Raw genomic sequence first — 136,931 nt, forward strand, 5'->3', positions numbered from 1 at the left:
TATATGGTGGTTCAGTCATGAAAAAAGTCTAATTTTCTAATTTGTAGCTTATGTGAGGGCGAATGTAGCAAATTATTTTTTTATTCCATTTAGTTGCTTAAAGTCACTTTGGAGTCATGTACTGCAGAAGTAGCGCATCTTCCAATCAGACACTAACATTTATCTAATGTACTATTCATTTCCTCTTACAAGTGTTGTGGCAGTAGCGACTCTGCGAGTAAGGAAATATGTGTTCAGTATAAATATCCCCACCAGAACAATCACAGTGATGGATTTACTCTGTCTACAAATGATAATGGGTGATTACTTTCAGAAAATCTCTGGCTCCATAAATATCTTACTTTTATTATAATGATTAATTGGAGTTTATTTATCACATGGTGTTTTGTCATATTAAATTGATAAACCTGTTCTTTGTGATGTTGTCTTTCAGTAATTTCAGGCATCATTTCATTTCCGTGTACCGCTTGATATGTTTCATTCTCCAACTATGAAATGTGCTTCATCTCAGATGAGACAGAAAATGAAGTATCTCTCATTCCCATGGACTTTAATTTGAAACTCTGCATGGGGAGTACTATGAAACAAACGGCATAGTGTTGTATTATGAATGCCATTCTGGAACCTGCGTGTATTCAAAGCAGTTTGTGGCTGTTACATAATCACAATTAATTAAGCTAAGCCAATGGAAAGTTAATAACAATGACAATAAAAGTGTCTTAAATTATTTGGTAATGATAAATTAAATATTCATTTTCAAAATTGTCTCTAATTGCAGGTTAATTAAATGATGTGGAATGCTGCAAAGGTAACTGCACAAAACACTAGTGAACAGGACTAGGTAACCACTCTGATGATGCACTGCCTCCTATTTAGGGCTATATCCTGGTGATTGTTTACACATTGCCCCTATTATTAATGTCTCAATCTCACATAGTTATGTTTTGGGTTTGACATGAATTAAAGCAATTAGATTGTCCTTTACACAGATGAAGCAACTTGAATTAATTGTTTAGGTCTCCAGATGTAGGCGGGATGTAATGTTGACATTGGTTGATTTACACCTGCAGAAGGCGACAAACACTGCACAGTCAAATTGTTGGACGTAAAAGGACTATTTGCTTGATAAATTCTAATGATCGTGGATGGCAGCATGAATGTAGACAAAGTCAATATTTGCATGTCTACCGTGAGAACGTCGGTTGCTGACGCACTGACTTTGGATCAGGAACCACATTCAGTCCAGAATCAAGGACTCAAATGCTCAAGATAGAGATGAAGCATTTCAGGGATTTCATTAAGTCAGTCAGTTAACTTAGAAACGGGCCAGAGTGTGTCAGAGCAGAAAACAGGACTCATCGGTTCAGATGTGCTTAAGATGTGAAGATCAGTAACGAGAGCTCTCACAGACACACCTTTTTTTTTTTTGCAGTACCGCTATTGGTTGCCTAATTTATGGCTTAATATAATTTTGACAGAATGTAACAGTGACTCTCCGACAGTACGTGCATCAAACAAGGTTTTACAAGCAAACCAAGTGAATGGCCTGCTTGCAAAATAGCACACATGTGACTACAAAGTGACAAAACAAACAAAAATTCCATCAACCAAACAGTAAAAGGCTAAAAGCACTGAACATTTATTTTCTCTATTCAAACACGAGGGAGACCAATAACATAAATGTGCTAAATGAAATGCATAATAGAAGTGAATATAGTGCACTTCTCAAATTTGAGTCAAGGTCAGAGATAGCATTAGCCACCCTTTAGTTTTATGACATGCTATTGTAACATCACGAGTAAATACTGATATAAAGCGATGAGGGGTATTTCAGCTGTGACAATGTTACAAGCTAAACAGCAGAGCCGTGCTTTTGGCATAGTCAGTCAACTTAAAATGAGTTCTGAACAGTGAGCACAGCAACAACGAGAGTACTGCAAACACAATTATTATTGCAAGTGTTGGCAGAGTAAGCAATAAGCCGTGCAGCAGAATCACAACCAGAGCAAATAAGTGAGGAGCGCTGCCACACGGGAGGAGTAATCCCTCATCCAACATTAGAGGAGGAGGTAGAGTTTCTAGAGCAGCAGGTGGGTAGTAAGTAAATGATGGTATGCAGATTGAGCTCAGTTTTAGCTGGGGGGGGGGGTTCTCAACTGTATGAGCAAAGGGTATCATCATTGTGTTTGCAGTTCTAAATGGTTACTCCTGCATAACGGTATCAAGGATTATGTTCATGGATGCAATAGTTCGGGTTTTGTAATGATGATCTCTTCTTTTTAGTAATTAAAAGCAATGTGCATAACATGAACCGGATGTGGGAGGATTCTGTAACTTCTGACACCCAAGATGTCATTGAAAGTGACAGCTGAAATGAAAGAATGGGGAAAGTCACCTCTGAGACATCTACATACGTAATAAGTGATTAGATTTAGTGTGTTTAGGTTCAAGTTGTACGCATATTAATGCGGATAATTGGATAGTTTGAATGAATTAAATATGAATTTCTTCCTTTTTTTTTACTTTGTGATGTAATGCTTTTCGACATTTCACTTTTGAGCTATTTCTCCATAGTCTGATTATAAATATTTGTGCTTTAAAATTCAGGATTGTAACAGAGTCCCTTCAGGATATCTTCCCACTGGACAACAAATAACATTCTTTGTATTTGACTTTTTTCAGGAAACATGGTGAGCAAAGAGGACACCAAATGCATTGTTCTCTCAAATTCAGACGACTCGGAATCAGAGACGGACCCATCCCACAACCTTGATGCACCAGAATCAGGCAGGAAGGAGGTGAAAAAGAGAAACAAAGCCTTACAAGTGCGTTTCAAAGATATTTGTGACGCACAGGGAAGACATTCCCGATCCATTTCCTGTAAAGTGACGCATAGAAAGTACATGACCATGCCTGCCAGACGCTCAATTCCAAATGTGACTAAAAGCACTGGTGTCCAGACCTCACCGGACCTCACTAAGAGATACAAGACTTTTCCATTTGAGAGGAAAAAGGGACATACATTCAAACATACGGCTCTGGTGGAAGACTGCAGAGGACAAAACAATGGTTTTCTGAGTGATATAAAGACAGCAGAAGATGGACAACCAATTGGGGAGTCGTCCAAGTACAAGGGTAAGATTGTCGGACAGACAAAAGCACTGCTTCACCACACAGATGATAGCAGCGATACTGAGGAGCTGCTTTCCAGTGCCAACTGTGTGGATGGACCCTCTTGTCCAGACTCTGCGGAATGCCATCCACACAGCTCTCCTTCCAAAACAGAGCCAGAATATAAAGTCAGTGAGACAAGGACCCAAACTAAAGGATTACCCAAAGAAGACATATTTGCTGGCACCTCCTCCAAGCGCCAACTGGCTAACTCACATGGCAAGTCAAGAGGCGCCGACCATGCCGCGTGGAACTCTTTGACAAAGGTCGAGTCTTTAGGAAGTCCGTATGTGAGCTGTACATGGAAAAAGGGTACGCAGTTAAGCGAACAGCACTCACAGACACTTCCCCATAGTGCCAAATGCTCCGTACAGTCACAAGGGAAGTGTCGGACGAGGCATGCGTCAGCCTCCGCAAAACTAAATGAAAAGGTTAAGGGAGGAGATGGCTTTCCTCCAAGTGGCACAGGAGCCCCGGGCATGGGGAGCAGCCAGCAGATAAGGCCCCCCTCTGGAGACAAGGATATCAAAGCACAGCTGCAGGCCATGGAGACTCTCATCGGCTCCAGCCAGGAAACAATCAAGGTCCTCCTTGGAGTTATTCAGGAGCTAGAGAAAGGTGAAGCTCAGAGAGAGGGGTGAGTAGAGTTTGCTGTCATAGATACGACGCACATACCACAATACACACGGGAGGTAGGAGGACTTCAGCTCGACCACTTATTGGAATGTTGATTGCTCGATCCCCATGTTAAAGTAAAGCAACTGGAAGAGTGGTCAGAGATGTAGAATAGAAATTGGAGTAAAACACTGACGCCATCACTAGTCAACCACTTCTGACCACTCCTTAGAATTACTTTACGACCACAATTGGTTCCGAAGGTTCTGTCGGAAGCCGACTTGGTCGTAAAATCGGCCCATATTAAATTTCTGTAGGTATATTATGCTGCATCTTGATACGGTAAATATTGCAAAGGTCAGAAGTTGACGACCTCCTGTATGTCAAAAAGTTGTTTGATCATCTGACTGCTTATATTTCTCTATTCTACATTCAGGCTAGTGATGGTGATGCGTAGTTAGCAAAAGGTTAATTAAATAAAAATAAAAACTTAAACTCAAGATGATGGCGCTTGTGTCAAAGAGTAAAAATCAGAGGATCACTATTGTATTAGCGCCTATTGATCGTCAAACATCGAGCCACAATCAGGAGCCTAATACATTTTAGCACTCTCTGTCTATTTTTAAAATAGGCACACGTGTCCCTAATAATTATTTTAGTCTCATATTTCATTACAGACTCACTCTACCTGCTGAGGGGGAAAGTATATTAACAAGCTTAACTCCCATAAAGTTCTCAACCCATAACGACACTTTTACACCAATTTATAATAGCTGCACGCCGTCTCATCGTGACAAGAAAACATTTCTAAACTGAGACATACTCTTATACATCTGTGGAACTCGGTTGTAGATGCCAAATTAGAGTTGCCGCACTTTATCTTTCATTTCTGCGAAACGGTGTCTACACTAGGGTTTACCTTTATTTTGAGCCAACACTGTGTTTTTTAAGGATGCGCTGAGGTGGTTCATACCGAGGCGTGCATTTTAATTGGACAATTAATCCGTGCTTTGAGTCCAGGTTAAACAACGGAAGGATTAAATAATCAATTTAAGTGCATCTTCTAATGCAAATTCAGAACAAGCCCAAACATTTTAGGTGCAACTCTGGTTATTACAGTGCTGCAGTCATAAATGCAAAGCGTACTCGACGTGCAGAACCAAAAGCAAATAGCAGCTAAAAGCTAAAGAATTGAGCATGCGGTTCTTTTTCCTCAACTTATGGAGGCAGCATTGTGTGAAAGATGTCTCTAAATGGCCATAAAACTCCGAAGAAGAAGAAGAAGCAGACTGAATAATGAATCAATCACAGCCCATGTGTTGAGATGCTCTTGCTTTGGAGAGGTCACGACAGAGAAGTCTGCAGGTGTTTACAGCCGACACTTACCTATCCGAATGAGATTTCCTCTGACCTTTCAGCCGTCATGGCTGCCGCAAGTCAAAAAAGGAGAGTTGACACTGTCGGCTGCCGCTTCGAGGAAAGGTGGAAATTACAATATTTTCAGCACTGATGCTGAAATAACTGTCTGCCTGAATTGCCATGAGAGTGTTTCCTTGTTGATGCTAATACTGTTAATACTTGTACACGCTTCAGTGTGACAGCGACAGATGCAGCAACGCCTGCAGCTCTCTTTCATCTCTTTTCACTGACAGCTGAATGAGAGCAAGTTTAAAGAGAGTGTACATTAGCGAATAAAATGTTAACCTTGTATGTATTTGTGTGGGCAGACTTTCTCTATTTTGGCCTTGAAGACAAACCATTTGAGATCGAGGCTAAGTGACGTCCACGTGCGTGGCATTTTAGCCATGTGTGTGAGCCATGCATGCCATGCATGCTGAGATCCACATCTCAGTTTCACTCTTCATATGAGTGTCAGTGGCTCATCTGTTTCTTTGTCACAGCAAATGTCTGTTATCACATTTTGCAGAGTTTCTGTTTGTTTCTGATGGAATTTGTGTATAAATGAAAATGTTAAATGGCAGAATATTTATGTGCATTTTTTGATGGGTTTAAAAAATTGTTGTCAGGGACTGTTGGCCCTCGGACACGCTCACATTTTAAAATCTGGCCCTCCTTATAAAAATATTTGGGATAAGTAATTCATAGGCCTAGCAAAGGAATCTATCAAATGAGCATTTATCAATGTTGTCTTCAAAAGCAAAACTACAAAAAATACATTGGCATGTTAGGCACTGAATTAAAATATTGCTGTTTCTATTATATCTTCCTCTGTCACAGCATAAAACTTAAAATGCACTATTGTACAAAATAATTAAAACATTCAAGTAGTGTTTTTCTTGAAAACAATCACATGGTTTTATCAAGGCCAAAATACTGCATGAATATATCTGTTGTATATGAATTTATTACTAATGCTACAGTTATAGTTACAGTCCATAAATGAGTGCATCTAAATAAGTGCACCAAAGGATGAATGTGAGTTGATCCGACTCTTGGCTTTGCTCACATGCAGGACATCATATTTTACATGAGGTTTTATGCGGTGTTCAGGTGGGCAGAGCAGCAGACACATTTACAGGGATTGTGGACAGTGAAATAGGGACAATGAGGACATTCCATAGCCATCATATAAATGTATTACATTCTCTGGATTATAAATTGTTACTGTATTTCCCTTGAATAGTAACAACGTTTTGGGTGTTTTTGAGCAGAGTACACAGAGAGATTATGAATTTAGTTATTGATAAGATTATTAGAGCAAAGCTCTTTAAAATCAAGGATGTACTTAAAAATAGGCCGCAGCACAAAACCAGTGCAGACCTTGTCTCTGCAGTGAGTCCTTACAGGCAGCTGCTCAAAAAGTATTCATTGGAGAACAAGTAAAGTTGGATGAACCTGCTGACCTTTAGCTCTCATCAGCATTTTTGATCCCGACAAAGGATGTTCCGTCATCCCTAGTGAGGTCACCTCTCATGTCTCGGTGCGCAGTTGAGGTCCGACCCCTCCACATGTCGTGGGACAGGGTGAAAAGCTGCCGTGACAGCAAGCAATTACGTGCAACACAGCGGCGCCTCTCATCACATCCTGCCAGTGCATGCAGAGGCTTTTATCATCAATAACATGCACACCTGAATGCCTACGTAAAGTCAAACCAGGAATTAGGAATGGGAAAACTGACAAATACAAGAGACACTGGTTCAACTGCGTCATTTTTGTGTTTAATGACACATATACAGTGTATTAAAGCATTGTCCATTCCCAAATAGATTTTAAACTGGTTAGTTTTTAAGATTTATTGTAAATAAAACAAATTCAACTATTTTAAGTTTAAGGCAACAGGCCATTGTGGGCTGTGTACTCCTTAGGGCCTGCAGCACATTGAGATGGATGAGAAATAAGAGGCGTTACAGTAAAGCACGGAATGCAGGCAATGATTTCTCAGCCCGTGCAGTATTAAGCTGCTACTTAGATATTTTAAATATAGGCCTATGCCACAGCAAAGCATAGTAATCCTATTACATGAAATCAGCATGTCTGCGCACATTAAGAACCAAATCTGTGAGAACAGTAAGATCAGAGCTCTGTCCTTTATTTCTAACTGTTGGTAACAAACGACACAGGCTGAAAAACCAAGCTGAACAAATCTGAATCAGGGCTGATGTCGACAGGTGTGTGGAACATGACAGGAACGCCTGCCACTGGAAATCACATGTATCTTTTCATCTCTCGCTTTGCAGGCTCTTCTACCGAACGGGACAAGACACAGCAAACTGTGACACTTGTCGAAACAGCGCATGTATTATTTACAGGTATGTCTATTTCACTGTCAGCATGTCATCAGTGCTGCACTAGATGCCTTTATTGTATGATCATTTGTTTTGGTGTGAAAGGGATGCTTACGGGAGGTGTTTGCCGATGTGCTGCTTTTTCTTTGGGGGGGGGGGGACATAAAATGTAAAAGAATATGGAGGGTGTTGGATTTGCAGTGAGCAGATGGCCTCAAAGCAGTTTAAGGGCAGCAGGTAAGCATGCAAACACGGATAAAACAATTATGAAAGCATTTATGTGTCCCTGTATTTAGGAACCAAAAGAGAGGAGTCATAAAATATATGGAAAGAATTAGTCATAGAGGTAAATGTAAAAGGATTTGCAGCAGATGATGAAATACATAATGCTGCTGCTATTTAGAAAGGTTTCTGGAGAATGCCTGATTCTGATTTCTGGTTCCCCTTTTGCAGAGCAGCTGCACTAGTATATATAAATATATATCCTGTATATATAACAAGACAATAAGGACTAGTCTATCCCATAATTTTTAATGAATACTAAAAACTCACTGTAAGATATACCTGTGACGTTTACCATTGCAAAGAAAAGGAATCTGCCCCGTCTGGGACAGGATTTGTAGCAGATTAAACATGCCTCCACTTTCTTTGATGAGTCCATTCTGATGAAATGACACAGATTTTAATGTAAGACCATTGTGGAACTTAGAAGCAGGATTTCCATATTATAGACAGAGAGGGACGAGGGATGGGAAATCATTGGGCTTCATGCGAGAACCACTTGCACAAGCAGATTTGTTCTTGAGTTCCAGTGTCACGTCCTCTGCTTTGTACATATTTGGAATCTTATTAGTTTGTCAAGGCCTGCCACACAAGTCATGTACAGTCTGACGTGAAGGCAGAGTGTGGCTGCTCATCTGGATCCTGCAGGCCCCCCCCCCCTACCCCCCCAAGCAGATTTTAGAAAAGCCTCAGAGGTCTGCACCGGACAATCAATGTACTGATCATGGTATTATGGAAATGGAGTCCGTGTCTCGGGAAGTGAGGCGACGCCAACACTTTGACAGTGTGGCAGTGCGTATCAGGACCTGCCAGCTGGTGGCCAAAGCTACCCGGCCGTAATCATCTGCTGTCGGAGTGTCCGTGTTTGTACTGGAAACACAGGAATGCTGTGACAGCCAGGCCCACATCTATTGACCTTGGTGAAGGTTTCTGTCTGCTACGGTTGAGCTAGCAGCTCAGATCCTCAGCGTCTCATTCAGGGTTGTCTGCAGACGAGTGTCCGCAGTGTGATTATAGCAAAGCATCAATCGGGGAAGAATAATGTTTCTCTAGACGTCAAACGGCGCTGTGCCAAAATGAAAAATGATACGGGGGGTTAGCATCATATAGCATGAACTTCTTGTGAACAATGACTCACTGTGACCTGTCATTGGCGTGGGTAATTAGAAGGATAGGGGATAGCTAGGTTGCTGATTGCAAGGCAAAATCTAGGGTTCACCCTTCTTACTTCTCCTTCTCTAATTCTCCTTGGAGACTCGTTGGCATCATGGGAGAAGAAGTCTAGCAGGCCGGTAACTGAATCAGAAGCCGAGGCTGAAGATGGCTGGAGGTTTACAATTTGGACAGATCTGTTCTACTTTAAACTCGGCATGTGATTTTTATTTTTTTTTTTTTGCATCATCAATATATTTAGCATAAACAGGTGAAGAAATGTCAATATATATATAAGCACCACTAATTAGATCCAAGTACATTCATTTATAATTTAGTTTAAAGCTTGAAAAGCATGTGTAACTGTGCAATCCCTTTTTGCACACGAAACAAACTCATGGACGAGGAAAAACCTGTAAAGCTGACTCTTCACCTTCTTGGTAAAATAGAACAAAACCAACAAACCAGATTCAGATACAACAAATAAATAGAGCTGACTCTGCTTTCAGTATTTATGTCAGTATATAGAATTAGTACTCAAATAGAGCCTTCAACTGCTTTAGTCTGCTTGAGTCTTTAGAGCGATAGTGCGTCGCTTCCCTGCGAAGAGTTAATATTTGCTTCGTGCGTGTGCAAGGATACATTTCGGATACCATTCTTTTTGGTATGTAAATTCCATCTTTAGCAAAAGATATAAATACGATCCACAATTGCTCATTTCATTATATCCATTAATCATGGATGCGTTTCTCTATTTACGTGCAGTGCTATACTGTCGCTGCTCTGTTGCGTAACAGCAAGAATACCGCAGTGTATCTCGCTGTGTGTGTCCATTTGTGTTTCCTATTGATTAAGCAGGTCTTGCCATTGATTCGCTTTCATGAGTTTCGTCATTACTGGAAGTGTTGCATTCGCTCCAGGGGTTGAAGCAGAGTGTTTCTGTGAGAATGTTAAATAAATATTCATGTAAGTCTGTGAAGGGTATGTTTTCTGGGCCTATTGTTGCATTATAGTGCATTTTACCACAGATAAATGAAGCCCCCCCCCCCCCCCGCCTTGCGTAGCTTGCCAAATGCACTGATGAAGCAGCGAGGCTTAATTAACTTGCCGCATTTACTAACGTCTTCATGCTATTGTCATGAAACCAAAGCGTGAGTGTTGGCATTAAAATCACGGTCTTGCACTCTGCAGCGTCCTAATGAAGTGGGAGATTATGTTTTAATCTGTGATCTGTATCATTAGTTGTTTATTTCAGTTCACCCAGTTTGAAACTGCCTTTGAATAGAGCTGAGCTGCAGGGATGAGTAATCAGTCATCGTCCTCTCAGACAAAGCAACTGCCATAAATACCTTAAATTCTGCAAATAGTGTTTAATGTAATGAAACCATTGAAGTCTGAATCATACTTTTATAACTCTTCTTTTCAGATCTTCTTTATAATATTGCATGCTATAATTCTGCCGCATAAACACATTACCCTCACCCAGTCTATTATAGTCCGTCCATCCCGGCAAGTTAATCTGCTAATGGTTCAAATCTTGCTGGGCAAACCACACACACACACACACACACACACACCAGCCTGACCTGAGGACAGTGAGGTAAGCTAAAATTAGCCCAGTAAAGCAACCAGATGTTTAAACCAGAGCAAATATTAGCAGTCCTTGACGTGTAGCCCTTAAGTTCAAAGCAGGCCAGTATGGGTCTGATGGATTCTAGAAGCTGCTGAGCTCATGCAGTCGGCATTGGTCTCATTCAGACTCCAGGTCTCTTCTTACAGCATCTCCCCACCCTTTATACTGCAGCACCTCATGCACTGCACAATCACTGCATTCACTGCAACAATGAGGGCAAAGCAAGCAAGAGCAAGGGGGGACAGGAGGGGTGTATGGACGGTGAATTAGGGGAATGACAGCCTCATTTAGGGAAAAGGGTATCCCTTCCACCCATATCACAGAATTGGATCACTATTTCTTGCATATTACCGTTTCAAATAGGTAAACTTTAGTGCATGAGATAAAATATTTCCCCTCACTGAAGGGCCAGGTCAAGAGCCGTATTCAGGTCACCGAGCCCCCAACCTCACTGTGTCCAATGGGGGGTAATGAATCATATCCTTTATCTTTATCTAATATCAACATGCACGGTGACTTTTATTATGTCGACAAACTGGACAGGGAACTGGATTCTCCTCTGACACGGGCTGGTGGTTCACTGACAATTTGAAATGCTCTTCTATTTTAGTTTGTGCAACGGATTGAAATTCAAATTCAAATGGGGTGAATATAGTGGAAATTGCTTATTTAATTCAATTGAACTTTTTATCTTATATTAGGATAGGTGAATATTATTTATTGAGTGGATTATTATTATTAGTAGTAGTAGTATGATATATGCATATTATATACTCACTTTGGATACTATTTTGCTTTCTTGGCGTACTGAATGAAAAAAGACACCTTTTTTTTTAATCAAAGTATAATCTGTGGAATTTTTAATGTTCAACTGATTATTACGTGGAGACACAGCTTCAAGAAGAGGCCATTGCAAAGGAAATGATGAGACGCCAAGCGCTAATTAGCGCCTATGTAGCGTGCTGAGATGACGGAGCTGTGTTTGTTTTTGCAAATAGCGGTCATGGTTACCGGTTCTCTATTGCTCTAATAATACTGGACCTTTCTCTCTGTGTGTCTGTGAAGCAAGGAAGCGGTGTAATACACAACAGCATTGACCTTTATATTTAATAAACATGGCAACGTGCTGATTTCTGCATCTAGTTTACATAACCAGTGAGTCAGCTTCAACTGCTGCCTGTCAGTGGAGGAAATAACTGTCACTCACTAGTGATTTCATCCACTCTGCCTTGAAGATATTACAACACGCCGGCCCTGAACAACTCATCCTGTCAAACGAGGACTGAGCTATGAATGTCCAAAGGGAAAATCACAGGAGGAGAAATGATTCTGCCAGTGGCAAATTGAAAAGAGACTAGCAGAGAGCAGGTACATGCACTAGAGTGAACGGTGCGCTGTGCTAAAAAGACATCTCACAGCGGCAACATCCCTCCCAGGAGCAGCAATCATTGAATGGTGCTCAGCACACCAAGACCACAGACAAACAAACGGCTCACCACTGATCACAGCGTCAGCGACTCGCACTGCATAACTAAAGAGATGATTAATCTGCTTTGCTGTGTGCCCTAGAAAAGCTGTCTCCAGCTGCTTCAATCTGTGTGTGCGCTGAGATGATCTCAGAAACGGGGGCTTTTGTTTGGAGACGCACCTGCTGCCCAATGCCTCCGACTTCACCCCGAGGCGTTTGTCCAAAGTGTGCAGTCATTTCGGGGTGATCTTCCAAGTGATTACTTAATAATTGCTGGTGTTATTTTGTGCTGCACAAGTTCGGCTGTGCTCCTCTTCTCCTTTTGGTCCAGTCAATGTTATTTAAACACCAGATGTATACATAAAACAAAGATGCTAATGGAGTCAGAGGAAATGAACCAGTGGATGATGTGGCCAGGGTACATTGTAAATAAGCACAGCATGTCCTGCAAGAAACAGCGGTTTTGGCTCAAGGCGTGTAAGTGTTGTAAAAATGCAGCCCAGGTTCTGGTGTTTTGGCTCAGAGGTAAGTTATTTTATTCTCCAGTTGACAAATTCAAAATGTATGAAAGGTGTATTATTTCATCTAGGCTAACTGTTGATCGAACCCTTGCAGGAGGACCAAATGCCATCCTTTCCATCCATCCATCCATCCACTGAAGTAATCAGTGCCATTTTCTATAGGGTCAATAATAGGAAGAAGAATATTACAACAATCAATCAAACCAGAACACTGGGGGGGGGGCAACCACATTCAAAAGCCACTCTTGAAGTTCATTTAAATGTAAATAGGCTTGAGGACATGGAGCACAGACTTGCATAGAGCATGTAGTACACACACTCCTGCTGCTAGCTAATACAACCCGATGCAGCACAGCTGTTATGCCCATTTCCAGCCTCCTTTTTCCCCGGAGACGACTGCGGCGGCAGGTGTGCGTGAAGGCTGGCAGTGTGAATGCAGCACTTGTGAAGTGTCAGGCGTTAAACAGCGTCCAACCACAGGCTCTGCTGCATTTTCATATCAAGGAATTTTATTGTCATTCCAACATTTGCTTGAAAGGAGCAAAATTTGCACTCTGGTCCCAGTTAGAAGGCGTATAAAAAAGACATGAGATTCTTCCCATGTCCCAGCTTTTATAGCTCTGTGCCTTGAAGGTAGCAGTAGAGTTCTAGGTGAGGACGGGGCCCAGGATTCACTATGTTAAGTTAACATTTATCCTCCAGCCACATGAATTACACTGTCCAGCAAAATATTTCCTGCGTCAGGCCAAACTTGACGTTTTAATGTTTGAATAGGCGCCTTCATGTTGAGGGCACTAACGTTGAGCTCTGTTAGTCATAGTCTGTTCTAATAATGATGGGAAATATAGGTTGGATTGAAAATGAAAAAAACAAAAATGCATTGTATTGGGTGATGCAGTGTGGTAGTCTGACACACATTTTGCAAATGATTCATTCACTTTTTCTTCCACTCTGATGCTTTCATAATTGATTACACACTCGTGGAATAGATACATTAATAAAGCTCTACAAATCAATAGCAATAAAGTGAAAGGAGGATGCAGTGTAATATTGCATTTCTCCCTTGCTTGAATACAGCCATTTAATCAGGGGTTTGCTTTTCCTCTCAATGGTTTGGGTGGGATTAAGTCCCACAATACCCCCTAGCCTGGAGAGATTTAATCAGAGAGAGAGTTCAACTCCGGTGCCGGCACAAAATCAGACGATGACCAGCCTGGGATTATGCTGCTGGATGTGGAAGGCTGATGTCAGGAGTAACCTACATTCTGGCTACTTTTTTCCTACAATTGTAATCTATGCAGAAAAAAGAGAATGCATACAGGGAAATACAGAGGTGATGCAAAGGAACTCTATTACTGAGAGAAGTCTCTGAAATGTGGATATCTGCCACAAAATATGTTGAGTCAGGGTGTCTGGCAACACACGCAGAGCATTTACTTCCCTGCCAGTCTCGATCTGTGAACATTAAAAAAATGAGATAAAATTGAATGAAAAATGTTACAGCCATACAGAAACAACTTCCGATCAATGCACCTGCATCTGCAGCCACATATTCGCATTGCAAAGCACAATACTGAACTGGCTAACCAAAATAGTCTAATAGTATACCTCTTATTTTTGTGTTACAGTGTTGAGCTGGACTTCAAACAGCAGGAAGACAAACTGCAGCCCTTGATCAAAAGACTTTCTTTCCTCGACAGTCAACAATGCCCTGCTCTGCCTTACTCCAATGAAGTGTTCACATCCACCCCGAAACGCAAGTCCAAGACGGAGTCCAAAAAGCATGCTCGTTGGAAACTCTGGTTCCTCTGAATAAAACAAGCAGCCTTTTCATTGGGTACATTAAAGCCCGTTGTTCACAAAACGGATGAAGGAGCACTCGGAGGGAGCAATCGAGAATGTGAGACTGGATAATGAGAGACTCCAGTTCATTTTGGGTTGGCGGCTGGAGTTGAGACTTTACATTTAGCCAGTTTGGAAACAGTAGAGACAAAATAAACACTTATAATTCTTGTCAAACCTCTTTCTGGCATGTTTGGTGAAGAGGACCGACACATCAACGGATCTCGGTGAGCTTTTGTGATTTTGTGTGTGTTGTTGTTGTTCTTATTATTGCATCCTCCAAGTTAATGAACTTCGATTTTTTTTTTTTTTCCCCCTCCTTAGAGCCTATTGCTTGGCAACAGGAGGAGACGTTATGTCGAGGGCCTTTTTGAGTGACGTTGTAGTCTTTGAATGGAATGGAATCAGCCCCACCTCCGACAAAGCACAAACTCTGACTGAGAGGATGATGCATTAAAAAGTGAAGCAGTACAGTACATGGTAGCATGTGAGCACTGTTCATATAACGCAGTTGTCCTCTTCTGTATCTGTTTTTCTGTGACTGCACATCTGCCCTCCTTCGTCAGTAACTCGTCTCCTCCCTATCTGTAATGCTGTTTCTTTATCTTTCTGTCTCTCTATTTAGCTCACTGTGTAACCGACCAACTAGTCGGAAAGCTTTGCCTCAGTAATACATGTCCCTTTCTTGTTGGCTAAACCAATGCATAATGTTCACAGTCTATTTTCAAATATCTGCCTCTTTTTTAGCAAAGTACTGTGAAATTAAATTTTAAAACCTATTTGCTAGGGCCTGGCCCTGCAACTGTTGCAAATGCAGAGGGAGTCTTTTGGTTTAGGTCAGGTTTTTAACATGAAATGTTTTGTCTACTTGTAAAAAAAAAAAAAAAGAAAGAAAGAACGAAAGAAAGAAAAGAAAAAAGAACATTTTTTTCTATAACTTAAAGGCTATTTCGACATTACTCTTTGAGCCCATCAGAAGTTTGCCTTGCCGTCCATTAATTGTGTCCCAGCAAAGCGCTGACACTATTTATTATGAGACAATTTGGTTCAAGACCGGTTTGCTTTGCATAACTCAGACATGATTGATTGAAATATTGACTCTCTACAAGTTGCTAATTCTATCCTGTGAAACTAAACAACCCTCTTTTTTTTCCTGCAGAAGGCAATTACAGTACGGCAAACGTCGACCAGGCCACACAAACAACAGTGCACTGAACTATCAGAGAAGAAGGGCTATATTCATTGCTAAAAAATCTGAGCGCAAGCTTACAGTAGAGAAGACTTGTAGCCACCAGCTTTGGTTGAGTAAAATAAGGAATAATAATGTAGCATTGACACTGAACTTGCGCGCTGTATCAAAGCAGGTATTAACTAAATGACTTATGTTATAATAGGAGCTCTCACGTAGCTTATGGGATGGTGATATGTCCATGAATTATCCACAAAACATGTACTGGCCTTCCACAGTGAGACCGTGCAGTAATTATATTATTCAGGTCACCAATGTCCATGAAATGAACTCTACCTTGAGAAAGTGCAATTTAGTCATAATGTGCAATGTGATACATTTTTCTACTGTTTCTACATCACAATTAAAACATTTTTACCTGAAGGTGATTCGGTGTGCTGCTATGTCTGCCTAATGCCAGAGAGAAATATTTGAGTAAAGTAAAAGACCAATTAATATTTTTATACAGCAAATATTAAGATCACAGTTGAGCCTGTGTACATACGAACATCAGGCAAGGAAGTCGTGTTCAAATCCCAATTATGTTGCTGAGCCCTTTCAACATACAGCTCAGTTTCCCTAAAGCACAACGGATTGTTTGCAGGGGAAGGTGGACAATTAGTACGGCTATATTTGCTGAATTCAGCCAAAAGTCACCCAGAAATAAAAGTGAGCCGATTAAAAGAAAAAAAAGCAGATCATCATTAGAAGCTGCATGTGCAGTCAAGCCCCTTCCTCTCTTTTCTAATGCGATTAGTTCTCAACAGCATGAAGAGAGACAACTTTCAAGTCCAGAACAGGAGGCGAGTGGGAAAATCAATCACACTGACTGATTGGATGCCATACATTACTCCCACTGTGTCTGTGTCATACATTCTCCCCGGATGACGCTCTCTTCCAGTTATTTGACCAATGTCCTTGCTCTACCATCTGTTTCTTCCTCTCAGGAAGCAGATTCTGTTTTAAATATATGATACTACAAAGCAAATTATAGTGTAATGATCAAATGTAGGTCAGAAAGATGATTTATTGGCACTTTTCCACACTAAAAATGGTTTAAGAACAACAAAAAACATGAGACATACATTAGTAACCTCGTCTCTCTGTGTGTGTGTGTGTGTGTGTGTGCGCGTTTATAAATATGAAATAGGAAGCTTATTCTGGCAGTATGTAATAACCTATATTTCAGCAACTTACATTTGATTTTGATTTTTTTTTTACCATGTTCAATGTTTCAGTAAAATTCCCCCGACAGAAAAAAAAAAATGGTAGCTTTATATAGTTTTTAAAAACACCACCACATCATAGTGTTTGGAATACACCCTGGATCACAATGCATTGAAAGTTGAACCACTGGAGTTGCACATTAACTACTTAAATATTTCACTTCAAGTTTGCTCGACACAGATGTCATCTACGATATGTGCTTTCTGGGTGTTTTTGCGGACCTCTTTGAGGAAGACCATAAGGTGAGATCCGCCAGTCCCTGTTGTATTCAATGCAGTACCAGTGCCTCTGAATGGGCACCCTATGCTGCGGGCACGATTACCGGGCACCACGATATACTTGGTGACAATATTGAGGTGGTAGTTCCGTAATTCCACCAACGCTGAGACACTTGAGTTGTAGGCCTGGCAGAGATCAGAGCTGGAGTGAGACAGGACGAAGTCTCGCAAAGACGAGCACGCCAGATATTCGATCAGTTGACGGTGGCCTGAAGGCATGTAGTCTCTCATGCGTGTCAGGTAGGCTCCTAGATGAATCAATGGAGAGAAAAGAAACAAAGATTTTTAAAGATGCAAAATAATGACCTTTCCTTTGACATATAGTCGACCACGAGATCACAAAAACAGTGAGATTCACTCATCAGAACCATCTAAGGGGGGGGGGGGTTGAATTTACCTGATTCACTCTCATGTTTGACTCCCAGCAAAGCGTCAAAGCACTGAATGGTTGAACTCTGGGCTGCACTTGATCCTGATAATAAAATTGGCTCGTGGCTCACACCTTCATACACCAGTCCCCTTGGAAGAATGGGGTTGTCTCGCCACCTGGTTCAAAGCGTATGCGCTGTAAACCTTTTCCATTTACAGTTAGAAACATACGGTACAAATTACACAAGCTATCCAGTTAGTGCAGCAACATTGAAGTCGTGGAAGAGTAGCAGCAGAGGTGATTTTAATACCGCAAAAGCCATAAAACTCACCCCGACATGAAAATTCGCAATTTTCCATGAAATAAAGTTGGATCCACGTGCTCTAGAAAATACAAAATGATTCTCATTACCTTGCGTTTCTATGCTTTCAGAAAGGTCTCCGCATGCAAATGTATAGCATTTATATGACGTTAAATCTAATTCAAACTTACTGTGCATGAGTTTGAATGTTTCCTTCATCTTCTTCAAAGACTGAGTCACTTTGGCAAGTCCGTTCCGTACGCCGACGAGGTGCGACATCTCCATTGCACGCATCACCTCTAGAGCCCCCTGGTTAAAGTTGAAAGTTTAGAAAGCATCACTAAGAGACAAGTGGCACACATGAAGAAAAGGGGCGTATGGACGCAAAGCATCAGGCTGCAAAGGAAACGGATGAGGTCTGAAGTTACAGCTTTAAGGAAAATTAAAGATGAGAAACACAAATGTCAACAAGGGAACCCAAATGTCTACTTTTATTTGCGTTTTTTCAATGCTAGAGAAACTAAAACGTGGAAAACAGGGGCGTCGTTGACCTATGCAACTTGCCACAATTTGACTTGACTTTACTCGTCTGTTGTTTTTACGACATACCCAAGTCGATGACCCCCCCTGTACACATTTTGCATAAGTCCCATTGTGGCCTCTCGGATCAAGGGAATTGTATTTTAAAAGTGGAGGTAGTTGTTCAGCCTCGACAGGCTCCAGCTTGCCCCGCAACCCGCTGCCGGGCAAAGCGGTTGGAAATTGAATGAACTTCCTTCACAGAGGCCGAGGTTCAGAAAGAGTTAACGTTCAAAAATGCAAGAGTAGGAGTCAGTACGAACCATTATTCCTGAGCTGGCAGCCATCTCAACCAACAACGAGACGAGGAAAAATCCTCTGGTACTCTCGCCGCCAGGAAAGGAAACTATCAAGTCCAAGTTCCTATATTTGACAGAAACATTTTGAGAGCACCAAGCTGCATTTCACACCAAGTGATTTCATTTTATTGTTGTTGCTACTCACCCAAGCTCCATATTCCTAAAATGAAGATGAAAGAAAAGAGAAGCGTGTCCAGCGAATAAAGAAATGGAAAGTCATTATCTGACGTAAGCGACTTCTGATTACACAGACTCACCCTGCAGGATCCTTTAATTTCCAGTTGGCTAAAACTGTATCTGCATAAGTAAGAATAGACGGAAGGCCGAGCTTGCAGGACACGATCGAAAAGGGCCAGGCCAGGGCTTTAGGGAGAATCTGTCAAAGAAACATGACAGGTTGTCTTAAACCTACAACAGCTAAGTGTAGATCATCCCACCACTTTGTTTCAGGCTGAAATAGCTCGACTATGACATGAGTTACGGCTCAGTTTTAGTGCACGGAGGATTAATTCAGCCGCTTCTCATTTTAGCTTGTCTACTATGATCATATCGGATCATCGATCATCATTTTTATCATCTTGCATCTCATCCTGACGTGGAAGGTACCCTTCAGGATCTGAAGACGACATAAAAGCACTCCTGTAATAAGGAGAAATGCACTTTAGGTTTGGGTACAAAAAGAGCGTGGTTAGGTTTAAGGGAGGGGGGGGGGGGGCACTGCTTTAATGGGATGTGAACTCTGGACTCCTGGGTGAAAACTGTGCATCTGTGACCCACTGCTTGACCTTGTACTATCTCATTTAGAGTACATTCAAGGTCACTGTATCTCATGCGAACACTAAAAAGAATCATATGCACTTTAATGTGACTGTTAACGTTAGCCAATGAGCTAAGGAAGCTAAGACAGAGAACATTGTGAATCGAGCATTGCAGAGCGTGAATGTTTTACCTGTGCGGGTGCATGTTGTCCTTCCTGCCACACATATCCCATGCTGATGGATCCCAGAGCTACATGAGCCAGCACGAGCTCCCGATGGTTACCCAAGAAGTCGGTGCTCAATACCGGCATCTGATTTGTGATCAGAAGTGGTTTACATTAAACGCCATCAAATCCAAACCTCGTCCACATTTGAATGGCTTCCCTTTCAACGCTGACTGCGCCTCGTATTTGAATGAGGGGTGTTTTGCTCCGTCTCACCTTGTGAACCAGATCCCGTAGTTTACCCGATTCAATCAGATGGGGGAGATTAAAGGCAAGGTCCAGCCACACCTGATAATAGTCTGGAAGGTCAGTCTAGAAGATGATAAGAAAAAAAAACTAAATGATCATTGATTTTGGATTATTTTGCATCAGGGGTTCCTTGTGGAGGGAAATCATGGTTCCCTGATTTTCAGGTTGGGGGGCCGTCCCTGACCTGGAAACGTATCAGGAAAAGAGTGAAGCATTGAGAGAATGAAGGGCATGGGCGTGACCATACAAACACAAGAGCTCAACAACCTCAGGCTTTGATGGCCTCAAATGTATTCTTTCCACCTCTTTCTGCAGCTGAGGTGAAATAACTGCCTAAAGCTCCACTTTGATGCAGCTCATATATTGTACTGTAAGTGTATGCATGGTTGTGTGTGTGTGTGTGTGTGTGTGTGTGTGTATCTGGGTGGCATTAGTATCTTGTCATTCGTCAAAATGAATTGCTCAACAAAGTTTTTTTGATTAGTTTGTGTAAATAGTTGGAATGCATGTACCTATATTTACTTTCATTGCATTATTATATTTGCAGAGGCTCCTAACACTTGCATGTCATATATAATTACATTTCATATCATATCATTTGATCATATAAAAAAATTTTTTTTACGATCTATCATGGTAGAAATATGTCCTGGGATGTTTACAGGCAACTGGTTTGATCACAATACATTTGTTTTATCGTATTACTGTACACATATATTAGTTGTACAATATTTTGCTTATACTCATGTACTATTTGAGACACACTTCTATCAATAAAAATACAATCTCCATTGATAATACACACACACAGACGGATAAAGTCAACCCAGAGACAATTTCTCTTTACAGGAACATTTTCATCAGCCTTCATGTTTACGCGCTTGTTTCTTGCTTCTGTATTTGTAATTTGCTTCATTAAACCGCTTCTCGTGCGTTCCTGCCGAACACATTATTTACGGGTCCTGCTTTTAAAGAGCACTGGGGGCCCCTCCCAGCGTCTTGACAGCGGATCAAGGAAATCAGATACTCGTGCGTTATGGAGGCGCGTTAACCCTTTAGTAAAATCGGAATTTGTGACTAAAATCCAGGGGAGGGCCAGTCTTGCCAGCACAAGCGGCCGTTTACGATCGGCGTTTGCGTTCGAAGGCGTTTAAAGGTCCACTTTGCGGCAGCCGCTGCGCCCCCCCACCGGTCAGAAGGATCGCTTTTTACGCGCTGTGGATCCTGCAGTCGGGAGTTTTCCCCACAGTGGCCGGTCACGCAGCTCAGGCGCGCAGCACGCTGGCAGATTTACGCCCGACCCAACGACGGGATGGTGTAAATGTCGTCGACGCTGGACTCGCTATTTGTTGATGCGTTTATTTCCTGGTTTGACTTGCGTAAACGCCGATCTGAGTGAATGGATGACGTCATGGTGCGTTCGGCAGCATGGTCCTGTTTCCTTGAAGGTCGAAACTCTCTCTGCCACAGAACGAGATTGTAGCTGTTGGAAATTATTTGGAAAGATTTGATGTTTGTCAAAAAAGCAGCAACTGCGTAGAAAACACGTGTGTGTACTTATGGGGGGGGGGGGGTCTTATTTTGTATTTACTCTGTGCTAAGCTAGTTTTGTCTCTTTCAGTGATTCAGCCATTATAATAAAGGGTTTTTGTGGGATAGCTAAATATATTTCCTTCAATCGTTTACAAATCCATTTCCTGGTGTGGTGCAAGAATAGTCATCTGTGGTATGTTATGTCAAGGACAAAAAGCAAAGTGTAAGTATTGTTCTGCAAATCATGTACGTTTTGTTTCTGTTTGGCTTAAAAGTATTGGACCAAAATGGAATGAAATGGATCGAATGTATGAAATAATAATAATAATAAAAAAAAAAATTACAAACTTACCAAAGGCTCTTTTTGGATGAAGCCAAGCTCCTCAGAAATATCAAATACATCAAGGTCTTCCTGTATGGTTGCTCTGCTCTCAGTGTCCATTTGCTTTGCCTTGTACTGTACTCTGCTGTAGAGGACAATAGTTTCATGTGTCTGACACAAACATCAATTTGTCCTGTGTCTCTTTATGCCCTCACCTTATTTTTATTCACTCCCAAAAACAAGCCAATCAGATTTGTTGTGCTGTCATTATTAGAGCCTAACAATGCAAATATGTAATTATTAATATGTATGCTGTACAAAGGGTAACCTTTAAAAATATATATATATTATGTAAATGTTCATACAATACTAAAAACTTTAACAACACACAACACAACTGCTGATGTGGACTATTTTTTAACTGTAGGGATGTAAAATCAAAAAGTTTTTCTCTTTTCATTTCAAAATGTAGATATATATAAATAATAATAATTTATTTATGTATATCATCACATTTGCGCGTGCCTTTAAGTCATTATCTGATCAACTACTCCGATAAGCAATCAATTCGCCGTGTGTTTCTGAAAGCACAGCGAAAACGGAGGCTACCCTTCACGCTGCAGTCGGTAACACTGAGACCAGAGAAGACTTACCGTGAAGATTTGAATGAGTACAGTTCCCAGGTCCCTCCTCTTCCTCGACGAGTGCGCGCATGCGCAGGAGGAGAGGGGGCTGACCGTCGGTGTGCGCGCACGAGAGCGTTTGACAGTCCCGTAGGACACGCCTCCTGCCTCTGATGGGCGCTTTGGATTCAGACAAGGTTGATTATTGCAAATGGCTTTAGAAGCACTAGATGGGGCTATAGGAGTCACTTTTCATTTTTTTTGTATTTTTTTTTACAGATTATCGGATTCATGAACGACTGTGAGGATCTGGTGACGGTTCTATAGAATATGATTAAAAGTTATCTTCATGTTGGTTGCATGTTGCACCTGCAAACCAGGTCAGAAACTCAAACTTTTCAGATTTAACTGAAATCCCTCATTAATATGCAGTAAATCAGACTTTCTACCTCATTGAAGAAATACATTAATGATCTGGATGATTATATATTATATTATCCTTTAAGATAACTCAGACGTTTCACAAAATGATCAGTTGTTGATTCTCTAAATCACCTGAAAATCAAACAGCCATTAAAAGGCAGCTGGATCCACCTGTGACATCTTAGCACCTGATCTTAGATCTTTAGAAGAAGTAAGATACATATATATCTGAATAGCTCCATAAATGCAGATTTGATGTCCACCGAATGGACTTGCCACTGATTTTGATTGATTACCGTATCTAAATGCCTAAGAGACACAGGTTTGGTCATCTTTCTGTACCTCTTGGATATTAAGCTCTTCAAAACCTCTCGGGTGCAGATCCATCTAAAGGGCACAGAGCTTTGGCCTGCATCTTCAGCTTTCTCAATAACATAATTATTGCAGCAGGCTTTTATTTCTCAACATGAAAACACATGATTTACCATGACCTGGATGACTGAGAACCTACACAGACGTGAAGACAATACAAAACTAGAAAACGACAATCAGAGATTGCAGACCCTCGCCTCCTCTTCGGCGAGGGTAACCAGTAGGCCCTTGTGCCTAGTTAGGCGCTCGGGCCTAATTACTGCACATCACATCATTTTTACCGTTTATTGACTGCATTAATTACCATAAACAAGGGAAAATAAGGACAGAAGATGTCCTCTTGTCTTCACTCATCTGCATTGGGTGAGGATGGAAAAACACAGACTGGAGCCCCAAGGTGTGACTAATGGGTGAACAAACTTTTAAAATTTCACAAACAAGGATCCGCATCGCTCGGCGGGGGTGACGATTCCCGGCTCTGGCACGTGTGTTCAATGTTGTTGTGTCCTTGGTCCTTGGGCAAGGCACTTCACCCACATTACCTGTGTGACTGTAGTGAGCGAGTGAATGGCAGCCTCGCTCCTGTCAGTCAGTGAATCTATGAAGTGTTCATCCATTACAATTTTCTGGCACCATGTTGGCTGTGATTCTCTGATATCTGGGCGTAAGGGCGGCGTAATGTTGCCCGGACAGGGCAAAGCACCCCCCCCCCCCCCCCCCCCACAGAAGTGTTTCCTGTGCAAAATAATTATCTTAATTGACATTAAGATGAAATGACACTTTAACACTAACAAGTCTGATTTACCAATGTCATCATGGCTGCAGAGAGGAGATACTTTAGCCTTTTTGTGCAAACAAACTCTGCAGCAGCTAATTGTGTTAGGAATCAATGTGATATACTCAAAAGTGCCATGTGAAATGGATCATTCTGTGACATAATAGTGACCAATAGGGAAGCTTTCCTGCCATGCACAGTGTATCTGTTGCTCTGTGTTACTCAGTCAGCATTATGGACTTTCATTGCCAACCAGATGGGCAGATGGTCCCTTTTACGGCATGTTTGTTGTATCCTATTGCACATGCTGCTATTCCCAATTTGTAAGGCCTCTGTCAGTGTGCCCTGTCCTGACGCGTTTAAGCAATCATGATTAACAGATTCTGATCACAGCAGCAATACGCAATATGTTTTTAAATGTATAAAAAAGGAAGTAGAGAGAAATTATTTCTTTCTAGTCGGCCCTATTTTTCTAATGATAGGAGTTCAAGTTTATGATGCAAATAATATCCGGTGCGAGACCAAATAGAACACAGAACAAGAACAGATGGTACATCCCGAAGCTCCCAGAAACAACTAATGGAAAAAGTGACACACAAGTGCATGACTGCAATGTTGTCACAGACCAAATAACTGCCAGGGTTACGTGTGATGGTTCAAAAAGGTTTTGATCCAAGCGACAAATGTCCCTTTGCACAAGATCTAGGCACAACTGTCACAGATGACAAATTCAACACACTGTGCCCAGGAAATTCAAACAGCCTGTAGATATTGCGACTAGTACATTGTAAGTGCAGGAGCTGTAATGGCAGGCAATACTCTCAACAGCTTCTGCTGTCATGTTTTTGTGTGTTAACAACAGCCAAAGACGAGGCATGCGTGCCTAGCCTGCTGAGTTTAGCACGGGGTTATAGAATAGAATAGGAAATCTGCATAAATATATAAGGTCGATTTATTGTTTCTGTTGCAAATGCAAATGTTCTGTACTGTCTGAACATAGTGCGGACTCCAGATTGGGACATTGATTATTGTCTGCCTACTGGTTTTATTTCCTTTACAAAAACAAATCTAAAATGCACAAACACGAAAAAAAGGCAAAATGTCCTCTGCAACGACAAATATTGACAAAAATATTCTTCTTTTGGGCACACAGATTGCGGATGACTATTAAATTTATCCAGAATCTTTAAGGGGTCCCTCTGCAAATGTGCAGGGGGGTGTCAAAGGAGGTTGATGTAAAAATGGTACAAGGATGACTTATAAACACTTCAAAGCTTGGCTTGGGTTGTGGCACTAAATCTGATTACAAAAGCCAAAGGCAGAGCCAGCATTGATGCAGAGCCAGCTAAAGAGTGTGAGTGCAGGCCGCAGAGGCATTCCAGCTCACCATTGTGCCCTCGTCTTTGCCGCCAGAAGCTAGTTCTGCTTTTTTTTCCAAAAAGCTGGACAGTGCTAAGCAAAAGAGAATGAAGATGGGTTTGCATATGTAAATGATGTATTTTACATACAGCGGTAGGTCAGTGAAACAGCGTGTGGCTCCCACAGAAACTGCTCTGGCGCCTCTATTCCCTGGCCTGGCTGCTTGAGAAAGCTTCAGTGCATATCCTCTGTTGCTTTCACGGCGCTGGTTTATATAAAGATGTTTTTGTACTGAATTTTTTTGTATGCCAGAAACCATGCAGCGGCATCAGCTGGTTCCACAGCACTGTTCTACTCAGTTTTCTTCCAGTCATCAGCACTTCCTTTGAAAACCCTAGCATGCCTACTTTGTGCCTTGCAGAGTAGAGCATAGGAGGAAACATAGGGATGAAGGTTGTAACAGATTATACAACAGAAAAATAACATAAAAAAGAGTACTTTGTTTGAATCTGGTATTAATTATTTTATGCTGATCTATGGCTCATAAAGGTGAAAATGTGAATGAACATTCCCTCGTTAAACCGAATATCTCTCATTGTAAAGTGGCAGTCTGGTTTTGCAGTGCATTCATTCTCATAAGGCTGGCCTGTCTCTTGCAGAGAACACAAGATGGAAGATAATGTATGTTGTGGCCGACTATAAACTCAACAGACTGGGAAGTCTGGCTCCATCAAGGCACACTCTGTCAGCAGAGAATGCCCAATGAGCAATTAAACGAATGTAAAGTGTGTAATCCATGTTGTAATTATAACAGAAACATATACTTTCATACATATATATATATATATATATATATATATATATAAACACCCACTGCACCAGCCGTTGGGAGCCTCTGACCCCACATACACAGAGCAGAGGGTACCTATTATGCAAACTCCGAAACCTGAGAGCCAGTCACCTGTTCTGCTACATGAGCCCGGACTCTGGAAACAGGAGGAAAGAGGGAAGTGAAGCAGCCTCACCAAGACGAAGGACGAGGCCCAAGGTACTGCTCGAAGCTCCAAATGGCACAAAAGGGTGTTTTTACCACTGTAACCAGAACAATGGCCACTGATCAAGTTCCTCCAAGGACACAGGCTCGCTTTGCCTTTTCATTCGCAGGGTAAAATTCAGCTCTAAACTGGTGACTAACAGAAACTCACAGGGTTTTTTTGGTATGAGCACACTGACTCATGAATTCAGTTGAAAGGGCTTTCACTGGGGGCTCTAGAAGAGACCGCAGAGCGCTCTCAGCTCCCTGACTGCTGTGCTGTGCCTCTGGCTGAATGCAGGAGGGTCCAAACTGCTTGTTCTGGTAAGGAGGCAAGGTTTGGAAATTATTTCGGAATTATGCTTCTGTCTTTTTCGCTGTAATAATTTCTTCTATTTTCAAGTCTATTTTCAGACTTATTTGCGAACGTGTAAAATGTTCATAGTCTGCTTTTCCTGTCTTAGGAGGGAACAACTCTTTAATCGATACAAATAACTCTTGAGGCCGATTTTCATCATAAAGACAATTGAAGCTAGCTATGGATTGCGCATCATGTAAAAGGAATAAAATCAAATCAGTTTCAGATGTAAATGCTGACATCATGTTATGTAAACTGCAGTGGCAATTTTGAAACTTTAAAATGCAATACCCCTCGCCTTTCTGGGGATCTTGAGTCTATTTCACCTCCCAGTTATTTCCACTGCATGCTTGACACAAAACATAAATAATGTTGCAGCTCCATCCTAAACTGCCACTGTAATGGACGTGCATGCAAGTACACTATAGACTCTACCCTTCCAGGAAGAGCTGATGTCTAATCGACAGCGTAATTACAACATACTAGACCAGATTGTTGCTTCACGTTTGTGTCAATTTCACCACTCAAATTCATCCCACTGACAGCAAGTCACCCCGCCCACCCCCGATGAGATGACAACTCTGATTTTGAAAAAGAAGAAGACCCCAGTTCAACACATTTAATTATACTTTGGTAATTTCTTACCTGAAAAGAAATGATCACAAAAACAAAGGCTGCCCTGGCACGCATCCAGAACCTCATTTGCAGTAGCTGAGTTGCTATCTAGTCCTACATGCCTAAATGAATTTGATCTCATAAATCTACCATGGCAGATCTTAGCTTAAAAAATACTAGAGTGGATTTTGACAGCCGCTGTACAACTCCATGTGTCAGAAATGCTCAAAATCTTTGGACAAAAGATTGATTCTTACATGGCAAGGAAAGGGAATTAAAACACTTTGACTTGAGTGTTTTGGATGATTTGCATCGCTCAGATTTAAATAGAACTGCAGATTATAAAGAGTCTGTTTTTCCACCACCACTCTTGGAAACAAAGTGATGGCCTTTATTCACTTGACCTGTGAAGTGGATCCCGGGCATCGCTTCAAGAAGGGCATCACTTTGGCTCATCGTGAAGCTGATTGAACAGCATCATTGTCACACAGGTGTGTCTTAGGCTGCTACAAATAAAAGGCCAACCTACATTACAAAAAAGGAAATTTTGGGGTACTGCAGTAGCACTTAAATATGACAAGGACACAAAGATTTTCCTGCTGCAGCGCAGCATATCTCCTACAAATGTAGTTGATTGGAGCTTACGGAATGTTGATCCATTCCACTTTAATGGCCGCACAACTGAATTTGAATATTAGCCAGAGTCGGATTATCCAGAACATTCCAAAGATGCTAAACGGATGATATGTCTGTTGAGGGTGCGGCCCATGCAAGAATGAGAACATTACCGACTTCTAAGAATGGCGCACAGATCCTTGGAACTTGGGCTGTGACACGAGGAGATGATTGTGGCTGATGGGTGTCAATATCTCTGTGATAACACCTGTCATCAACAATATGCACCTTTTCTTCTTTGTCCGTAGTTTATGCATGCATATCCCATAACTCCACCACACTATGCCATACATGCAAGGGTGCACCCAGTGCAGTGTAATCTGCATTTCATCTGGGCAGAGAACATTTCTCCAATATGCCAGATGCCACTGGGGATGAGAAAGTGACTCCTGAAGTCAGTGTTGATGTCCAATCTCAGGACAGGAATCTGGTGAGGATGACCAGGATGTAGCGGTGCATTTCCTCCATTCTTCGATTCTCTATTCATTGCAGCTTGATGGCTATCATCTGAGACAATTAAAGATAAACTATAATTATGCCAACAACAATGGGCCACTTCACATAAGTTTCACAGTTTCCTCTTTGCTGATATGTACAGTAGCCCGTTTTACCAGTCTGTTGAGTTTACAGCAGGTTGCAACGTCGACCTCGCTGGATCTGTTAAGACAAGCAGGTATTATCGGAATTAATACATTGAAAATCCAAATGTTCACACCGCCATATGAATGACAGAGAAACGGATTAATGCAAATTTTATAGATCAACAGTCACGAACTAATGACAATATCATATTTTAAAAAAAGTGGCAATGAAAGAACTTAAGTAGGTTAGGAAAGCCTATTAATTAATATAGCCAAGGTTTAATCATATTACAGTCATATTATTGTGGTCTGTGTCTACAAACATGTAGACACAAACAGACATTACCACGTGAAGCACAAATAATCAAATCAAAAACCAAAATACACTTATTGTCATAAAGGTATTCACCAAGCACAAAGACAAAAATGAAAATATGACTAATGTTCAAATGAAGGCTAATTCGCATGCAGGCTTTTACCTACTCATGGACATGACAAGTTAATCAACATTTCAATGGGCTGGGGAGAAAACTGAACTCTTTTCATTAAAATATATATATTACATTTGAGAAGAGACAGTCATTTTTAAACAATCTGGCATCAGCTTCTTCAGCTTCAGACCTGTTTAAAAATGATTTTTACATCACAGAGGTGTATTATAACGGCATGATTTATATTTCATTGTGTCTGTGGAAGAAAACCAACTGAAAGTATCTGCGACTACGTGATTACACAAAATACCTTGGGTGTCTAACTATAGTTGCAAAATGTATGACGTAGAAACCACCCACCAAGGTTGAGATATTTTCCAAGGAACATATAACGTCATATAATTGCCTCTTCGGTATCTACACACAGACACGCACAGGCATCCTTGTAATGTTCGTACAATTTAAGTAGGCCATTAGGATTGTTTCGTATCAAAGATTAGCATACGCAACTACAGTAACATTAATCATCCTCATGAAGGCGCAGTTAACACATGCAGCTTTTTTCTTTTGAAGGCCATAATGTCTTTGACGATTCATATTGTTTTCATATTTAAGCGATATGCTATATTTTTATGTTTCTCATTTATTTATGCAGTAGTATTTAAATGCATTTCTATTCCTACAGTGCACACACTACAAAATACTGTGTATATACTTTAATGTGCTGTTTGATATTAAAATATTCACCACCCTCTGTCTCCACCGTGTCGGTGCTTTTCAAGGTACACATTTTGTTCATTTCTCCACCTCAAAACACATCCTTCCGGCCATGATTGGTTTATCTCCCATACAAATAAACTCAGACCCAACCCTCTTTTGTATAGGTGATAAAAAAATCTCGTTCCTCTAATTGCACCTGCTCGCTGGCCAAAGGAAGAATGAGGTGAAACTTGGAATGCAAAAACTCCTCTTTCAGTGTTGTTAGTGGTAGTTGTTAGTGCCCGCTATGTCCCATGTGACTCACCTCAATGTGGAGCACACAGAGGAAATTAAATTACTTTTCTTGAATTACATGCGCTATATCATTCAAGTAAACATCTTTGCACGGCAACGACGTGACTGCAATTTGCAAAGTCTCACTGTGACACCAAATGGATATTGTTCAAGCCTGACAGGTCTATTTAAAGAGTAAATTGTGGATTCATTTGTAACAATCCTGGTTTTATTGTTGCAATGGATACATTTGGCTTTATAACCTAAAATGAATGGATGAATTTATAGCAGGACAGTTGGTGTATCATGATTAAAAACTGATCGGTGAATAAATGACATTGATAAGTCCTTCCCTTGTCTTCAGATACAATAGGCCTAACAATTTAAACTATTGTTTGGAAATGCCTGTCAAGCAAGGTGGCAGAGAGACAGAGATTTCTATTTTGGCTGCTGATAGGTCCCAGGCACTGAATACTGACAGACGGATAAATATAATTCAAAGATATTAAAGTGTTGACAGAAGTCAGACTATTTTTAATCTCGTGGCAAGAATATTTCTGAGTGTCATATATTTTGAACTGCACGTTCCCTTCATGATATATGAGTGTAGATTGTTAAAATAAGAAGCTGCTTATGCAACAACAACAAAAAACTATGTTCTGCTCTGAATTGACAGGTGAAGAGTTGAAAGGTTGGTTGATGTCAGTGAGTTTCCACAGTTGGACATTCCTAAGCTTAGACGCCAAACATCAATGAGGTAAACAGCTGAGCATGCTGGATCTTGAAAGTCACTAAATTCTGTTTCTGCAAGTAGTTTTGGATAATGCTGCTGCACTCTGTGGTCAGCCACTGTTTACTGATATGCAAATTATTTATTTGATAATTGTTTTAAAATTTTGACAACGACTCTAAATTGTATATTTTCAATGTTGTGAGTATTTGTGTATTAAGATAACTCCACAATGCAAGCTGGAGCCACCCTGCATCCATTTACTGAAACATGCCTCGACTGGCTGATCTGATCTGATCTGCGTGCAAGAATACAGCTATCAATCTTTTATCTGATCCGTATTGAGCTGCATTGTGCAATACTCCCAATCATATCTCGCATCAGATCAGACCAAGATTACTAACATGCATAGCATTCATAGTGTTGTTCATAATAAAATTATCCAGTTTATATTTGTTTTAGTTAACTTATAATGTCTGGCCATTTCAATATTATATTCGTGAAAGAAACCCATGTTTTAATTTCGTTTTAGTGAAAACTGTTGCACAATGCAGCTCGATGATGTGTCTGATCATCCTCTGATTAAAAAAAATAAATCCTCTGAAACCAAATTGAATGCAGCGTGCAGAAACTGTCTAGTCTGATGATCATTTTAAGCAGTACATTCATACATGCAGCAACATGCATTGATTTGCAGTCATTGGTAACAGCAGGGTCATTTCTTCTACGTCATGAATTAAAAAGTTAATTTAGGTCTTGCCTTATATTAATAAAATTAAAACAAGTCAGAACCCAATGCCCCTTGGGCCAGTGGAATCAGTGTGTCATGCATTGTCATAGCAACAGTTACAGACCAAGAAGCAAGTTGGCAAGAGATTCAGATAATTGGATAAGTCCATTGTTTAATGCAATATCTTTATGCTTTCAGTTTTATTCAGTTAGTTTCCATTATACAATACTTCTGCTTGAAGAGCAGTCAATTGCAAACTAAGAGCGCAACTGTGTATGTTTCTGTCTTTTCGCAGGCCTCACGTAAGGATTTTACAGCTTCACTGCACAGGAATGTCCTGTCATGGGGTGTGTGGTGGGGGCAAGAGGAGACGGCGAGTGTGTCCACTGGAGCAATAACATGCTCTGCCTACTCACAGATTGCAAACCCTGAATCTTACGGTGAAGTTTCCCACCCATTCAGGACTGCGAGACTCCCAGATGTGATGGGGCAGAGTCCAGAGACAGCATTTTGTTCCATCACGGCTACAGACAGGAAGGCTTTGCCGTCACATTCCACCTTAAAGGACGCTATGAATCCGGTATCATCCAAACCAATGACTACAATCAGAGCATCAAACTCCAAACTGGGTCTGAACAGGCAGAATTCTGCCATTGTGATGCCATGTGGGTTCAGACAGGCATATGCACCAGCTGATGAATCGGCAGTGAGAGACCATGGAGGAAATCAAGAGCAACTTGGACGATGTAGACTGGGCTGCAGAGAGTGTGGCAGAAAGCAGGACATGGTATGTGGATCATTTACCTACCAGTCTTGTATCCATCTTGAGATTCCTCTGTGGTCCGTTAGCACGTTTGTGTCTTTGGACAAGTTGCTTTTCATTTCTCTTGTGGAATTAGAAAGCAGAAGAGCTGATCAAACCACTTTGTACAGGTCTACCTTATTTGTTCGCCTCAGTGGGTATTGCTCCCGCAGATGCTCGACAGACCCAAAACCAAACGAGGCTTACAGGAAACCCGGTGCAGCCATGTTTGTCCATAGCCATGGCCTCGAGAATGGTTTGGGTGACTGCAGTACGCCTCCACCGAAGCACGGTGTTGGTGAGGCTGAACTATTACCACCCACTTGTGGTATTAACAGCAAGGTGGACGATTCAGGCACAAAGCGCCACAGAGATGCTGTGGGATCATTGTCATTCAGAGAGCCAAGCTTCTCAATCAAAAAAGCAGGAAGGCAGAAGGGGAATGCAAATGAGGCCGCCTTCCCGTTCCAGAGCAATTCCAGGCACAGGGAGCCCGCTTCAAATTCTGGCCCAGGTATGAATTTCATCACTTCACTTCAGAATTTGGAAACCCGAAGAAGCACCCATAACAACTGATCTGTTCTCCTTTCAGTGCCTTGTGTACTTCTCAAGCTATTTTACGCTAGATGACATTTCTGATTTGTAAAAGCAAATCACACGCGTGTTACGAAGGTGATCATAGAGCGTTGAAAGACTGGGTCATTCTGTCTTTAACCACTCACCATACTGATCCCCCTCTGCACATGCACACATGGATCAACTACCAGCTTAAATAAAGATCCATCATGCAATTTGTCCTTCATGAACACCTCTGTATAAGATTTAAGTTAGCTTTTTAGGTATATTATAATGGCTGGTTTCCAATCAAACCCCCTTTTCTCCTGGTCTAAGAGAAGTTTTTGTGTACTTGCTTGTGGCAGTCTGTATTTGGGGTCATGGAAAGACATTCTCTGACAGCAGAACACTGAGGTCACAATGCAGAATGGATGCACCATCATCTTTTACATTATGCATAGGCTCCTCTCATGTTACTTTTCTCTCTCGTTCTCTCTCTCTCTCTCTCTCTCTCTCTCTCTCTCTCTCTCTGTGTGTGTTACTTTTAAAGATGTGACACACAATAATTGTGAAAATAGGCCAAAAATAAGGAATTCTGCTGTCACCGGGATTGCATCTGCAACAAGAAGCCATAATATACTGTAACAACAAGTCATACAACATTCTGCGAAAACACATGTATTTTCAATTACTGACATGGAATCCTGAAAATGTAATTATTATTGCTGTCTTTTAAGAAGACTCAAGGACATGGAACAATCAAGCAGGGGGAGATGCGACAGAGGAGCGACAAGAACGCGATCGTACCGCAGAGCCCGGAAACATCTCCGCTCTGGAAAAGAGCTTTTCTGGATCCGAGGCTTATTCTCTGGAAGGCACGTCCGAGGTTCTCAGCCTCAAAGTAGGGAACCACATTTATGTCTTTCCAAGCATCTTTTGGCGAAATATGCCTCACATTAAGAGCATTAAGGCAACCCTTACCCTTTTTACAATGCTTAATATAATTTGAACGTAACAGTCTTATCAGAAGTCCCACTTAATTATTTTTAAGTCTCATTTGACTTCATCAAATGGTTGAGTTTTCCGAGTTCAAACAAATTTCCATTTACAGAAATTTCCACTATATTAAAATATTGTCAAACTCACAGAACAGAACAGAATCGGACAAAATACATTTAATAATATACTGGCGTTATACATGTGTTGTGTTTTCAAAATCTGGTGGTTAATTGACCCACCACTGTTGACTGACATGACATAACCTAGCTGAGACAATTTATTAGATTTCATAGAGTTTTACAGTGCAACTTTTTTCCGACATGAGTACACAGAGACCTGTACACAGATTTTATTTCATGTGTTACTTTTTATGGTATTGTATCTTTGTCAATTTGAGATATTGCTTCAGTCAGGTGCAAGCAAAAAAATAAACAAATCCCCAGAGTAAATTTAATTTCCAAATTGTTTTACTGCTTTTTATTATTCAAAGGTTAGAGCCATCGAGGAATTATTGTTGTAGCAGAAGATGCAAATACAACTAGAAAAGCACTCAGAGCACGCAGACCTCCACCGAGCAACTCATTCCCCTCATAATCAGATTTACACCGTCCACATTCTGATCTGGATCATCATCAAAAGGTTCTAAATTGTTCTTGGTATCTTTATACACCAACCATGAAAAGTAAGAGTGAACCAGAGTTGATGTGTATTTGATGTCTAAAATCTGCTATCTCAATACATTTTAATATTTCATAAAATCCATTAAAAAACAGATTTATAATATGAAAATATACATTTTATGAGCGCTACGTTCACTTATGCACTCAATACTCTGTCAGACCTTCTTTTGCTGCTTGCACTGCATGAGTGTGGCGTGCGGTGCAGGCAATCAGCCTGCGGCACTGCTAACATGCAATGGAAGGCCATCTTGCTTTGATAGCGACCTTCCGCTCATCTGCATTGTGGGCTCTGTCGTCTCTCATCTTCCTCTTGACTGCACAGATTCACCACAGGGTTCAAGTTAGGTGAGCTGGACAGCCATTCAAGAATAGTAATACCATGGTCAGCAACCCACTTCATTATCTTTTCCTACATGTTTAAAAGGCATCTCTCCAGGCCAAACATGACAAAGTTATTGATCAGATATAAGATCTTAAAGTTGTTTTAGATCGGTGTTATACCAATGACTTTGTCAACTATACTTTTTACTATACTTTTTTAGAGGGGCAATAGAGTCACAAATGACTCGCAGTCAGTCTGCAGCACGATCAATGATTCATTGTCAATTCATTTAGCAAAGGAGTCCTCTGTTATATCGAGACATGGCACTGGATTAAGTGCTAATGGAATCATCTCTTTAGATTTAGAGCATAATCAGATAGACATTCAACTGGTGTAGATAAGTCATAGAAATTCCAATGTTATTTAATAAGAGAGGATTTGGCCGTATGACAGAACAAGGTTAAGGGTGTAATGATTAAAACGATGTGTGGGCTCATGAGAATGCAGACAGACACCAACAGAAGTGCAGCCATTTTTTTGCTGAGTATGCCTTGGAACTCCCCCAAGGACCAATTCAGTAAACAAAATCATTCTTAAAATTGCCATGTAAGGCCAAGAAAGGCCAAAGAGGTTGGAAGATGATGAGAAGGGATTGACAGATACACACAAGACAGAGTCTGTATCCACACACACATGGGACTACACGGGAAGGAGCATCTCTCATTTTCTTCTGGCTGTCCTCAGGGATGACAAATTTGGCTTCAGTTGATATTTTTCCACATCCTCTGCCAAGTACTGAGGATTCGAAAAGAAAACTTCAAATGCATGATTTCTATGTTTCCTGTATATTTCATTCAGATTTGCTTTTGGCACAGTCGCTGTAAGATGTTTTATCTAATGTGAAGGCGAAATGTTAATGAATCTCTGTAAATGATTCCGATCGCCCCTGTTATCCCTCACAGAAGCTGAGAGTAGTAATACCATGTTACCTACATTCCGTGAATGTGAACGGAATTCTACACGGTTAAGGATGTAATCAGGATAGATTCTGACCCAAAGATTTATTTTCCTCTTTCAAGGGAATTTGTGTCTCTAAATTGCAAATGCATTCATCATATGTTCCTATCATAGGAGGCTTTGGGGCTCTTCAGACCAGGTTTCATCAGCCGATCTCAAGGTCGGGTGAGGAGGTTGGAGCAGAGGGCTAGGAAAAGGAGAGCGCTGGGGAATTCTAATCCAGACCTGGTGCAGGGCCTAAGGGACGATCAACGGAGAAAGCGGAACTGCACCACACCAGATCCACTCAGTGGTGAGTGCAGCCGAATGATTCTTCCTGAGACCTGGGAATGTAACCCATTAGGGGGGAGAGAACTCAATCGTTTTGGGCACACTGGCAATCAATCAGAAGATGATGGCAGAGGCAATCCAGCTGTAGGTCACATGATAAAGGATCCAGGGAGGTGTGAATATAAAACATTGGGTGAAAACAGCCAGCAGTTCACAACCTAGCACTCTGGAAATTGTCCAAGTTCACCTTAATTAACTTGAACAGAACAGCTGAACTGGTCTCATTTGGTGTTGTGGCAATTACCCAACTTTGCTCTCTGGTGGCCATTATCTAGTATTACAGATACTACAATACGCACTTTTTCCTTTAGGCTCTGTAAGCAGGGAATACACACAGCGAGATTTGTTGAGGTAATAATGGTTCTCTAGGTGTGTGGGGTTTTTTTCTTTTTGGGTTTTTTTGCCCCACATGAAGCTGGTTTACAGATCTAATGAAATCCACACAAAGTTTCCACTTTAATTAAAACCCTATATGCTGGTTTAAAGTTGCATGGAATTCTGTGATCCTCGGTAAACAGCATCGCTGGATATTTAACCGTACTGGTGAAAACGGTTGCAGTATGTTGTTGTTGCATGTGATATGTATAAATAGCGGTGTTGATTTTGATTTCTTCATATTGAACACACTCCAAACCTCATTCTTCTTTCGACGCAGCCAACATTTCTCTCAGCAGTTTCAACGCCATTGGATTGTCTGCCTGCTTTACAAGATGTATGATCTGTCAGAAGTTCTTCATTATACCAAATATTATTATACTTCATTATACCAGTTTTCTTTTTTTTTAACAACTGTTTTTCTTTGCAGTAAATACCAACAGAATTGGACATCTGACAGTGCCTGTGTTTGTGTGTTAATACGGAACCAACCATCAACACCAGTATCGTATTTATTTGCATATTAATTCTCGTGCATTTCGTGTGTGTGTGTCCTAGATAACCTTTTCAAACCCAGAGAGAGGTTTATATCAGGCAAGGAGATGCAGCTGAGGTCCCGGCGGTGAGTCCTTCAGATGATGCCACTCTTCTCTCTTTGGTAGATTCACTCATCTCAATGCCGCCACGCTTGTTTGCTGCATCTGCCGTGAATGCAGTTTTGTAGACAACACGAGCACCATTTACGCACCCACACGCTGCATGCAGGAGATGCTTAATCTCCATATGTCTCAACAGGAGATATGAGCTGCCCTTCCGTGTCTTATCTCTTACTGCGTTTCCCTGTCTTATCTGGAAAGGCACACCTGATCAGATTATGCTCCCCGTTGTATTTTCTTTTCACTATCTAACTTAAAGCATCTCTTAACAAATTGGCTGTAGTTAAGGGACTGAAGAATAAGTCGCCGAGAGAGCCATTTATCAGTGGAACCCGGCTGTGGTCCGTCCCGATAATGCCTTGTCTCTGTTATGTCCGTCTCTCGGCATAGTCAGCCAACTTCACACTTCATATCTCCTGCCCTCGGTGAATTTGACCTTGCGTTTTGTCTGTAGGCTTTACAACAAACTGCCAGAGGTGACGAAGAAAAAGGAGGAGGAGAAAAAGAAGGCTGTGCTACAAACCAACCGGTTGCGAGCAGAGGTCTTTAAAAAGGTAGCTTTGGAATGTATAATATGATAATAGCTAATACAAATAATTCAAAATGATTACGAGAAAAGAAGCATAAAAAGAAACACAAAGAGTTTTATCATAGTCCTGTTTAACAAAGCAGGGTCTATTAATTAATTGACTTATTTATGTAAGTTTCTGTGGTATTTGTGTGGTTTTGGCACCATAAGGCACTTCAATTTAAACTAAAAAAACTGACTATGGTCTTCTTATGTTTGTGGAGGAAGATTAATAAAAACATATGCTGATATCTTCATCATAATGCAGATTTTGTTGTAAAACCATCTGCCATTAGAACTATAGTAAACATGCATATTCTAGTTATCCTGGTTCTTCATTCTTTTCATTGATGTAAATTGAAAAAAAAATGTGTCTTCTAATGCTTATGTGCAAATTACTGAGTTACATGGGCTGTTACAGCAGCTACTGTAGGTGTCCTTAATGAGGACGAGATGAAACACCGTCCAGCAGAGGTCCCTGTTTGACTGCTAAAGGCTGATCCACTGGACTATTGTCCTGATAAAAGCCCATTTAATTTTCATCCTTATTCGTCTTTATCTTATTTTATGTAATATCTACTATTTGTCAGTAACATTTTGACTTTTTAAAGTTTGAAACCCTAAAAAATCTTGATAACAGTTAGAACTAATCTAACAGATTCTTTTATCTTCTCTCATTGTGAACTTTCCACTCACTCTCACTTTAGAAACTCCAAAGTTGTTGTTTTTTTACATTTCATAAGAACAAAGTAAATCAGTTATTCATAGGTTTCTGATCTAGTGAATAAGTACAGAAAGTTGTCTTTACTACCTGTAAGAAATATTATGTAATATTATATTTCTTGTGGAAAAGAAAAAGGTGTGTGTGTGTGTGTGGGGGGGGGGGGGGGGGGGGGTTGTGGGTGTGGGTTGAATTTATCGGGATAATGATTGCTTGTCTTGTCTTACAGAGACTTCTGGACCAGATTCTACAAAGATAAATGGGCTATATTGACTGTCATTTTTTTTACAAATAGTATTATACTCAATCTTCTACTGTATTTTTAATTTTTTATTGTATAAACGTTTTACTGTGTGGTTTCTGTTATTATTATGTTGTATCGTTTACATCCTGCGAAAGCATGCAACAGAAAACAAATATCTGACTTTGCTTATATTGTCGATGAGCTTTTCCTGTTCTTAGGGTGAGATCAAACGTGTTTAAACACAGTTGTAGTCTGTCTGTCTGTCTGTCTGTCTAGATCGTTTCATTTTTTGCGGCAAAGTCAGGTTGAGAAAATGCTGTTTTAGTATTCCATGGACGTTCTCACACAAACACAACTCAGACTCACCTAACTTCTAATTACAAAAGGTGACTGCTAAAATTAAGATGTCCGTTAAATTGTGACCCCCCCCCCCCCCCCCCCCCCACCTCTACTTAACAACCACTAATTTAATGGCCTGATTCTTTCTCTGCATTCCCATTTGCTATGATGCATCTGAAAATGGAATGAACTTATCCCGAGAACATTCTGTTTTCTAATAATGTTATGTTCAAGGAAACTGAGTCTTGATTGCTTACTTGCTTTGAGTAAAGCACATTGACTCTGTCTGTGGAATTGCACCATACGTGTTAATAAAGCGGTGGATGGCGAGTGCTCTGCTTTGTCACTTGGCTTCCCATCTGCCTCCGGGGCTCTGGAGCCTCCCATCTGCAACACTGGAATTCCAGGCTAATCAAACTCAGGAGACACACTGCAGCTGTGAAAGGGGCCTTTGTCACACAGCTGAAACCCAGAGATGACATGGCAAGAAGAGAGGATGGTTCTGAAAGCTACATGGAACCGCGGCCGACATATAGCAGGAAAAGCCTTCTGGGATGCGGTGCGAATAAGGGAAGAATGTGTCTTCCATAGGTCTTAGAAACACGCCCTCTCATGCTGGTGTGTGTGATCGAACCCTTAAACCAGTTTCTCTGGGATAAATATATTTATTGCGTTTTGAATCCCAAACAAAATGTTCAAGGTTGGATTTAAGTCTGCTATTTTCATTCATCTCCAGCAAGAAAATGATGGGACAACTGTGGGAACGGCATACATTATGCGTAACGACCGCAGCAAACGCTATTGTTAGCCACGAGCAGTGATTTTAAAGAGCAAGCCTCACGGGAGGCGAAGCTGGTTTCAGATGATGAGCACAGACTGACAGGCCGTTGCATACAAGGGGAGTCAGTCAGGCTCTCTCGCTCTCTCTCTCTCTCTCTCTCTCTCTCTCTCTCATCATGTGTCTGCATGTCACATTGCTATCTCCACGTGATGTGGACACGCAGTGGCCTTGGCTGACTGAAGTACCACGAGGACAGTGCCGTTATATCTGGAGAACATTAACGGAGCTTCCATGAGTTAATTGTGTGTATTTAACTATAAGTGTTTCGTTATTAGTCCGTTCACTGGCAGTCGTATGAGGACATATGACCCAATGACGTGTCTCTCCAGCAGTAGCTCTGTGTTCTAGGATTGTTAGTGGCACATTGATATAAAAAGTACTCCCTATTAACATCTGCCATGTTTGCTCTTTGGGGTTTGACATTTTCAAGATAAATCGAGGCAAAAAAAAAAGACTTTAATGTAACAGAATTAAACAATGGGAAACAATAACTATGTTATGATTGCTGCTTTTGTTCACATTTATATTGTGAAATATAAATCATGATATGCTTTCATTTTATTACCATGCTGTTGTTTTTATTAACGTTGTAAACCTTATGACAAATACAGCAGAGAAATTGTCTTTTGTAAAAGAAACCTCAAGCAGGAACTTTGAACACTTTCCGAAATGTTACCTTTTGACCCCGCTGGCATAAATAAATGGAATAAAACCCATACATGTTTCCATTTCCTGTCATTACTTCTCAAGCAGCACCAAGGTTAAATTAGGTAGCCACTTAAAGTGTATTTTATAAAGTTGTTTTTTTGTGTGTGAATGTGTGTGCGCATATCTTAAGGGAGGCTCTCAATGTTACACCCACACATCAAACACAATACACCAAGCCAGGGGGACTGAAATGAAAGAAAATGAATCAAATTTCTAGAAAACTGCTCATTTGTGAGTTATTGATCTCTATAATCAATAAATATTGGAGACAGAAGATGAAATACTTGTTCATTTCACACTTTTACTTGGGTTAGTTGTCATCCTGTGTACTGAAACTGGCTTTTAATTAATTTGCGGTCAATTTGACAAGAAAACGACAGTGAAATCAGCCAAATAGATCACGTTGCTCAGCAAACGCTGCACTATGTATTTCTTTCAGATTTTAAAAATCGTTGTGAATGACCTTGTTCCTCCACATTAACGATTCATTTTCATTTGACCGACCAGCATCCTCAAACCGTCCTCCTCAGCTTTTCTTCTGAATGCTCTATAAACCTATTGTTGAGAGTGGCTCCTGTTTTTAACACAATGGCAGTTAATATGACAATGGAAATCTCTTGCTGTTTCAAAAAGCTTAATAAAGCTGTTAAGGGTAAAGTGTATCTCTGAATCTATCTTTTTTTTAATTTGGATGTAATTTTTCTTTAAACCCATTGGGTTTATTTCATCGACATTGATTGAGTTACATATATTTTTACTGTGGTTTTATGTCAACCAGACAGGCTAAAAGCAGAACGAAATTATGACGACATTTTTTAACAAAAACCTACAAAATAAAAGTCAATATGAAGGGATCAAACAAAAATAAATCGGAACGTGCAGTGTTCTGGTTCTGTAGCTATTTGCTTTGTCTGTTTGAGGGGTTATTAAAACATTCATGATTTATTATTGACCTTTTTGGAGCTTTGACGGGGGGAACAATCCATTACATTTAGCTTTGCTGTCCGGCTTTAGGACCGCGCGGTGTCTGAGGCGCACATGGCCAAAGCGTGTCTGCCCTTGTACGAGACGGGATGGCGAGTCTGCCTCGCTTCTCTCCGCCGTCCGATCATTCTGCGCGTCCGGCCGCTGCTTGCCTTATATGCAGAAGGAGCGTCACTTCCACACAGGGAGCGGCATTTTGGGGACGCGTGTCGCGCGTGGAACGAAAAGTTTTTTTTTTGACAGCGTGACTGACTGACAGCCTTGCCGCATCTCGATGGACCCTTTGTGCTGAGGCATTTCCCTCCCTGTCCCTGTCTCTCTGCCCCCCCCCCCACACACACACACACACACACACACACACAACACAGTGAACTGCCTTGACCCCCATCCTGTCCCAACCCAAGCGTCTGCGTCATTACGCGCGCGGGCCGACCGGAGCGCCTCTCCTCTCCCCCGGCTTCACCGCAGCGAGCCCCGGGCATCATGCGCGCCTGGAGGCGGCGAGGGGGCTTCGGCTTTCTGATCCTCGCGCTGCCGGCGTGCTGCCTGTGTTTGGTGCCGGAGAACGCTGACAGCGCGCGTTACAACGCGCACGAAGGTGAGCGCGCAACGTAAACTGTAGTCGCTTGTCTCATCTAGAAGGTTTGCTGAACAATGAAAGTTGCTCTGCTGTTGGATCCATTCATTGTAGTCCAGAAATCTCTCGCGGAGCATTTATAATACCGATGTGGATTTTAATGTTGGTGCCTTTACGCAGTTTTCATTGTCTTGCTGTTCAAAACCTTCAGATAGATTTTATTTTTTATTTTTTTTTTGGGGGGGGGGGGTCCCCATTTTGTCCTGAAGAAACAATTAAGGGAAGTGTGGACAGTTAACAGGAAGATTGAACGTCACCTTTTAGATTGTAAACACGAACCAGGATGTGACTATAAATCCTCAACTTAATGCGCTGAATGAACAGCACCGGGTTTGCATGGGACAGAGGATTCAGAGATTTATTTATTTTTTGTATGTTGTGTGATCACAAACATGTCATCTGAGTGGGTGCCGTTACCAATACCCCACGGACCGTGGTAAAACAGAAACACGGAAAGGATGGAGTGCAGGAGGTGTTTATTACCGCATCACTTTAAGATGTGGGGTCAAGGAGCTCATCTCTCTGGGGGTTAACTGACTGGACAGAGTAAATCTGGTGTGAGGGCAGCAGACGTCGGCAGGATCCTGACATCAGCTTCTCTCTGTAGCGTCTGCCACCGCCTCCTTTCACCTCAGCAGAGATCTTCATCACGATGTGGTCGGTGTAAACCGCAGGGTCCAGAAAGGCCTGCTTGTATCCACATTATAAGGCAGTGGGGCTGAAGTTAGTGTGGTAGGCTAAACAAAAATCCCAAACAATATGCAGTATTATATGTAAAGATAAATTAAAGTATAGATTAATGCAAATTTTCATGAAAATAGCTTTTACTCATCTGCAAGGAAATTGAAATGCTTGGGTGAAACCAGAGTCTGGAACGCCGTTGAGTGTAAAGTGGTTGTTTGGTGTGTCTGCAAATCGGGGCTGATGCCATGGGAGCTTTTTCCTAAATGTGGCCTGAGCGCTCCTAAACCAGCCAGCACGTGCACGCTCAACAAATCTGCCAAATCTGGCAGCTATACAGTGCATGGATGAGAACCCACTGACAGCGGCCCTGGGGTACAATCGGCTACCTGGATAGCGACGTGTCGGTTGCTGAGTGAGTCAGATTGAGAGAATTGTAATACCAAGTATATGTTTAACAACAATTCAATAAGAGGGTTAATAGATAATAACGAGGAACACATTTAGATTGTTAAAGATTGTTACTCAAATCCCCCCCCCCCCATGCCTGTCTCCTATTGGCTGAAACTCGACTGTTATTGTTTTCTCACCAGAAAGAACTCTTAAAATGAAGTTGAGTGATGACATCCCTGGATGATGGTCAGAAATGCACTTTCTTTTGCGAAAAGCCGCATTAAAACACTTCCGGCATAAAAAGAAATAAGAAATAGTGAAATAGTCCGTGAAAGAATCGACAAATGTAAAGTCTTAAGATGACCTGTTGAATTGTCAGTCTGCTTGTAGTTCCATGAGGACGAGGATCAGGCAGGCTGTTTACATCTCTCTTCTGCTCGTCTCGTTCATCTCTTGTCTCTCATATCAACCGGCTTTCTGTGGTTTGAACTTTTGTTCTGAACAGCGGAAATGCAATAAATAATTAGGCAGGATTAGGCAGGACTAAATCACCTGGATTGGATGTGTGGTCAAACGGCAGCATCTCGCAGAATGAACGAGCCGGATTAGAATGTCCTTGGCGTCTGAACGGAGTGCCTGAAAGGAGAACAAAAGCCGTCGTCAGAATGCTGGAACACAGAAATGCGTGCACATTTCCTCTGATCTTTCAGGTGCACGGTCCACCTTTCAGCACAGTTTCCTGTCAGCTCACAGCCATCCTGCAGGCAGTGGGACGGCACCGTGGCTGGCATCCAGCTTAAAACGGCCGCTTTCGACTGAAGTCATTTAGGAAATAACCTCATCTCGATTTGTCACTCAAACTCTCTGGTGGCTGTTGCTTGACATTTTGAGGTTAGGCTGGCAATTTTTTCATTTTATTTTATTTTTTTGGGCCACAATGAGTATCTGAAACACTTACTATATAATAAGCCCTATTCATGTCAAGCCAAGTATTTTATTCCTGTAATGTTTGAAAGATACTCACAGATTCAAATGTCCATCATTTCAATTTATTGAGAAAATGATCATACTATCGTAATGTCTTGGGTATTATATGCGTTTATATAATATTTCAGGTATTTTATAAGGAAAACCTCTCAATAACTTTATTCTTATACATATACTAGGGTCGCCAGTAGCAGAACAGCCACTTGAAAAATTTGGACTCTCCTGCCAAATCTCCCCAGAAAGCCAGACGGGGCTTTCAGACGTCATTTGAACCACTTTGCTCCGTTAGGCATCACTGGTCATTATAGCCATCGGTGAGATTTATGCGTTAGGAAGGCACCATAACAGATAACACACAAATCAGATCAGCGATGCTTATTGCAGTGTCATTATCTCAGAAACCAACATGCGCATACGGAATAATGCTTTGAGCAATCCCAGATGCTACGACCGAGAAAGGGAGGCTGAGACAAAGGAAGGATGAGAGGTGTGTCAGGAAAGTGTGTCAGCGCTTATGGAGTATGTCTGTGCGCAGACGGCTGTTGGCATTTCATACTAGAGAGTATAATAAAGTCAGATATTGGTCTTTTTGCCGGAAGCACAATGCATTTATTGATATCTGAAAAATATCAAATGAATGATGAGCTTGGAGATGCAGCCGAAGAAATGGGGAGCATTCCGGCGTACACAAAAATGACAGTGGTTGGTTGTTTACTTCTTTGTCTGAGATGGAGCGCCTGAGATAAGAGAGAGAAGGGCAGAGCATCGGACCGGTGCAACAGTATAATATACAGTTGCTCACGGGAGGTTGAAAGATCGCTCCACGTCAATACTTTCACAGCAGAAAGGTCACTGCATGTCTGTGTCGGTCCATTTACTCTAAAATTATTTTTGATAGGAGCCCAGATTGGAGTGCAGAAGCTGCTGATTATATGGAATGAAATACCTCTTTGACTTTTCTCCAAAAAGAGCTCTGAACGACTCGAAAAATGCCCCCGGACACATGCTCTAATGATGGCTGTGTTTTTTCCACGGCTTTCATGTATTTGGATGTATCTTAAGTGCAAAGTAAACAACTGCAAAGCGACATGCGAAGGCAAGCAGAGAAGAATATAAAGACGCTTCCTGGGAACTAAGAGCTTGTTCTGTTCATCACATGGGATCGACTATGCTGCTGTCAAATCACGACATGAATTAATTATACTTAATTTGTTCAATCGTTCAAAATGTTGATTTATCATGGCATCAGGGAAAGTGATGAAGGCAGTGGGATTGTGTTCAGTCTGAAAGTTGGAAACATGGCCACGATGTTTGACCCAATTTGCAATGTTGATCGCTGATTGGTCAGTGATCGGCATGCACGGTTGCATCCCGCTAGCCGACACGCAACTGCTATGTTATTCAGCATGTTTGATTCATTTCTGTTAATCCTAAAGATGAGATTCCAGATCTGACAAGATGCTGATTGGCTTTTCCACTCCGGCTCCCGCAGGATGGGAATGGAACACGCAAGAAATCCCACTAAACCGCCCTGAGAGGTCTCCTATTACCGTTAGTTAATCATGGGCTGACATGGCTTAATCCTAGACTGCTCTATCAGGCAAATAATGGACCTTTCATTTTGGAACGGCTATGGGGAGTCTTAAATATAGGATTAACAACTCCTCAAATTCAATGCTTACTCCTCCACATTGTCATCACAGGGGAAAGTGAGTGGCGAGGGAGTTGGGAGCCGGAGGAATTGTTGAAATTAATCAATGCGAAAACAGCCAAGTCTTCCTGCCACCCCCCTTGTTGCATCACTCAAGCCACCCACCCCATCCCTTTCATCATTTGATCACGTTTATATATATATATACTCTGTATTATAATTTTACAATATTATGTACATTTTTATCTTTTCATATATAGAGTTTTACACCATTTCTATTTTTAGACATTTGTGTGAGTTTGAAAGTTGGGAATCTTCTCCATAGCATATAGTCAAGATAACCAACACTGCTGCAGGCTGCTTAAAGGTTAGAGGAGTGATGCTGGGGAGCGTGCCATCCTCAGATGACTCTTGTTTGATATATTATTGGGTGATATGTTAATATTTTGGGGTTTGCATCCATAAGACCATCAACCACAGTCACCGGCCCGATTTCAGCCAAGAGCAATCCTCAAATTCATTTTAGATTTGCTTTTTTCTGCTGCCAAATTATGGTATCTTTGTGCTTCAGGGTTAGCCTGCCAGCCAAGAATCTTTTACAGAGCATCAGCTCTGATCATTGAATGAACAAATGTAATAGCGATAATCACTGAAGTACCCAAACAAAACCTGATGGTCAATCCCCCGGCCCCTGATGATAGCATCAAACCACCGCTGAGCTCCTAAAATGCCTGCATGTTTTGTTATTAAAATTATTTTCTGATGGTCTCATTGCCTTTTCTAATATTAATGCAATAAAAATAACTCTGGCTTACATCAGATTCCACATGTCGGTACATTTTTGGACAGCATGGTGGCGCAGTGGGTAGCTGTTGACTCACAGCAAGAAGGGATCTTGTTTCAATTGCACCTGGGGCCTTTCCTGTCTAGAGGTTTCATGTTCTCCCCATGACGGACTTAGGTGAACTTGCCACATTGACTGTAGGTGTGAATGTGTTGAATAGGAATTTGCCTTTCTATGTAGCCCTGCACTGAACTGGTGACTTGTCCAGGGTGTTCCCAGCCTCCCGCCCGATGTCAGCTGGGATAGGCTCCAGCATAAAACCAGTGAAGACGATACAGTTATTGATCGTCTTATCTTTAAGAAAATGAATGAATGAAAAAAAAAAATTCAAATTGGAATTACATGCAGTATTTAGAGTAAAAATGTTGTTTCAACCTCTAGAAAAATTCTGGCAGACAAAGGTTATTGCAAAGACTCCTTTCCTTAATTTTTGCCTTCTAACATCATCGCTGCATAAATTCACTGAAAATGTTGATGAAGGCTCTTAGATTTCTGTCTTTGAACACTGCAAAGTCCGGAAAAATTGCAAACTCTGGCTAGTGTGCTGTTCATTACACTGTAATGTAATCCTGGTGCTGGAAAACAGGAGCGCTGCCAACCAGTTCATTATGCAGTTCAAGAAGAAACGCAGAGATTTGCACATTTACTGTCAACAGATTAAAAAAAAAAAAAAAATGAAACACATGTTTCACTGAATGGCTTATTTTATCTCTTGTAAGAGTCTTCTCTCTTTCTCTTTCTCTTTTACTTGCATCTTGCATAAAAATAAAAACCCAAATCCATGTGCGAGAGAGTAGCACACTCTTTAAGCGAGCTCATCTTTAAAGAGTGCTGTCTAGTGTTGCTTGTCTTTTATTACTCCAGTAACAGATTGAAGATGAAATGTGTCCGCAGCAGCCTATTTTTTTTTTTTTTTTTTTTTTTTATGTTTATGGAGATTCATCGGGAGCCTATTAGCAAAATGTTCTCTTTGATGAGCTGAAAGGAAAAATGTTTGATGAAAAGAAACCCAGGCTTTAATTTAACGGCGAGTTTCAAGCTGTGACAAGACTCACGATAAGGACATATGTAAAGATGACTTTTGATTTATTTTCTACTTCACTGGCTGGAGCCATAAAGGTCTAACTGACGCTGCAGGAGCAACCAGATGCTGTTATTGCTTCCAGGAACGGCTGCGTAACAATAGTCACCAGCTTCACTGTTCATCGTTCTCTTTGGTAGCAGCGCTTTATTTCCATGGGCACATTTTAGGTGTAAGCATCCTTTTGCCTGTATTTAGGTCAGTGGTGGTTTTTATACAGAATCAGTAATTGGATGTATGCAAGTAAGCTCCACTAATGGACAAATGGAACCACGTTGTTCCACTTTGACTGAAAATAACATTTTAATTCTCAAGATTTTGTTGTTGTTGTTGTTGGAGAATGAAGCAGCTTGAGCACAAAAACACATTTAGATCGATTTACTGTAATAAGAGTTCACTGCTGTATGATTCAAATTTGTCTACTAAAATGTTGAAAAAGACATTTTCTTTCCTAACATTCACATTTTCATCACGTCTTCAGTGCTGTGCAAGGTTTCAAGAAATCTCCTCCCAAAATGAAGCCCAGTCTAACCAAGTTAAATGTTACTGAATTGAAAATTAATACATAAATCATCCCAGCCTTCCAGTTCATGGTTGGTATCTGTTTGAAGTTTTGGCAAAAAAAAAAAAAAAAAACAATGCCGAAAAAGGAAGAAATTAAAATTCTAAGTGTTGAAATACTCATCTTTTCACCTTTGTAATACGTTTTATGGTGTCATTCTTTTGTCATGAAATGCACAGTACAGCATCATGTATAAAGTTGCAGATGTTATTTTAGGCTAATCGGATTAGACTGATCCGACTCACACACCTGTTCATGCACCTCACCTGTGCATGAACAGAAATCCTTCATCCTTCTGTCTCGACCTTCCTCATATTGCTACATCTCTTGCACGTCTCAGAGGGACTTCACGTTAACGTTGCTGATGGAGCAGATGCGGGCCACACAGAGACAAACAACCACACACGCACACGCGCACACACACACACACTCACACACTACAGACAATTTAGAAGAGTCAGTTCACCTAAATTGCAATAGTTTTTGGCGGTGGAAGGAAACCGGAGAACTCTGAGAAAACCCACGCAGACTCGGGGAGAACATACAAACTGTGCACAGATAGGAGGAGTCCCTCTTGCTGTGGGACGACAGCGCTAACCACTACGCCAAAAATAACCGTGTGACTGAGGCTCATGTTGTTTGTATTGTTGGCTGTCAAGCGCCAGTGCTGCCCCTGTTTAAATTCACCTCCCACTGTTTAATTAGTAACACACTCATGCCTGGGGTGTCCAAAAAAACAAAAGCCAGAAATCCTTAGATTATTAAAATGGTGTCAGTTTCAACAGAGATCTGGTACTTGAGATTATTTAAAGAGAGAGCGCGGGAAAGATGTTTTTGCCCAACAGGCTTTTTTAGACGTGTGTGTCCAACACTGTGGTCGGTTTAGCATTCCAAATACTCTCCAGAAAACATATGGGATTAACCCAGATTCAGTTTGAATTTCAAAGGTTCCCAAAGAGGATAAAGCCCATGAGAGCAATCGTGAATGTCACGTTTGTTTTCCTGTTGGAAGGGGAATGCCTTCTTTTTTCGGGGGCAAGCAAGGAAGGACGTTGCTTCTAAACTTTAATCTTCATATGTCCTCTACTGAGAACTCAAAAAAAAAAGCTTACATTCAGCACTGATCTCTCTTGCAGACACTTTCATCACGCACATATTAATGTCTGTGTGTGTGTGCAAGACTCCCAAATTTAAGGTGTCAGCGTGCTTCAAACAAAGTGTCAAACCTCAGAAATGGAAGCGACCCCTGCACCAGCAGTCTAACAAGCACGCACTCCTCACACCGCAAAGTGTGCAAAATAGAGCCAAAGTAGAAATTGAATTTCTCCCCCTCTCTCTCAAGTTCTGCTTTTCATTCTTGGCACAGCTACTTCCATCACTTCCTGCGCGAACACCGTGAATGCCTTTGAGAAAAAGGCACGCATGTACTCTGAATGAGTATTTAATTAACACGCGAGTGGAAGTGTCAACGTCTTTAATTAACAAGACTCCTGCTTGACCTCCTTTTATAGCTCTTTTTTTTTTATGCAACTCCTTTCTGTGGTCTGGTCATGCTGCTCCATCTGTCCAACGTGGTTTTCATGCACCACTAAAGCCGACAAACTACCATCACAGCACGTGTTCAAATACCCCATAAAATGTAGGTCCTTTTTTATGTTCTTGTTAGCTTATTATGCTCAATCCGTGGGTAAACGGACATCGTGGGTCACTTTCCGAGCGCGGTGGCAACCGGCGTAAAATACTTTTTTAAGTTGTGAGAGATGCAGGAGCCGAGGCTGAATTTCAGCATCAAAGAAAATGTAAAGCTTGTTGTGCTCTGGTAACGCGATATGCACACATGCATAGACAAATACAAGCTTTAAGTGGGTCTTGGTGAACCAGGGTGACACATTTCCTTTGGCGGTACCAGGGCTGTAAAACCTCAGCCGCTTTGTCTCCCCCAGCTCCTCGCTGTTTGTAGCATTCATTGAGCTCCTGCTCTGTTGAGCTGCAGGAACACAGTGGCTGTTATCCTGGAGAAAAAGGAGCAGAGCTCAGAGACGGATGCAGTAGCAACTAGGATTTGTAAGCTTTTATTTTGTGTGTATATCTGTGAGGAGTTTGCATGTTCTCCCCGTGTCTGTGTGAGTTCTCTCCACGTTCTCCGGCTTCCCCCCCCACCACCAGAAACATGCACATTAGGCCAGTTGGTTACACTAAATTGTCCATAGGTGTGTGTGTGTGTGTGTCTGCCTGTGTGTGGCCCTGCGATGAACTGGCGACTTGTCCGGGGTGTACCCCACCTCTCGCACATCGAGTGTTGGGATAAGCTCCAGCACGACCCGGTAACGGACAAAGCTGCTCGGAAGATGAATGAATGAATGAGCTCATCAATGTAATTGGATTTCGACGGTGTGGAAATCATATGTTTAAGAGAGACGGCAGAAAGAAGGAGGAAGCACCAACTAACCAAACCTCGGTAGCACTTTCTGCTCTGCTGCCATTTTATTCCCCCCCAAACTCCATTTGTGTCTGTGGAAGACTGAGTTCCTTATAAACTGTATGGGAACATCTATTATTGATGCTGTCTGTGCCTTTTGTGGTTCTGTTGCAGAGGCCCTATGGGGGGGGCTGCAGAACTGCACTCGGGCTTCCTTGTTTTTGTTCCACGTTTCTTTCTGTCTGATGTTCTTGAATTATTGCAAAGCATCGTTGGCCTATAGGTCACTCTGACCCTTTTTGTTTGTGCATTCCAGTTTGCCAAAATGTAAAGTGATGATTGAAGAGCTGACATTAAATGTCAATGTTGAAGCGTTTCAAACTGTGGTCTTTTTTTTCCCTTTTGTACAGGAAGAAGTCCAGATGAGTCTGCTCAGCGAGGAGAAGCCTCCAAACCACGACGCTATGGGACCACCATCCCTTTGCTGCTGAGCGGCAGCCGGCGTAGAACTCTCCACCACCTGAGGGCTGGGGTAAATACTCACAAGGCCTACTAATGCTAATGCCAATAGCCTTGCTTCCACAACCTCAGCTGAGGATCCTCAGATCTGATTAGGATTCCCTTCCTTTTCCAACGCTTGCGTGATCTTTCTTCCACAGAAACTCCTGTATTGATTCTTGACTCTTCTTTTCTTTGCTGGATGGGAGTTTGCCTCATTGGCGATGCATGCTGTGCAATTCTTCCTGAAACTTGCCAGCATTTCAAGAGGGTTTTTTTTTTTTTCTTCCAAGTCTTAAGTGCATAAATATAAAAAGAATAATCAAGTCACAGTCTTGTAGGTTGTTAAATCACTCTCTCTAGACTCATTCGAGACTCTGGTCACAGGTAAGGGAAAAACAAGTAATTGCTATAAATACAGCTGGGAAAGAAAATGTTTGATATTCGTCATCTCCCACCACAATTTCCCGTTAGGGTTAGGGTTAGCGGTCAGCAGCAGACCTGATAAATATCACAGTACATCTTAGTTATCCACTCTTGATAAATAATTCTATGTCTATTCCTCACAGAGAAATGTATTTTGTGTGTGTGTGTGTGTGTGTTTCTGGTAAGGGGGCATATAGGATTGTCCTTCTCTGTCAGTCCGCATCTAATGGGAATTTATCCACATGTCCTCAGAAACTAATGGAAACACTTCAGTTACATTTCCCAAATTCTTTGTAGGGACCCTAAATGTCAATTTGCTTATTTTTTTATACATGTTTTACTGTCTTTGGTGGTTTCTTTGCCCATTATAGAGGTTATTTTCTGTTCATATCAGACCAAATCGAGTTTCTCCCCCCAAAAAATGTGTGTCCTCAGCTACACGCTTGTCTCCAAGAAGTTTCAGATAATTTCAAAGGTACGTGATTTAGGATTAAATCTCAAAATAAAATCTGAAATCTCATTTCCCGGGTTCTTGCTGTCACAAATCTGTGGCACCGGAAAAGAAGGACATTCCATTTGCAACAATAAACAGCGACGCTCTTATCAGTATGGAGGCAAACTAAAGCCAGCGCAGGAGGCAGACTATGCTGCTAACAGTCAAAACTAATATATAGAGAAGTTATCTTTGAATGTTTTAAATGCTTACGCAAAAAAATAATAATTATAACTTCAAAGAGAGACAGTGGATTGAAAACTTCTTCCTGGTCCTCTAATACTATTGTGCTTTGTCACATCTTGCCTTGCATACAGCCAAAGTGTCACAAATGCTGATTCAAAGGAATTATAGGTGAGATCCAGGCACCACATCAACACTCCTTTTCGTTTTTCCCCAGAGTTACCCCGCATCACTCCAGCTGCTGATACATGCGGAAGGCGAACAACTGATCCTGTCGCTGGAGAAAAATGAGTGAGTTTTCCTTCAATTAATGTTGTTTCCCTTTCCACAAAGGCTGGACAGAGGAAACCGGATATTTATCGTGATGATCACAACCAATAGATAAACCAAAGCTTCTAGCTGCGCCTGACCGGCTATGATATAGAGTGTTCAAGGAAGCAGAAAATAATATGTCCCGCAGTGATTGGAGCCTTTTAGAGTTTAGTCTCTCTGAAAGGGCCAAGACATGAAAGATGATAAAGAGTAATGCAGAAGAGAGCTCGGAGGTTGTGCTTGTCCTCCTCTTCTTCTCTTCCACTCTCATTCCACTCTCCCTTCCAGGCTGCAGAAAATAACATGGTGAACTGTGAAACGAGGGGTGGAGATTATTTGGAGTTCATAATAAATATGGATGTACATGCACAAGCTGCTTTAGAGACAATGGAGTCCTGCAACGCCAGAGAAAAAGGCGCATAAAGGCCAGGTTGCATGTCCAGGGAAATATATAGTCTCATAAGAATGATGGCATCATAGTCTGAGGTTTTGTTTGGAATGGAGACCTAATATTTTATCCTGATGCTCTGGGACATAGATATTGACATTGTAGTGATGGACTATGTCCACTGCTAGTCAGACCTCATCTCTTGAAGCTCTATAACAAACACAAATGTCACTGCACAGAATATATTTTATTTTTTTGCTGCATTTCAAACTTTACAACCTCAATTGGAGTTGAAAATTAAAAGCAAATTAGAAATGAAACTGCTACAAAATAATCAATGCACATCTGATATATTTTTTTTACACAAGTCACCATCAGGGAGTTCAAGTTTCAACAAATTGTCTCGCATGGGAGTCGATAAACAAGCGACTTATTAAAAGCCTCTCCCACTTATTTCTCATTGCAAAACAATTTTAACCACTTTCCATACGAGCCAAGTAACTCCTTGTTGAGGAATGACACACTCCCTAAACGGACCCTTCCTTTCCCAACTCTCCATGCAACCTCTGTGACTTCAGCACCAGCTGTGAGTCATCCATCACCGGCCTGAGACCCGGAGCATGGGAGCATGCTGCCTGTTCCCATTTGGCCAGTTCCCTATCGGGCCAGATGCGTCCTCTGGTATCGTTTCACCAGTTTAGCCCCAACCAGAACAAGCGGTCTCTGACCTCCTGTTTGGATTTGTTAGGACAGATGTGTGGCAGGAAAATGTTGAGGGTCTAGCCATAAAGTTTATCAAATTAATCAACAACAATATTTTATATTTTGGATAACAGAGTTCTTCACCGAGATGTATTCATTTCCCTTCAGAAAACGTATTGCATAGTTTTAGTGCAAAAAAAAGAACCAATCCAGTGCCACTGAGAGATGGTTTATATGTGGATTCTTCATCATCAAGAATTTTGGTTTGGATTTCAGTTTTGCTCCAACAGCAATAACAAAAATGGGAAAGTTAAAGGCAACGACTTTAACCCCCAAAGCTACCCCTCCCAGACTCAAACTCTGACGCTGTGTGGATATCTTCATATCGTGTTGCACGGAATAGGTTTTGCATTTTAATAGAGCTCAGCGGCCTCCATAGAAAACGTCTCTGTTGGATGCTGAATGTGTGGGATGTTGCTACTGCGGCAAACCATTCTCATCACGTACACATGTTCATTTGAAGATGTACTGAATGTTGAGTACTTTTAATTAAACAAAAACCTCGACCTTCAAGCAACAAACATGGCGAGAAACCTAAAAGCAATAGAGTGTGAAGTGAATTTAACCTTAATGTTAATCAATATATAAATGCAGTGAAAATGTGAGGGCTTTTAGACTGTAAAGGGAAAAAACAGACAAATCTGTGATGGTGTTGTGGAGGTAATGCAGCAAACTGAAGAGCTTCAATGCAGTGTAATGCTCATCCTTGTTTACCTTGGTTCTGCTGAGTCCATGCAATGTGCTCCCCTGGTACCGGATCCAAAACCAGTGTGAAATGAGCTCTATCTGCATAGATATAAATACGCCACCAAATCCACTTAACCTTTGTGTTTCCCCTGGATGTTTTTTTTTTTTTTTTCAGAAAATTTAAAACTCCCTCACAGGCAATCAACTTCATCACAGGGAGGGATTTGTCCTGGTGAAATTTCAAAATAAATTTCAATAGAAAGAGTCCAACAAAAGGTCGCAGAGGGTACATTTCTTTGCAAGGTTGAAAATCCCAACTTGCATCATGAAAATCCACAATTTGACTCTGTAATGCATTTTTGTCTTATCCATGATCCTTCAACACACAGATGCATTCCAAAAGGCCTGGAAGGGGTTAAAATCCTGAAATCCATTTCCAAAGTGATTTAGCGTACCTCCATGTGAGTCACGTCAAATAGTTTTTTGAATAATAAAATCTTTGACCTGCGACCTTTTGTTGGACTTGGATTTTCGAGAAAATTGCCATTTTTGTCTACTTGAAGGGCCACGGTGGAGCGTTTCTGAAGGGTAACACAAACTTTGGTTTGTTGGCCCTGTCCCAGGAAAAATTGGCAACAGCAGGATAAGAATACAGCATAGATCTGCTGAGAGAATTCAGTGGGGTCCAAAGTCTGTATGTATGTGTGTGTGTTTTTGAGCAAAACAGCCAGACTGAATATAGATCCGGTGTGTGTGTGTGTGTGTTTGTTTGAGATAGTCAGAGATTCTGTTCTTTCCTGGACCTTTACATTTTGTCCTCATTGCACCTGTATGCTTGAGCTGGATTCTGTCTCCAGAGATTGGGGGGCCTCTTTTTTTTTTTTGTCTTTGCCAGCCATCAGAATCCTGCCGGCTGAATACATAATCGGATGTAGATAGAAGTGAACTGACTCTTAGTTTTTTTGTTTAGGTGCTGCAGTTGTTTAAATAAAAAAAAAAAACATCCCTGCAATTCAAACATTTTCCTGTTTGTATAAGGCTGCATCTCTGAACCACAGCAGCAAATACGGACGTGGCTGAGAGCAGCCACGAATCAGCTTCCTCGTGCCACAAGCCAGTTTATTGAAAATAAGCAGCTGAGCAAAGTTAAAGATGAGAAAATGTCTTCCCATTTCTCTTCCTATAGAGCAATGGAAATGAATTTGCCACGAGATGCACGATACTGGAGGTTCAGCAGTCTGCAGAGCATGCAGACTGTTGGCAGCAGCAGTTGCTTCACCGTGCAACATTGATCACTGGCAAAGTTGGCCAGCTTCAGATGATTAATGGTGGTCATGGGGGACATTCCACATTAGTCTTGATTAAAGACTTCAATAGCACTGTCTCGAGGACCAGTGTGTGTGTGTGAGAGAGAGAGAGAGAGAGAGAGAGAGAGAGAGAGAGACGAGTGGAAGGAGTATCAAAGATGTATAGTTTGGCCCACTTTTGGAAGTTTTGCTTTCAGAATAAATGTACAGTCGATGTTTAAATGACCAGTGGCAGAACCGTGTGGCGTGCAGGTGAAACACTGGCAGCCTTATCCGAAGGTGAGGAGCTGGATCCCGGTACGTACTGCAATGGTGAGGGCAGTCCGCTGCTCCTTAGGGAGCGTTTGACCGTATTTTGGTTTAAAGTTGTTCAGCCTCTCAAGCATTAAAGTAGAATCACATTTACTGACCTATTTCTGAGTCTGCTCTCCCATCTACTTGAAATGAAAGTAAATTACAAGCATCTGCAAAAGGACTCACCCACATCTGGAAGAAAATGTCCAGACAAGGATAAAAGTCAGCTCTTGGGTTCAAGATCGTAACCCTCTGTAAAGAGTGATTGCTGATCAATGACTATTCAGGACAGCATGAATTTATATTTCAAGTTTTATCATTTTTATCTTAACGTTATTGTGAGCGTGGCAATCCGGCTGATCCCTTTGTTGTCGGCTAAATGATCGGGATATTTTGGATTACACCTATTTTGATGATGAATGCTGTCTTTTTTTTTTAGATGTATTCATGTTTTCGTTCAATGAATTTGATCGGCATCATTGCCGTCATCTTTATTCAATATTTATTTGGATTTTAAAACTTTGCCTGAAACAAAGGAAATTGGCTCAATAATTAAAAAGATTTTTTGTCTTTAAGATATTCTAGAATTTAACTGAAGCGTTTCACGTTCATAGGTATCTTTTCCCATCGAAACGCAACTATAATCAACTCTGGACAAAAACCATGTATTTCCCAGTGGCAGCATTTCCTTTCATTCTTCTGTGGCAGGAAAGAAAAGAGGAAAGGGGGGTCCTTCTGCAACACACGGCCACATCTGAACAGCATCATTATGGTTCGGACAGAAACAAAATCCCAACAGCAACATCCCTGGTGTGCTGTCAAGGACGATGCACCTCATTTTATTAATACAGATGACGACGTCCAGATCTCTCTCGATGTGTGATGCTGACTTTTACTCCGTAATTATCGAGGTCAGACGAGGAGCTCCCAGGTTTCCTGTTACTGGACCTTGGCTTGTGTGTGAAGCCATCCGTGAGCGGCGTTTTAACTGCGTATGTGAGTAGCTTGTGTTTGCTCATTTGTTCGGCTGGCTTTAATTTGGCAGCCTGTACTGACCTACTGGCCTGCATGAAGTCATCAAAATGAATGGATGAGGATGTGGAACATTTCGGAAGTCTTGTTTCTTCTGCTTCTGCAGCTGCTTCTCATTTAAACTCCTACTTCCTCTCTTCCTGTGCGTCTGTGATGAAGTTGTTATGATGCCCTCTTCCTGTCATGTGACAAGCGGCCCCCCCTTTTGCTCTCACACGCTCCACACTCTCTGTCACAATGCAACATGAGTCAGTGGGAAATGTTGGACCTCAGGCTTCAATTTGGTGCCAAGTCTCTGTGTGATTTTACATTGGATGCCAAGACATTTTGTTATGCCTGCCACAATCAATTTCTGTGTTGCTATAGGGTTGAGACCCCCCCCCGTCAGCTACACCCCCCATGCATCATGTTTCATTGTCGTGCTAGTACTTGATATATCAATTAGGGTTCGATCCAGTAGTTTGCGTAGCTCTGTAATCAAGTATTGAAACCGGTCTGGCAGCAGTCCTTTCAGCTGTGGCGTTTCTGACAGAGCCGTTTGAGACAGAAATGACGGGACGCTGTCCTGCAGCATCTGTTCGCTATTTTGACCAAAGACTGTCACAGATATATTTCATACAAGTGCCTGGGAACTGCGTTAACTTGTGGAAAAGGGGCTATAATATGTGACCCTTTTTAAAGGCAATACAACAACAAACATGACTTTTAGTCAATGTTATTCAACGGCTCAATCGCCACATGGATTCTCCCCAGCAAGCAAGCCTTCAGAGAGCTTGACTGAGCTTCCCGTCAGCTGCTCCTGCGCGAGTTCCGAGTTGAGTTGTTTTGTCGGTCGTGTCATTGACGCCGCACCCACGATGGAGAATGTGGGTTAAGATGAAGAGATTTATATAATTAACAGATCGGTTACAGTTGGTTCAGATATCAGCGCTGAGATTCGACCATGTTCCTCGTGTCTGTCTCATGGTTGAATGAAGATTCTTCCTGCTTCGTCATCACGTCAGTCCATCCCCTGAGGGTACGTATTTTTGTTATCAGGCTGACTTCCTTTCTCCTTTGTTTAGTGTCCCATTATAAGAGCTACACAGAAACACGTAGGATTGGTTGACCTCGGTGAAGATGGATGCTTATTTTGGCGCTACTGTACTTTAGTTTTTTTATTCGTCAAGGAAGAAGAAGAAGAAGAAAGCTTTATTTATCATTGAAACGTTGATCACTACAAACACACTGCAATGAAATTCATTCAGGTGAGCAGAGATGCTGTGATGGAATGGCAGAATGGGGCTATGAATGCTGATTGGGCATAATATTCACATGAATCATTTATATCCATCATCAGGAAACGCATCCAAGAGAGCACGGCATGTGAGTGATTACGCTACATCACTGGACACATTTGTCAAGATAATAAATCGCATGCATGAAATTTATGATATAATGTACTTTGATGTTTTGTCTTTGACAGGATGCGGCCATTAGAGTGTACTTTGTCATTAAATTGCCGTTCCTAGGCTGTGGAATCAAGCTGTTATAGGCTATCACAATTGTTTCATTAAAAAAAAAAAAAAAATCCCAAAACCCGTAGCCGTAAAAGCTCGATATAAAAGCTTTAATGAGAAATCCTTCACAAAGTAGAAATTGTAGAAATTGCTTTTGTGTTCTCGTTTATAGCTCGGCCCAGAATGGGTCATTTGTGGCGGACCCATGAGAAATAAGGACCGTTTTGCCTGAGACTGCAGCTGCTTCACTGTCTCACTTGTGTTTATTTGATATGGTTAATACCAGAATGTATCATTCATCTCATTTACCAGCCCATACAGGTGACATGGAATACATGTAGGGATTATTGATATTGCTCTGTAGCATTATATTACAGTACATATGTTATTGATTCAATTGGATGACAGTTGGGTGAATTGGATAAATCCATATCATGCAATGCATGCAAGTGAGACGCTTGATCAACAATTGTTTTTGGCTTTTGTTTACCTCAGGTGAAAGGTTCACAAACACGCACGAGATAGCTCTGTGCACGGAGAGGAAATAGATGTTCAATAGACAATAAATCCAGATGCGCTTTGGGGAAACAAGATAGAGAGGAAGTGCATCATGCGAAATCACCGACGGAAGCGAAGCTGCTTGTAGCGAGCATGTGTTGAATCTGACAACGCAGCGATAGCAGCACAATGGATCCACGGGCTGTGTGTATAAACACAGAGGCTAACAATAAATATATATCACCGCTTTGTTGGAGACACAGATCTGCAGAGAAGCAGATAAATGTAGACTGGATGCAAAAACTACTGAATGGATTTCCATGAAAGGTGGTGGGAGGATGTGTCCTGGGTCAGAATAGACCAGAATTAGATTTTGGTGTTAATATATTTACTTTTTTTGTTTTTTGTTTACTTCTTTGACATTGTAAAATAGTTTCACAGTTCCTTAATTTCTAAGAGATTCATATTGAATCTTGTTGAATAAAATCAGACACATTTTAAGGTGTTTGTTTCAGTGTGTCCAATTTTTTGCAGATCATTTAAACTAAAGTGTGTGCTGTTGCAAATCTAGCAGCCTTAAATTATGATTCCCGATAAGACATGATTCGATTTCAGTGACCTGTCGGGCTTTCGCAGAAGCAATAATCAGATATAATTGCTTGGATTATTTGTTTAGTTGCTGCAAACAAACTTCAAACCCCTTTTTACATTTAGATTTAAAAAACAACTGCCAATTGTCCTCTAGTTTCTCTACATCTTCAAAGTGTAGCCAATGTTGTCTGAGGATGATAGGCGACATCCTTTCATGGAACTTTTTGATCGACCACTGGCTTTTTGACTCGTTCCTTGTTCGGTAGATACGTGTAATGCAGTCCTTTGTATTTGAAATCATTTTGTTACGCCAGCCGTAGCTGTCGGAGAACAGTCGAGTCAACTCTCGGCTAAAATACATAAATAAATAAAACGGGGGTTTGATTAAATGCAAGGACTGTTGTTTTTCCACCTGGCGCTCCCTCCAGCGATTGACTGAATTCCCGTCGGCCATGACGGCTCACATTGCTCTGCATCAGCATCTATGACAGATTGTTCACCCTATTACTGATGTTAAAATGACACATCGGCACCGCATGAAACTTTCCATTTACACCGTGTTCGCTAGGTAATGGGGTGTGGAATGACAGATTGCATGCTGTTATCTAATTGGAGAGTCATCTCCCCTTCCTTGAAAGTGTCACGTTTAACGAAGGGAGACCTTTTAAGGGGAGGCGCATTACAGCATTAAGTTTAAAGTGTGTAAAATGTTAAGGTCATACAAATGTATGCATGATGTATGGCGTGGATGCAGAAGATGGCTTATATTAGCAGGTGACAATTTATTTATTTTTACAGGTTTTACAGACCAAGAGAGAAATTATGGTGCGAGTCAAAAGAAAAGCAAATTACGTATTTTTTTGCTCAACTCTGAATTGCATATTTCCCCTGCAGGAAAGCATGAGTGGCTGAACAATGAGGCTGCCCTGGGGGGGGGCACCATAGATTAATTGGACAGATAGGAAGCCTCTGACATTAACATTTATGCATTTGTTTACTCTTATCCAATGAATAGTAATAGGCCACCTCCCTGGAAGACCCCTAGTCGCTCATTAGTTATGGTGTGTAACTTGTGGGAACATTAAAGCAAAAAAATAAATAATCTCAGCACGAGGCAGGAATACAAAACTGTACAAAATAATACAATTCAGCTAAATTCCATGTTTTTGGAGGTGGGAAGAAACCGGAGAACCCGGAGGAAACCCACGCGGGGAGAACTTACAAACTCCGCACAGCTAGGATTCGAACGCGGTACCTTCTTGCTGTGAGGCGACAGCGCTGACCGCTACATAAAAAAAAAAAAAAAAAAAAGAATTAATAAAGCAATGGATGGCAAAAAGAAGGATTATCATTAAACGATAAGATTACTGGAGGCAAAAAAGGAGAAAACCTCAAGGTGTCAAAGATGACATACCTTGAGAAAAAAAGATGATTCTTCAGACGTGCAGGAATAATGTGTGACCCCCCCCCCCCCCATGCCACAAATGGCTGCATTCATCTTCAGGCATGCATCATTTATTATTTTCTGTTAAGTGATCGGGAGCGTGTTGCATACTATATCAAGAAGTCGACTCTGAACACCTCAAGCTTCCGACAAATTGATGTGAGCGCACGGCCATATAGTCATTATGCCTTCTTGTTGCTCCTGTCAGCACCCATATATTTTCTTTTGGTAACATGCCAAGTCGGCATGAAGGAAATCATAGCGTCCTGCAGCCCAACGCAGGAAAATACATTTGTATTTCCCAGTGAATATAAATCTTTTCCTGTTATTTGTAATTTTTGAGGTGATTTCTTTTATTATTATTTTTTTTTTATGCGAGAGTGAGGCAGCCTTCCGTAACTGCATCACTACACCATGATTTATCATTGACTGCTCCTTCTAGTGCAGAGAGCCTTGTGTCTCCCTTTGTGGCTTGTTTCACTGATGTAATGACGCTCTTGCCTTGGGCACTACATCCCACGCAGAGAGCTTTTCAAGCCCGAGGTGGGGGGGGCATAAAGAGAAAACTGTTTGGATGATTTCACCCTCTTTGTGATTGATCTGTCAAAAGGCAGGTTTTCATTTAGACTGATTGTAAACTCTAAATCAAATGAAAGCACTCGCTGCAGTTTATAGATTTTGGGACTAACCACTCAGAATGAGTGATTGGTGCATTTTCTATTTGGGTCTTTACGCTTCTTTAAAAAAAAAAAAAAGCTTCCAAGTGGAGTCGTCTGCTTGTTCTTTCAGAACATCAACCTTAATTCTTTATATCTTCATAAATGTCTCATCTGGGCCGCTGAGAGGTTTCTGCAGAATGATTTTCAAAATGAACAAACAATCGTATGATTTTGACCAAAACAAAGTGAGACCTTGACTCTTTGAGAAGCTCGTTATGTTTGTATAAATTAATATTTTAAATGGAGCAGCCTTCGAACCCCCCCCTGCCATGAACAAAGTAGAGGCGAACAAAGCCGTGGGGTCCATCTGTGCTTCCATGTGTCTTTCAGTCAAGCTTTGATTCTGCACGATAACACACAAAATACTTTACATTTGTAAGCACAATAATTTATCTTTTCTTTGTTATTGTTTTATTTATTTATTTATACATCTTCTTAACCGCTTTGTCCGTTACCGGGTCGAGCTGGAGCCACTTTCCTAATCCAGGTCACGGGGCTACGCTGGAGCCTATCCCAGCTGTCGAGGGGCAAGAGGCGTGGTACACCCTGGACAAGTCGCCAGTTAATCGCAGGGCCAAACAGGACAGACACCCAATTACTGTTCATCCGTTTTGTGCTCTGATGCCTCTTTAAAGGGTTAATGTTAGTGAATGCTGCTGGTAACCGGAAGCTTTGACTGCTAAGCGCGGTGAGCCTTGTGTTGTGTTGGGTTATGTACATTTAAACATTCATTTCAAAGTGTTTGGTGTCAACATCATTAGGCTGTTGTCTCAATGTATTTATATTATTTCTTAGGAATATAGAATTTATTTTTGGAGCAAAATTATTATTCTTATTGATTAACTCTTTTTTTGGGGGGGGGGGGGGGGGGGTTCTTAGTTTCAGTTTAAGTTTAAGCCTCCCCTTTTAATATTAGGGTTATTAATTTAAAATTGATAAAATTGACAATAATAAGATTATACTTTTTTCCACAATTTATATGAATATATTATGAAACAAAGCCCGACGTACAAAGTCCAAAGCCTCCAATTCAGTTCAGGGGATTTTTCTGTTTTGCTCCCACCCCCTCGCCCCCCCTTTAACTTTATACACGCCAGTAAACCCACTACAGCCGAGCTCTAGCTGAAGGGACACTGAGCTGTATGTAAATCAATTTGGAACGCATTTGTACATGGAAATAGAATTCGCCTTGTCAACCACGCCTCTTAACTTCCTCCTCATCTCCCACTGTGTCTGTAGGAGGCTGCTCTTTTACAACTAAGGCATATCGCACCATAAGTAGCAGCCATAGGAAGGCTTGGGGTGAGGCTGGCGGGCTGGAGGGGATTAAAAGAAGTCACTGAAGTTAGCAGTCTTCAAAGGAATGCAGAGCAACTGGAAAAATGAGCCGTGTTTCTCTCAAATGGTTTAACGCTTAAGGGGCTTCGTGTAATGGTGAATTATTGCACGAGGCACGGAGTCGCGTAGATGCAAATGAGGCTCCGTGCTTTAACGTTTGCACGGAGCGTTGTGGTCTTTGGATGACATTAAAAACGGTACATCCTGTTTTGGCTCCTTCAGATTTTCCCTTTATATAGCAGCTCCTGCGTCTGCTGGGTTTGATGTGTTCTGTTCCGGCAGCCAAAAATTTTTTTTGTTCAGCAGCAGCAGGAACAGTTATATCTACGATAACGACAGATCCAGAAAGTCAGGGACAAGGAAGGTGGCGTTTCGTCCTGGATTATTCTGCTGCGTCCTCTTCGCTGTGGGACCTGCATCGTGCTTGTCATAAGTCTGGCAGCAGCTCATTCATTGATTGTAAATGAAGTTATGTTTTCATGGTTTCTGGTGAAAAAAAAAACCCTAAAACAACTAAACTACTTTCAACTCCCTGGAAGGGCGCAGCGCTGGTCAATCAATTGTGAATTATTTTGTGCTTTAAAATGAGAAACAGTCAGGTTTGTGTCATAGACGGTAAATAAAGAGAGGGAGGGATTCAAGCTGAGAATCTGAGAAGTTATTTTCTGATAACCTCCATGCAAGCCGGCACGGCATTGCCAGACCTTGTGTGAATTCAGACCCACGCCTTTATAAATGCAGCACCCAGACGGGACAGAGGCAAGGGATGGAGATAGCGAAGCTGCGACGCTAGCCTTTTGGTTCATCTTCATAACCCCCCCCCCCCAGCAAGGGAGAGAATGCCAGCATCACAAGTAATGATTAACATCCAGACATCACCACCTTTTACCAGAATTCTAATGCTTTTTAGATGCATGTCCACTTGTATTGCACTGGGTTTACAAATTTGCACATCATAGTGAAGTCGACTCAGATCAGATGAAATATGTAAGGCACTGAATGAAATAAGCAGTAGATTATTTTACAAGACAAACAACCGTATCTTCTACTTCCAGGAGGTGCGATTAAAGAGCTCAGCATTTATCACAATTAAACTGGTTGACTGTTGGTGACGTGCTCATTAGATGTTGGGCTGCGTCTAATGAGTCGCAGCACACACCAGGAGCTTTAAGCCAATGGCATCGACTAAAAGTAATTACAGGAGATTGATGTGGCATTTGTGAAAAGGAGCACAAACAAACTGTTAGGATCAATCAGAAAAATGAAGGCGGAGCCGTGGATGAGCAAAGATGCATGCGATTGGTCCACATGCCTACAACTCTGGCAGCCATATAGAATGAATATAAAGTGAGGGAGACGCAAGCGTCTTCCTCACTTTATGGATTTCACACATCTACCCGAATTCTGGTTTTGTTCTATTCTTAAATGTAAATTGTGTAGTCGACTTTTTGTTTTTATTAGAGTAAAATTAAACGCTACATTTTCACCGGGTGTCTTTTTAATTTTTCTGTACAGTTTTGCCTTTTTAATACTCAATTGCATTTGATTGGTTCTTTCTTAAAAAATAAAATAAAATAAAGATATGTTGTTGTTGTTGTTGTTAAGAAAGGGGCTATAATCAAATGAAAGATTTCTGGTATTCAGAGGGAAACTTGCCCACTTCCATTCCTGCCAGATATTTAAGTGCAATGGGGGGGGGTGATGAAAACGTCAATTTCCACTCATGTTTTAAATGCCCTCAGGAGAAAGCAAAACCAAAGTCTGTAATTTGTGTGTGTGTTTCCAACCTTTTGGATTTATTTCTCTGTGCTGGGTTGTAAAGCACAGACACATAAGAGCAGTGGAGGCATAGGAGCTGTGGGCATGTGATCTAAGACAGTCCAGCGAGGCCAGAGGGAAAGTCTTCAAGCACAGAAAGCAGCCATGGCATCATAAACTCTGTGTAAACACTGTGTGTTCCTGCCAAAGAGTTGATTACTGCAGATTTCATCATGTAAAACCCAGCTTTAGCGCCGTGTATGTCGTAGTACCAAGGAGCGCTAAGCCGGCGCTCCCAAACATGTCACTAAATACAACATAGGAGCATTTGCTTGGAATTACTGTGTACATGACTCAAATCCCATTTTACTGCCAACACGTCCCGTAATAGAGCATTTAGAATATTCCTTTCCAGCAGAAATATCATCGTTTTGTGTTTGTGTTGTTACTGTTCAAATGTCGCTAAGCATAAAAATATGTGAACTTTTTCGCACAGAGCAAACACGACTGATGTGTCGTCCATTTTTAGTGAGACATACCGGGATCTGTTAAAGCCATTACCAGCAGCCGGCTCATCGGATTTGCTTCGGAGCTCGCTAATGGCATGATAAGACACATTAAGATGATAATAAGTATTTACCGAATTAAATTTGATAAGGCTGGGGCCGCAGAGGGTTGATCCTTCTTTTACACAAATACAGATACAGTATTCAATGATGCTGAATTATGGAAAAAGTTCATTCCAGTCTCATTTGATTGTGATTTGTGGTGTATCCAAGCTATGTGTGGCAGAGAAACAAATGATTCCCGCAAAACCCGATCCAACTCCCCTTCTGTCTTTCGGAATCCCGTGGTTTTCTAGAGGGGGAGAAAAAAAAAAGTCAGCCAAATTGGGATACTTTTGCAAAACTTTATTTTGACCTGGCAGAAATGCTCCTAGGACGCACACTTATTGCAAATGTATTCAGCTTCGGTCACTAGTGACTTAAAAAAAAATACAAAAATTGTAGAAGAATCTTAGCTCCGAAAAAAAAAAAACGGATTTGTCTCTCTCTCTCACACACACACACTCACACACACACACACGCACACACACACACCCTCTCCCTCCCCGATGCCGGTGTCACGCAGCTCTAAATGATGGGTGTTCCTGCTACTCCTTTGAGAGGGGATTGCGTTCTCTCGCTGTGTCCATCTGCTCATTGCTTTAGGCGGAACACCCTCTGTCAGTTTAAAAAGTGTCCACAGACACACACATGAACACAGAAATGTCCGTAACATAATTACCTCAGCAGGCTTTTTGCTCAGTCGTGCTGAACGCCAGGGAGAACAAAGGACGCGTGGCAATCAAATCTGGCCATGCCTTTCTTCCACACTCTACATGCTTCCAATCAACTCTGAATCTATAGATGATCAAATAACGGTGGCGTTTTCCGAATCGTCTTTTAACGCAGACGTTTTTTGCATTTCCTAATAATATATATATAAGAAAAATAAATACCCGTGTGTCGCCTGTTTCATTTGTGTTGTTCTCTCCTTAGGGGTCTCTTTGCGAGCCATTACACTGAGACACATTACCGGGAGGACGGAGGCGCAGTCACCGGCACACACAACTTCACGGTACGGTGGAACCCGAGTGCGTCTGACATTTATGGTCCAGCTGGTATGCAGCGGTGAGGCTGACATGCAGTCAAGCTGCAAAGTCTGACCCTTTCAAATATCCACGTATCCACAGATGTTGTAGTAGACAATCAGCATCATAGATGATAATTCATAACGTGTTTAACGCAGAAATCAAAGATATGGATTCATGTATTCTTTAAATCCTTGTTTCTTTGCTCATCCCTGTAGCTTGATGAGTCGCTGACTGGGATGCGGCCACTTTAAGGATAAGCTGTGTTTTATGTTGGCTGTTTTCAAGCCAACGTTGCCATCAGGATTTTATTATTGAATCCCCTTTTAGCCGCAGATCTATTCCTGACTCCGTGTTTTATTCCACGTGCACACGGGCTGTAAAGCAAAGTGTCTGCTACGCTTTAGAAAATATTGAAAGCTCCAAGTGCTTGAAGTGAATTTCAAATGCATCCCTGCTGTTGCCCACAAAGGCTTTGAATTCTACAATGAAAGGTTGCGGAGGAGGCCTTGCATGTTTGTTGCACCTCTGTGTCTCCTTTTTGAAGTTGATTGACTCACCGATTAAATCTGGATTGACACGACTGCTTAATTGAACGGTGGAACACAGTTTATTTATAGCTCAGAGGAGAAATGTTTGGAGATTCAGCAGCCGATAAGTCTTTTCCCTGCAAAGTTCTGCAAACAGAATGTTCCACTCTATCCTTTATAGCACAAGCGTCGCACCAGGCTGTTGAAACAGCAGCATTAGCTTAGATTAGCCTCACACGTCTACACACATCCAGTTCCAGATGTCTTTAAACGCAGCAATCGACATTTATTAATCATGGATCAGACAATAATATAATATATAATAATAACCGAAGTCCTTAACAAGTAGCTGCTTTGCCGAGGGTCCATTTATTTAAAGAACTGAATCTTTATAAATGGACAGTTAAAGAAATCTTTCATTTATAATGAATTCCTCATTTGGAAGTCTCCGATGGTGCGCGGACAAACGGCGACGATCCGTTTCCCTGCCTGATGTTTTCTTCTCAAGTTGAAGTAATCTAGGTCGAGATGATTTTAAACACAGAGCTTAACACAATAAATCATTCCATTACCACCCAGCTCAGAAATGTTTTACTTCTTCAACAGGAGCTGAAAATGGAAAACAAATCTCTCCCTGTATTTCCTTTGATATTAAAGATTAGAAATGTGCACGGTGACTATTAACGGCTCATTTAAGGCAACTGGAGTGCTGCCTGACATTCTTTATACTTGTTATTTACTTATTTTTCCCTCCACTCAAACAAAAAAAAAAGCTTTCATAGCATCAGAAGAACCTTAAATGTCATCCTTTCCTTACACTAGGCCAAAAAACAATCACATTCAACTGTCGTCCTCCCCCCCCCCCCCCCCCATCTGTTTCCCTGCTTCTCTCTTCAACTGCGTGAGTTGCATTAATTAAAAAAGGCATGTTTTTATGAAGACTGTTCTTCTTCACAGCATCCGAATTCCAAATCACAGCATCAGCACAGTCCCGCTGTATCTTGTCCTCTTTTGCGCTTTTGATGCCACTTAAGTGCAGTGACAAGCAGGTTTTGTCCTTTGTGAATACAATACATTTTTAATGATATTTCCCATTGGGCGAAGCTGTCCTTCGACTAAATGTTTTCATCTACCGGATCTGAAATGCTTCTCTTTCAGAATAACTGTTACTATCACGGAGCGGTGCAGGAGCATCCACACTCTGACGTCACCCTCAGCACCTGCTCAGGCCTTCGGTGAGAGACGTAAACCATCGTATTGTATTCGAACGGCATCTCGCCGCTGCACTATGAGAGCAACGCACCGCGGCAACATTTACATTTACTGGAGTCTGTATCCATCCCATCACTCTTATGCCCCGAAGCGTGCTGTCAGGAAGTTGGTGTTTGCAGTACGGTAATAGGAGAAAATATCACACGGAACGGCCTTGTCCGGAGAGGCAGCCGGTAAATAGTCACTCATTTCAGCACTAATTGGCATCTTGCTGGAATAATTGGGCATCAGCAAAAGCTAGCAGGCAAAACTGACACAGGGATTGTTTAGGTTCCCATGGCAACCTTTATACCAGCAAAATAACTCTCATTAAAATGTTACATATATATTACATGTGTGTATGTGTGTGGGTGGGTGTCTTATAATTGGTGTAATAAAGTGTTATATTTAGTGAAGTATTATTGATCTGAAAACAAAAGTAACACAGAGCAAGTCACTGAGCTTTTTTTTTTTTAAGTTTGAAAGAGCTTTTGTGCAAAGAGTCATGAGTAGTTTTAACCACAACACTGGTGTTTGTTCGGCTTAGACTCTCTGCTGGGAGAAAAAAACAAGCATGTGACTTCTGTAAAAGTATTTTTTTATAGAAACGAAATGAAACTGGTCGTGCTTTGAATCCTCTTCTTCATACTTGTGCTCTTGTCTTTTTTTTTCTCCAGAGGCTTCATCGCTCTGGAAAACAAGGCGTTTGTCATCGAGCCAGCTCCGGGCCGTAGTGACGGCGCCCACATCATCTACCGAGTGGAAGAACTCAGACTGTCCCCCGGAGACTGCGGCCATGCCTCCAACATGTCCTCTGTTGTCCCTGAAAGCGCCATCGCAAGCCCCTTCCAGCCCTTCCACGCGAGGGTGAGAGTAATAACATCATGTCACAGTTCAGAGCTTTAATTTCATCACTTTTGTTGCATTTTGTCAAGATTTCCAAAGGTGTACGGGGAATATTTCCTTGAGATAAATGAGTGTTTCACGCCACATTGACAGGAGGACACGTTTGGAAACTTTCCCAGAGAGAATTTTCTTTGTGTTGACATACTTTATCTCCCCTTCGAGCCAAACGTCCTGGCTCATGTATGTTTGGCCACTGATGCACATGAAACAGGTGCATGGAGCATCTGCCACTCTTCCCAAGATTTAAAAAGGCTCATGTGAGCCCAGAAAGTGAAGCTTATCAGCATGCAGTACTTTTAACGTGACCCCGACAATCCATCCTTTCGACCATAATAGATGAGACTGGCCCCAATGTGCATTTGAATTATTATTATAGCTAAGCTATTTCACATATTGCAAACTTAGAAGTATCTATGTAAGTATTTTACATCACATCAGTTGTGTGTCTGTGATGTTTGTGGGTGCTTAAGATTCAAAGTTGTGAAATCTTTATGAGGAGCAGCAGGTTCACAAATGCCTTTGACAAACCGCTTTCCAGCACGTCATCAACGTTTGATCTCTGTTCTTACTTCAGCGTAAAAGGCACACTCAGAAGACAACCAAGTATGTTGAGCTGGTCATCGTTGCAGACAACAGAGAGGTAATGTAGCCACTTTATTTCCCTTCACAATTAAAGAGTTTGAACAAGAGAAACAAGCCTTCATGTTGACAGTAAAAAAAAAAACAGAAAAAAAACAGGGGGAGCCGTAGTAACGGGAGGGGAGGGGGGAGGGGAGGGGGGGGGGGGGGGGAGTTCGGCCCGAGCTGCAGAAGTAGGTCAGTGTGCAACGAGCACTGTGGTCTCCTGGCAGAGAGTCTCCGTTTAGACAGGAAGTGCTGATTCCCCAGTGAAGCAGACAGGAAAGAGGAAAAAGCCGTGTGAGATAAAGGATTCTCCCATAAGCGCTGACATGCTCATTGTGCCCCCCCCCCCGGCTGCCCTCTGGTGTCTGGACTTCAAACACAGGGGGTGAAACTTCACGATAGTTTAGGTCCAAACTTTTATTGGCTGTCAGATTCAGGTGTGCCTGCTTCCTATAGCTGTACCAATCGTCCCTCTAACGCCGGGGGGGGGTTGTGGCTCCAGACGGACAGAGCTTGACAAGCTGCATTTCTTCATTTCATACCTGAAACTACCTTTTCGGGAGCGCAACGTCTTGCTGTAATTGTTCAAACGTTTCCATTTCTAACTGGTTACGTTAAAATTGTATTTTCAGTTTCAGAAACAGGGGAGCGATTTGGAGAAGGTGAAGCAGAGGCTGGCAGAGATCGCCAATTACGTAGACAAGGTGAAACATTCTCTTCCCCTCGCAGAGGAGGGATAAATCACCGTTTTTAAATCGGAGTGTTGCGAGCAGCAGAGATTGATGTCAGGACTGTGTGATATATTAATGCCCTTCCTAAACAGCTGCTCAGTGCAAAATGCTGCCGATCGGTAACCAGAAGATGCGTGAGGATTTGGAAGCATGGATAGAGAGACGTGGAAAGAGATATGATCCGATGATGATGATGATGATGATGTTCGAATGTCTTTCATGTGTGGTCTTTATAAATCTCCTGCAGCTTCGACACACAATGTCTGCCCCCCCCCCACCTGCTGATCAACTTGCTCCCCTTTCAGTTCTACAGGGCCCTGGACATCCGGGTGGCCCTGGTGGGTCTGGAGGTTTGGAGCGACTCCGATAAATGTCCCGTCACCCAGGACCCCTTCAGCACCCTGCACGAGTTCCTCGACTGGAGGAAAGTCAAGCTTCTGCCTCAGAAACCTCACGACAACGCCCAGCTCATCAGGTTGGGATTTCACAGAAGCACCTGAGCTTGTGTCTGGTGCAGCCACGTGGATTCATCACCCCCCCCCCCCCCCCCCCTTTCTCTCCTCGCCTCCTTGTGCAGTGGGGTGTATTTCCAGGGCACCACCATCGGCATGGCCCCCATTATGAGCATGTGTACTGTTGAGCAGTCTGGAGGCATTGTCATGGTGAGTATGAAAGCTCCCCGCTGCAACAAACAAGACCTGGTTTAAGATGAAAAGGTGCTGGGGGGGGGGGCGCATTGTTGCCGTTTTAACGAACGGTTCTGGCAGGAAATCGTGCCTTTACACGTAATGATATTTGTGCTGGCGCTCCCTCAGCATGTATGACCTCACGAACACCCCAGCTCGTAGGAATGAGTTGAGATGCGTTGGCTCCGGGAAGGATTGGAGAGCAGGCACTTACCCTTGTAAGGTCATGTGGAGCGTTGCGGCCGTGCCTTCCCCTGATTGGACGCAGGATAAAGGAAAGGTCACGGCATTTAAACCCAAACCTCGTTTCCATTTTTATGAGCTGAGATGAAATTTTAATGCGACTTGTTTGAGTCCCAAAGCATTTGTTTTAAACCCCCCCCCCCCCCCAGCTACACTGAAGGATTGCACAGTGCAATCTCTCTGCCTGCCGGGCTGTTAGTTTACCCGCTGTGGCGTTTGACACCCATGCCAGAACACAAAGTGGCCATCAGCCCAAACTCATTACATGCTAGCCCAGATGTCCGTCCGTCCGTCCCCCCCCACTGATTAATAGATCTGCTGGCTGTGGTGAGGCTTCTCCACATGTTTGTTTGCTGTCTCCATTTCTTACAGATGACAGATGCTTTCAACCAAGATTAAAGGGCTTTGTATCCAGTTAGAGGGCGGCCAGATGATTTCATTTCTCACCAACGTCTGTTTTAATCTGCGTCAAATCCCACATGTTCACTCAATTTTTAAATATTACTCATATTCTGAAGCAAACACGGCCTTTGTGTTTGAATGTTTCCCCCTCGGCAGCAAACTGTATCCCACTCTTATGAAAGCTTGCGAGGTTCTTTTCTCACCTGGCTTGAAATCGGATCACGAGAACTACCGGGGCAGTTCCTGCAACGGGCCGCATCAAAGTCTCTCCGCCATGACAACGGCTGATAGTTGCTTCAGAGTAATGAATGCAGCTTCTAATCCGTCCGCGTTGGCTGACTGATATCAAACGCGAGGCGCCCAACAACAGACGACGCACACGCACACATAGACGCTGATAAACGTGACAGGAGCAGGGGGGGGGGGGGTCTTTTTCTTGTTAAACGGTGCTGCGACTTCAACAGAGCCAAACATGAAACGGCTTTCTGTCAACCCTTGACGTACGGCGCCGCCTCCAAAGGGAGCTCGAAAATATCTTCTGGTGCACACGGCAGAGGAAATCTGAATAACGAAGCGTCTTTGTTAAATATTTAACTGCGCATTTATCCATAGTAAGGCTGCAATGTGCTTTACAGACGTGTGACATAATCGGCTGACTTGAATAAGGAAGATATTATTTGCTTGATCTACACAATGAGCAAGCAGAAGCCTGAAATGTGCCTCTCCAAGAAGAGACGGCTGAACTCCGTTGAGTCTCTTTGAGTGACACGAGCAGCGTCAGTCCAGGATGTAATTAGTGCACTTCATGTCTTCATTCACAAGGTCACAAATGCAGGCCAGGTTTCGGGCAGCCGTCCTCTCGCTAAGTCCTGAGGCACTGGCAGATGTGGAGGCGATGACTATGTTCTAATGTTCTGGACTGGTCTTTTTCCATGACAGGACCATTCTGAGAATCCGCTGGGTGCAGCTGTGACTTTGGCACATGAGCTGGGACACAATTTTGGCATGAACCACGACACCCCAGAGCGCGGCTGTGGCTGCAGGATGACTGTGGATCGTGGGGGCTGCATTATGACTCCTTCCACGGGGTGAGATTTTAGCTTCCAAGCAAAATGTGTGTTTGTGAATTCATTATAATGCCCAAACTTTATGGAAAATTGTGTCACAGAATGTGTATGCTGTTCGGAAATGTCCCCCGCGTCGCATTGCTGTTGCAGCGCTTCCGCCCAGATTTTGGATATTTGTCATTTTTGACATGATGCTTCATTCTTTATGTGTCTATTTAAGGCAGGGGCTCAAACACAAACAGCATGTAAACAGGCGCAGGCTTTGTGCTGAGGATAAAGCAACTGGTCTAGCATTCTGCTCGTGTTGGCCGGGCCAGCCTGATGGCAGTGCAGCTGCCAGCGATGGACTCTGGGGCTGTTAGCAAGCAGATAAGACGAACCAACCTCGAGCAGATTCCACTGTGGCTCCAGCGACACTCTGGCGTTTTTTTAAGAATCTGGCAAGTCGTGGATGAACGCGGCCACGATAGATTTCACTTTTAAAATATCGTAAAGAAAACTGAGCCTGGAAAATACTGCAGTGGCTCCCAGAGTCCCAACCGGGACCCCCCCCCCCAAGCCAACATTAGCACAAGCCTACAGCTGTCTCACACATTAACATCAGCGGGACTTAAATCATGCACTGTAATGGCAATGTGTCCACTTACTGGGAAGGTTTGCCAAATCTTGAAACATTATTGTTTAGCCAAGAATATTATCTGTTAGCCGTCCAAGAGTCATGCGTGCCATGACATCGTCCAGCCGGGGTTTGTTAAGTTATGGCGGATTCTTTCTCCATCTTAGGAGAAGCAGTCTCAGCGGTGTACAAAAGGTCACAACGAAAGCTCTGTTTGCCTCGCAGTGAAAGGATGTAGGCTTTAAAACCTGCACCGCATACATTCATGAGCGATAGCAATCCACTTGATCGATATGCTGCTGTTCAGATGGAGCCTTGCATTCAGACGTATAGACGTCCTTCCCTTAAAAAACAATTATGCTCTCAGGTCAGCAGAGACACAGCAGAAGAAAACCACTGATTTTGTTAGATTACCTGAAACTACCTGTTTTTTTTTTGTCTCTCTTGCTTTTGCCAGAGTTTCTGCATCAAAATGTGACCTTATCTGAGGTCAAATCTCTCAAAGACATTTTTCTCTCAAATTGCATTTCCCGGAGTCTGGATTCCCAGCTTCCTGTTGCGAAAACTAGCCGTTTCACAAACCAATCTAGGATGAATTTCCCTCCTTATATATGTTGTTTTTGTGTGTGTGTGTGTGTGTGCATTTTAGAAACTTCCTTTGACCCTCAGCAGAGATGCCTTCAGAATGTTGAACAGATTGCTGCAAAGCGGCGCGGCTCATTTGACTGGCTGTTTTGGGATATTCTCGGTTTAGACTTGCTAATGGAGGGAAAGACTGGCTGCATCTAAATGACATGATTATCAGTGACGCTGCCATCTGCAATCAGGGCCAGGACACACGCGGAGAGTCGCTTTATGCCTGGATAGGCAATGGCGGAGAGGGAAAGCGAGTGATTTCATTTGTCTTTTATCTCCCTCGGTGGTGAAGCAGGTAGAGAGAGACAAAGGGAAGATATAGAGGTGAGACACGAACAGGAGGAAGATGACAATGATGGAATTATTGGGCTGTGAAGACCAGCCTTGAGAGATTTGCAACGTGGAAAGGCGAGGGACTGAGGCGAGGAGCAGACGTTTTGCTGGACGTTCAAAGTGGGGGTGTATTTTAGAAGTTGAGCTCAGAGTTGCGTCAGTGGGATCATAAGGCGGCGGGCTCAACGGCGCTGCTGAGCTCGAAGACGAAGCGCAGCAGGAAGCTGCGTTTGCACTTTGAGGACAGAGCTGAATTCTTTGTTAACAGGATATGAGCTATCTTGTCACTCTTGTTATTTTCTTGTCAAAATGTCATTCTGCCGAGGCAAGGAGGGAGAAAGCTAGTCGTGCTTGCTGGTGGATTTGTAATCATTTAGATTGTGATATTTAATCACAGCGGGCTCACAGCATAACATTTCCCAAAATGTCAGACCTGTCTCTGCTGCTCGGCGTTTAGACGGCTTTTGTGTCAGTCAGGGAGTCTATAAATAGACGGAGCTACACAATGACCCATTTCAAATGTTACCGCTGGGTCGAACGCCAATATTACTTTACATGCTTTATGTCTCCAAGCTGTAGCCAGAGGTAGAATGTTTTCAGTTTGTCTTCTCTTGTGTCCCATCCTGATGAAAACGGTATCTCAGAAAACCCTCAGAGAGAAATTATTCAAATTTGGCAGAAATGTGCAGATTATTATTATTATTATTATTATTTATTAGAGGTGAAAGTCGGCGCGTCCAAACGTCTTTCGATTATATTGTCCTGAATGCCTTCAGGGAGTTTCCTCAATTTGGCACAAACCTCCATTAGGACTCAAGGATGAGCTTGTCGGAATTTAGTCAAGGTCACTTTGACATGCTAGAACACATCTTTTACCTTTACTCAAGAATTCATGCTAATTATGACGGTGTGTGTGTGTGTGTGTGTGTGTGTGTGTGAACTGACCAGGTTGGCTCTGATTCAGCAATGCTTTTGTCTTCTGTCCTGTTCATTAACTTGGCTGCCACAGTCAATAATATGTCACATCTGGCTTTCAAACATTATCAGCAGACAATGCTGCTGATAAAAAAAAAAAACCTAAACCTAGAGAGGAGGCAGAAGTTCCTTTTAAACCTACACTTTATTACCTAAAGCGGCAGAGCGGCCGTATTGTCTCAGCTGTGATCAGACCCAACTGCATCATGGGTATTTTGTCTGCTGATGGAACTACAAATAGTTACTTACTCCAATTGGTGAAAAACATAAACTATTTACAGGCTGTCAACATCTTTTTTTTCCCCCCCCAAGTACCTTCTCTCCACGAGGCAGCGATCGTAGACGAAGAGGATTTATTTTATTTTTTTGCCAAGGTTAGATTCCATCATTTCACATGCCTGATTTCTACACTCAGTGTGTGTTTTCACACCACGCAGTGTGAACTCTCAAACAATGACAGCTGACGATTTTTTCCACCAACATCTTCTTTGATTATATATTTTTTTATATGCAGTCATGTATTGTTTATATCAGAAACCACATTCTCAGATGCTCTAGCTGCACTGTGCGATATAGTCTCAGTTCCACATATACATATTTTAAATACTGTTTATTGCTCATGGGCACGTAAAAACACTCTCCATAGTCAGCGTCTGCACTCGCGTACAATGAACAGTAACGTTGTGCCTTTACTTCCTGTTTATGGAGATACAAGTCATGGATGTTCATACGCCGTCACGGGCCAGAATGGACACCGATCAACGGGGGCCCATCGTGGCAGCTGGAGCTGTCTGCGAGGATTATCGGGCACAGATTACATCTTAATTCCTCATTTGCTGAGATCGGTGTTTAATTAGATATTTCCATTCTTATTGTATTGTTTGTTTTTTGTGAGTCATGTTTGTTGAACGTTATACTTGGACAAGGAAATCCTGATTCCTGAGGATAAAGTGTGATTTGGGATTACGCTCAAAGACTCTCCTCTCTTTCTCTCCTCAAGCACAATGACTGTATGGGGAGGAGAGTGATGGCACTGAATTTAACGTGCATTTATCCACTGGATCTCATTGAGAACAGACTAAATGCAAGAGTACCGCAGCTTTGTTTGTTTGTGTTATTGTGCCATAATCCAATTTTTGGGATTATGGCAGCAGAAAATACAGGTAGATTGGCTTTTGGTTCATGGGAAATAAAAGCATTTAAAACTGGGAGGCTGCCAGCGTGACTTAAATGATTTCACTAGAGGGTGGCTGTCAGAAAAAAACGATTTTCTGCATTCTCGGTAAATCGGTTTTCTGTTGGTCAAACAGCAGATTTCTTTCCTGTTTAATGTCAGTGTTATGTCCGATCATCTCAAGAACAGCCACCCTATCCCCAGTCTCTCTCACTCTCTCACACACACACAGACACACACCGTCTGTGCAATGCCAGGCTTCACAAACACATCCTGCGTAAAGCTGCACTTTCATCAGCTTTGCAGGCAGTCTCCGTGCCCTGTTGCATTTTAAGACCGCATTCCATCTGTCGCGTGTGTTCGCCATGTTTTCGGTCTGAATTCGAGCTTTTAGAGCATCAAAAGCCAGCTGCCTCGCTCTGTGCCATATTTGCCAATCCGCTCTGCTCGCCATTGCTGCCCGCCACATCCTCTGTGTGAAGCTCGACTATGTCCCTCTACGGTTGTGTGAGCCGTGACATTCTCTCCTCGCTGCCAAAGCTGTGATTTCCTCTGTCAGTCCTTTTGTTGGGTTGTTGTTTGTCGCCTGGCATCGAGCACGATGGTGAATTTGCATCTCATTTTTTGTTTTTTGTTTTTGAGGAGGGGGGCGGGGGGGGGGGGCTACACATTTCTCATACCCCACATCAGCAATTCTTATTTGAGTCTTTGATTAATCATTTCAATGCAGTCCTCTCTATATTATTTTGCATGCGCTCCATCTTTCCTCGCCTACCTGTGTGTCTCTCTCTCTCTCTCGGGAGGACTATTCCTCCGGGCGTCACAGCTGGCATATCGCTTCATCTCTAAAGCCATAACATTTTCTTATTGTCGATATGAACTCCATTTTCCCTCCCCACTAAATTCGACATTAGTCCGCCCCTCAGGTGGGTGATACCAAGGTGTGAAATTAAACATTGTAAATATTTTCTGGTTTCAGGGGGGTTTACTATTTTATCAAGGATTCACTCATACATAATTCATCGACATCGAACCCAGTCCTGTTATTTGTGCTCTTCCCTTCAATCCGTTGTTTAAATCTTCATGGGGTGGCTAGGATTGGTTTTCTTGAGGATGTCGCTGCTGGAGAAAACGCATTCCGTGTCAGCCGGTAACGTTCTTCCTTTCTCCCTCTAGGTATCCGTTCCCAACAGTTTTCAGCACATGCAGTAAGAAGGACCTCGCTGCCAGTCTGGAGAAAGGCGTAGGCATGTGTTTGTACAACGTGCCAGAGGTCAAGGTGCTCTATGGCGGGCAGAAGTGCGGCAATGGCTACGTGGAGGAAGGAGAAGAGTGTGACTGTGGCGAGCCAGAGGTGAGATTGAGAGTCAAGGCCTTCCTCTTTACGTAATCCAGCGGAGCGGATTGGTAGGTTTGTGAATCACTGATGATGATGGTGATGGTGATGATGGTGACTGGGGAAAGATAGGGTCAGCTACCGGGTGAAATGGGAAAATTATCCCAATGAACAGAGTCTAATGAATCTGCCATTGGTTCTCAGACTCCACCCAACATCCCGATTAACTGAAGCGCCTTCAGGAAAAAGACCTTTTGAGCAGGCAAATGAACGGTCATCAATGAACTCTTTAAACCGGACTGTCTTTATTTGGTGAGGTGCTGTGAAGTGTTTAACCACCAAACCGCCAGCTGCATTATTTACATTTACCGACTGCACAACTCATTATTAATTAGCCCATTATATCACCGCCGAGGTTTGCTTTGTTTTGCGCGTCGGCCCTTTCATACAGAGAGATGAAAGCCGCCGTTTCTGTGCCCTCTGATCAAGCAGCCTTATGTCGGTGCCAAGAGGTAAACAGCCAGTCTGTTAAAGCCATGCATCAGCTGAAAATGAGAACCAAGCAGTTCCCTCACCATCCTTTGTCATTGCCTTCAAGCCAAAAAGCAAACCAGCCATGTGGAAGGAAGATAAAAAATGATACGTGACACTTCTGGCCAAAGGAAGCCGATGTATTTGGGCATCCGGTAAAAGATAAGAAAGTGCAACGCATGCCTGAAGTCCTTTACGGCTTTACGCTCCTTTCAGTTTTCTTGCAGATCCTCTCTAGTCGTATATCTCAAAGGTCTACAGGTCATTATAATCCACATGTGCCCTGCCCTGACCTGAACGCCTTGATCTAACGGCTCATATATGAACTCCAGAATGGCGATCAGCTCCACGTGTGGTTTATCATTTGTCATTTTTCTTCCCTTTTTCAAGGAATGTATGAATCCATGCTGCAACGCCACCACGTGCACGCTCAAAGGAGGCGCCGTGTGTGCTCATGGTCAGTGCTGCGAGGACTGCCGGGTAAGACGCTTCATCCAATCCTTTGTCTGTCTTAAACATTTTCCTCCCACCGTGGACCTCTATTGGTCAAATCCAAGTACTCAAAACAAATGATTACGATTAGATTGTTAGTGTTACATACTTCATTTGTCTTTCTGTGAAAAGCAAAAGTGGTTGAAGATGCTTGAATGATTCTGTGCAGCCTTCTGTTTTGAGTGAAATGAGTTCATCCTGTGCGTTTGAGTATAATGGTGTGACTCATGAGGCGTCAGCGTGGTACACAGCGCTGTTCTCGAGCCTCATGCTGTGGGTGTTTGTGATCTATGCGTATGGCTCATCTTGAATATTAAAATGTGCTGCCAATTTTAAATGTCATTCGTATGCCTGAATATCCTCCCAGTCCCTTCCCCACTTCGATCACAGTGGCAGTCTGTCTGCATCAGACCCCCCCCAAAAAAATAAAAAAAATGACCTGAAAGCGTGCAGCGAGATGCTGCAACACAAAATGAACAGAAGAAATAAGAAAACCAATCAAGTCTTTTGAAAATGTGTTTCTGACTGCCTACGATCAGATCGCGTTGTAGCAACATGTTCGCCTTATGATATATAATATTATGAAGTCAGTGATGTTGATGGACCTGCCGGTGCGAGCTCTCACTGTTCTGGGTGCGTTTGCAGCTGAAGCTGGCTGGCACTCTGTGTCGACAGTCCGGTAACTCGTGTGACCTGCCCGAGTTCTGCACCGGTGCCAGCCCTCACTGCCCCGCCAACGTTTACCTGCACGATGGGCAAGCCTGTCACAGCATCGACGGCTACTGCTACAACGGCATCTGTCAGACTCACGAGCAGCAGTGCATCACGCTGTGGGGGCCAGGTACGTCGACGGCGAGCGATATGTCGTGCCATGACCTTCGCTGTTGTAAGGAAACTTTCTACTTGATGCCGATGGTTATATTGAAGTGTTTTCCCCCCCGTCCGTCTTTGCATGCAGGAGCCAAACCTGCGCCCGGGATATGCTTCGAGCGAGTCAACTCTGCAGGGGATCCTTATGGGAATTGCGGGAAAGACTCCAAAGGGTCCTTTGTCAAATGCGATGCGAGGTAAGACTCCACAGGCAAGAAGTCGCTGAGGGAAACTAAAGTGATTAGCTTAAGTGGCGCGATTAGCACTTGTGATCGCATTGCGAGATCTGACATGTGATCTTCAAACAAAGGTTTACATGGAAGGAAAATGTCAACTGAGAAAGATAGCGGCTAATTATGTTCTAAGAATGTATCCGTTAATCATTTGCTGCTGTTCTGATCCCGATTGTGCTAAAGATCTTCTTCCCTTTGGGTGGATTTTGTAATCAGGCTCTTTGTTAATCGATGTAATTGCTTTAATGGCCAGAGGAGAAGAAGCGAAGAAGCGCCGCAGCTCTCTCCAGCAGTCCTTCATCCTTCTCACCAGTCGCCCATTGAAATTACTTTTTAATTGTGTGTTTGTTTGTTTTTTATGTTTGCAAACCTACATGCGTATATGTTGGATGCAGGGATGCAAAGTGCGGCAAAATTCAGTGCCAGGGAGGAGCCAACAGGCCAGTGATCGGGACGAACGCCGTTTCCATTGAAACCAACATCCCGCTCCAGGAAGGGGGGCGTATTCTCTGTCGAGGGACACATGTTTACCTGGGTGATGATATGCCCGATCCCGGACTGGTTCTGGCTGGCACAAAGTGTGGAGACGGCATGGTGAGTGATGGGTTGCTAGGGGACAAAGTACAAGGTCAATTCATGAAATGTTAAGACTCAGTGTCATGGGAGTGTGGCAGAGAGAAAGTGCATTTTTTATTATCGTTAATCATTGAGCCGTGTGTAAACAGCATGCTCAAGGACGCACAACTAGAAAAGGCCTGTGTGAGTTTTTAGGAGTTTCTCTTTCCAGTCGCTGGCTGCATGTCAGAGACTCCTCTAGTTTGGAGTAACACTGTTGTGTCGCTAGTTGTCTCTCCGCTTGAGCCTATCAAGATCTCATTCCAAAATGGCTTTCATCTTAAGAGGCTGCGTGTGTGAGGTGTCACCGACTTCCTCTGCTGACTTGTAGCAGAATCCAGGTGTATAATAATATACTGTACAGCAAAGCCGGTAATTGTTACTCTGTGCCTGAGGAGTCTTTTCACGCCACAGACCTTCTGGCGCTTTGTGATGGAAATTGAACAAATCCATTTGTGTCGGGGATTGTGCTCTCCGGCTTTTTTCTTTTTTTTTTTTTTGCTTGAGAATATTGCACATTTTGGCGCGAGGCCCGGAACTGGCCAGTCCAAACTTGTTCCTTTGCGGATGGATACCCATGGTGTTTCCTCAGTAGTTCTCAGAAATGCATGATTGCAAATTTGCTAAAAACCCTGCAGATGTGGACCCTGCCTAAGAAAGGGAGGGGGCTCTGCATCTTCATCTTTGATATTTGGGCCAATGTGGAAGGGCTGCCTCCTGCTATAGAAAGAGTTTGTTGTTGTTCAGAGCGGCTTCATTAAGTCTGTGCACATGATATAAAAAGATATAAATATTAAGTGCATGTATTCATCGTCTCTCTCTCTCTTAGATGGCATTTTTAGTGTTGCGCTAAGTCGTTCACAAGAAGCAATCCAGAATTTAATGCATAACAAGTGAAAAAAGAAATCCGAGTTATCTCACCTCCCCTCAGCTGGCCGATCAAGGTGTGAAGTGGGAGTGGCGGGAGGTTTGCATCTTTAATTCCTCCTAGTCTGAGGTCAAAAAGGTGCGAGGTGGGGGAAAAAGCTTGCACAATCCAACAAGCGGCTCTAAAGAAACATGCTTGGCAGCCTCTTAGAGTGAAACCACATTGCGAGATCTCTCGGTCAAACAAGGATAATGTCGTTCACCTCAATGCTTCTGCCAGGTTCGCTGGTGTTTCTGCAAAATGTCAGTATGCTCCACACACTTATGGGGGATCTTTTGATAACCTGACTGGCAGGGGCAGGGTGAGGTCTCTGTCACGGGGCCCTTGTTTCTCTTTAAAAACGATTTTCTATTTTCCATGCCAGGAGGGGCATTAAGTTCACACCACAGCAAAAAAAAAGAGAAAAGCTGCAAAACTGCTTTGCGTAAAGCGGCCTTGTTTTCTCTGTACTGCTATAAACAGCTGCATTTTTCCAGCCTCCTGGTTTTGTAGATCTTGAGGATTCAGAGCTGCCTTTTATGTCTTCACCTCATGAACTGTCCAAAGGGAATTGTGTGATACAGCTAACGTGTATTTTTGACATGTAGTGTCTCCATCCGATCTCTGATCTGCTTTTTCCTTCAAGGTGTGTCTGAACCGGCAGTGCCAGAATGTCAGTGCCTTTGATGTGCACGAGTGCTCGGGAAAGTGCAATGGACGTGGGGTGAGTGGGTGCAAGCGTCTTCCTGCCAAGGAATAATCCACTTTCTTTGTTCGTGTTTCTCATTATTACAATTTTGGGTCAATGAGGTAATATTAGCCATCGGGGCAGATTATTTACAAGCTGATTATTTACAATCTCGTAAAAGATGTTTGGATTCTTACGTCCTGTAATCGACCTCGCACTCCAGAACCAAATTAGTCAGTCATTGCAGGAATATCTGACAGCTAATCTGTCTGCAGAATACGAGACTTGGCTGGAAACGCTGGAATTGTAGACGTGTACGAAATACAGAGATGAGCGTTTCTAACATATCGGATATGATATGATGATCGTCATCATGTTGTTTTGTGGATGTGAGATATTTCAGATAACTGACACATAAGCCGACATCGTCATATTATATGCACTCATTTTACAAACGATCTCGCTGTGTCGTTTTCTGTCTTTCAATCCTGCACGAGGAAGGCGGATGCCGTTACACTGTCCTCAGTGCTGGAACATTTCCCCTTCACACAAATGCAAAACTCCCCCAAATCATACTTTCCCCAAAGCCCCCCCAAGTGCCTCTTAACCTTGTCACCTGGTGCTAAGGAGTGTCCGTGGCCTTGAGGCAGGGGGAAGGCACTTGACTGTTCGTCTGTGCGTGGCGTAAATCCCCCCACAGCTGCAGAACTCCCTCTGCACCGCCCTACCGCCAGCTGACAGCTGGACTGAGTTACCTGGCCTTGAAAATTCTCTTGGATCAGACTCCTACACTGGACCGCCGAGGCTTTATGGCACGGAGTCCTCAATGCACATGTTTTGTCCATTACACACAGCCAGTGTCTTGTTATACCGAAAGTCCCTCGGACGAGCTGAAAATGGTTCATTTATATATTTAATCCGTTTTCAGCCCCTTTGCAGAGGGCAGTCCATCAGTTGCACGCCTATAGTTGCAAGTCGGATAACGTTATATTACACGGGAGGAAGGAAGTACGGTAATGCCATGAATGATTTCCCAGGTGTGCAACAACAAGAAGAACTGCCACTGTGAAGCACACTGGGCCCCTCCCGTCTGTGAGAAGGAAGGCTTTGGGGGGAGCATTGACAGCGGCCCAATGAGGCTAGCAGGTAACTGTGGACATATTCGCTTCTATCCTCATTCATGCAGACAGAGAGGCCACAGTGCTAAGTCAGAATAAGCACCAAAATAAAGCTCCAGCTGCGCCTTGTGTGTGTTATTTTGTTGTTTTTTTGCAGAGTCAGTAATGGATAACGTGTAGTTTGCACTGCAGTGTAACTTTCCTAGAGCAACACTTCCTCTTCCACCCAGAAACGCATCAGACAGCGCCGTGTGTTGCCTCGCTAATGAGAGAACATTCATTGTAGTCCAGAAATGTGCCGTAACGGTCTTTGCATTGTGTCCTGCCATTGTTCTGTGACGCCAGACGTGCGTGTGTGTGTGTATTAATGTGCGCGTTGTCATATATGGCATCAGCCGACAGTGTGGTCGTTACCGTGGCAATACTGGTCACCTTAGTCAGCCTTCTGATAACCGCCATGGTCGTCTTTCTGAAGAGGAAGACCCTGCTGCACCTGATCTTCACCAATAGGAAGAGCACCTTGGAGAAATTCAGGTGACGACAAAGAGACAGAGTTTTTTTTTTTTATGTGAAATTGATGAAATGATTATGCTGGGAGGTTCGGTTTTTGTAGCTCCATTAGCAAGTTTGGGAGGACTTTTTGACATCTAAACTTGCTTTTATATTAAACATGAGATTTATAATCCAAGTGTAGATAAACGCATTAACATATTAAAAGCAAATAGAAACACAGAATAAAGAATAATGTGTTCAAAGTGACCATAAACTCTGGAACTCACGCTATTTAGATTGAATTATTCACAGCTAATCCTGTAAAAATGTATTTAGGGGAAAAGCTATAATTTACTCAGGATTATGACGGTGTTAACTCGACTGTGTGGGTTAGAATTTCATCACATAAACAATAAACATAAATAATTGAGTCTGATGGCGTTTTCATCTGAAGTTCATTTTAAACCCAGGGTGGAAAACGGCTCTAGCTGAGAATCAGTAGTATTTGAGTATCCATCGGTGTGTGTGTGTGTGTGTGTGTGTGTGTGTGTGTGTGTGTGTGTGTGTGTGGTGTAGAGATCACACCTTGAAGTTCCGTTGTGCTCTCGTAGATCGGTGGAGAACGGGCCCACCAGCCCCGCCAGAACTCGCTCCTTATACACACCCCAGCGCCGGCCCCCACCCCGACCCTCTGGAGCCAACATTTATAAGGTGAGTCAACACGTCTGTTCGTCTCTCTAACAGAAATGTGTGTGCATGTGTGTGTGTGTGTGTGTTCCTGTCACAGCCCATTAGATTAGATTTCTATTGTAATCACACTCCATTAGAGCCCTGCGCTAACTTGCACGCCAGCCTCGGTTTAGACTCGCGCTTCCAGGCTTGTTGACCAAACGGAATGACGGCATGCTGAGTAATTGACTCAGCCTCACTGCAGCTCTGTTTAAGAAATATTAACTGCCCCCGTTGCTGCTGTGGGGGTCAATCGCTGGGGAAACACTAATGTGGGGAAAGTGTTGCCACTTCACTCCTTATATTTGTCTTAAGAATAGAGATTTGTAGAGATTTATTTTAATGTCCAGCGAGCAGACTTGATAAGCTCATAGATTTGTGTCTGCCCTTGAACGCAGCAAAGATCATGGTATCAGCGATCAGAGCTCTTCCTGGTAGGGCAGCTTAAAATGTCCGCTGACGTGACCTCCCTCTTTCTCTTTCCAGCCGTCCCTCCTGAGTGCCGAGCCTCTCCTCCCTCCGCCTAACTTCCACTCCCACAGCCTGCGCAGGCTGCCCCTCTACCAGCCCCTACACATCAGCCAGCCCATGCCGGTGTCCTTGTGCGTAGGCCAGCCCACCCTGCCTCCCCTCCCCGCCAAGCAAAGGGTGCCGCCCGCCCACCCGTCCCTCTCCCCGCCTGGGGTGCCGCCTTTTCTCAGTCTGCCACGCCAGCAGCCCTCCTACAGATTGAACCAGGTTTGTTTTTAGGAGCGTTCCCGAGCTGTGTTTTATTATCCACTCGGATTTAAAGTGAAACACGCCATAACGGGGCGCGTAGTTTACAGGGGGGACAAAGTCAGCTGCGAAAACAGAATTACTATGTTTGATCTTTTAAGTCTTAGCAAGATTTTCCTCGGTGAATGACGTTTTCGAATTGTGTTTTTTTTCCTGATCAATATTTCAAATGAAAAGACAGATATAAATACAAGGATTTCTCTACTCTGTTGGTTTATTCGTTTAGTCGCAAGTTTCACTCTTCTCCTCAGAATCAATTCCACATTTTGTGGTTTAATCTGGGATTTTTTTTTCAGGTTATAATTCCCAAAATACATTACAAATGAACAATAAAGATTTTTTAAGGAGGCACAGCATTTTATTAAGAGCAGCTGATTTTTGGGTTGCCATTAACAAAATCAGATGATGTTCTTTTCAAATGTCACTATACTTGTTTTTATGTGTTCCGTGCATGTTCTAAAGTCTAGAGAGCCCAGAATACAGAGATGGAAGCTCAGAGAAAAACAATCTTTAATACAGAAACAAAAAATTATTTATCAAGGAACTAAGGAATACGATGGGCAGGCGTCCAACAAAAATACGCTGCCTAAATAAAGTCCCAGCCCAGCCCAGACAAAATGAGGAATGCGTGGCAGGAGAGGGGCCAGTTTTACCCTCCGAGTACTGCCGAGGTGCCCTTGAGCAAGGCACATGCTCTGGGGCCCCCTGTGCGTGATGTGTGTGGTTGTTTGAAGGGGCCCTTGTACTAGGGTGAAAATGGAATTTAGTTGTGTGTTTGCAGAGTAAAAAAGTGTAAAAACATAATGTCAATAAAAGATAATCTTAATCTTAATCCAGAATAAAGGGAAATAAATAAATACACTGCCAAAAAAATATACTGCCAAACTAAAACTAGGAAGACAATACTTGCGCGCAACCACAAAGGAGCCAATGAAAACAGACGTGAAGACACAGGAACACGAGTGAAGGGCGAGATAGCGGGCACGGGAATAAAAACATAATCTGGTCATTAATCTACCAATCCAATCTAATCTAATCTAATTCACCTGTTGGATCAATATCTGAATTCTCTCTCCATTGAGAGGTTCAGCAGTTCCCTCTGCATTGCTACATGACAATAATCTAATTTTGTATCGTAATGACTTCCTGATCACAGAAGAAATGCAATGTAATAGATTACATATAAATTCTCGGATTATCCGAGCGCTCTGAATTTAACAGAACAGAACAGAATGGCATGGCGCGCAAGTCAGCAGAAACGTCCTGTCCGTGGTGTGAAATATATGCAAACAACAGTCATTTAAAAGGTTGTAGCAAAGTGTTGAAAACTTGCTCCCTATCTGCATTGCGGTCAGATTCCTTGCCCGCATATCGACAGCAAAATTCAATTTGTCTTCCTCTCTGTGACCCATCCCTTGAGTCAGGCGCTACTTTCTGCTGAGTCAGCACTATTGGGTGGAGTGGAGATACTAAATCCATTTGTCTGCTGGATTTGTTAGGGAATCCAAATTCAGATGTCTTCCTGTGGCAGCGCAGCGAGGAGACCTGTGTTGAGTTCTTGGCCACACCCGGGAGCACAGATAATGGCCTCCGCCGAGGCTGGCTGTCTCTCTGTCTGTTAGCACAATAACTCAAAAGGTTCAGAACACATCATGATGAAATTTACAGGAAATGTTGGGAATGTTACCAGGAACAGATGATTAATGTTTGGTAATGATCCAGAAGAGATCCTGAATTATGGATCAGTTTGAGATTTTCTGTAGCATTGCAGTCAATGGAGCTTCAAAGTGTTTTCCACAATATCTCGGTTGAGTATTGGCCAATGTTTATGGAATTTGACACAGTCGTGTAGGGTGGGGGCCGCTATCTCACCAGTGAATTTCATCTGGATTGGATCCAGAATGACGTTAGGAGAAACTATTACATTTTAACATTGAAATCAACATCAACTGATTCACTTTTACTTTTCATGGTTGGTGTATAAAGATACCAAGAACAATCTAGAACCTTTTGATGATGATCCAGATCACCATGTGGACGGTGTAAATCCAAGTAGGAGGGGAATGAGCTGCTTGGCGGAGGTCTGTGCTCTCTGAGTGCTTTTCGAGGTGACACCTGTGCTGCGATAAAATGCTGATTTTCACTCTTTGGCACGAGGCTTAATGGATGAGGAGCGTCGCAGAATCCCAGATATAAACTCAAAGCATGAAGAGGGAGGCATGAAGAGATCCATTTTTTATACCACCAAGGTTAATTGTTCAGGTGGGCAGCAGCAGGAGTAGAAAGTAAAATGTACTTTCTATGCTTATATACAGTTCTGTGCTGCAGGTACCCTACTTTATACTGCAAAGGTACTTCTACTCCTCCACAGTTTGGAGTAAGGTTTTACTCTGCAGCATTCATTTGACAGGTTTATTTACCATTTAGTCCTCAAACCGATAATCTCATTTCAAGGTTTAGCCTGTTTTATAGGCTAAACACTAAACACTCTTAAATGCCTCTAGAGTTTGGGGGCCCCCCCCATCACATTTTAGGGCTCTGAGAGGTTTAAAGGAGTCAATGTCTCTTATGGAGCTTCTAAAAATTTCTGATGGGTGAAATAATTTAAGTAAAGATTTGAGAAAATTCTCTGGAGTGAGTCTATAGCAGAACTTCCTCTCACAACTCTGCAGATTGATCTTGATGCCCGCTGGAGGGGTACGATTATTGAAACTCTATATTAAAGCAGGCAGACGTAAGATGTTGCTCATTAGTGAATCCTCATCAACAACCTATTACCGGTATGTATCTATCTAGCCCTGCTGCATATTGTCCTTTTCCTGCTTCTATCTACTGGCTAGTTTTGCTGTGCTGAAGCAGATGGAGGGAGATGAGATGAGATGAGCTGCTGGTCAAAAACAAAGGAGGAACGAGAGAGGACTGTGATTTGAGGAATAACAGCAAAATTGTGCAGGACGTAAAAAAAAAAAAAAAACATTCTAAAAGCGTATTGTAACACTTGACAGATCTTTTGTGTCCCAGATGCACCCCATTAAACGTTGAGGTTTTTCCAAGGATGAGGCCTGTGTTGTATTTATTACCATGAAGCAATGCATGAGAGGAAAATGGCACTGAGGATTTGACAAACCAGCTATTCTTCTTCTCGGATGAAGGAAAAAATACATATTAAATATCTGCAGTGTCTAATGAATGTGAAGGAAACAACATCGAACCATATTCAGATTTACTGCGGGAAAAAAAAAGAAAAAAGTTGATGCCTTTCCACGATGTCACCTCTTCCCGAAGTAAGAATAATGGCCTTGTTATTAGTCAGAAGGTCATTTTTCAGTTTCCCCTGGTGAGTTTTGAAAGGTGCGTGTAAGCCCAAGGCCAATAGATCTTTCTCGAGCCACAGAGGAGAATGCAATCCTTCATTTTGAATTAAGACATGCGAAATCCATTAAAACTCCGGTTGCGGCGCCAAGAGCAGCGTCGTTGGTCCTGGAATTCTTCTTGCATATGAAATGATGTATCTTTGTCGGGAGAACTCAACCAACAAATAAACCTTCTGCAACTTAGTCGTGTGGGAGTTTATCAGGGATGAGCATATGCTTAAAGCTTGCAGCGGGGGTGAAATTTAACAAAATTTCACTGAAATGAATCCAATTGGATCAGAAGGCTCCCCCCCCCACTGTGTACGTGTATTCCTCCCAAATGCTAGACAACAAGCGTGTCCTCGTGTGAGAGTGTCAGAGTCAAACACACCTGCGAACAGACGTTGGCGGTCCTCGGTCGGATTGAAGGCGACGCAGCGTTTCGATCTCTGTGGGGGTCTCTGTCGGCTGCTGCACGCAGACCGTCTCCACAGATTGACTTTGTCGGGAAACGTCTTCTCTTTCGTTTTAAAAAGGCAACGACGGTGCTTTGGTGCTAATGATGACTAATGCGCGGCGTGAATTTATTGCATGGTCTTCGTTGTTTCAGTGACTTATCGTGAGCTACGAGAAGACATTTGCTATAACATGACTTTTAAAGTATTCTGTTCTTTAAATGTAATTAAGCGTCATTATGGCTTCATTTGTGTGCAGCCGCTTGACTGAAGAATGTGCGGCTTCTTCCTGCTTTTTCATCCTTCACTGTTTTCGTTATTCCGCTTCATCCATCTTGTTCCTCTTCATTTCATTCCTTTCCTTCTCTCCTCTTCTTTTAGTCTCATTTTGCAACCTGCCTCCTTTTCCATATAATCTTTTTTTGCTTCCTGGTAGACTCTGGTAGGCATTTGTGTTTTCTCTCCTGAATGCTGCTTAAAGCTTGTCTGTTTATTCTTTGAGTGTGTATGTGCTTGCGTGCGTGTGTGGGGGGGGGTGGGGGGGGGGGGTTGCTGGTAGTAGAATAGATGTTAATCGCTCCCTCGTCTCCTTGGTGAAGATAAACAACACATGATGGTGCTTCACTCCGATAAAATTCTGTCGTCATTCACGTGCCACCGCCACGGAGGTGGATGAGGAGGAGGTGATGATGGAGGAGGAGGTTGCGTTCATGGGATTCTTCACGTTAGCTGTGTGGAATATGGAGACGATATGTGAGATATGTCTCCGCTCTTCATAAAGGCAGTCCATTATCAATGGGCCATGAGAGAGGATATAACACATGTTGTTTGTTACGATGAAATAAAGTCCTGTTGTGTAAATCCAATGAATTCTTAAGGAGAAGCCATCATTTCCCAAGACGCACAGAAACATTTATCATGCATAGAGTCGACACTGCACAATGTAAAAGGTTTTTAACGCCTAAACTTTCAGCACTGTCCTGCTTTATTTTATAAATTCCAATGAGATCTCCGGAGGTTCGAAAGCGTGCCGCTGTATTTGTGTTCAGGCTTGCGTGGGTGGATTCTTTCTAATGAGAATCACGTTGTTTTTGTTCTGTAATAAATTCTTAAAGGAATTCATAATCCTCCTTCTGGGTGGACTTGTACGACCTCCAGATGATGTCATTCTGGGTGTGTGTGTGTGCTGGCCGTTCAGATCCCGTTTCAGTGAAGCATTTTTAAATTCATGTTCTCCACATGAAGATTGAATTGATGGCCCGTGCTTTTCTTTCTTCTTCAGGACTTTGAGAAACCAAGCCCGCCGCAGAAACCCCTACCTGCAGACCCACTAGTGAGGAGCGCTCATCTGACTCGCAGCGCCATCGCGGCTGGGGGTCGCATCCAAGCAACCGGACCCCTCCCCATACCTATCCCCACTGTGCCAAGGCCTCCACCCGCCATCCCGCTACCCAGCAGGTCAGTTGTTTTTCACTCGAATTCATTCCTGACCTTTGTGAGCTTTGCCAGCTGCTTTATCTCCTAATAAATCGCTCTGTTTTTCATCCTGTACGTGTAATACTTCGCTACGTGATTAAATGGCTGCCCGCTCTGTTTCAGACCTGCGCCGGTGTTGCCCTACAGACCACCAAAGACTCACAAGGAGTGACGAGGTCTTGACGTCACGGATGAACAGATCTCACCCGAACAGACTGAGACTTCTTGATTTGCACTAACTGTCAATTGAGACCTTTTTGGATGCTTCAGCTCTGATGGAGGAGGGGGGGGGGTAATGTCTCATCTCGGTGCTACGCCCTTATCTAGAAGGGGCATTGTTGTCCTTGCTCAGGTACCAATGAACTATTTAACTATTTAAATATTTATGTTCCGAAACACCAGTTGACGCACGGAGCACGACATTTAGAAAAGAAGGAGCGGCGGCAGCGTGATTCACATCATTTCTTCTCCTAAGATTTTTTATGCTTTTATTTTTTTTTTTCAAATGAAATGCTAAAATATCCAATCCAATATCTCTTTTTTTTTAATAACCAGTGAAGTTGCTGAATAATTGGAAGTGAAATGAGAAGATAAAGGGAAATGGAGCAGAACTCAAGTTGTCAGTTTACCTTGCAGGTCGCAGAGGATTGTTGTTATTTATTCACTTTGCATTGAATACCAAACCCATCACTTATCTTCATGTTGCCATGGTGCTACAAAATGGATATCAATCAAGTGTTTTGTTATTTTTGTTTCTTTGGTTAAATACATGTAGTCATATTAAATACATGACTTTTTTTATAGGAGCATCCAGCTCTGTTTATTTGACGCCTCACAGACGGGCCCTTTATTATGTTATAATAAGCTTGTGTCTGCGGTGAAGTGCAAACAGGGAAAGCACCTTTTCACACATTCCAGCTCTGACACACCGCTCCGGGCACGTTTCAGACGCCCTCCATGGTCTCCTGATGCTGGCAGAGCCTCGACGGATTCCACGGACTCATTGTGTTCCAGCAGCGGCGCGTAATTCCACATCAGCTCTGGTGTACGTGTGTTTAACATCTACGCACTCCAGCCAAGAACGACTTGAGCTTTTCAGTCTGTGTGCACACAACCGATGCAACTGCATCTGTTCTGTCTTTGTTTTTGCCTCCATGACTTTTACATTTGAATTTTGAACGTTTTTTTTTTTTTACTTGAACTGATTATTCAGTCATTTTTTATTAGAATTCATTCAGAGGATTCCCTCGATGTCGGTCGTCCTTGACAAGGAGCAGTTTAAATTTATACTGGCAGTGCATCCTAATGCAATGCCTTCTGACCAGTGCAGCGTGATTGAAGCCAGTGAAGCCCTGCGTATTGTACATGCATTGCATTTAAAAAATGCTTTTTCCACTTTAAGTGCTCAGCTGTTTTGGAGAGCTCTGTGCTTGAAGATATTTGTCTGTGCTGTGGTCCAAATGTTTGTCCCATTTGTAAATCCATCACATGCATATGGTAATGTGTTTAAAACCAATATTGATATGTAAAGATGCCATTTTCGCTCCATTTTGTCCTTTTTTGACAAGCACAGAGGGGTCAAAACGGTTCGGAGGCTGTGCCCCATTTACACTAAAGGGTGAAAACTTGATTTTGAAACTGTCGGCCTTTCGCTTGCAGCACGGAGACAAATGTTTAAGGATCGCATCTGAGAGTTTTATTGATGAAGTCAGATGAAATGGTAGCCAAATAAAAAATTCCTTTATGACAGTCGACAACATGCTGTTCTCGTTTCATCCTCATTTTCAACATTATTTCTGCCATGAAATCAAAGACACGGAGAAGAAAGAAACTATTTTAAACCACAGTCGGCTGTTGAATTGATAAATAGAGGCCCATGAAGATGCACATTTAATGAACATACATAATTAAATGACTTTTTGTTTTGTTTTGATGGTTTTGTTTTGCCTTGCTTTCCTGCGGATAGAATAATCATCACATAACAAACAACTAGCAAATAAGGACTTTGATCATTTTGAACTTTTCTTGTCTTTAAACTCCTAAAGTCCCCCTTTAATACTTAAAAATTATCATCCTTTCCTGTAATAGGCAGCAACCTGTGAACAGACTGTGTAATTCAGTTCTGTGCGTCATTTCCCGCTGACCCGCTGGTCTAATGCGTGCCCCTAATGGGTGACCTGCTTTCTCACGTGGGAAGCTGCTCTCAGTTGTTGTTGCAGCATGTCGCCGGTATCCAACACTGCCACCTGTCGGACAACAGCGGTCACTACAAAAATAAAACAGCGTCGGGGATTGGTTTGACCTCCAAGAACACAACTATTAAAAGCATCCATCCCTCCGCTCCGACCACAGTGATGGCGCAAACCACAAATGGATAGCTTTCAGTTCGTGAATTATTATAATAATAATATGGATATGATGAAGAAATAAAGAAATGCTTTTATGCAACTTATCAATGAGGTACAGAAGCATTTATTAAATAAGACACTGTTCAGTCATTTTTGAGTAGTCCTGCGAAAAAGCCAAAATTCCAACAAAAGCTTGGCTGATGTAAAATGATATACCCACAGGGTAGCATTTATAATACTGGCATCTTGTCTTTTGCACTTTAATTGCAGCTGAAACAGCCCAACATTCATCACCTAAACTCTTCACATCAGGACCGCCGGTCGAGGTCCGTTTGTTGGGCGATTGTCAGCAACTTGTGCAAAAACTACTGACCACAGTTCTATGGCAGTTGATGGGTGACTGGTCTCAAGCCAGAACAGTCACATTAAATCATTGTTAAGTCAGCTAACAGAGTGAATCCTGGATTTTCTCACTCTTATCCATTTTAATGCATTTTTCTTTTGTTTCTCAGGGAATAATGCACATGTTGATTTAAAGACTTGATAAGGCTTGATTGAATTGAGAAAGACAGTTGGACCCGTGTGCGTGTGTTTGTGTGTGTGTGTGTGTGTGTGTGATGTGGTGATGAGCACTCGCCTATGGGATTAGCTGCATGGTGAGCCTTTCACTTGGCCTCCCACGCAGCGGCGGCCTGTGTGGGAGGCCAACAATTTACTGCCAGCTGGAGAATTCCAACTTAATTTCATGTGGATCTGCAAATGAAGTCTGGGATGAAGTACAACTCAAACTGGACCTTTGATTGTAGCATCTGAAGAATTAAACAGTACCGTTCTTTCGGTGTATTTTTTTTATATATCCTGTGACTATTTTTAAGTTATAACGTGTAGCTAATCACGTTTTTACATTTCTGTGGGTAATCACGTGATTATATTTCAGAATAAAATACGACAGTAACATGCTCAAGAAGTACTTCCGGGTCGTATAAAACGATTTTTAATAAGGCGCAGCGACTGGAATAAATGTCTCATCATTTGATAATATTCTACATTCTACACAAGAGCGATGCTCCATATCTATCAATACTAATTCTTTTAAGGATGTTGTTGTTTAAAGTTATATGTTTTCGAAATAGTCTCTGCATCAAAGAACCGGAAGTTGATGTTTTCCTCCTCGTACTGAAACGAGAGCCTGCCCTGCTGTAGAAGGGAAAAGCAGCTGGGTTATTGAACTGGTGAAGTTAGGGCTAAACGTGAATAAGGTTAATAAAAGAGCAGCTTCTCATGTTAGCATCGTTTAGCGCCGCTTTATACGTCAAGGAGTCAGTGGTAATCAGCTAGTCTGTTAAGCTAAAGACAACTTTATTGACATACGTGACTTGTTTTGCTCGTTAGCTTGCTAATGTAAACTGTCAGCGAGGTGTCCCAAGTCATGGTTCGGGCCTCGAGTTAAGAACGCGCTTATTTCAACGGTCGTTGTGTCCAGTATGAGCGAACCGGCGGGGGATCCTGGGATTCCCTCGGATAATGCGAAGGAAGACGTCTGCGCTCCGGCCTGCACAGGCGACCACGGCAAACATGTAAGTGAGCAGCAGATCAAAGGATCATCGATATGTTTTCCTGTTCTCTCGTATGATTATGAGTTATGGGTTGTCTTGTGTCTGACAGCGTTTTCCAAACCCCTATAAAATGGCAGTCTGCTCGGAGAAGGGTTGAAATCGATGCTGATGTGGGACACAAGTTACTCAATGTACGCTCTAGTCCTGTCACCCGAGTTGTTTTTGTTTTTGTCTTTTCATTCACGCAAATTGGTTAAATTAAGTAAAAATATTGAAAGTAATTTTCCGTGAGTGACAGAAGCCACCGGAACAAATTCACGAAAAAATCAAAATGGTGTGTTTTTAATCCCTTAAGTGCGCTAACCATGAAAACCCGTTTACTAGTCAAGGATTCCTGATGGGGGCTAGACTCTTCAGTCTGATCATTGAAACACGAACCGGCGGGTTCACTAAATCTCTAACTCCGTTGTTTTGCAGGACGCTGCAGCATGCACAAGCAACAGTGAAATAAAGAGTCGTGCTGTGGTCAAATACTCTGCGGCCCCTCCTCCTGCCAGCTACGCCCTCCTGCAGGAGAAGACGGACCTGAAGTTGCCCCCGGCCAACTGGCTGAGGGAAAGCCCCCAACTTGGCAGTGCTGGCACGACCATATTAGGGTCCAGCAGCAAGAGCAAACCGTTTTCCAGGTGTAACATCATTAGACATGCCTTTACTATAAGTGTAGAGCTTTGTTGTTCTCTATAGAGATCAGTTCTTGCTTCAGCCTCACAATAAATGTCACGCTTAGTTATTAATCTATGTTTAGAAACGCTCGTCGGTTATTGAGGTTCTTTTCTTCTTCTGTAGTTTTGGAATGGCGTACGACTTCATTGACTGTGTCGGGGATGATGTCGACGTTGTGTCGGACTCGGAGGTTTGTGTAGCCGTTTCAAAGCTAAAGCTTCTGTGTTAGAAGCATGCGGGATGCTAACAGAGGTTTCCATCACTTGTAGAACATCAAGAAGCTTTTAAAAATCCCCTACAGCAAGTCCCACGTCAGTATGGCTGTTCACCGGGTGGGAAGGACGTTGCTTTTGGATGATCTGGACATTCAAGAACTCTTTATGAGCTCCTCACAGGTACTCCAGGGCTTATTCCAGACGTTGACAGTTTTATTCTAGCTTTTTCAAGATCATTTTCAACGATTTCTTTCATAACAGAATCTTTTTTTAAGTGATTAGAAATAGAATAGAATAGAAAGCCTTTATTGTCTTTGCATAGTGGATATACAAAGAGATTAGGAGCACTGCTCCGTTCGGTGCGTAGTACAACATAATAATATAAGAAAATGCAGGTAGATGTGACATAAAATTCAGGTAGGATTTAAAGTGATCAGTGCATGCGGTGAGAGAAATACAGTACATTGCCATCTCCTGCTATCTGGTTCTTGTAGACGGGAGACTGGACATGGTTAAAAGAGTTTTACCAACGGCTAATGGATCAGAAGTGGCAGAGGAAAAAGAAGAGTAAAGAGCATTGGTATCAGAAAGCAATCCTGTCAAAGTTTCTCTACTACAGGTCAGCGTTTGGCATTGCTTGAATTGGGCATCGCACGACATTTTCAGGCAATTCTTATTCATCCTTTTCCCAAAACGACTCCTGTCTAGCATAAACAGCGAAGGGGCTGCGGAGCCTGTGTCGGATAGCTTGAATGATGGAGACGAGGACGGGACAGAGGAGTTGAGATCTTCGTGGCCCACCACCTTCACCAGTACATCGACTGATGCAGAAGAACCAGGCGTTTCCAAACAGGTACTCCCTTTTGGCATTTAGACGGTAGTTTTGTGGTCTCCTACACTTGCAGTAGAGTGGAGTTTATCTAACAGCCTTCTGTATTTAGAAAAATAACATTTCCTTTGACAACTTTGCTTCTAATAAATATGCAGGAAAGCATTCCTGTGGACAGCAAGTATGCTCTGGACCAGGTTGCATCTGTGTCCAAAGAGCAAAACCTCCCGATGCTCTTCAATGAAGGGGAGAACAGTCAGGTAATAAAAAAAAAACTCCAATAGGTAGCTAAAGTACACATTTTTACAGTGTTGTCTCCCCATAATGGACACTGTCTTTGTAATTCTAGGCATCGTTCTAAATAAATGTGCCAGCTGCAGGAACAATGGCTTTAGAATTCAAATTCAAGAAATCATTTGTTTAATAACGAGGATTGTGGTCCTTCGGCGTCTCATCCTCACCACAGGATGGCGACTGTAGCAGTGATCAGTTTTTCAGCTTTGTCGCTAACACCTACACCTCTATGTGACTTGTTTTCCAGGGTTTAAGAAATGACTTTATTCGAAACATCATGTGGACGTTTGAGGATATCCACATGTTGGTTGGATCCAACATGCCTATTTTCGGAGGAGGGCGTTATCCCGCCGTCAGTCTGAGGCTCAGGTTGGAGTTTTAAACTCTTTTAATTGAAATTGCAACTAATTAAGAGAGAAAACGTTTTCTTCTTATTATTATGATTGTAAATTATTTTACAAAGACAGAAAATATTAAAGTTGGGCCAAAAGATGCCAAACCAGATTATTTAGTGAGATGATTCGGGTGAAGGAAAAACTTCAATTCTGAATGCTTTCCCTTAAGCAGAATTTAACACTGGTTCCATTTTATTTATCTCACGTAATGTAACTCGACTTTTTACTGTGTTTTTCAGGGACAACAACAAGCCAATAAACATCCTTACAGGTATTGACTACTGGCTCGACAATCTAATGTGTAACGTTCCAGAGCTCGTCATGTGTTTCCATGTCAACGGCATCGTCCAGGTAAATGACTCTGTTCAGCGTTTCTTTATTCTTTGTTGGTTATTTTAATACTTTACAGTTGTACAGTTGAATAAAACATATATTTTTAATGTCTAAACATTAAATATTCAGGACTTTATATATATATATATATATATATATATATAATAGAAAACCCCAGGTAGTAATTTCTTCCATGTTTGCGCCTTTGTTGTTTTCATGAACAGAAATACGAGATGATTAAAACGGAGGACATACCTCACCTGGAGCACTCGACCTTCTCCACGAGGGTGGTTAAAGACATTGCCCAAAACATCCTCTCCTTCCTCAAGTCCAACTGCACCAAAGAGGGTCACACCTACTGGCTATTCAAAGGTAAAGAGAAATCGAATGCTCCAATAAGCACTTGTCTAGTTGGATAATCTCTTAATCCTATTTGATACCTTTCAGCCAGTGGGAGCGACATCGTGAAGCTTTATGATCTCACGACTCTGTGTGAGGAAGCGGAAGAGGAGAAGTGTCAGAATCCCTTCACTCTCCCTGTGGCCGTGTTACTTTATAAGTAAGTCAATGGAACAGTCAGAGGAGCGGAGTTGCATTATAAATGATATGATATAAATAATGAAAGTCATATTTTACATAAATAAATAATAATACTTGCGTTAACAGAGATCTGTGTCCTTGGTTTCATACGGAAAGCACATTTGCTTAGTCTTGGAATTGATGACGTTACATTTTGTTGCATGAACCAAGAACATTTATTTAACCCCTTCAAATATTTAATTGCATATATACAAGTACTTTAGATTTGCATGCACTGGCGCACAGCAGGTAATTCTCATCTGCTTTGTGGCGCAGAGTTGCGAGCAACTTGATGCTGAACGCGAGGCACGGCAGAAAGCATTATGGGACAATCAGAACTCTCCTTTTAAACTGCATCAAACTTCTGGATCAGGACAGACATCCTCAGGTAAGCGTGGATTTATAAAGATGTTAGTGAGAGTTAAAGGTCAGCTGAAATTCTTAGACCCCCCCCCCCCAGATTGTCGCCTCAGCCCACTACATGCTGTCGGAGCTGTTCCAGCTCGACGAGCCTCCACGAGAAGATGGAACAGAGTCCTACGGTGTCGGTGGTTCAGAAGACAGCTACAGCGATGATGATGATGGGGAGGAAGAGGAGGAGGCGGAGCTTACCGAGGACAGCGACGAAAACGGCTCGGACAGCTCGAGGAATGACCGTAAAGCTGTGGCTGTGATCAGCTCCGTAGGAGAGCTGTCCGTCCCGGAGAAGTACAAATCCACCCACCAGATCAGAGTGGGTGCCTCTCCAAATGTCTCTCCAGAGCACGAAATGGAATCTAGAGGTTGATTTGTCAAACATTTAAAGGTAATCTTCTCTCGTCTGATCCCTGCAGCCGAGTTGTGCTTTCCCCGTTTCTCAAGACAAGGAGGAGAAATGCAGGCATGTCCTGAGCTACGTACTAAAGGTGAATATCTGCATCTAATGTTCATTCACTGCCAGTGACGGGATGTTTCCCATTGAATGTGTTAATAATCTCATGAATGTTTACCGCTCAGGGGCTGAAGGCGGTAGATGGCACCATCAAGAAGGAGAGTGATCTCCCAGCGGCCGACCCTTACACTCCCATTCCTCTCAAATATGAGGACAGAAGTGCAGCCGGAGCCTGTGCTGCTGAAACTGGCATCTCTCCTCTCCGAGAAAGAGGTCAGTCTTCTTATGTTTAACGAGGGAAATGGCTGGAGCACCTGCTGCTTACGGTTTACCCTGCATCTCTTTCCTTTGTGTTCGCCGACACCAGCGGGGCCGTTGGAGGCGGACCAGAGCCAGCCGACGCGATCGGGGATGATCCCCGGCTCGTGGCAGCACCGTTTGAAGCTGCAGCTCTTCCTGAAGGCCTCGAAGGCTTACTATGTCCTGTCGGACGCGGCCACCAACTTGCTGAAGTACGGACGAGCTCTGCGCTATATCAAGCTCTCTATGCAATGCTATGGTACGTTTATTTAAGTCTCACCAGAAACGTGTTGCAATAATTGCTCGTTTTCTACCGGCCTTAATTTTGACATTTGCTGTTCGTGTAAAGTTATTGATACAGGATCAGATTTTTTACATCCAATTTAGTCTGATAAACACGAATAACATTAATAATAACTCGTCTTTCTACACCAATGCATTGCTGGTTTTTTTTAATAATGGTTAATTATTGTGTGTGTGTGTCTATTTCCTCTCTGTAGATGCATATTGCTCAGTAAGTGGTACACTGCACCCACATGTGCTGTATTTTCACAGCCAGTGTCTGTCTCTGTGTGGCGACATTCAGTTAATGTTGGCCCACAACGCTAACAACAGAGCGGCTTACCTGGAGGAATACAGTTACCAGACCAAGGAGGACCAGGAGCTCCTGCACAGCCTGCACAGAGAGAGCAGCTGCCAGGGTCAGTCGCCAAGGAGAAGCAGTGAATTAGAGCCGCGTCCATTTTTAGCTCCTAACCATCGTTTGAAATAGAATCCCGACGCTCTCAATGTGCTCCTCTTCAAGTTTCGATCATTCACTCGTCGATCCTTTTCCTCTCCAGCGTTCAACATGGCGACAGACCTGGCCACGGATCCGGAGTACCAACTGTTTGTCGGCAACAAGTGCTACGAGGCGGCGCACGAACTGCTCGTCTCCGAGGCTTTGAAAGGTCACGCCTCGGGTCAGCTGGCTCAGGTGCTCAAGAGGCTCGGAAACATCCGCAACGAGATGGGAGTGTTCTACATGAACCAGGCTGCCGCCATGCAGACCGAGAAAGAAGGTGCGTTGGTGATTCGACGGTGAACAGTAAACTTCGAGCCTCAGTAGTCCCTTATATAAGTAGAATGACTGCCCCCCCCCCCCCCTCCTCTTCTAGTGAAGATGTCGGTAACTGTAGCCGAGCAGGAGCTGTGGAAAAAGAGTTTTGCCTTTTTTGAGAAAGGCATGAAGGACTTTGAGGCCATCGGCGACAGCACCAACACGGCCTTACTGCTGTGCAACACCGGCAGGCTGATGAGGATCTGTGCTCAGGCCCACTGTGCCACGTCTGCTGACCGGAACAGAGGGGAGTTTTCACCAGAAGAGGCCCTCTACTACAATAAGGTGCGCCGTCGAACCCCGATTCACACTGCACTTGGCTCGATCTTCTATTTCCGCCTCACGGTTCCTCCCGTCTTTGCCCCAGGCCATTGACTACTACCTGCGGGCGATGAGGTCGCTGTCGTGTCGAGAGAGCCACCCAGCTGTGTGGGACAGCGTGAACTGGGAGCTGTCCACCACCTACTTCACCCTGGCTACACTTCTGCAGGACTACGCCCCCCTGTCCAGGAAGGCCCAGGAACAGGTGGGACTGAACAAATACTCTGAATGAACGTAAACTCTTAAAAAAAAAAAAAACCTGGAAAGTATAAGCATTCACTCTCATGGACGGCTTCCTCAGATCGAACGGGAGGTGACGGAGGCGATGACGAAGTCGCTGAAGTACTGCGACCTGCACACGGAGTCTGCTCGCCAGCCGCTCTACCAGTATAGAGCCGCCACCATCCATCACCGCCTGGCCTCCATGTACCACAGCTGCTTCCGCAACCAGGTGGGAGGCAGCAAACGGATACGCGGTTATATTAAAGCTATAATAGTAGTGCAAAAACGAAGAAGACTTGTTTTACGTTTGGATGAAGACGTTTCACCGCTCATCCAAGCGGCTTCTTTGGTTCATAGCTGATGAAGGCTCTCGATTGGCCTCGGCCTGGATGACTTGGGAAACCTATACAGACACTAAAATTTCATGTTTCTTATTAATGTCAGAGAAAAGGAAAACGGCCTTAGATACTGTATGGAACGAAGTATCTGGCGATGGGATGCGTTTCATACATCCAGCAGGATTATCTTGGTTTCCGACTCCTGCTTGTGTGACAGGTGGGGGATGAACACTTGAGGAAGCAGCATCGCAGCCTGGCGGAGCTTCACTACAGCAAGGCCGTCTGTCTGTTCCTCAGCCTCAAAGATTCTCCCTGCGAGCTGCTCCGCACGCTTCTGGAGAGGGTGGCGTTCGCCGAGTTTACTATGGCAGGTGAGTTTCCCGTGCGTCGCGTTGAGTGACGGTGGTGCCGTCGCTAATGTTTGCTCAGAGAAGGCTTGAATTTGGAGGACACTTGTGCTTGTTTCCAAAGGTCAGAGCAGCAGCGCGGCCAAGCTGAAGAGTCTGACGGCAGCGTTGGAGATCATGACAGAAACGCGACATGCGTTCCGGTTTATTCATAACGATCTGCTGCAAGAGCAGACGGAGGTGAGTTTATACGAGCAGCAAGGGGGAGCGACGCTTCCGTTAAACGCACACTGCAACTTATTTATATATATATATTTCAATTTCTTGCCTGTAGTTAAGTGAACAAGACCCTGCTGAGTCAGCAGAATCTCCTGAAGCGGCCTCTAGCACTTCCTCAGGACTGAACCTCCAGGAAGTGATGAAGCTAATAGGTGTGTTTGAGCCAAGTTTCTCCTTCCTGCTGCTGCAGCTGATCAAGCTGATGACGACGGTGAAAAAGAAGCCATGGTGAGGATCTAAGACCTTTTATTGGTTTGTTCGGCTGTGTGTGTGTGTGTAATCTGATCCTTTTGCAACATATTTGTGTGTTTTATTTATTACAGCAATAAGGATGAGGAGACGCTGAAAACCTTTAAGGATGTTTACTCCAAGCTGCTGCGAGCTGAGAAAAACGCGCCTCTCCTTAATCGCGTCGAGCTCCACATAGAGCTCCTGCAGCAGCTGACGCCGCGAGCAGCAGGAGACGACTCGGGAAGGGAGGCGCTCGAGACGTAAACGCAGCAAGGCCTCTGATTTTTTTGTAGACAAAGGAGGTGGCTAAACACAACGCACTTTAATTCACAAAATTAATTAGAAATGAAATGAACAAAAAGCCAAACATTTTTGTCTGTCGCCCCCCCCCCCCCCCAGCAGAGGTCCCAGCCTTCGGATCGAACCATGATTCAGACCTCATCCTTAACAGGGACATGCTCAGGCAACTATCCCACTCGGTTTTAAAGCTACCTTCACCTCCTGCGCCTTGAATGAATCTTTTTCTAACATTTGAATTACTGGACACATTTTAACTGTACAAATTTGTGAAAAGTTTCAATTCAGAGGATATGAAACCTTATTGCTTCAGAAAATATGGGTCATATGTAAAACATAGATGATGGGTACATGCAAGGAAGGTGTTTATTCATGTCAATATGCAACTGGTGTTTTTGATATTCAGTAACACCAGTAATGCTGTGAATAAAATGAGATGTGGATGATGAGTTAACATTTCTGAAACAACTGTGCAATACTTTGGCAACATTCAATGCAAACTGCAAACTCAGAGGTCAGTTTGTCCACATTGCTGTGTATCTACAAGTGCATTTAGAACAGCATGGTCTGATTTGAAATCTACATTTCGTTGTACTACAATTACAATAAATCGTTTTTTGTTTTTTTTTGTCTTTTGTGGAAATTAAAGCTAAATGTGAAAATTGTCTATGAATACATTTTTCTTTTGTTGATCACTTAATCAACACACCTCCATTTATTTTCTTCTGTATTTGTTTATCTGTTCCTTTTTATTACTTTTTCACTTATTACCTTCTCCTTTGTTTTTTTCTTTTTCAAATATTGTGCAGTGACAGGTTTCGCTGGGATCAAAATTTAAATTAAGTTGTTTTGGTTTGAATATCCCAATAAAGATTTGTTGTTTAATGTGCTCTGTTTCTGTGAACGGTCTATCACGTGATGCGTATCACATAATGGCAACGAATGAATCGTTATAAATACACGCTGTGATGGCTGTTATGTCCTTACTCTTAATAAATCAACCTCTCAAATTATGGTACTAGGTTAAAAACTCGACCAGGAGGAAGGTGGACGGAGGACCGGCCGAAGAGGAGGAAGGTGAGTGAATTTCTGATCTCTGCTTTGACTTTAAGCGCTTATAAATGTGAATTTATGGACATGGCAATGCTGCAGATGTGATGTTTTCACCAGGTCTGGTCAAACACCTGAAGGGGGCACCACCATAAGACATATATTTAGACTATATTTAAATGGCTGCTTTTTAATTGAATAAATACCATGAATTGCTTCCACTGTTGCACAAACATGCATCTCAGCAGTCATAGAGAGTTTTCCGTCACCGGGGGATTATTCCTTGTAGTGTTATGAGAAATAGTATCTTTCTGCTTTTTCTTTTAAATTTAATCAAAGCATATTTTAGTTGCCATATTTCTCCATATGTTTAATTGTCAGCAACTAAAGTTGCCCCTTTTCACTCCAGGGAACTTGCAGAGTGTCTGATTTTGTTTTTTGTCCCACACATCTTGCTAAGTATTTAATACAATCATTCATAACTATAGTTTTGATTTGAATTTGTATTATTTATGTTTCAAGATATTTAAATAACCTGAAACCTATGGTTAAATGTTTACTAGTTTAAAATGGCCTGTGGATAATTAAAATGTATTGTCAAATATATTTGAGGAAAAGAAAATCACAAATGAGTTTGTTATTTTATAGAAGTATGTATTGTTTTATTCTGTTTCTAAGTTCAACGCTATTGCTCTGTTGGCACCCAGGAGAGAAAACAATTGAAGACACCATGACTGTCCTTAGCGAATGAACAGAAAAGGTTTTCACAAAGACTGTCTGGAAAATGTCTTCATCTTTCAAAATGTGTAATAAGAAGTGGGAATTTTATATTCAGTTCATTTTTTCCAGATTTTCACTTTGCTGAATCGAAGTTACAGATTTTCCCTTTAAAACATCCACCTCTACTCCTCCATGGTAAACTGTTTTCCTGTATCAAATTGCAAGCTGCATGTTCCCATAGTGACCAGTGTTTGCAGTATAGTTGTTGGTGTACTCTGCAAATCACTCGGTGGACTCCACATCTCGGACTCGGTTAAAGATGGTAAAGGGTGGAAAGCGGTATTCTTCGATGGGTGATGATGGAAAATGGGTGGGAATGTCTTCATTTTCATCACAGTTGGATCATTTGGGATTCGTAACAATCAGACCTGTGGATTAATCAGCTTTTCTTTTCTTTCTTTCCCCTTCCCTTTTCAGTTTGCTCATTCAGTTGTTCCAGAAAATGAAACAAGAAATCGTGAGACTTGTACAAGCACTGGGATCATGCTGACTCAGGTTAAATCCTCTCTGCCTCAGATGCTGAACTTGGAGCGCTACCCTAAATGGAAAACTCAGCAGGTATACGCTGACACTAGAAACACGCCGTTTGGGATGGCCCAGGGCTTTCAAATATTCATGGCACTATCACATCACTTGTGCTGAGAAAGAAGCAGCCTCCTTGTTGCAGTCCCACTCGGCTGTATTTTATTGTAGAGGGACTCTCCTCCCAATGTGAGTGTCTTTGCAGGATTCCAGAGAGTTTCCATTCTCAGACCACGACAACAAGCATTCTTTAAGAAACAGCATTTCTGTCTTCGGCCAGGTGAGCATGAAGAGAAATACATGCATGTTTAGATCCATCCCTGCACTACACTGTAAAAATAATCTCTTCCATGTCTTGTTGCTATATGCTTCAGGGAGTTGGACGAAGGAAGTGCTTTGATCATCGCAGGCAGCACATCTCCCACTTCTGCCTCTGCCATGACAACGGCTCTGAAGAGACGAAGGGGCACGTCACGGTGTACCAGGCAGATTTTAAGGAGAAGCAGGCAACGTTTTGTGGTCCGTCCGGCAACAACAGGCGGTTCCCCCACAACCACCAGCTGAAGTCTGCAAAGGCGGCTGCAGCACGGGCTGGAGAACAGTTCATGTGGTTCGGACGATACGACTACTCAGCACCTGCCAAGCCGGAAGGTGGTCCGTACAATCCAGGCATCAATGAAAGGGGACATGGTGTAGAAGAGGGAGGGGGGTGGGCAGGTGAACTTTCTGGAGAGTGCCTGCAGGGACTCCATCGGACGATGACTGCAAAGTCGGAACAGGAGAGGGCAGCAAATCTACACGAGCTCTCTGTTGGGCCGACGAGCAGAGCTGCTCAACGTTCAAATTGTGTGGGATAGAAAAGAAAAACTCCCGGTGTAATATGAATTATGTTGAGATCGGAGGCATCATTTAAACATCAATCCAGCTATATTCATTCAATTCATATCAACATCATTGTGTGTGTGTGTGTGTGTGTGTGTGTCCATAGAAGAGAGGAGAAAGCGTGGGAGTGAATAAAGCAGTGAGAAAAGCACTTAAGAAAGGAGGATCCCCCAATCACTGCAGCTGATGTTTTCTCCAGAGTATGTTCTGACCAGCTGGCGTCTGTCTTCAGCCACAGAGGAAATCGGTTTCTTTTTTTTCTGCCAAGCTTTCTTTCTTTCAGCTGTAGTAATTAAGCGATTATCTCGCAGTGCTGGCATCGTGGGAGTTTTCCTTTAACGGCGTGAATTTGTTTTTACATGGAAAGAGCAAAAAGCTGTGAGGAATTCAACACACTGTGATTATTCAGCTACTTCACTTTGAGATTATCTTGCAAAAAAAAAAAAAGGAATTCCTGCACACTAACCAACTTGTAAAATTACTTTAATGCAACATTTCTGTGCAAGAAAGCATAAAAAAAAAACAACAACTTTGAGATCATCTGACGTGCGTCGCCTTGATGCTTGCAGGTGTGCGGCACCGAGGGCTTACTGTGAGCGGGTTCGTAATGATACTTTGATACTTCAAATACTTTGATCTAAAACACTTAAAAGAGATGCAGTTGCGAAAACGACTGCTCTCTCTCGAACAGACTAACCTTACCTTTTGGATTTTCCACCGCTCAGACTGAGACTCAAACTGCATGGACGATGCTGACACTAAACTCTAATGAGCTCTGTCAGATTGACAGTTTTAATACTTCATTGGGGGGGGGGGGGGCAGCAAATCTGAGAAGAGCCTACTGTGCCAATCATTGGCCGGTATGTGGTTGTGTGTTGTTTGTGCCCTGCTTGGCAAAGGCATGTGTTATGGAGAGGCATGAAATCGGTATATGTAAATACAGTTGCTTGGTGGAATATCAGAGCGTCTTCCCTGGGACAAAAGACAAAGTAAACAAGCATTCAACCGCCGAAGCTTGCGCCTCATGAATATTAAATTTATCACATTTTAATCCTGCCTCTTTGGTGTTCGGAGACTGTGGTCTGGATTTCCAACGTTGACTGTGATTTATTCACAGGTGCACGCGTCTCTTTGATGTGTTGAGCTGAGAGCTTTTGCACCTGTTGGAGGAAGAAGAGGAAAAAAAATGCTTTGAAAAACAAGAGGTGGATTTTACAGCCAGTTGAAATGACGGCAGCACAAGAAAGATTTGTGTCAGCCTGTGTGTGTGTGTGTGTGTGTGTGTGTGTGTGTGTGTGTGTGTGTTTTGTGTTTGAAATGGCTGCACTGCTGTGTTTGTCATACTCTGGCATGTACAAAGCAAAATTAGCCTTTGTCAACCGAAATCTGCATTTGGTTTGTACACACAACGGCCGAGTGCATTTTACAATTTAGTTTTTCAATGGTTGCAAGTTTTAATTTAGGCTCATTTTGTGAGTGGGATTTTTGGTCTCAGACTCCAAATTGCTCCAAAATTTCAAGAAATTGTATTTATCCCCCATGAACTAAAGAGGTACTTAATTTTGAGGGGTTTTTTTTGAGCTATTCACTTTACCAGAATAATTTGAACGTTTTCCAAACTGTCCTTCGATTAACTGGAGGGGTGGCGCGGGATCCTGATTTAGGAAGTTAGGAAGTTTAGCATCTTGCATTTTTTTTTTTAATCTATTACCTATTTGTCAAACATCCAACTTGTCATGGAGATGCTGCAGTTAAACGATAAATCATAATCAAAATAAAATTTCCTTTTATTCCATAGCCAATTACAATTAATGCTTTCTTTAGAATCATTTTTGCTTTTTCTCCTTTTTAATAACGAGGCGCCGGCTCTCACAGAACCGCCCCTTCCTTGTGTTTGCCATGTTCATCCTGTTCAAACATTCAGCATTTTTTTTTCCCACGTGGCAACTGCAGATTCCAAAATGGCGTTGAAGACATGACAATGGCCTCCTTGGCTAGTTTTAAACCAACTCCATCCCTCAAACCTCCTGCAGTCAATCCACTGGTGTGTGAAGCTCCCTGGCTGTCCCCAGTTCTCCTCCTTCCGGTTAATGGTCAGGGGCCCTCCAGAGTCTGAGGCCGGTGATAAAGGTAGCTGGCCATCTTATTTCTACAGAGGAAAAGATAACATCCTTAAAACACTCCCATCACTCAAGGAGTTTGTTTGAAGGAGATAAGAGATCCCGTGCTATAGGTTGGCCATGAAGCTCCGGGGGGGGGGGGGGGTATTTGTGTGTCTTTACATTTGGACATGTGTATTTAATTGACGTAGTTCATCAGCCGCTGTCCTGCTCAGGGCTTCTTCCCGTGTTGCAAGCGTGAGGTCTGCTGACCTGGCATCACGGCGCCGGAGCAACGCCGCCTCAGAAGACGAGACCTATTGCTGCACCAAATCACATTCCGCCCTGTATTTCTCAAGCCTCCGACATAGTCTGCATGCTAATCTGCGCGTAGGTGGTGAGTATAATTACATTAGGGTAGTTGTAAACAAAGACCTACATTGTGTGCTCAAGTATTCAACTCAGGAGGGAACAAGGAAATAGTGCATACAAATATGAATTTTTCATGAAGTTTATGTGAAGAAAATTGTATTCCATTCTGGCTTGTACGCACAGCTGATTAGTATTAGCAGTAAAAAGTGTTTGGTTTCATTTATGGTTTCTGTGTTGTAGTACTGAGATTTAGATATTCACCTCCGCCTGTAGGAGGTTATGTTTTATCCGTTTGTCTGTTAGCAGGACAACTCAAAAAGTTATGGACGGATTGTGGTGACATTTTCAGGACATGTTACCAGAGATTCTGGATTCTGGATCACTTCTGAATTTTCGTTAACATTGCAGTAAATGGAGTTTCAAAATTTGATCTTCAATATCTTGGTTGATTATTGACACATGTTTATGGAATTTGGCACAGTCATGTAGGGTGGGGGGGCCTCTATTCCACCACCGAATTTCATCCGGATCGGACCCGGATTGCTGGCCTTGACCAAGACACTGTGGAATTAGTAGTGGACAAACAAGATTTGTTGTATCTTCAAAAGCTACGGATTTAAAGATCCAAAAGAATCTGCCACTACTGAAAGTGAGCTTTTTTGTGAATAACATCAAATCTAATAATTATATCAATGTGAATCCAATTTCTAAAGGTTTGTTTTTATCGTTAAGGAATCTAAAAATAAAGATAAAATAAATGCAGGGCCATTATATTTGGCGTAAATCACAACGTAGGGAGACTGGGGTGCTTGGCAGAGGTCATCGCTCTCCAAACGCATTATTAGCTGATATTGTGAAGATTTTTTTTAAAGCAGAATCAACATTTTGGATTGCTGCCCTTATGCTTCATATTTAGAGCAACGGAGAATGATACAGAGGCAGCTTTGCGAACGACACATTTCTATCCCCGGGACAGAGACACGCTCCTCAGCTCAAACAGAGGCTCAGTCTGGTTTTTCACATTTTGTACATTACCAAGTATTTCATCACAACTTCAAAAACTCCACCTCTTCATCTACTCTGTTCCCGCACAACCACAGGATCACAGCTTTTGATCTCGTTAGGTGAAATGAATAAATCTATTCCACTTGATTAATCCACTTGATTAAAAGACCGGCTGCACATCTGCGCTCCTTGTACACCATCTCCTATATATTCCTCACTCTTTGAGATTTGTTTTCAGCCTGTTGCATACGCTATATCTATAGTTTATAAAATCAGCCTTAAAAAAGGCCTTTATATTTCACTTAAACGTGCAGTTTTCTATTTCCTGATGTAGGAAGAAGGAAAAAACAACAACAACCCCCAACCTATAATTAACCGTTTTCACACTTGTTCTCCAGTCAAAGGGGAAAACCTGCTTCATTTGCATTCTGTTGGAGGCATAAATATAAACCGGTGAAGATGTTGTTTTAAAGTCTGCTGTGGATGTATCAGAAGCCTTAATGTGGAATAATTAGTTGTGAATGTGGGATTGTGTGGCTTTGTTTGAATACTTAAAGAAATCCTGCTGCTGTACGTATAAGTATTTGTCAGAGGAGGTACATGCAGTACAATGGCACACTCTCAATCTGACATCATTATCAAATGTAAATTACACACCCATGAGCTCCTCGTTACCATATCTTTATCGAGAAGGAGGAAATATGTCAAAAATGTAAAAAAAATCAGTTCAAAGGTGGAATAATTACCTACAGGTATATATTTAAAGTTATTTTGAATCGTGATGAAGTGGAGGAGGAATTGGTGGACTTAATGAATATACTTGATAAATTGATTAAAGCAATTTATTCTGATGTTTGATAAAATAATAGATTTATGTGTTATTGTATACACATTCTGGACAAAGCAAATAAGAACTGCTCTGCAATAAGGAGATTTGAGCACGCGAGACTGAGTCAAGGTTGCAGTGGAATTTAATTCAGATGCGGTAAAGAATGGAGCAGCATGAGAATAACTCGTCTTTAAAGATTAACATAACCCTCGGAGATGTTATTGTATCCCCGTAACCGAGCCTTGAGTTCAGCAGGTGCAGAACGGCTCTCCCTCTCTGTGAGTTACTGCATTAAGTCTCTCAAATTTAGTGGCACAATCACGAGCCTCCCGTTCACTCTCCGGAGTCGAAGAATTGCTTTGCATTTTAAAAAGGTCAAACACTCAGATCTCTGCCAGGGGGGATTGAGGGAAGAAATAATGTCGCTCCCGCAGAAATATGCAGTCGCACACCACCGATCCTCTCAAATACCCGCTGCACAGATTAGAGGTGTGTGATGACTGTCATCCTCTAACAAAATGGTGTACAAACAAAGGCAAATCATGATGTCAAGCTCTAATGCGGTGAGTATTTTAATCATTTTCAAGATTATACCGATTTATTCCCATGGCTGGTGGCTCGAGCGCGATGAAGGGGGGGAATGCAATGTTAGTCATGATGGTTATTTAAAATGTAAGGTTCTTAATAAAGAACCTTACTCTTCTTTATTAAGTGATCTAGATCTATAATAATAATAAAAAAAAGCAACATAATATATGCTTATAAGTGGCAGACAATCTTTTCTAGGATTAAATAAATCATTTTAAACAATGCGGAATTGTTTAAAATGATTTATTTTAGAAAGACAAAAAGGGACTTTCGGCCATAGGAATAAATTAAGGATACCAACAGAGGCGTATTACATGTTATCTACGTTCATTTTACGAAATTAACGTACGAAAATTACGGAGTTATTGCTTCCCAGCAGAGATTCGGCTCGTTTCATCTGCTGCTTCCCCATATCCTCTCCCCCCGTAAAACATATGCCTCAGTTGTTGTTGGCTGGTGTGGCTCTTTAGAGTGTTTGGGTTCTTACCCAGCAGTTGCATTGTGTTGAAGACTAAATGACCCACAGGGAAAGATGCAGTCAGGACTGGGCCAAGAGCCCCCCCCCAGGCCTGGAGCCACACGGAGGGTACATGACACAGAAACTATGGCAATGTGTAAAACAGAAGCTATGTAAATGGTTCAGTGATTAACAGTGATTTTCATTGTCTTTGTCTAGGAAGCCTAAATCTATCGATCGACAGCAGTTTGGTATTCGTTCAACCAATTGCTTATTTGATTATAGTTCTATGTGAATGACCTGACTGTGCTGAAAGACAGTTTAACTTCACTTTGAAAGAGAAAATAAGTTCAAGAACGACGAAAAATGAATTTGCAGATGCTGTTGCAGAAAGGAGAATAAGTGATTTAGAAACATTGCCCATTATTATGACTATAGCCTTGGCAGCGCTGTTGCCTCACAGCAAGGTCACAGGTTCTAATCCAACTTTGCATGTTCTCCCCGTGTCTGCGTGGGTTCTCTCTGGGTTCTCCAACTTCCTCCCACCACCAAAAACATGCAGTTTAGGTGAATTGGTTACACTAAATTGCCCGTAGGTGTGAGTGTGTGGCCCTGCAATGAACTGGCGACTTGTCCGGGGTGTACCCTGCCTTTTTGCCTGTGGACAGCTGGGATAGGCTCCAGCAATACCCACAGCCCGGTTACGGATACAGCGATTGGAAAATGAATGAAATTAAATGGTTATTAGGCCCAAGCGCCTATCCTAGGCGTAATTTTTGATCTTCCTTTTGATGTGCAGATTCCATTACACGTCACTGATGTTTTTTTTTGTGTGTTTTTTTTCTTCTATGTATCATAAACATGTTGCGTCTGCAAACTTTGTTCAGTCATGATGCGGAATAAAAACCACAGAAACCCCCTTTATTCCGTCTCCCCCTTCCCTTCCCTTCCCTTCTCCGGCTCCTTCCTCCATCAACTTCCAAGACTCGATCAACGCTGTGCGCGCGTGCGAGCGAGCGAGCGAGCCCGCGCGCGCGCGTGCGTGCGAGGGAGAAGTGGGCAAAGGCTCCGCCTCGCTCAAAAAGCGCGAGAGAGAGAGAGAAAAAAAGGAAAAAGCAAACTGATACGCACCTCTCAGTTCTGGCAGGAGGAAAAGAAAACGAGTGTTTATGAACCGGAGAAGTAAACAGCAGGATAACCGGGGCTCACCGACAGCCGAGGCTCCCCCCCCCCCCCCCCCCCCCGTTAAAACCGACCGGGGCTACGGGTTTGTCCCGTCGCGTTCAGGATTAAGTTTTTGTTTTTTTATGTCATTCTAAAAGGTGGATCGTTATCTAAATCCGAGATAACAAGCGAATTTGAAATGCGTAGCCTGCGATGCTGTTCCTGGAGCCCCCGAAGACGACGTTTGAACTCCCGGTAAACAACCAGCCGAGGTAGGATTCGAGATTGTTGCTAAGGCGGTGTTAAAAACAAAAAAGATGCTTTAGCTCCACCGGAGGTATTCTGTAGTTTAGAGAGAGCTACACTCGCGTCGCTCCTCCATGTGTCCCTGCGCCATCACCGGGGGGGGGGGGGGCGCAGACATTTGGCCGATACTCCCCGTCTTAGTGGGGGGAACTGCCTTTATTAACTTCCCAATAAGCTAAGGTGAAGGCCAACATGGGGTTAAAAACTCGATACAAATCACATTTTAGAAGAAAATAATCGCAAATATTTGGAGTTTGACCAAAAGTTTGGTTCGTGTCTTTTTTTTTCGTGCATAATTTCTTGCTAGCGTGTGAATAACAAATCTGAACTTGGTCATCTGAGCGCTTAATTAATGACCCAATCAGGCTTCCGTATTAACACCTGCAACATTTCCAGGACATGATAATCCTTCCATTATCCTGTTTTGACAGACAAGAGTGGGGGCACAGCTTTTTTTTTTTTTTCTTTAAAGCTACACTCCACACTTTTTCTTCTTCTTTCTTTCTGCATTTGAAGTAAAGCTTCAAGTGGAGGAAGAGGAGGAGGAGGAGGAGGAGGAGGAGGCCATTGTCTGGCCTTCATTGGGTGGGGATGGAGGCTCTATGCAGATGTGCTGCTGGCAATGGACATCTGCCCCCCCCCCCACACACACATTTATGATGTGTGTTCTCACGTTCAAGAGCCAGACGTTTCCATATGAAATGTACTTTTTGTTTTTATAGAATAAGAGGAATGAACTTGTGTGAATATCTGCTCCGGAGATCACCCCCAAACAAACATGTCATTTGATGCCGATGAAGTACTGAGTGACATTTCCCTTTTCTCCACCCGCCTTCAACTCCAACCTGGGTTGAAACGCTCCTCTCGTCTTTGTGGCCTGCGTGTTCTCGGCTATGAAAGGAAGCCTCCCGAAGCGAAGGCATCACGCGGCGGCTCCTGCGATGTCTTTGGTTTGGTCGTTTGTCAAACACGTTTCTGTGCTTGATCGTAGCTTTCACTGTTCTTCTGTTTGTACTGGAGCGCTGATGTCTCGTTTACCTCGATGGCTATTCCCCCGGTGGCTGCTGGAGTCCGTGCACTGTGATCAGGCACATGATTTGTGCCTGTACGTGGCTGATCTGCTGTACGGCGTGCTTGTTCATGGACTCGTTTGTGTGTTCCTACTGTGTTATGACACACTGGGTAGCGCAGAGGCGAGCTCGGGAGCGAGTGCACCGATGCAGGAAGAGACGAAGACACAGCTGCTGCGTTTCCCTGTGCTTAACGCAGTTTTCTTTCCGGGCGGCGCGTGCAAGTTAGTCCACGAGACAAACCATCGTGCAACTGCTGCCATGTCTGTTTTATTTTTTATTTTTTGTACGATTTGAGAAACCGAATCAAAGAGCTAACGCGCACGATAGAAAAGCCCGCATTGATTGACTGCCTGCCTGTTTTGAAGTCACAGAAGTGATGTAATTCCGAGCGCTCGATCATCCTCGGAGCCTAAATACTCCATTTAACACCGTCATTTGGCTGTTGCTGAAATGAACTCTTGTGAGAATCCCCGTAATGGCCGGGCCACTAACGGGCTTTAAATGCTCCCGGAGGAATTGCTTTGAGAGGATTTTGCTGTCATGTGATTGTGCTGCTTGTTGCGGAGAGGAGCTAATGGGTAAACTTACACTGACTGGCATGGATGGATTTCTCAGAGTCGCTCTCCCTATTCATATAGAGATAGTGTTTTTAATGTATTTATTATGTATGTCTATCCATCCATGTTCAGTAATTTGTAGTTAGTTTTTTTTTTTTGCTTCGAGTGTTTTTAAATGAGCGATTCTTTTCTTAGTTTCATGATGGAATTCAGCACGGTGCTCAATTCCTCTTTATTTCACAAAGCCCCGCTGTGGTTCCGTCATGCAGCTCTTCAGGCATGTTCAGAACTGACTCTGGTATTATCGTTCGCTTTGATGGAATGGAACGGCGCTTGTCCCGTGAAGTAGCGCGAGTCACAAAGTAAGCACTGTTTATTTTCAAAGAATTACCGTGATGAGGAAATACTTCAGTTATTGCTCAAACGACTGCTGTTCTGTGCCTCGTGCTCAAAGAGCAGTCATCGTGAAACCTTCTGTTTGTGCAGTGGAATGGGCGTACGTACGCTCGCGCGTCGCACCACCTGTGTTTGGCTTGTTATAACTTGCTCTGTTGTGTCTCGGTTGCTTGTGACTCAGCCGTTTTTGGTTTGTGCTTTTGAAGGACAGTTTTGGGAGAGCGGTTGTGGACTGCACCAGACAGCAGCAGCAGGTGTTTGATTCTCATCGCTGATAAGGCCTGTTTTCTGAGTGCCTGAAAGGAAATGGGGCGCTCTGTAAGTCCCCCTGTGTGTGTGTGTGTGTGTGTGTGTGTGTGTGTGTGTGTGTGTGTGTGTTTATACCATCATTAAAGGAAATTGTGCTTTTCTCATTTATTTATATAGTCATTTGGTCCTTTTGCAGAAAATAATAGCAAAACTCCCCCAAATGTATTGTTTATCATATTTACGACACCATCAGCAGCAAACATTTGAATTCAGGGAGCTGTTTCTGTCCAATTAAATGAATGATTAAACAATGACATGACTGATATAAAGTCATTGTGTACGTAAAAGAACATGGCAAAGCCCCATTTGCGCCGAAGCAATGAGAAAGTTGTCTCAATTAATGGAATACAGCTGGACACGTGTCAAAAAAAGGGACACGTGGGCATCAGTTATTCCTCTTTATTCAGGCTATCAGTTACAGCTGTGCTTAAACATCTGCAAACTGTGGCTTTAATCACGGCCGGTGGGTACATTGTGGATAAATGAACCTTCCTCTAAATGATTAGCTCATCATAGGATTGGAGGAAAGTCCCTGGGCGGCAGCGGGAGATGTTTACTGTTCCCCGCGTTTATGACCATGGGAGTTTGCTCGCGCTACTTGGCTGCCTAATAGCCTCCCACCTGGCAAAAACCATTACACTCGGAATCCCTGCTCCTCCTTAATGACCGGCCATTTTCATCCAAAGAAGTCCTAATTGCTCTCGACTGCATGTGTGGATATTACGCCAGAGATGGTGAGGAGGGTAGGACGGGAAAGGAGGTAGGGGCGCAGCGTGGACACATAAAAGGGTCTTTTTTTTAAACATGGAACGGTGTGTTTGTCACCACAAAAAAAAAAGGACTTGATCCTCATCTCGCCATCGCTTGGCATAGGCGTTAACTTTCATTCGAACCACTAGAGGATTAGGAATGAATAGCGGCACCCTCTTCCAACCCGGTGTGCATGTACGTGCGCGCTCGTGTTTGTGCGCGTGTGTCACTTTTTTGCAGGAACTGTCAGAGACAAAGCACCATCTGCACGCAGCAGGCTGTCCCGACTGCCTGCGCCTCTCGCCGGGGCGGAGAAAAGGCTCGCATTGTTACCAAACCGGCCTCTGCCGCCGTTGCTGCCACACTGCTTGTTAACATGGACAGCTAATAATGTCCTCCTGGACGTCCTCGCCTTGAGAGAGGAGACGGAAAGCGAATGCAGACAGGAAGTGAGTGAGAGAGAGAGAGAGACAGGAACAGATACAGAGCTGTTGACTTCAACCGAAGGGGATCGTGCACACATTAACGTCGAGTGAAAGTTCAGGCACACTTATGGTGTTATATTTCTTTTTTTTATTTGTTGTTGCTTCCTTCCTGTGAGGAGGGAGGTGGCAGGAGGAGGAGGAAAGGTTCCATTGTGCTTCGACAGAGCCCCTCTTCCAGTCCGGCTGACATAGTCTTGTGTCAGGAGGATCCAACCTGCTGATGTTAGGGAAGCTGTTAGCTGAAAGAGATGTCTAAAATGCTGAAGTGTGCGCTGGCTGGTGCAGAGATGGCCTCTGTTTGTTTGCCATTCTGCTGAGCACCACTTCACAGAGAAAACGTTTCTGCCCAAATTTGCTGACGGAGCTATAAAAAAAAAAGGGGAGAGGGGGAAAAAAAAGTGTTGGAGTTGGGCTTTTTGGGAGTCACTAGTGGGCACATTGAGCCCTGCCCATTGTGGGTCTGTGACATTGACATTTTGAAATGGTGAGAGGCAGAAAAGAGTTTTATAAAAATAAAAAAAAATAAAAAAGCCTCCTTTTCTCGGCTGTCTCTCGCTACGGAGACGGTTTGATTCTCACACACTCAACAGTCAGTGAGCCTTCCTGTCGCATGAATATTTAGATCAGAATATTCCTCTCTGGCCTCTGAGCTGGAATTTATTTCCCACACGGAGACCTGTCCCGTTGTGTTTGATTGGCCCTGACATTTGGAAAGGTCCTTGAATAAAGCGAGAAAAAAAAAAGAGTTGTTTATGACAACTGGAGAATTCTCTCTTTGCAGAGGAGTAAAAAGTGGCATTTTGAAAGGAGCGCTGTTGCTGCAGATTTAAATGCTAATGGCTCTATGATTGTGCGGCATAATGGGATGTGTGCGGTATGTACACTTGCAGAATGCAGGCGCGCTGCCTGAGTGCTTCTACTAATAACTGTGGAAGGTGCAGCAGCTCGTTTTATTAACTGATTACAGGAGCCCTGATATCCTATTTCATAAATGATTTTTTTATGGCAGAAGAAAGAATAATTTTACTTGCATCTGTTGTGTATTTGTGTTATGCTTCTGATGCGGGTGACATTAAAATGGCTTGTTTTACAAGCTCGCTGATGCTGTGTGGCAGAGGGAGGACTGCTCGTCTTAAGACCTGGCCCCTGGAGACATGGCTGGGTAGCCCTGTTGTGAGGTCCTTGGTTTACCATGAACTGCTTTGTTAGCAGTAGCCACCCACCAGGCGTATGGATCTCCCTGGACTTTGGCCTTGTGGCTTATTTAGTGTGGACACAGGGACACTGGTGATGCCATTAGATAGGCATTGAGTTTATGTTAAGCGCTAGATAAACCGTAGCGCGAGCCATTTTATTAACTTATGCCTTTTTTGTCCCTATTGTATTTCTAATGACGTCCATTAAGAGCTGGTGTTCAACTAACGATTAAAATCCGAGTGCTACTTAGTCATAAAAGCTCCTCTTTCTGTTTTCTCCTCCTTGGGATTTTATTCTTGGTATTGTGCATAATTTCCTTCAATAAAAGGGGTTATTTAAGGAGAACAAAAAATCTCTCTCAGCTGCCAAGCATGTTATCTGTCTGCTAGGAGCCGCCGCCGCCCCCCCCCCCCCCCCCCCGACAGAGGATGGTGAATAAAACATGGCTAATAAGCTACTCAGCTTGTTTCATTTTCAACTCCCGCCTCTTGTCCCCCGCTGTGAGTTTAGGCCCCATTTACATGACAGCAGTGTTTGCTGAAATTCATAAATATTTGTAAATGATCCTCACGCACACAAACGACGGTTCGGTTTGATCGGACCGAGGCCGTCTCTTCCTGTCTTGTCAGTGCAGTTCTGTACTTTGTTCAGATGGATTGTCCCACATGGTATTTTTGTCTGTATCAAACCGGTTAGGGGTTAAGTCCAGAACTGTGGCCCAGATTAGGAAGGTGCTGCACTTTGGACCAAGGTGGACGATGAGGACATGCTTGTCTGAGAATACCTGATACAGCTGTTGATGACAAACCTAAGGTTTTGCAGTTTTTCATTGTCTGCCATCAATGGTTTAAAGAAAATAATAAAAACACCCCAACTGGGGATCCAATGTGGCGGTAATAGTGTTGATAAAAAAAAAAAAAAAAAAAAAATCTATGCTCTAAAACCAGGTTTCATTGATTTTTGTACATACATGCAATTAAAGGTTTTCTGCAAAACAACAAAAAAAAAGTTGCCATTTGTGTAGTAACCCTTTACCCCATGAGCAAATCTACTGACTGTGGAAGTCACATTGATGTGAATTGATTTTGTATTTTTGTAGGAGGGGTGGGGGGGGGGGGGGCATGAGGCCAATGGGTGTATTTTTATTCTTGTACGTCAGATTAAATCTGTCCTCTTACCACACTTTCATGCATCTCGCGGCCTCTTTGCTTGTTTAAATGCTGGCAGGCGTCCAATCAGGGAAGTCTGCCAGATGGCCATGACACCGTTTGACTCCTTAACCACACTGTTAAGTGAGAGGCTGCACTTCCCATTGAAGTGAATGAGCAGTGGACATCGGCACCGCTGCTTCGGTGTTCACACACGCACGCACGCACACACACACACACACACACACACACACACACACAGTTATCTGCAGAGAGCGAAGGAGGCTGGCTGTGCTCCGGCCTGGCGTCACTCATCTGTGCTTTGAAGTGATGCACTAGCAGCACTTCTGTTGACAGAGCTGAGAGATGGAGTCTTTTCACATCGCAGCTCTCTCCATTATATGAATATGGATATTACTAATGTTTGGTGAGCCTGAGGCTGATTCTTTGATACGCGGCTGCAGAGAGCCTCACATGGAATGCTTGGCTTTTCAGCTCATCGGTTTTGTTCGCACAAAGACATTGTTTGATTTTCACCCGTTCGGAGACGTCTGATTCCTGATCCTGAACACAAAGAAAAAGGATTTACGGTGGGTTAATGTTTCACTGAGCCAGATAGGAGCGAGTCCCTCCTACTCAGTCCTCTGTGAATACCCCCCCCGGACATTGTCTGCCTTCAGGAATGGCTGTCCGGCGAGCTTTCCAACAGTTCTACATGTGTATTTCTTTATACTACATCGGACACATCAAGTAGGCAATAATAAATATGTAACATTTCATTGTATGCACATTTTTACTTGATGATTATTTATCCAATAAGGGTCCGTTGTACGATCAGAAGATACGGGCGCGCTTTGTCACGATGGCAACACTCCAGTTCATTGGTTTCGCCTGGTCAGGAATTTTTGCTGATGGTCTATATTTTACCTACAGCCACAAAAATGCAGCACAATCACATTTTAAATTGAACAAAGTGGGCGGCTCCCTTATCTCGTACATATCGATTCACAACGGATGTGACCCAAGTCTTCCGTGCACGGTTTTCTTGGTCATCCGCTCTGCTTATATTCTGCACCTCTCATGGGATGTGCTCTTTTGTATGACTCTTTTCAAGAGCGCATCATGAAAAAAAGCGTTTTCACTTCAGCGTGCACAGGAAGTCGAAAGTCTTTATTTCAAATAACTCAAAAGAACATGTTCTACTTTTCACCTATCTTCCCGTGCATTTCCTCTTTTAGTTCAGTCTCATCCCTGACCTTTCTCTTCTCTTTTTTTGCCTCCTGCTGCTGAGCTCTCTCTCTCTCTCTTTTATTTTCTCCTGAATATAAGCCGTCCCTCCTAATCTGTCTATGCCCTTGTCTCTTTTTTTCCCCCCTCCCCACTTCCATCTTGGATCTTGCTCACAGGTGGCTGAGGGGTTTTTATTTTCTGGCTGTCTATGTTTCTCCAGCTCGATATCTTGAATACCGGCTGCTGTCCTTGGTTATTGAAGCATGCCTTATGCACATATACGTCAAAGCGGCCAAACACACACGTACCCACATGCATACATGGAGAGAAACACACACGCGCACACACACACACACACACACCTCAGGGTGCTCAAGTTTGAAACTCAAACGTTGAAAAGAGGCTAATTCAGACTGCAATGACAAAAATATTTGATCAAAATGTATAAAGTCTTGCACTTGAGCCGTGCAGCCATGCACGCTTGTGACCCCCCCCGAGCTCATGCATCTTCAAGCCTTTCACACTGGCCACCGTTTCGCACGCCTCCCTCCGTGGACACCGCCAGACATCCACCTTGGCTGCCGTTCCCACCCTTCGTGTGTGTCTGTGTCTCTTGGTGTCCTCCATATATGTGTGTGTCGGTGTGTGTGTGGGCAGCATGGTTCTCACAGCCCAGCTGAAACTGACAGATGGAATCATTTCACACACAGACCTAAAGGCAGGATACAGGAAACTGGAGTGTGTTTAATACTCTTGCGTTGCTGTGGTTTGTATTAATCTAGGTCAGTGGCGTTCAGCTCATGGGTAGCTGGTCTCTGGGGCAATTTGGCCTTTCTTTAAGCCCAGTTACTCAATTTATCTGCAGTCTACGTTCATTATATTTAGTTCCTCATACCTGACCAAAAATGTTTATGCTGTGTAGGTTTGGCCGTTACTATCTTATTTCCTTCTGGCAAACCATGCATTGTCATTTCGCCAAATTTTACAGGCATAGCAGCCATATTAAAACGCTGCGGCTTTAGAGATGATGACTTTATTACTCATTTTATTTTGTCTGGTCATTCTGAATTATGTTAAATAGACAGAAAATGGATTCATATATTTGCATTTTAGAATATTCTCACTGTTTTCCGGATGAACCATCCAAACATAAGACTACTGGTGATTCTGTTTTCTGCTTGGTATTATGCTTTGCGAGTTGAATGTCCGATTGCTGCCGCCTTGTTTATCTGAATGTGTGACTGAGGTTGAAGGTTGTGATTGGAGGTTTAACTTTACAGTGCTGCATTCAGTGTGTTCCGATGAAGTGATCCTAACCCAGAGGACTTGGAATACAGCTAGCCGCAGTTAGCATGTAACCCAAAGAAGAAGAAAATCAACCAAAAATACATAATGCACAATATTTGGGCGCTACTTATGATTAATAAGTCTACAAGTAAAAAATAAATTTAGTATTCCGTGAAGTTTTTCTATTGTCCCAAGTCGTCTCCGTGTGTAGATGATGCATCTCCCTGTGGATTGATGAAGCCCCGTAGCCCTAACTGGCTTCATAAGACTGTCTGACTGTCTATCCAGCCGTAAACGGTTCTTAATGCAGTTTGGTCTTAAAAAAAAAAGTTTTCTAAGAGGAAAATACTTTTTCACACAAGCCCAGTTGGTATTTAGATTATTATTATTATTATTATTATGGTTCAATAAATGTATTTTGCTTTGACTTGCGTTGCCTTTTTGAAGCCCAAACGCGGTTTTAGTTGTAGTCTATAGAGGTAGAACTGCACATCGTCTGTGGTGTAGCTGTCAGTCCTGCTCTTTGTCCCTCAGACAAAAAGGGCTCAGGAAAGTGGAAAAGACAATTTATTACTACAATAAAAGGATCATGGATGTGATCTTTTTCCTGTCTGCTTAAGCGCCAGGGTGATTGGCTGTGTGTGCTTTTACAGGCACGTCTTCGGTGAGATGTGTAAACGTGTGTTTGGCACCCATTCTGCTAGGTAGAGTAAGAAAACCCATGATATTCAGAGGCATTATTGAAAATCTCCTGTGTGAAAACTTAAATTGCCAATCATCCCAGAATTAAATGCAAATAGCAGGAGAGGAGAGAAGGCAGCACCCCCCCAGTCTGCTGTGCACAATAATGTCACCATCATGCGTTTCCTAGGCGACAAAATTGTGTTTTAGCCCAAGTCAGCAGTTAATACAGCTGCAGTCTCATTTCGTTTTGAGTTAGAAGGAAGATACTTGTGCTGTGAGAGGAGGAGAGAGAGAGAGGGGGGGGGGGGGGAGTGGCAGGATGGGGAAAAAAGAGGCAAAGAAGCAATGATAAAAATACTTCCACCTGCCTGAGGTTGATGGCACATGTAAGAGGAGGTAAGGGGATACAGCGAGGCACAGGTGGACGGACAGACTATGGGAATAGTGAATGTGATGGAAGGGTAGAATGCAGGGTGCTGTAACTGTCAGTAACCTGGCGTGTTTTGACCGAAGGAATACAGGAACAGTGAAGCCTGCGGCGAGGAGGACGGTGTAAATCAGCCGTCTGATTGACAGCTTTACGCGCCCCTCAATACCCAAACTATCCGATGAATGAGAGAGGAGTAACCTTTACCGCCCTCCCCTCGCTGCCTCATCTTTTCCTGCTGTCTTGCACTTCCAGGGATGTAAATCAAAAACTCTTAAGCAGTCACTTTACGTAGCGACTATGCAATTCCTGCTTAAAATGTTGACTGGATACTGTGACTTCAGCATTAATGAGAGGCAGCTGCAGTCCATTCGGTCCAGCAACGGCTAACAGCGGGTAGGATTAGCTTAGCATGCGTTCAAACTTGGACACATTTGTGTTGAAGCAGAGTTACACAATAAGTTAGCCTTGCTTTATTATTGGTATCAGAATGAAATGCTCTCAAAACGTTACGTTACTTGACATACATCTCATAAATGACCTCTTAGACAAAAACAGACACAGGATAAAAAGAAAGAGCATTAGCATTAACAAAGCAAAAGTTAGCTTAATATTTTGGAGTGATGTCAGTCGAGCCCATCTGTGAGAAAAGAAATGATGAAATGAGATTTGAAATGGTTTTCAGACGTAGATGATGAAAATAATGATTTTTAAGTAAAGTGTTGAGGGAATCTTATATTATATTATATGGGAGATATATGGGATGATGTGCTGCTATTGCTGTCTGTAAAAAAAAAAAGAAAAAAAAAGTCCTTGATTTTACTTCAGAATTGGTGAGTTTTTGTTGTCTTAATGTCAACCATCTGCAATAATGGTGACTTTTATTTATTTTTAAAAGCTTTCCTTGGGGCGGAGGGATACGGTATAACCTGATGGCTTTCATTGCCTTCATGTCTGTTATGCTTAAACAAGCAAACGCATTTGTGATAAATCTTGGTATAGATGTTCAGCATGTAGTGAAGAAGAACCCATTAAATTGTGCAGTGTTTATGGATAAATATCAGCGTCATCAAGCTTGGGGGGGTAAAATACCATTGTATTGTTACCTTGCCCTATGCTTTTATTGAATTCACATAATTGCTATTGACTTTAGGTAAGCTGGTTCGACTGGATTCCGCTGTGTTGAACTGGGATGGCCTCTTTTACTCCCAGATTGAGTATAACTACAGCATGAGAAATGACGAGTGTGTGCCGGAGTGAGATGTATCATCAGTGAGCTCTCGCTGAAGGGAGAGGGTCACATGGACTAAATTGCCAGAAGCAGTCCTGACCCACAGTGTTGCCTCTCATGCAGCACAGAGAAGGAGATGGCCATGTGTCTCTCTCTTCCGGTCTATTCATAGCCATGCGGTGTGACTCGCCCGCCTCTGACTGTTTCCTGCTTTCCCTGCTTCTCTGACTCCCACATGTGGGTCTTAAGCTCTTTGGCAGGAAGTCGTACCTTGTGGAGGAGGGAAGCTTTAGCGAGCGGAATGAGCTGAAATGTGTTTGACTAAAGAAAGACAGGAGGCTCGTAGCGATCCGAATGCGAGAGCAGAAGTGTTTCTTTTACCGGTAAATCGCTTTCACCTCCTGGCCTTTGATGGGAAAATGCCCGAACAGCTCACCAAATAAAAATACAACATCAGTTCCTAATCCATCCAGGCTCAGCCTGGCCTCTGTCCCGCTGAAACACAAGGGACACTTGCAGTTGCAGTGTAAATACCCGTATCTCATGATATAAGTAGTCCGGAGTCATTCTGCAGAACAGGGCTCGGACCCAGTATGAATATAAACAGTAACGTGAATATGATTGCAAAAGAAAGAGGTGCATTTAAAACGTTGGAGGTCGATGGGGTCACGCCGCGCTCATCTCGTCAGACATTCTATTACTTTCCATCCAACCCACCCAGAAATGTCTTTGTTCTGCTGATGCATCCTCCTGACTAACTGACCCACATTCCTCTGTTACTCGCTGGGCCGAGAGTGCATCCCATTGGACACACACACACACACACACACACACACACACACACACACACGCCTTCATTCTATCTTTGTCAGCCTGCCTCTCTCCTAACGACTTTACTTGTCCCTCTGACTTCAGCAGGAACCGATTAGATGATTACTCCTTAAAGGAGCATCGCTCACCGGAGGCAAATGGTTGCTAGAATGCCTTTGACTCACACCATAGTGGTTTTTCCTTTCCTTTTCTTTTCTTTTACCTTTGCTGTGTCCCACTCAGATTGGGACTGCGTTTCACGGAGTAACATTTTTTCATAAAATTAATCAGACGGTTGGGAGATGAAGCCCCCTCTAGTGGCGAGTCACGTTACTGTAAGACAAATGTCTGATTTTGTGCAGCATTTGCGTGGTTCTGTCAGACGTTTCGGATCACATCAAATGTGTGTGCATAATCCTTGGCAGATTACAGCTCTTGTACTTTTTTGTGATGCATTTTCAGGAAGCTGGGAAATCATGATTAGTCTGAGGGAAAAATGCATTTCCCATCTTCTTAACGTGCATAAATACAAAATTTCATTTCTGTTCAACTGCAACTCAGTCCTCTACCGCTTGAAGAAGTTACAGTTCTGTAAAATACTCAATTAGAAGTTAAGATTTAGCTACGAGCGACATATTTTTTGTCTTCATTATTTTTGCTTTTCTGCAGCAGACATTCATTCCTATGTATTTTATTTACTCAGCATGCACTTTTTATTCCCCAACATAAAAATGAGGAGTGGTCAGATCTGTCCATCTATCTGCCCCTACATCCGTCTATCTGTCTAACGTCAAATTTTCAGGCCCAAATTTCACAAATGATACCTTCCAGCTTCGTCACACTTTATTCAAATATTAACTATGATAAATATTTGTGCCTTTTGATAATGTAAGTTTTTTACTAGCCTTATTTTGTGTCATTTTTTAATGGAAACAGTACTCTAATTGTTCATATTGTCATATGAACAATTTGTGGGGGGGATTTAGAGGCTTTATTTCTATGTAGCATAAGTTTTAACATATATCTAGTACAAAAAGTGTCCCCAAACATTGCCTATTATCAGACTGGCTTTCAGGAATATCCTGTGCTTTCTTGAATTTCAGGCCTGAAGCATCAGCTCGCTTCCCTCTGGAGAACTGGAGCAGCTGAGACTTAGAGGAGAGGTGGAAACAACAATCACAAGAGAGGGTTTCAAACTGTGACAGGATGGCTCTGGTCGACAAACAAAAAGTCAAACGCCAGCGGCTGGACAAGATCTGTGAGGGTGAGACAGAATCCCTAACCCTTCTATTTCTCCTCTTTTGTATGTAAATGACTTTGAGATGCTGCCCTCACATGCACTGGAAATCCAGGTGTACGTTCTCATTTGTAACTTTTGGTGTGTATATTTAGTTCATGCTTGAGCTGTTTGAATGTTTCCATCCACGTATTTATTTAGTAAGTCCTTCAGCTTGTTGCTTCAGATCACTTTAAAAAAAGAAAAAGAAGAGAGCGGCGACCTCCACCAAGCAGCTCATTCCCCTCCTGAACTGGATTTACACCGTCCACATTCTGATCTGGATCATCATCAAAAGGTTCTAAATTGTTCTTGGAATCTTTATACACCAACCATGACAAGTAAATGTGAATCAGAGTTGATGTGTATTTTTAACTGATTTCTTAATCCACAAATGGGTTTTCGTTTTAATATTAAAATGTCATATTTTTTCCTGACATTCTGGATAAGATCCAGAAGACATTTTTCACGACAGTGCATTTCAGACCCCTCCTTGGTGGAGGTAACCAGGGGTCGGTTTGCTGCCCAGGTTGCAGAATGGGTGTCTGTGTGTGTGCACGTGTGTGTGTGTGTGTATCTGTTGAGAATTGAGTTTGATGCTTACAGACTGCTGAAGGGATTAAATGGTGAGTTTGTAATAAAGTGAAGACGTCCTCAGAGCCCTGGGATTGATTATAGCTGCTAGTGGGATTGATGTGTGTGTGTGTGTGTGTGTGTGTGTGCGTGTGGCTAAGAGCTATATCTTTCTTCACTTTGCTCTCATTTTTTCGTAATGAATCGCTAAAAGAGGAGCCACTGAATGCCTGAATGTTTGTGCTTAAGTCACCCTTTAGTGATAAACATAAGTCATATAGCGCAGTACATGCCAGAGCATACGAGCTGCTCTATAGTTAAGGGTCTCACACTCTCGCCTGTGTAATGCTGCTATAGGTGCTAACTATAATGGCTTTAGTTTATGTACATGAAGGCAAATTAATGTCTTCAGGTTTTTCTAAACGACATGTTTAGTTCAGAAGTACCTTCAGCTGTTTCCTGTTCAATTTAAAATGGTAACTGGACTCTACATGTAAAGCGCTTTACAGTTTGGCTCTCACTGTCACACCATTCGCACTCCAGTGGGCGACTGCCAGCCCCACCGGGAGCAATCTGGGGTTCAGTGTCTTGCCCGAGGACACTTCGGCATGAGAGCTGAGATTCGAACCACTGACCTATAGATCACTGGACCACCGTCTGTCTAATTATTATAATAGTCATGAGACGCCTAGCATCTGAAATGGTGTGAAATGCACGAGGAAGGTCATTTTTTTTAGGATTGTATATTTATTTTATTTTTTATCCTGCCATTGTAATAAGAAGCATTCTCCTCGTTTCTGTGCTGTGAAAGTAAAACCATAGAATGCGCAATAAAACCGTGCATTTTATCAAGCATCAGCATTTTTCTTTTTTCACATCCAATGAAAAGCCCATACAACTGAGGGACGGCGTGTAATAAATTCTAAAATAAAACCTTGTTTGCACTCTCACAATGAGAACCACATGTTGCATTTGAGACCTCCTCCAACGGGCAGCTCTGTTGGCTGGAAAACATCTTGTTTATGGAGGCAATATGCTGAATAATATAGAGAGTATATTTTTTAGTGCCCTGTTTGTTGAACAGACATTTTCGTCAGTGTCTGTGTACGCTTAGCATTTATTTGATATTTCTGGTGGAGTTAGTCACTACAGCTGTGCTTAAAAATATGCATTTCGCACCCAGGATGTTTAAAGATCAGAGAGTGTTGAATCATGTTTTTGTCACGGAAGCGTTAAATCTGCTCAATACGAAAAAACGAAGAAAAAAGTGCTTCAAAATGAGCTGCATGGAGTGTTCTGCACCGAATCCAATACTCGTCTCACAGTGGAGAGCATTGATTTCATCTCTACTCAGGGTGATGAATGGCTAACTGAGCCTAGCCCGTGGCCTAAATTGAATTTGAAATGGCTGATCAAGTGTGGCCATTTACTCCCCATCAAACGTGGTCACGGCGCTGGAATGTACATTCCAACTGAAATGGTGAATGTTTCACCATCGATTTGAGATCTGATGCATTTCACTGCATGCTTTTGTATTGGATTTGTGGATTTGGATTTGTGTTGTATATTTTATTTGTATTGGATTGTTTTTAAAATTAGACACACGAAAAACCAAACTGAGGCTGAAATTGTATTGATTTTAATGTATCTTATTAATGGTTTGGTTAGAAAATGCCAATACCATACCAATGTCCTATAATCAAAGCGATTGAATTTGCAATATGAAACAGAAAAGCTGCCAATTCTCACAGCTGGAAACTGGAGAATGTTTGACTTCTGTTGCTTTGTAAAAAAGAAAGACCTACCGGTATTTAGTTACTTGACAGGAAAATTACTTTTGATGCTTTCCTGTAGATCGGTGGGATTTTTGACAGTTATGTAGTTTAAGCACATACGAAAACAACATTTGACATTTTCTCTATTCCATTTTTGTGACATCAGACTTCCTTGATGTTAAACCTACAATTTCTTTTAAAGTTTCTGTCGTGTACAACAGGAAATGTTGTTGTTTTTTTACTCTAAATGTCACATTTGTTAGTTTTGATATCAGCTTTCCAAATGTATATGCTGTGTCCGTCGTCTGTTTGATAAAGTGCCACGAAGAGTGTTGCTGCAATAAGGGAACTGTGGCAAACATCTGTTGTGTGCATCAGTCGTCCCCCCCTTTTCTCTCTCTCTCTTTATCTCCTTCTGTCCGCTCCATCTGTGTACCCAGCATGCATTTGGCTCGGGCATTAGCGCAAGTCGCTGCAATTGCCATTTTACCAGCGCGAACTGGCCGATCTCGGCAGTGGTGAGATGCGGGCGACGCGGGCGACGCTGCGACGCAAACCTGGCCGCACTAACGGCATGTTCCTGACTGGTGATTTGGAAGTTGTAAATCTGTGCTTGGATGCAAACACCACAAGGTGGGGCAGTGCAGTTTGTCATGGCCATTCCAAGTGTTTTAGTTGACACTTAAATAAATATGCAAATGCTTGATGACGGATCAGGAGACGCGGGGGGACAGTAAATGATGCGGCCAGTCGAGCTAAACTGCCAGAAAATGTTTTTATATTCACATGTTTAACATACATGAAGTGGTGTCCTGATATCATCCTTCCCCGTGGGGGGGTCATACTCTGAGCTGTTCAGCATAGATGCAGGCCTCTGCTGCACCCACCTCTCTGCTTTTATTCCTCCCTCCCACTCGTCTCCCCACGCTCTGGCATCCAGCTCTGGTATGAAGTCATCCGAGCGGTCTCTGGGTCTGACCCCCCCCCCTCCCTCAGGCTTGTTCCAGGCTCCTCACAAAAAAAAAAAAACCCCACAACACCACCCATTTGTGGTGAGGCAGGGAGGGGCATGGAGAACTAGGGGAGGGGAAAGCAAAGGATTGAGATCATACAGGAAAAAATGAAAATGATAGAGAAGTATTGCTTTTCTCACGCCTCATCTCAGGCCTGCGCTGCTTCATCAGCAGCGCGAGCATCTCCTCTTCACGCCTTGAGTTATTATCCACGCATTGGATGAAAGGTGTGGTGAGGGGAGAAGGACCCTCCCAAGCCCCGTTTCACTCCAGGCCTTCTTGCTGCACCGACCTTCTGTTTGTGGTTTGTGGTCGGTGTTTTATGAGCATATTATTGTCACTTGGATAAGTACCAGCTTCACTTCCATCAACCTCCATTCTAGCATCCATTTAGTCCCTATAGACGAGCTCTTAAGTAATCCCAATGGAATCGTGTGCAAGGCTGCCATGTAGAGGATGTTTGTTAAGCAGCATGTTGCGATCCATCTGACAGCATTGTTCTTTGCAGCAGCAGAGACGTTGTAATTCTATCTCCAGTTAGTGCCTCCTGCCCGCCACTCGTACATACATATGTATGTGTGTATATGTACGTCAATGTGTTTTTAACATTCAAATCATGCCTTGAGTTTGCGACGTGTCACACTCTAGGTCAGGAGACGGTTGTTTTTAGTTCACATGACAGCCTGCTGATCAGACATCTAAAGATTGGGCGTTGCAAAGCATTCAGACATGCAATAAATGTTGAGCGTGGTATTATTGTTGTCTCGAGGGGCGGGTAAAGAATTCCTCCCAGGATAAGGATATAAATGATCTTTTTTTTTTGTTTTCGTAACCCAAGATCGTCATAAAGTGAGAGGTAGGGTTTTATTTTAATTTTTTACAAAATGTAGGTTAAAATCCCCCTTGTACTGTTAAAGACCTACAGTACGCAGGCTCAGGGTTTCATGTTGTACTTTTTTCACCACTTATTCACTGCCATTTCTTCATGAGCTCCTGCCTGGGGTGGTTTTATGTTTGTTCTAAAACCCCCCAGCTTAATTCCTAAATCCTTCTGGTACTGTTGTGTGTACAAGTACGTCATCAAATGGAGCAACATTAGAATTTAAAAGTCAAACATTGCTTTGTTTCAGACTGACAGAACTACGTGATTTACTTTTCAGTAAATAATCCATCTGACAACCCTCAGAACGAAACTCTGCCCCCCCCCCCCCCCCCATCCCCATCTCTTTGTTTGAACTTGAGTTTATGAGAATGAGTGGTCTGCTGCGATGAGGCTCTCATGAGAACTGAGTCAGAGGGGGGGCAGTTAGTTTGCCTTGGGAGCCACTGTCATCTGCATTTTCCTGTCATCTTGCGACATGGAAATACTCTGCTTCCTCCCCGATCGCTTCCTGCTATAATTATACAGTTGTAATTAAAGTATTCGTGCAGAAGGTGGACCTGCCTGCGAGATAGCCAGGACAATTTCTTTTCCAATATGCTGATTAACCCCCCCCCCCCCCAAGTGTAGTTAGCTGTGAGATGAGTTTTTGAATGAAGATGGACACTGAATCCTCACCTTGCATTAGTAATTAGAGATCTGCTACAGAATGGATCGGGTTTCAGCCACAGTGGCATGTCGTGAGACAGTCGGGCTGTCAGAGGGATGTTTTGAGTACGTAATAATACATGTATTCTGTTCAGTACATTTTCATATATAGGCCAAAGTTTTACATGAAATGCTGCAGCGATATGCCAAATGGCTAAATGTGATTGGAGAAGAATGAGCACAATAACCATTGGGTAGTGCTTTAGATTAACTGCTGTTGAGACGAGGAGCCCAAATCCAGATTACAGGGTTTCTCTGAGTGGAGGTCAGAGGTGCTTTATGAAAGAGAGGGGGGAGGTGTTGTATTTTACTGCATATGCTCGTTTAGTTACAAATACTAACTATTCAGTGCTTGATGTGACGGTCCTGACAGAGGGCAAATGGGACAATAATTGCAAGCGGAATTCCTGATCCGATGTCCGTCGAATGCGTCGCAGGCAGCGGTTCTCAGTGATCTCATATCAAGGAGAGTGGGGACAGTGACGGCGAGTGCCACAAACGCACCAAGGACATTTCAGAGTGAGTTTGGCAGCAGTTGCGTGGTAGCTTTGCTGCAAGCATGGAGCCTGGAGGATTAGCGTCCAATCAGAGTGGATTTGACGTTTACTGACAGCGCATGGGTCTTAGCTGAGAGGACTGTGTTTCACTTGTTTTAAATAAAGCTGTGCTCCAGGCCTGGCCGCCCCTCCCTGCGCTGTGGATCGGGCAAAACTAAAACCTGCCGACAACAGCACATCGTCAACACCTTCAGGTAGGTGACTTTTCAGGAGCGGGGTTGGGATTGCGGGGTGGATCCTAACGCATTGACGTCCTCGTCGCCGTCATCATCATCAGCAACAGCAGCAGCAGATATGCTTCTATTTGGTTCAGATGATGTCACAGTGGGACGTGGAATTAAATGGGCTTTATATAGCTGTAATCCCTCATAGCAATCGGCAGAGCGAGTAAAATGTACCAGAGAAGGGAGAGATAAACCCCATTGGATTAGTACAAGTCCCTGCCCATCCCATCCCAACCTATCCCCTCCTCCCCCCCCCCCCCCCCCCCGCTTTTTTTTTTTTTGGTGAAGGTTTCAAGCATGTACCCTATTGCCTTGTCTTCCGTGGCGTAGCTCTACCTCTGCAGTATGCTGCGTTTCTGTGACGTGTTGTTTGTGTGTGGTGTCCTTTTTCCTTGCACACAACAAGCTGGCATGACAACAGATTAATTATTCAAGGACGGCAAACAAAGAGGGAGTCACCTGATAGTACGGACGGACGGCATGACAATCTGATATCGGTTGAAACGGTAGACCCGGCTTGTTCTTCTCTCCGGCTTGTTCTTCACGGCTTTCTTTCCATTCTACGGCGGTTCACGGAGACGTGATAGAGACCTTTCAAAAACACAGCGACAAGTGGAACATTTTTTTTTCTGTTTGTATTTGTTTTTTTTTTGTTTGTTTTTTTTTGTCTCCCCCCCCCCCCCCCCCTCCTAAAGGTTCCTCTTCTTTTTCCTTTACGGCCAATGCTTGTCACTAATAAACATTTGAGCCTTTGTCGCTCCCACAGTTGGGACACGTTAGGGAATGAGGGTCAGTGGGACAGAGCGGACGGCGTCTACGAGCAGCAGGCAAGAGTAGCTGGCAGGAGGAGCTCTCTGTTTGATGAGGATGGAGCAGGGTGGTTTGAACCTCCACCCGGAGTTCGGCCCCCTGACCTGGATTTAAAACACGACCCATATTCCTACCAAGACTCTTTGTACGGACAGGCTTACGCAGACCGACACGACCTACGGGGGCTGAGGAAAAGCTCTGTGCCTGAGCTGAACCACTACGAGCGTGCATCCATGGCTCACCGAGGATCCGTTCCACATCAGGATTACTATTCGCATGACCCAGCTATGACTCCCCGACCACCTGAAGCCTTCTACCGGACAGAGCACCAGCCTCCGCTGCCTCATCCTCATTCACTCAGTCGGTCGAGCTCTCATTTCGGGATGACACCTATGCCTCGTGCTGTGTGGGATCAAAATCAGGGAGCAAGAGCGGGACCTCCAGCCTCTGCAGCGCCTCTACCTCCTCCCCCTCCCCCGCCTCCACCAACCGCTCATGAGTTGAATCGAGCTTACAGGGAATCTGGTGCTGTTACTGCTGCCAAAATGACATCAGATGGCCAACAGCGCATAACCTCCAGAGAGCCGACCCCTGCTCACTTCGGTATGGATCATGCATCTCCACGGTATGCCGGTGAGCCGCCACCTTTGACCAGTCAGTCAGTCTATACGGATGTCAACGGCCGCCCCTTGGATCCGCAGCAGCAGCAGCAGCAAGGTGCTACCTGTTTGGTTGTGGATCCTGCCAGTCAAGGTGTGATTACGAGACAAGAGACAACCTCACCCTTCACCATACAACAGCAGCAGCAACTTCAGCTACAGCAACAACAACTCCAGCAGTTACAGCAACATCAGCTTCAGCAACAATTTCAGCAACAGCAGTCCCTGCCGCCTCCTCCTACCATGCCTGTTTCTGACCCTAATCTTTCTATGTCAGCTCTACCCCCTGCACTTGCCGCTGTGCAGGCCACCCTAACTTCAGCCCCCCCTCCTCCAGTTACCCCTCTTCCTACCCCTGTTCCTGCCCCGACTGTCGACCCAAAGAAAACAGTTGACCCAGAGTTTCTTGCTCTTCTACGAAACGAGGGTCTCTCAGAGAGCACCATTTCCTCAGTTATCCAGCAGGGATTTGACTCTGCGAGTATGCTGATGGTCATGGAGGAAAACGACGTCCGCACCGTTGCGCCGAACCTCGGTCAAGCTCGTGTACTGTCGCGCTTGCTTCATAACTGCAAGCGACCCATTGAGGCTCCGCCAGCGCCCTCCCAACCTCAAACACCTATGCGAGCTCGCTCTAATAGCTTTAGCCATCGCTCCGACAACCCCCACCAGCAACCACTCCACCATCAGTCACACCCTCCACAAACGTTAATGGTCGATCCTCACCTAATTCCCTCACAGACTCCTGGGTTCATGCAGACAATTCATTCAAGGACGGGAGAAGTAATGGGTAGGAGGCCCAGCAGTGCCCCATCTCAGCACCTTTTAGAAGCTTCTGGAGGCTATCCCAGCCAGCCACCTCGCTCCCCAGGGCCATATGCTGGAGCTTTCATGCCTGTTCATTCAAGACCCATGTCGGCCTACTCCTCTGGCATGGCGATGCCAGGGATGTCCATGCAGGGTATGCAGATAATGCCACAGCAGATGAGCGGCTCAATGCCTGCCATAACGGGGCCTATTCACTCCATGCAAAGTATCCCGCAGCAGATGCCCATGTCTATGTCAGCCTTACCACAACCTCAACAACAGGTGCCCAAAGCATATTCTACCAATTACACAGTGCCCATGGAGCTGATGAAGAGAGACAGGAACTTGCTGCCATTATCACCCATGCACAGTCCTCACGCCAGCCCACAGATGATGCGTAAGGGAGGGGGACCTGTCCCAGACGGTGCCCTCATGCCAATGGGAGCCACTAGCCAAACTCAAGGCCAATGCGCCCTGGCTGCTAACCAGAAGCTAAGTCGACGCACCGGTCCACCAGTCATCGTATCCACTATGGCGTCTCCAGATACAAGTAAAATCTGCTTTCTTTCTTGTTATCAATCAGCTGCTCTTGTCTTTCAAATGTGTTTGATGTGTAGTGGACTAGATTTTATTTAGAGCTTTTTATTGTTTTATTTTTCCTTCTCATTTTATTGAATGACTGGTTAAATCTTATTTATATATTTTGCAGTCTGGTTTTTACTAACGATATTCATCTTGGAGGTTTATGAGTTCTATTTGGTTGGATGTGGTTACTGCGTTTTGCTTGATCTTAAAGTAAAAAAAAAAACTGTGAGAATGTTAATAGCATTTTTCTATTAGCCCGAAATGTCTTTTTTTTTGTTGCTATCTCGTGAATTGTTACATTAACAGCATTGTCGGGATTATGGCTAAAAGGATATCTTCATATCCTGCCTTGTTCTTGGTTTATGCACTTGCCCTGGCCCAATTTGAATAGCACTTACTTGTGTTTGTCTTTGAGAGTCAGGTTTGTCAAAATGTCTTAGACTTTGTATACATTTATTTTACGCAAACTCGTGCGACTGTCTTTTCACAATGACCCAATATATTAACATAAAATGTCTTTATTGAGGTTGAACAGTCTGTCAGATATTGCAGAAAAGATTGATTCACAAAAATCAAAGTTTGCTTTTGAATTGGTTTGTGAGTGAGTTGAAGGTTCGAATGAAAATGCAATTACGGTACTCAGAATTTATTGTTGTTATTTTTGCCCCCAAATTCATGACTTAATTCCAGTTTAAAATGAAATGCATTCATTAAATCCACCTGTGCTGTAATAATCTGAAGTGTCTACTCGTATAGGATTAAATCTTTTATTCATCCTAATAAAAGGATGCTGCATGAAATGATACTCATTTTGGGCACTAAGGGCTGATTTCCCCATTAACACCAGCCGACTAGAGGCCGACTAGCTGCATCACTGGACAGATGAAATCGAATTACAGTGCTGATAGCCGATGTGTGATTGGCTCATTTTCTCCATGCAGGTTGTAATGAGAAGGGGGGGGGATAATCCACCATATCCACCATATCCATGAGGGCACTAATCCACAGATATGTTTGTTCTAGTTAGATCAGCTTCCTGGTTTTCTAGTGGACACTGTGAACTCGTGGACATAGCTATTAGGTCATTACTTTAAATTAGGTCAATACTTTAATTTGGGGGGGTATTTAAATGAGGCAGTTTTGTTGTCATCTCTGTGGTTGTTTTTTTGTTATGCCCAAGAGATAGTAAACTATATGAATTGCTTGTCTGTCAAAACAGATTGCTGCTCTTAGCAGCAGATGGACACATGCTTTGGAAAATATTTCTTGAAGTCTGACACATATATCACATTGTTGGTACACAGTCAGCAGATTAGAGCTCATTTGCATATGTCTGTTCTTTGTTGGTTTGGTGATTTCATCTCTTAATGGATCGAGCTGCAGACCTGCTCTGAAAGCATCTTGTTGAATTGTCTATTGCCGGGAAAGGCCAGTTTCTTTTTGTGGGCTAAAAATGATTAAACAAATGCCTGTTCTTTTCTAATGCGACTTAAAAAGTATAAATTAAACATAGTCACGCATTTATTTCCATTTTAATTAAAAATGATATTTGTGGTAGCATTTACTTCACTCTACTTGCGTCTTCAGATCATTTATTGGACAACAGTGAGTGTCGTGATAATAATTTAATTTATATTCCATCAGATCCAGATGTTAACATGGATACATATTTTATTGATACATACATCATTTAAACATACTTTATTGATATGAATCGATCCCGAAGGAAAATTTGGAGAATTTTATCATGCCTCTGTAATCCATGATCTGTGCAGTTGATGCAGTGTGGCTCCCTTTAACCTCCAGCCTGCAGAGGGTCTCGGCTCCTGTGTGTCGGCTCTGGCCAGGTGACCTGATCGGTGCTGCTCTGCTCCGCTCTGCGTAGCACATCAGCAGCGATTTGCTTTGGCCCGGGTGCAATGGTGGAGAAGGGTTATGGCACAGTAATTCTGGAGATGGCGCGCTATGTATTAACGGCTTTCCGGTCAAAGCTACATGGCAGTTGTTACACTGAGTGAAGGATTAAGGAAAAGAGAGAGGGAGGGAAAGAGACTTAGTCCTTTCACTGATGGGTGAGGATTGCTGCTTGCACGGTGGGGGGGTGGGGGGGGGGGGGGGAGGAGAAGAGGGCATTAACAGCTATCTGACAACCTCGGACTGTCCACGGGCGACGAAGGTAGCCGTCATTTTCTTGCAGGCTAGACCTCGAGGGTCAAACTTGACTTAATGTGGGCTGACACTCACAGGTTGGTTTATTTTTGTTTCCCTGCTTTGTGCCAGCGTATAGTATTTACCTTTTTCCCTGCTGACCTGAGAGGAAGTCGTAAAAGCCACCGACGTACACGTTATTTGAATCGTGCCTTTTTAAATTTAAAGCTTCTTTTGTTTCGATCTGTTAGATTCTGTTTTATATTACCTTACCTCACTATGTAGAAAAATAAATCTGATATCTTATCAGTATTTATTTTCGCTGCGTTAAAGATTTTAGAAATCAGCAGTTTGGATCAGCCCATTTTTCAAGTTGTGCTGTGATATTTGATGAATTGAGTATAAGTGGTTTGGGATGGTGTGCAGCAAAGGCAGTAGAGGCTCATGGGGTTTGTAGTATTTAGAGCGTTACGCCCAACCGAACTTGCAGCCAAAATAAAGTTTCGAGCTGCAGTAATCGAAGCTGACGGCCACAATTATGTTTTACGACATCATTACAAAGAGCCAACACTGTGCTCCCTCTTTATAGTATTTGTGTGTGTGTGTGTGTGTGTGTGTGTGTGTGTTCTGTCACACCAGATGTTCTCTTAATATCAGGCAGTGATTTTCTTCGTGAAGGAAATCTATGGCCTCACTCTATT

At 42.9% G+C, this 136,931-nt stretch overlaps 6 protein-coding genes across 6 annotated transcripts in view; 5 read left to right on the forward strand and 1 right to left on the reverse strand.

Moving 5' to 3' along the window:
- The first annotated feature begins 2,687 nt into the window (after positions 1–2,687).
- Positions 2,688–14,400, forward strand: insyn2ab (inhibitory synaptic factor 2Ab). Its single transcript, XM_068741698.1, has 3 exons — positions 2,688–3,808; positions 7,485–7,556; positions 14,217–14,400. Exons 1-3 carry the CDS (start codon positions 2,688–2,690, stop codon positions 14,398–14,400), a joined length of 1,377 nt encoding a protein of 458 aa, XP_068597799.1.
- Positions 14,401–16,619: 2,219 nt separating this feature from the next.
- Positions 16,620–21,923, reverse strand: LOC137895785 (indoleamine 2,3-dioxygenase 2-like). The gene is made up of 10 exons (XM_068741295.1): positions 21,829–21,923; positions 19,911–20,006; positions 19,662–19,781; positions 18,970–19,088; positions 18,858–18,872; positions 18,677–18,776; positions 18,026–18,143; positions 17,865–17,916; positions 17,561–17,709; positions 16,620–17,411 (listed from the first exon to the last, which is right to left on the reverse strand). Exons 1-10 carry the CDS (start codon positions 21,916–21,918, stop codon positions 17,047–17,049), a joined length of 1,224 nt encoding a protein of 407 aa, XP_068597396.1. The 5' UTR covers positions 21,919–21,923; the 3' UTR covers positions 16,620–17,046.
- A 20,197-nt stretch (positions 21,924–42,120) lies between these two features.
- adam12b (ADAM metallopeptidase domain 12b) lies at positions 42,121–91,172 on the forward strand. Its single transcript, XM_068741095.1, is given in 24 exon segments — positions 42,121–42,235; positions 51,303–51,424; positions 52,710–52,783; positions 66,663–66,741; positions 68,443–68,519; positions 69,213–69,402; positions 70,016–70,081; positions 70,698–70,769; positions 71,102–71,271; positions 71,374–71,458; positions 73,067–73,215; positions 78,105–78,282; positions 79,186–79,275; positions 79,933–80,128; positions 80,246–80,354; positions 80,786–80,984; positions 82,559–82,636; positions 83,638–83,746; positions 84,064–84,071; positions 84,074–84,252; positions 84,822–84,921; positions 85,426–85,677; positions 90,807–90,982; positions 91,124–91,172. Coding segments are annotated over 24 exon segments (2,922 nt in total).
- A 3,635-nt stretch (positions 91,173–94,807) lies between these two features.
- Positions 94,808–103,466, forward strand: edrf1 (erythroid differentiation regulatory factor 1). Its single transcript, XM_068741149.1, has 25 exons — positions 94,808–94,925; positions 95,382–95,590; positions 95,751–95,817; positions 95,897–96,022; positions 96,337–96,461; positions 96,551–96,695; positions 96,830–96,931; positions 97,213–97,334; positions 97,600–97,711; positions 97,918–98,065; positions 98,141–98,252; positions 98,549–98,660; positions 98,733–99,005; positions 99,106–99,177; positions 99,269–99,416; positions 99,511–99,702; positions 99,944–100,144; positions 100,286–100,504; positions 100,601–100,827; positions 100,910–101,068; positions 101,165–101,314; positions 101,641–101,794; positions 101,895–102,010; positions 102,105–102,277; positions 102,373–103,466. Exons 1-25 carry the CDS (start codon positions 94,833–94,835, stop codon positions 102,542–102,544), a joined length of 3,729 nt encoding a protein of 1,242 aa, XP_068597250.1. The 5' UTR covers positions 94,808–94,832; the 3' UTR covers positions 102,545–103,466.
- A 1,200-nt stretch (positions 103,467–104,666) lies between these two features.
- On the forward strand, positions 104,667–105,786 carry tex36 (testis expressed 36). Its single transcript, XM_068741634.1, has 4 exons — positions 104,667–104,717; positions 104,825–104,965; positions 105,135–105,209; positions 105,304–105,786. Exons 1-4 carry the CDS (start codon positions 104,667–104,669, stop codon positions 105,784–105,786), a joined length of 750 nt encoding a protein of 249 aa, XP_068597735.1.
- Positions 105,787–131,943: 26,157 nt separating this feature from the next.
- The window catches only part of ctbp2a (C-terminal binding protein 2a), a 24,275-nt gene continuing 19,287 nt past the window's right edge, over positions 131,944–136,931 (forward strand). The window contains exon 1 of the mRNA XM_068740924.1: positions 131,944–134,047. Coding sequence (XP_068597025.1) covers positions 131,944–134,047 — 2,104 coding nt within the window. The remainder of the gene's footprint in view (positions 134,048–136,931) is intronic.

The sequence above is a fragment of the Brachionichthys hirsutus genome, chromosome 7 (assembly GCF_040956055.1).
Source record: "Brachionichthys hirsutus isolate HB-005 chromosome 7, CSIRO-AGI_Bhir_v1, whole genome shotgun sequence".
Taxonomy (NCBI): Eukaryota; Metazoa; Chordata; class Actinopteri; order Lophiiformes; family Brachionichthyidae; genus Brachionichthys; species Brachionichthys hirsutus.

Bases quoted from the DNA above. Each gene is read 5' to 3' on its own strand.
- LOC137895785 (XM_068741295.1), bottom strand. From the start codon at position 21,918: ATGGACACTGAGAGCAGAGCAACCATACAGGAAGACCTTGATGTATTT. The intron at 18,144-18,676 runs GTTCGTACTGAC...AACTTTAACCAG, and splicing joins CTGCCAGCTCAGGAATAATG to GGGGCTCTAGAGGTGATGCG. The intron at 17,710-17,864 runs GTGAGTTTTATG...GCTTTGAACCAG, and splicing joins TTGCGAATTTTCATGTCGGG to GTGGCGAGACAACCCCATTC.
- edrf1 (XM_068741149.1), top strand. From the start codon at position 94,833: ATGAGCGAACCGGCGGGGGATCCTGGGATTCCCTCGGATAATGCGAAG. The intron at 102,011-102,104 runs GTGAGTTTATAC...TCTTGCCTGTAG, and splicing joins TGCTGCAAGAGCAGACGGAG to TTAAGTGAACAAGACCCTGC. The intron at 102,278-102,372 runs GTGAGGATCTAA...TATTTATTACAG, and splicing joins ACGGTGAAAAAGAAGCCATG to CAATAAGGATGAGGAGACGC.
- tex36 (XM_068741634.1), top strand. From the start codon at position 104,667: ATGGTAAAGGGTGGAAAGCGGTATTCTTCGATGGGTGATGATGGAAAA. The intron at 104,718-104,824 runs GTGGGAATGTCT...TTCCCTTTTCAG, and splicing joins TGGGTGATGATGGAAAATGG to TTTGCTCATTCAGTTGTTCC. The intron at 104,966-105,134 runs GTATACGCTGAC...GTGTCTTTGCAG, and splicing joins CTAAATGGAAAACTCAGCAG to GATTCCAGAGAGTTTCCATT.
- insyn2ab (XM_068741698.1), top strand. From the start codon at position 2,688: ATGGTGAGCAAAGAGGACACCAAATGCATTGTTCTCTCAAATTCAGAC. The intron at 3,809-7,484 runs GTGAGTAGAGTT...CTCGCTTTGCAG, and splicing joins GGTGAAGCTCAGAGAGAGGG to GCTCTTCTACCGAACGGGAC. The intron at 7,557-14,216 runs GTATGTCTATTT...TTTGTGTTACAG, and splicing joins AGCGCATGTATTATTTACAG to TGTTGAGCTGGACTTCAAAC.